Raw genomic sequence first — 142,696 nt, 5'->3', positions numbered from 1 at the left:
AGGAACCTACAGTCCTTTCCGTTGGCAAAAATCTGGAGCACTGTCAAAGGAAATATCCCTGCACTCAGATTTTCTGATCCTGGTGCCCTTTATGTGGACGTCAGCTCTGCTCCTGCCCTACTTGACCTTGCTTCAAAGCCAGATCTCCCTGCACAGCCATTCCCAGCCCCACTGTTCTGCTGTTGGTGTCCTGTACAGGTCAAGAGAGAGGGCACTTTGTTGCCTTTCTCTTAATTGCCCCACATTGTTGGTCATGATGCCTGTGCCTAGCCGGGGATACTCAGCCAGTGACACTCAATCATTCTTGACTTTTCATTTATTCACAGCACTTTGCCTGCTGGTAACTCTAACTGCTCCCATGACTGCTCCACAGTCTACAAATATTTGCCAGCATTTTTACAGCAAGGACACCTCGCCAACCAGTCCTCTTACAAGTGGCTGGGAAGTGAGAAAAATCCACCTCTGAACTCGGCAGTGACCACACAGGCACCTGACCTGCAGGTGTAACGTCCTGCTTACATCAGTTGCCACTGTAACCCTCCCAGGGGAGGGGGCAGCAGGATCACTGTGGCTACTGCTGGTGTGGCTGTGGTACATCTCAGGAGTGATCTGCTCACGGAAAATTAGCTCTGGGAAGTTGAACAGCTCTGTCATCTTCCACTGGGGAACATGAGCTGTGCAGTTACTCCTCTAAAGCTGGTTCTGGTTATTTCTCATCCTGCTGGAATAGGCCCTTCTTTCCCAACCTCAAGGACATAAGGGCAAAAGGGCATAATACTACAGAGTGAGCTGCAGCTGATCCTTTCTCTGGACACTTCTTTGGCTGCATTTCTAACTCCATGTAAAATGATCCATCCCCACCAAGATTATTGGCACAGGAAGGACCAACAGCTTTACAGATAAAGTCTCAAAGGAACAACACTCAGCCTAAGAACTGATGTCAGGAGACATGCAGCACTACGTCAGGGCACACCCATCACCCTGTTTGCACTTGAATCTGCAGAAGCCAGGCATGAGTTTTTCAAACTTTCTTACAGAAAGGCAAATTATAGCTAAGAGCATCCTCAGTTCCAAAAAGCATGCCTTGTTCCAGCAGGATCTTCTCTCTTTTACATGTACAGAGCCAGCAGAAACTTGTCATTTTACCACCAGGAGATACTATGCTCAAAAGCGTTGCAGAAGGAAAACCTAGCTTAAAAATGTACTTAAGGATTAGTGATAGAAGAAGTTTCCAAGACAGAATTTACTCTGAGGGAGTTGGCAGGTGTTGTCTGAGCCAATGTGATTCCTGACAGTTTCACTGCCGGCTCTTCCAAGCTGAGAATGGGTCAAATTGCAGTCATCCTAATTCTTGTACATTTTCCTCCTAATCAGTCAGACAGCTGGTAGCTCAATCATCTGAAGCTCAGAGGATGAAGAAGGTACTCACTATCAGATTCATCACCAGGCCATGCTGGCACTGAGGTAAAAAAACCTCTTGATATGAGAGGGAAGAGGTGCAAACAACTTGCTTGCATGATCCAACAGGGATGACACAGAATGAAATAAAGCAGCAAGAAGACATTGATGAGTGCAAACAGGAGGGTCACAGGCAAGAGAGGTGTGTTGAGTAGAAAGTTGAAGTAGCAATTGTTTTACAAGGATGACAAACTACAGAATTGTGGGAGGAAGAAGAGGACAGGCAAGACGAGGCAGAGGCAGGAAGAAGAGCAGCATAAATGCTGAAATGGCAGAGACGTGTCAGGGTAGTAGGTAAGGAGTAACAGCAGTGGATCAGGGTGAAATGCCACTAGGAATGAGGCCTAAGACACTACTCAGTCATTGCTGTTCTTCAGTGTTTGCATTTTCTGGATCTCTTGGGCTGGCCAGAGGTAGAAGCTTTGGGACTTGAGCAGACCATGACTTCTGAGATATTTTCTTGGACATTTTTCAGAAAGAAAAAACAGCGAGCCCTTAAAAATACCACAGATTTAAAATATGCCCAAGGTATCACATCCTTAATAAAAAAGTTAGCCCCTCCTCCCATTTGAAGTCAAAGGGACAAGATACACTAAAGGACTGAGGGAGAAATTTTAATTACCACTCTTTCTCCTTCTCCACATTTAAATCTTGTGGATCTAGTTAAGAAAAAATGCAAGGAGATGCTTTCATGCCTAATAAGCTTGTGACCTAAGGAACTCACTGCCACACCATGTGTGCAAGATCAGTAGTTAAGCAGTGTTCAAACACCTCCTAGAGAAAGCAAGAGTGTCATGCTATAAACACAAAAGATCTGTGGTCTCTGGAACATAATTTCTTTCTAATCCAAAATCAGTGATCCTTAACAGATCTTCTTGACTGTCACAGGGAGCACTCACTCATAAGGAACATGATGCCAATTACAGTGATCTCCTAGATATAGACCCTATGTTACATGTCAAAATAAAAATTAGTTTCTCTCAAAACCAGAGCGTGTTCAGCAGCTTTTTCTGCCCTGATCTAGAATTGTGTTAAAAGCCTCTTTGCTTGACCACTGACAGAGCTGAGACAAAACCCCAGGATGTGTCCAGCAGAGGAGAGTTCTGCATTAGGGTTAGATGAGTGATGTGTCTTCAAAGATTGCTTCAGTCTCCAAATCTGGAAAAAGGTTCAGAATATTGATTATCCTGACTTTGCCTTTCCTTTTTTGTTGCTTTTTGGATGCCTTCCTTGTCTTTCTGCAGCTTGCACTCTAGCTCTTGATTCCCTGCAGAGCTTCTTCCTGCTTCTCTTCAAGACCTTCAAACCTTTCCTCTGCATTCTGAGCACGGATCTCTGTTTCTTTGAAACACAGAGGCAAAGTCAATGCAAAAACATGAAGTCTAAGGAGCTGCTGTCAGGAGACCCAAGAAAAAGATCTGGAGAGCTGAAGAGTCCAGTGGGATTGGCTGACTATAAAACATGCTTATGGTTTCAGAGAAGGGCATTGTTAAAAGATCTGCAAAGGATTTTATGGCACATCTATGTAAACCTTGCAAATTTAGTTATAAAATTCAGTGTTTGCTAGCAGAGGGTGAGATGCTGATCTTCACTGTGAGAGGATAAAAACAGAGCAGAGTCAGTTCTATTAGCAGGGCTAATGAGATGGGGTTTTCCTGGTTAATGCAATCTCAGACAAAATAAGCATCTGCCTGAAATGAAACCCTGCCCTGCTCAGGCCTCCAGCACAGGACCAGTACTCAGAGCAGCTGCACTTGCAGACATTCCAGGGCTGCCAGGACTTCAAAAACTTCCTGAGAAAAGGAAGTGGAGGACTTGTTGGCAGTCACCTCCCTCTGGTTGGAAAGGGAAAAATCTTTTTTCAAGTGAATGTGAAACCAACAATACCACATTTCATCAGCAGTGTGTGCCTGGTTTCATGCCAGTGTCTCAGCTCACAGTCCCAACCCAGGCAAGAGCTCTGTGTCAGCAAAACAGGAAAAACCAGAGGCCAGGTCAGGCACTGAATGCATCTTGACATTAAAAACAAACTAAGATCCTTTTCTGATGCAGATATGAAAATCTCACTGGCTCATAGTCTTGGATTGCTGATGTAATCACTGGGTTACAGAGGTTGGAGATGGCTGTAGCTCAACCAGGAGCAAAAGAGACCCCAAAACACACACCAAAATGTTTGGAGAACAGAAAGAAGGAGCTCCTTACAGGGTCCAACAGGCATGAGTCAGCTTTCAACTATGATTTTTCAGTAAAAGTAAGTGTTGAGAGGCTCCTGCTCTAAGCCTTGGAAGATAATTGTTATTTCCAGGGATTTATTTCTGTAAAACAAATCAAAGTTCCATAAAGAAATGCTCCTGCATCTTCCACTGCTATGCAGAACTGCTGCCCTTGGTCATATAATTCATACCAGCACCTGGCTGCTGCTGAGAGAGAAAAGGAAATAAGAGAAAAGGGGGAAAAAATATGTAGGAGATACTACTGGCCTAGTGGCATTCAGGGCAGTGGTAGGGCCATATGTCACATCACACACTGTGGGTAATAAATAAAAATGTCCTGCTGGAAAATAGCACATTGCAACTACTACAGTCACCTGCATAATAGCAGCTTCCTCTTTTGCTTCTAATCTTTCTTCCTCTGTTACAGATTTCCTATTGGTGTTGGCATCTTCACCTTCAAACTCTTCTTCAGTTGAAGAAATTATAGTCCTTAAAGTCCCTGAAGTTCATCTTTAGTTGCAATTCCTGCACTATCAGGATCAGGTTAGTGATGTCCTCCATTTGTCCATGCAAATAACCTAGGCAAAGCCAGCTGGTCTCTGAGTTTCTCTTGCACCTATCTAGACTTAAACTCCAGCCACCTAGGGAGTCCTGGCTATAGATATTTCTAAACACAAATGAATAGGCTAATTACTTAACATTACATCAGCAGCAGGAAAAAGAGAGGCAGCATGAAAGCTTCAGCACTGGCTGTACACTGGAGTCATGAACAGCACTCTGCCTTGGGACTGAGTTCAGAACCAATGGGAAGAAACTGTCCTAGACAATAAATCTAAACCCATTTCCTTGTCATCTGAATGTAACTTGCTTTTTCATGAAAGCAGACTAATGCCAGGCCAGCCATCTAAACAATGCAGCCATCTAAACAATGCAGCCCATTGTCACAGGCAGTCTCAAACATCCTTCCACATAAGGAATTAAATCCAAAGCTCAACCTGATCTCCTGGGCAAGGCAAGCACCAGGATTGCAGCAAAAGTCCACCTCAATGGGTGAAGCAAAAGCCATCATGAACCATGGGGAGCTGGTCTACCGGGGTGGTAAAACTGAGACACTCACAGGACAAGCAGTCTGCTGTCACATCACAGCAAATCCACCAGCCACAGGACCAGTTTTCTGTGCAGCTCAGTCACCCGTACAAAGCATCAGAGCAAACCTAAAACCACTAATGAACCACTGGTCTTGCCAAGTAATCTGAAGTCAGCGTATTTCACATAAGTCAATGTCCTACCTCATTCAATTTGCAAACTGATCCAATGACAGAAACTTTTATTTTTACCATTTTTTCCTTTCTATTCATTACAAACAGATCTTTTCCTACTATGGATCTACCCTTCTCCCAGCTCTTGTTTAGGATCATATGCTGCTTATCAGCCATGTGGTGCATTCGCACGTCCACAATTCAGCAACAAACCAAAAATCACACACTACACTGCAACCCTAGGAGAAACACTCCCTAGGAATCTACAGCCCTAGGAGAAGGAAGTAAAACCCCAGAAAACCAGCAGGCCCAGCTGCTCTCTGAACAGGAAACATCAGTGTTATTCCAGAGGAAATGCTTACTAAGGGTGAAACAATAAATCTGTGCTCCTGCACTGTACAGGAGACCTTGCAGTTACTTTTAGAAGAGCTCTCCTCTGCTCCTTTGGCTGGCAGACAAAAAACACAACTCAAACAGGAAAGAAAGTGTCAAAATAGAAACAAGTGCTCTTCACAAGTGTGCTCTGGCCAGAGGGAGGCAAAAGGAAAGACTGGATTCTAGATAGAAACCTCTTATCCCTAGCAACTGGAGTCTTGTGCTTCCTTTTTCAGGAAGAACACCATTAATTCAAGAATGGAACCCATTGCTGAATCATCTGACAAAAAATCCTTAGGTACCACCAAAAAAAGCCCCAAATCCAGAAGCAAAATGACCTCCAGACCTGAAGGATCTCCAGTCTCGAAGAGATCTTTTGCTTCCCAGCTCAAAACCCCCCAGTATATTTAAGCACACCACATGCTGGAAACCTGACACAGGCATTTTTGTTACTGCTCTAGTTGTGGGCAATTCACAGGGAATCTTGCACATACACATTATAGATGTGTTCTGCAAATTATTTGTTTCTTTATGATATTTACCAAAGACAATGGAGCACCGTGGAGAAGAATATGCCCCCACATCTCTGACTCTGTATGAATCACTCATTTTGGTGGGGTTTTTTTCAAATGTCAAGATTTCCAAAGCAGGTGGCAGTTCTGAGGGAGATGGGGGTGTTCCAGGAAGGATATTGAAATTTCCAACTGTTTCCACAGGTGTTGCCAAGCCAAAGCAAATGAAAGGCAGTCACCAATCACTTTAACACTTTAGCTGATCACGTTTATCCCACTGCACCAGGGGCCCCACAAAAGGACATTTTTCAGGTGTAGTTTTCTGTACAAGGCCAGCCCAGATCCAATTAACACCTCTGTCTTACAGGAAGTGTGGTTTATCATCATTCTCAGCTTCCTGCAATGGGCTGGAGCCTGTACAGCTCCTCACTGCATCCACCTGGGCCAGTCAGGCAGGAATCTTGTGATAAAATGCTGGGAGCTCAGCTTCGTGCATGCCAGGACCTCACTTCAACTTTCACACCTTGAATACTTCTACCCAGTGCTGTTAAAAACCTAGCTGCGCCTGCAGGGGAAGAAAATACAACCTTTAAATCTAATTCCTTCAGCCAACAAAAATAAAACTGGATTCTGTGAGGGACGCCAAGAGGGATGAACAGCCTATGTGGGAACTGGCTACATTCAGGATTAAGAATGAGCTGTTTAATAAACACTGGATACAAAGCAAGCTGGAAGAAAATAGGCTTGATGTAAAGCCCTGACTTCTTGTCTTGGCAGATTTGGCTCCCTCATTGCACAAAGGCTTAATATAATTCTTTTAAAAAGAGCCGTGCAGTCACAATCACATTCTTCAATGATGCAGGTGATGCAGATGTGCAAAATGCCTGGATAAGGCAGTAAATTACTTGTTCATTCACTTTTCTAGCCATGCTGATAGATATTCCCAGTTTCTTGGGGAATATGCTTGAGATGTAACAATGCCTGCTCTTGATAGCCAATATTTAACTTTAGGTGAAGTCCTGGGGAGGTCTTGGTCTCCGTGACATCTTGTAGTAAAGTTGGCACATTAAGCATATGGTAGTAAGGACGATTTTATATTTCAATGATTTTGATGCATGGCTTGGTTTGCCCTCTGCACAGCTGTGGAGTAGGGCTGGTTAAATTCTCTGGTTTGGGAGAAGGGCAATGAAGCAGAGTTGGGATGTCCAGACTGGTAAGAAATGGAGTCATTTACCCTCCGTAGGATGGAACTTTTTAGAATGCACAGTGGGAGCTCCACAACCAGGCATTAGTTTTGAATTATCAGGAGGCCAAAGAGAAGCAGTAGGAGTGATTTTTGTTTAAGTTTTCCTGCTGTGCAGCAGGAAAGATAAGGCAGTTGCCATGAGGGCGTGGGATGAGGGACAACAGTCACTTGGGAACACTCCCATGGGGTTTGGCCATATTAGCCCTTACAAGTATTTTGTCATCCTTACTAAATAGCAGCCATTTTTGGGAAGGCTGTCTGTGTCATTGTATTGATCTTAGCACTTAATTAAAGAGAGACCTAAATGAAGTTCACTGGAGAGGTCACTCTAGTCCCAAGTGCAAATTCCAGAGTAAAACCCACACCTTGTTCTCACAATTAAGGTACTCTGTGAAGGCTTTAAGAAGTGATCAAGGAATAAAATAATAGCTCAGAATAAAAGCTCAGACTTCAAGCCAAACCCTTTAAATTTCCTGTAAGTACTTTCTTACATGTCCTTTCTAAAACAATCTCATCTGTCATTGTTCTCTATCCCTCTCTCATCCTTGTCATCAAAACATTTGTATTTCTGTCACATGCTGCTTGAGACCAGGTAATTGGATCATAGAAGATAATAAATACTTCAGGTAACCGAGTGCTCTTGCCTTACAGGACAAAATTACCATGTTCTCAGTATTGTCTCTTACCTATTCTTTATAATCTCTCTCATTTTCACTGTTTCTTACCAAAGAGCCATGTAAAGAGAAAGGATACCTTGTGTTTTCTGCTGAAAGGCCATTCATTACATTACAATGCAAAAATGAACCCAGGCCATTCAAAACTCGTTTCCTTGTATGGATCAAGAGACTACCTTGCCCGTGGCCCAGTTCCCAAAGTCTCTGTGAAAATGAGCTAAGATTTCTTTTTCTGGGCTCCACTAGCTGAAGCAATTTTGGATCAGATATCCAGGCTGTGCCTGTACTCAGACCATGGCTAACTATGACAATCTGCTGTTAACCTTTTGCCATGCTGGTGTCTGGTCAATTCTGGCCCCATTCCTCCATCTTGCTCTCCCTTTCTTAGGACAGCAATGTATTTCTTTCCTTTAGCTGTCTCACCTCCTTTTGTAGGCTGAAATATGGCATGTAGCATAAGCTAATGGCAGGGAAAAGGACAGGATAACCCTGAGTGAAAGAATAAGATGACAATATGAGAAGCAGCTCAGCAAACCTGAGTAACATGCAATTTAGTTTAAGTCTGAATAAAGGAAATAAGATTATTAAAATAAACCAGCAGAGATAAAACAGTTTGGAAATCAGGAACAAGTCAAGGTCTTGCGGAGGCAAAGGTTGAGAAGGTTAGTTGCAAATTACTCAACAATTGTTTGTTATCTTACACAGTAGATGATAAATTTGATAAAGATAAGTAGATGATAAAGATGATAAACAAAGAAAACATGTATTGACATACTTTATTATCAGGATAATTCAGTATCTAAATGAAGATAACTTTGCATTACTGATAAGGTAAAAAAAAATATTACCCTCAGAGAGTGCTGTCTGGTTAATGATCTTCAAAGTGATGTTTTACTCTACATTTTAAATATCCATCCTTTCCTTTTATTTTCTTTTCCATAAATCATCCACATAATCACAAACCACACACTCCCCCACTGAACATATGACTTTCCTCTGTCATATCTACACTGCATGTTCTTTGCACTGGATCGCATTTAAAATTACAGAAATTCTTTTCACCTGTGACTGAGAGTCAAGTTTCTTGGAGTTTATCCCTGGAATGCTCTTTATTCTCAGCACATATCTGGGGGTCATACTTTAGCTTTGGTAAAGGCCAGTACACATTATGTGAATGGGTCCTATATTACCTGCTACTTCCCTGACATCCCCAAGTAAAGACTGAGCTGCAAAATTGGTCATACCTCACCATTCCCTCCACTTTTCCTTCTACTGGATTCCCAGTAATTTACATGCTCTTTGGTTTGTTTCTGCCAGGGCAGGCTGCAATCGAGACAATGCCTCCCTACTGCTCTAGGTCTGCTTTTAGCATCTGAAAGAAGAGCTCAAGCCTGCCCCCAAAAGCTGGACCAGCCTTTGGCTGTGACAGAAAGGTGATGGAAATCAGGTAAGAGAAGTATGAGGAATCCATGAGCATAAAGATGCCACAGTGAGTAGGAAGCACAATAAATTGAAAGTCTGTTGGTGACAGTTCTGAGCATTTCTATAGATTAATGTAATTTATCAGTCACCAGGGCTTTTGATCAGATAGCGCTCAAATGGGACTGAGTTTAATGCACTGCCTGAACTATGGCATTGGTCAATCATAACTTCTTATGAGGAGACTCTTGAGCTTCTGCACAAAAGGTTTGAGCTGAAGTGGTTGGTGATGAACTTAGATGCTCTGTGGGCCTCAGCTAACACAGGTCAAACACTGCTTGATAATCTGTTCAACCCCCAAAATCTTGCATTTATCAACTCCTTGATATCTTGTAAGATTTCATCCAGTGCCTTTTCATCATTAAAGAGTAGCTAAAGCAGAGGGAAAGAGGGATGAGAGCTGAGAAGAAACTCTGTTAGTAGTCAAGGACTCTTCCAAGGATGGGGTAGCCACAGCTTCTCTGGGCAAACTGTGCCAGTGCCTCACCACCCTAATAGGGAAGAACTTTCTAATATCTAACCTGAACCTACTGTCTTTCACTTTCAAGCCATTCCTCCTTGTCCTTTCACTTCATATCCTTGAAAAAACATGAAAGATGTGTACATACTCCTGGTTCCCTCCCAAAGAAGACACAGGTTTCACAGCTCAACCTGTTTGACAGGGAGAGGGAAGCTCATATAGTGTTTTTTCACTCTGCTTTTACCTTTCCCACTACATGATTCAGGACCTGACAGAAACAATCTACATCTGAAAGCAGATGGAAACACCCAGCCCTGAACTGTGCCAGGGAAGCTGATGAGTTTTAGGATCAGGGTAACACTGGGACACGTGTATGGGGCTGTTCCTTCTCCCAGCTAGTGAAAGACCCAGAGAAAGGGCTGAATGACAGCGCTGATGGGAGTAAGTGTGACTCTGTACTCTGCACTAAGGGAGCCCAGCACTCCCTTACTGCAACCAAACCACCCACCAGTCTGCGCTCAGCCTGAGCCTTACAGCCAAGGCTCCCTCCCTTGGGTCAAGAAAGATGGATGAGATCATGTTTTTTAGGCAGATTAAGCTCACACTGCCTGTGGTTGGCCAAAGAGCATTTTTCAGTCTGCTGCCAATGCCCTATTGCCTACAAGCCAAAACATTCCTCCCCTCCTAGCGCCGTTAAACATCGCTTATGTACAAAGAAGTGTAAAGCTATTCCCTGCTAAGTCAATTAAAGCCAGGAGAGCTTCTTTTCTTAATCATGGAATCACAGAGCATCCCTGCCAGCCTGGCATCCTGTGGAAGGATGGTTCTAAGAAGTTGTCATTTAGCAACTCTTCTGTTTATTAATCCCAAAATGCCTTTCCCTCAGATCTCTTGGCCCGCAGTCTGACAGGACAGCTGGTCTGTCCATCCAGCCACATCAGGCAGCACAGCCACCTACCAGAAGAGACCAAGGGAGAGACCTTGCTGTGTGTTCACAGCTCTGTCTTTCCACTGCCCTGGGCTCCTTATCCCTTCTTTGCCTACCTTCCAGCACCCATCAAACTGACAGGGTGGTCTGTCAGGTACCTGAATTTGCTCCAGCGATTAGGATAATGCCAAAGCTGATCTCGCATTTGCAGGCAGCTCTGCACACAAGGCACACGTGGCTGTCACTATTGAGCAAGAAACATGTCAGGGAGTGGGAGAGGTCAGGGTGACCATCTAAACAAGCTCTGTGCTGTTATTTCTTGAGGCTAAAGAAACCAGTGTGGGCAAAACCTCAGCAAGGGATTGACACAGCACAGGGCGTTTCTGACCATGTGTGTAGGGAGTGGAAGGTAGCACTTCAATTCTGAGTCAAATGGGGTGGTCAGCAAAGTGATGCAATATAGGAGAAATTTATCTTAGGAGATCAGCAAACTTTTTGCCCAGGGAACAAACACATGGCCTAGAGAAGACTGTTCTACACAGATAAAAGACAGGAGATGGAAACACTCACCCCAAAACCCCCTGGGGCTCTGGTGGTTTGTGGGGACTGTAAGTACCCTGGACTGTGGAGAGAAGTGCTAGTACAGGTCAGGCTTTGGAAACCTCCACTGGAACAAAATTACTCTCCAGAGAGAAAGAAAAGCCTGATGTGGTTAAGCACCCTGGAGGTATCCCTCAGGGATACCTGGAGAATAACACATCAGAACCACTTCAACAGCATTTACTCTGATGGTGAAAAGAGAGAGCAAAACTGATGATAAAATATAGGGCTGAGAAAACCTGTGGCAAAATTCCTGTCACTCCCTTGCCCCAAAGCAGCATCTAAACCACAGGCAGGATCTAAACCACAGGCAGCTAATCCCATGTTTAGTGGTTGTTAGATCTTTGGTGAAGCCTAGGACAAGTTACCTGCAGGAGATAAAGTTCCAGGTACATGGAACCAAGGGATATTCTAAATCAACATCGGTCTGTGTGTCTGTAAAGCCATTTTCCTTCTGACTGCTAGCAGTCAGCTTCCTGCAGAGTTGGGGGTGCCCTAAAACACCAGCAATTGCATTAATAAAGGCAAAATGTAATGCAGGGAAAGATCCCATTACTAAAGGGATGCTGGAAGGATGGAGAGTCAGATGCAGAACCCCACAGCCTCCAGCCCAGAGCTACCTGACAAGTCCTCACCTTGTGGCTCCTCTCATCTTCCTTCCATTGCCTTTTGATCCAGGAACAGGCATTCCACTTGTAGGCATGGTGAACGGATTTTTTTTTAATGCTTAGCCAAGAAATTTTGCAGTAATGAATCCAGCAGCAGAATCAATGTAGTAATGGTCCAGTAGAATTAAACCCACATTTGTACTTCATAGGGTTAGGGGTTTTTTTGCTCTTATTTATTGTGGAAACCTCCCTTACACCAGACACTGTGCATCTGTTCAGGAGCCCCCAGTGTTTTGCTGTACCCTCCAAAGGGGCACTTGCTTGGTTTCTACCTACAAACTGCCTAAAGCACAACAGCTTCTTTCATAGATCTTATTGGGCCAGAGATTTAATGGCATTTGTCACCAGTTATTAATCTTACCACTTTTTCTTCTTGGAGGTGTATCTTACTAATGGAAAAGAAATATATTTCCACTGGTCTCATAATCCCCATGAATTCTCTTCTGAAGCCTTTCTCCCCCACCAACCTTGTCAATTGTGTAAGTTTTTATAAATGCTTCTGCTATGAAGCATTAATAAGCATTCTCCTTATCAGCTCTATCCCTGTACTGTGGGTTTTAATTACATTTCTTTGCTTTCAGATATGTGTTTGTGGGTGTAGGTATAATCTAGGAGTAGCCCTGACAGGTAGTTTCTTGTCTTGTTGTGCAAATGGTTCCTTGGAAAGAAAATACAAAAAATTGTAAAAAAATCTTGATAGAAGTTTTGTTTTCCATCTCGTGCCTCTTTGGCAGTACTTGATATTCCCACCAAAGAATGGGAAGATTAATGGCCTTGTTCTGTAGCTGTTAAGCTTAAGGACACAGACAGGACTTTGGAGCATGTGGTAAACAGCTGGAAAAACATCACATTAAGTTCTTGGCTCACAAACCCTGTTCAGGCCCAAAGTAAAGGCAGAAGTCACCAACATGATACTCATTTGGCAGCTGCTCCAATTTGATCAGGAAAGGTGAGGAATTCTGGTCTGTTCTTGGAGCTATTGACTCCTTCCCTGTGCTCCTGTCCTGCACCTCGAGGATATCCTTTCCCCTCTCAGTGATGATACAAAGTTTAGAAAACCCCAACTTCCCTTCTCACCTGGTGTTTTACCTTGGACATTTCATACTGGTTTCCAGGACCTCAGGAAGGGCTTGTGTAAAAGTTTCTCCCCACACACCCAACCAAGATCTCTCCTCTCCTCTACCATCCTGTGGTCATGCCTGGTGCCTCTAAGCCTGGGTCTGCTATGGCATGAGTGTTTCCATCCCTCTCCCCGTTCCCTGTCCTCGGAAGGTAAAAGACACTTACAGGCCCACCCAGGACACAGCTGCGGGCACAGGCAGCTTCAGGCTTCCCTTCCTTCATCTCCCCACAGCAGCCACCTTTCCCAGGAGAGAAACCCCACCTATCTTACTCTGCTCCCAATCCCATCCTCTGTGCCCTCTTGTAACTCCCCCCAAACCAGACCCCTCAGTGAAAAAAACAGGCCAAAGCCATTTCTTTTCCTCCCCTAATAGCAAAATATTTTTAAACTGCTGTAATACAGTAGATTATAAACAGCTCTTGTACGTGACAGAACATGTACAGGCTACATCATGGAACAGCTGGTGCCAGTGCCACGGCTGGGGTGTCCCCTGCCACAGGCAGGGACGGGCCACCACGGCTGGGTTGTCCCCTGCCACAGCCAGGGACAGGCCACCACGGCTGGGGTGTCCCCTGCCACAGGCAGGGACGGGCCACCACGGCTGGGGGCACCTGGAGAAGGGACAAGACGAGGCTGGCTGGCTGGGAGGTCAGTGGGGAGCTGGTTCTGATGCTGCAGAGCACGTGAACTCCAGGAAGCTGCTGTCCCTCTGGCACATCTGCATTCAGAAGCAGGAGCTCAACCAGTTGAGTTTGCCTTCAGCAGGTAGGCCAGGTGCAATCCATGCAATACCTTACTGAACAAATCCAGCAGGAATTCCCCCAGCTCCCACCACAGCACACACTGTACTCTGTGCTCTCCTGTGACAGCAGTTCACAGCTCAGACCCAGAACTGCTTCATCCCCATAGCTGGCAGCCACACACCCCAACAGAAAGAACAAACTAGGCATGAGGACTTCACAAAGCTTTGGTCTTCCCAGGAACAAACAGTTTTCTGCATGAAAACCCCAGGATGCATTTTGATGGAGTAACATTGATTTTCATGAGGTTATTTAGCAAGAAGCTGCAGCTGTACTAGCTGCCATTCCAAAGCTGGAGGCTTCCCACCTCACAACTCAGGGAGTTACCATGGAAGCAAGCTGCACAGTTCTTGTGTTGGAAAGAACCACAGAAAACAGTATATATTATATTACATTATATTAAGAGCTTGTAAAGGGCAGGTTGGGAACCTTCACATCCTCACCACTGACCAGAACATTGCACTGTTTTGGTCAAGTGCTCTGGCACTTGCAGTCTAACTCAAAGTGGTGTAATTGACTTTTAATTAAATAAGCAACGTGCAAAAGACTAAGTATTTCCCCTCCAGCACTCTTGAGAAAAATGAAAATAAGCCCACGTTCAAAAGCAATTAAAAAACCCCACAAAACTGAAAGTAATCCAAATTGTTAATGCCCTGACAGCACAGTTGCCAGATGCCTTGATCTACAAGGCTGAAAACCTCAACTTGTCAAAAACTAAGACTAGTTCCAACAGCTGAGCATCCCTTTCTGGTCAAGCTCTCAGGCTTCAAACAGTGATGATGCTGACACAGTAAATGCTGATATTCCTTCTGGGCACACAACAGTGCCAGGTGTGAGGGAAACACCAAAACAGGGCACAAAGTGCCATCCTTTGGTCTCTTTTTGAAAACACTGAAACTGTATCAAGACCTGCCATGGGTTTCACAATAGCAAACCAAGTCTCTAATCCATCCCACGCTCTCTGAGTGCAGTTACCTCTGTAAGTGTTTTGAGCACCAAACAAAAAAGAATTGGACTGAATCTCATCCTGTACTTTGTCATCCTGTACAGGTGACAAAGTTGTTTGGCCAAAAGGTGTTTTTTGTATTTTTGATTGTTTTTTCAATAAGGAAGCTTAGTTGCTCCAGAACTTGTATTCTCTCCTCCCACAAAAGGTATGGTGAAAGATTTCAGATTACTCAATCTAAATGATGATAAAGTAATCAATTTAATTCTCAGGATTTTATATATTAATACTGCCAAATTTGAGCATATAGTTCCTCTGAAATTACTTCAACAGTTTCATCAAACAATTTTTAGCAGGAAATGTTGTCAGAGGAGAACCTCACACAGAAACAGTATTTGGCAAATTTGACCTGGTACAATGTCCTTTCTCAAGAGCATGATTCCTTCTTACTGAAGACTTGGAGGAGTTGAAGTATTCCCCAGCTTTCATGAAATCACTTCTGACTGAGGTTAGTGAAAGCAGAAACCCAAAGGAGAGTATGAAGTGGCTTGGGAGACAAGTCCACCAATGGTCCTAATACTGCTGGTATGAAATATCCAGGTCTGTAGGTAGTAAGGATATGCTGTTCTCCATTGGCAGTTTCTGACAACATTTGAGTAATTCTTACATATTTGTCACCAAAGTTCTGGTATCTCTATCAGGTGGCCCTTTTCACCACAGTTAAAGTATGTCCATCAGGTGACCCTGTCTCCACTAATGGGACCTACAGTTCCAGTAAAACTGGAGTGATCTGTATCCAGACACTCTGCAAGTTCCCTGTTCTGTTTAGCACTGACAGAACAAGGGAGCTGAAGGAACTCTGACTGATTCACTGCTATGGAAACACCACACTCACACAGGGCCCCTGCCTTTATTGGTGTGGGTGGGAGGATGTCCTACCTCTTCACCAAGAGGGCAGTACCCAGGAGGCTGATCTCCACCTGAAGCCCCCTCTGATGTCAGGGCAGACACAGGCAGGTGACAAAGCAGCTCTGGGCCAATGCTCTTTCCCCAGCAGCATTAAAAACTTCTCCAATACACATGGGCAAGGTGTGCTGGCACACTGAACTGTACACAGCCATTTCAAACAAGATCATGCTCTGTACCTGTAAAGTGAATCCCATTTTCTTACAGTTTGGTCATATTATTTCAAGTTTTTTTTTAGTAAAGAAACCCTTAAGAACCTGTGTACCTTAAAGCACCTGCCAAATTAAAGCAAAAGCTCTTTTACAAGTTAATCATGTCAAAAGAACTGATTACCAAGAATAGTAGAAAGGAAGAGCAAGAAGAAAAAGTACTCCTCAAGTCACAAGGGCCTTCAGAGAACAAAAATGCTGTAAGGCAGCTGGGAACTAAATGAATACAGAGAAACAAATTTTTGGTGTAAAAAGTCATATAAAGACTGCATACACCATGCCCTACTTCTGAACCTGACTCAGCATGGTGACAATCCCTCTTCCTCTGCCCATTTTATATCTGTTGGCATACACAGGATGCAGTTTGAAGCCAGCCAGGAAAACTTTGGCCATCTTCAGAGCAAGGAGGCAAACACCCTGATGCTCTGCCACTTGTCCACGTCACAGTGGCAGGCAGGATCATGAAGAACAGAAGTTTTGTAGACATCCCATTACCAAAAAGGAGAAAAAAAATTGCAAATGATGGCTAAGAAAGATGGACGGATACCAACAATGAGCTACCAGCAAATCTGACTAGCTTGCCTCTTGTCCAGAAAAGCAGCAACTTGGGGGGATCCCTGGATGAGTAGGATTCCAGTAGACTCCACCTTCAGCTCAATGTTTTACTGGCATGGAAATGGCTCAAAGTGGGACAGCATGTTATAGATGCTGCCTTTGAAGTCTGTTGCAATCCAGGTCAACTGGTTTGCTCCAGCAATGTTTAAAAAAATTACAGTTTCTCCCCAATAATGAGGAGGCCCAACTTCCCTTAGAAAAAGTCTGTAGTAAGTTAGATCATTGGTCCAAATACTTGGAGGACACCTCTGTTTTTCTGTGATGTCATGGCCTGAGCACCCCATTTTCACATCTTCACATGACAGGACCACGAGCGTGGCTTTAAATAGTCCAGGAATGTGGGCTGCAAAACATGGAGAGGCAGTAAATTAGTCACAAGCCAACAGCACCAGCTGTGGTAAAAGCTGCTGAAATTCAACTTCTCTAACAGGAAAGATCAAACCACATTTCTGCACTCTACAACCCTGTTCTTGCCTTCACTAAGCAGGTGCCTGGAAGTGTAAGTGCAGCCACAAGTTCTGTTACATCAGGCAAACACTGTGCCTAGTAGCCTGCTGTATCAAGAAGCCAAGTAATTAATGATGGCAAACTCTTAATTGAGGAGAATCAAACTTAAAATAGAGGCTGCCAAAGGATACCTTTGGTTAAAACTGAAATCAGTTGGAACAGCAAGAAGTTCTGTCTAGAACAGAATCTGGTACCAAGAAAATGAGTTAGAGAAAACACCACCTAAACCCCAAGCTATCTACAGGTAACCACTTCTCACCCCCACCCACTCTAGCCTGGGAGCGGCACAACAGGCACGGTTTTTGTGGGTCTTCTACACAAGTTTCTCCTGACTTCACTAGCCAAGTGCTGCAGTTCCATTGCTACAGCCTAAATGAGGTCTAGCATATCCTCAGAAATGGGGTAGCACCACCCTCAGTTTCAAGCAGTGAAATCCTACCAAGCACAGAAGGAGCATTACTGAACACACTTCTGTTAGGCAGCCTCTAGGCTAAATAACTCCTAAAGAATGGATGTAGCACACTACCAGAAAGGCTCATGCCCTTTAACTTCCACTCTTCTTGCACAGCAAGACAGGACAGCCACTCCCAGAGCTGGTTATCCCCAGAAGGGGCAGGCACTCACATTTTCCGTGGGGCAGTACTGGCGGGCGTACCACTCCTGGCTGTAGAGGCAGATGATGACACCTTGGCCCAGGAAGAGGGAAGTCCACATGATCACATTCCAGAAGGGCCCTTTCCGACGGTCATTCAGGGTGAAGTTGAAGACAACTTAAAAGGGGAGGAATGAGAAGAATTATTCAGAAACAAACTCAAGGTTCAAGAATCAAAGATCAACTGATTTTACTGGATCTTCCCCTCCTTTCATTTCATCTCTGGAGCAACAAGGATACTGCATGAAAATCTGATTATGCTTGGCATTAGAGCAAATACTCTGAGCTGATTCTCACATTTACTTCCAATAACTTTACCAACAAGCTGTGTGCCTCTGGGGAATCAACATTATTTGTGTTACACAGGTCACCAAGGCATGGCAGGGGTGACCTAGAGTTTATTAGATCCCTCTAAAACACAAAAAGAAATCCAGGAGCTCTGACTTCTAAATGGGCTCTTCTGTTAGATTATACTCTTTTCTGACCCAGAGATGGGGTAACAGAGGTGTTTTAAAAACTTTTATTCTATTTTCAGTCTCACAAGAAGGGTGAGACAATACAGATATTATAATTCATGCCATCATAAATCCATTTCCCACACTCTTCCTCACTGCAGTAGTGAACTAATAGTTTCTTTATACTGTGAATAGAGGAAGACAAGCTGCTGACACACAGTGATTCAACTACAGCTTGGCAAAGAGGAAGCAGTGCTGTTAAACTCTGTGCAGTGTCACAGGAACAGCAGTGTATAACATAGATCCCTCTTCCTCATCACCAAGACCTTGATCATCTAAGCCCCAAGCTTCCAAATCCTCTGTGTGTATGTAGGTGTGTATCTCCTGAGCTGCAAAAATCCATTCACAAAGCTTGGACTCACAACTGCAACCCTTGGGCAACAATACTGTGTGTTAGTGCTGAGGGAACAGCTGGCATCATTATCAAAAGCACAAAGCATGCTTCTCTAAAAAAAGCCACAAACCCCACAGCCACTCCCACACTCTCTTCCTTGAAGCTTACCTCCAAAGCATGAAAACAGGCAGAAGAGAACTGGATAGAAGAAGCCAAAGCAGATGCTGAGGACATACTCGTGCACAGCAGCTGACACGGTGAAGACAGACAGCATGGCTGCTGCTCTGAACTTCTTCCCAAAAAACTGGGAGAGACAAGAATGTCAAGTATTAGGAGCTACTCTGCTGTGGTTTTTGTTTGGTTGTTGCAACACAGTGAATTTTCTTCCCTGAGCTAAGAAGGTTCTCCTCCAGCCAAGAGGCACGTGTGAAATGCCAAGTGCCTTGCAGAGCACCTTGGGCTTTAGGTGTTTCTCTTCAGGTACATTTCTGCATTAGCACTTGTGCTGAGCCCACTCATTAAATACCTACCACAGCTCAGGGAAACAGTGCAACATGAGTTCTGACTGCTCAGGCAGTCTCTGCATTGCTACATCTCAGCCCCATGTTTTGCACGCATTAAGCACTTGGAAATGAGCAATGGATCTCTCTAAAAGCACAGTAGCTCCTCACAACAGCTGACATGAAACATTTTTATGCTGCTAAACATTTTTATGCTTCTGCATCTTGACAAATGTATCGTTTTGCCCAGTAGTTGAATGTTTAATTAACAAAAGAATACATCAGCTTTTACTCACCCAAAGGAAGTCCCTGTAGGCATAGTAATAGAGCCAGTCATGTACCACCACGTTCCAGGTTCTGTAGTAGTTTGCGTAAGATGTGGAATTCCACCAGTCCTGAAAGCACAATGGAAAGACTGTAAATCTAATTAACTATAAAACATTCTAGAGAGCTTTTCTAGGATATCAAATTGAAAACCATTAAACAAAATAATACCAAGCTAACATAACAATTTGACCAAGCTTTCCATCACGCTTCCAACATTCTACTTGGAGTATCAAGGCCTGGTTTTATCCCAAACTGCAGTGGCTGATGTGATAATAGAACAAAAAGAGGGCTAATGGAGCTATTGGGTAGGTCTGGTGGCTGCTTCTGTTTGTGCACAGGGTGTTTCACCTTAAAGCAACTCAGACTGCCAACAGAAACCAAATCTGTTCTACAGCACAGCTACAAACTTAAGCCTTAACAGCATAAACCAAGCAAAATCCCATGGTTGCTTTATTTGGTAAAACAATCTTCAGTTTCCCCTCTTTTTTCCATTATGACAATGGCTTTCAGAAGCTTTATAAACTGCAGCTCTTGCTTCTCACCTTGTAGAACATCCGGTCTGCAAAGCGCAGCATCTCGGCAAACGCGTTGAGCCAACAGTGAAGGAACGCAAAGAACACCAGGAAGAGAATCAGGACACCTGGAAACAAGGGACAGCCACACCAGTTTGGCAATGTTTGCTCTCAGCCACAAGCAAGAGCACCTAACACAGCCAAAAATTGTTCTTTATATGCACTAACACAGATGGGCTCTAATCTTTTGTACAGGTAGCACAACAATATTTCAGTTTCTCACCACACCCGGCCCTGCTCTCCCCAGAGGGCAACAGCAAGGCTACCCCAGAGCCTGCAGCTTGATTTGAAGACAGTTAAATTCAAACCCAGCTTTTATTTTGTATTACTGATTTTGAAGTTTTACCCCTTAATGGTGCAGTCTGCCCACAAGATCCCCTTTGTTGATCTCTGCCTGTCATGAATGCATCTCAAATGAAGCACTTCTCCCTTCCACAAATATGAGAGTCACTCGTGGATCTGGGCCTTACCTGGCAGGATGGAGTTGAAGATACAGAGGACCAGCCCTCGAAGGTTGAAGGTTTCCTGACTACTGTTGCGAAACTGAGGAATGCAGAGTCTCACAAAGATGTAGTAGGCATAGAAAAGTGAGCCAAGCACCTGGAACAAAAATACCCCAAAAACCTGACTTCATAACAGGAACACACAATTAACACATCACCACTTGCCAGCTCTAGGAAAGAACGGCAGCTGCCAACACAAGCCACAATACTTTATTTTACATTGCTGCCAATAAACCTCCCCAAGGATCCAGGCAGAAAGAAAGCCACAGCAATCCCTAGAGTACACTGAACAGCCAGCAGCAAAATCAACTTCTCTTTTCTACTACAGCAGCTGTCAGTTTTTCCCAGTCCTATCAACTCACATGTTTTGACACAAAAAATCCATGTCACCCTCAAAGTGAGGAAAATACCTTGGATGCAGATCAAGGGTAAGGGCAGAAATAACTGAAAAATACTTACTGAAGTTAAATCTAATATTAAAGCTTATTTTTATTTTATTCCAAAGTTGACATTTACACGCCAAAGCACCTCAGGCTTTTCTCTGACTCATGAACTGATGTTGTGGATGTTGAGGTCAAAATGCCAATCACTGTTGAAATACTTGCCAAGTCAGGTGTGTGCTCTGTCCTCCTCTTTGTCCAACATAAGCAGCCAAAGGCCTGTTCATGCTGCCTTTTTTTCTTAATGGTTTTGCTTTTAAAACCATAAATGCATTGTGTGACAGCAAAAGTTTCAGTCACACAAATCCATTACTTGGAAACACATCCACAAGAAGCTACTGGAGCTCATGGCCACAAATGTGAAGAATCAGTCAATCTTGGAACTCAAATAAGCACTGGGGATTTGGACTCCAGGTCTCATTATTTCAAAATTGCTTTGAATAACTGCAGAGAAGAAGCTGTGCCCCTGCACTACAATCGGGGTGAAGAAAGAGGGCATGTGTATTGCTCTACACACACAGTTTTTTTAATCTGGAAGCTTGTTTAAGTAAAGATTTTGATTTTTTTTTTCTTTCTTTGGCACAACCATTAGTGCAGCAAGATCAGAGTTTGTTAGTCACTGAGAAGTATTCTTTATTGGTAAGGGCAGGCCAAGAAGAGTGATTTAATGCCAAAGAGAGCTGTTGGACAACACATTTTAGATGATCTCCAAAAGAGTATTCTGCAGAAAGCTGCACCACTCACCTGTGCAAATTTGGTAGCTACATAGCCCCATCTTATCGTGGGATTCCTAGGAAAAAGAACAGGATATCACAGCTAAATAGGATCTCAAAGCAGCAAACCCCTCCCTTCAATTACTTGAAAGTTTTTACAATTTTACTGACATATTCTCTGAAAAAAAAATGGCTTCTGAGTTCCAGAATTTTTAATCTCCTGATGTCCAAGGGTTGTCTGCCCAAATTGCTGGTTCCTCACTTTCAACTACAGCAGAACTCCAGCAATTCCATAAATGGGAAAGAATCTGGAGGGCAGCACTGTACAGTTCTGTAGGAGGTGGGAATCTGCAGACAGTTGTGTGAAGGACTGCTGACTTCACACAGCCAAAGTGCCACCCAGCAATGTACAGAAGAGTCTGGGAGTTCCCACTCATAAAGGCTTCAGCCTCAAACTCAGAGACAGGGCTGCTTATTAGCACCACACAAAACACACAGGTTCCTATTGCAGGAACTGTCTATCACTACATAACCTGTAACAAGTTGTTAATTAGCTCAACTTCAAGTGAGTTTCCCAAAGAAATAAAAGCAGAACTCCATGAGCAAGTCCTGCCCTTGCCAGCTTAACCACATCTTTCTGAAAGCTCCAACTCATAAACTGATCACACCCAGGGGTGCTTAGTGTTGGCTTCAGTTTTCAGACTGCTTTAGTGTTCTGTTGCTCACATTACCTGGGATAGTTGTCTCTGTAGATGAGGGTGGGAGCAAAAAGGAAGTACAGGTATTGAGAAATTCTGGGAATATGTACTGTGCCTGGAAAGAGGGGGAAATAAAAAACAAAAAAAATCTTTTTACAAACAGAACCTTTTCAAAAAACAGAACCCTTCTCACCTCAGAAACCTTTCAATAAACAGAACCCTTCTCACCTCAGAAACCTTTCAAAAAACAGAACCCTTCTCACCTCAAAAGCCTCACTCTGGAACTGTAAGTATGGGATTTGCAGAGAATAAAACAAAGTCGACCTTTCAGATGGTGTGCATGAAGGACAGTTAGCAAGTGAGGGTAACCAAACTATCTGCTGACACCTTGGTATCACATTTCCTGTCCTATCAACACGTGGGTTCAGTCCAAGCAGCTCTAGCATGCCTTGCTTAAAAGACCTTTTGTTCTATGATTGCTGTCATTTCAACCAGAGCACTGAGCTAGAGGTCTGCAGGCAGCACCTAGACACCTTTTACTCCTAAAAGCAGAAATAGGGAATCCTGGAGAACAAAGATTTAAGATCCACAGAGGAATAAGACCTGAATAACAGTGTAGCTCGTTGTCTAATATAACTGAAAACAAATGAAAAAGTTCAGGCTGAAATTATGATGCAAAACCTTCGACCTCCCCATCCAAAGTCACCAATTCAAATCCCACCTCTCCAGCTCATGAGAGCAGCTCAAAGCAATGGAAGGAAAGCTAGAGCTGGCTATATAAAATGGAGCAGGGCAAGTTACTCACCAGACTTGTCCTTCACTGAGGACAGGACTCTGGGTACGTTCTCCCGGATGAAGGAATGAGCCTTCATAACAAGACGAACCTGAAAGGCCAAGAGAAGAGCAGCTCAGTGCTCTCATTTTCACAACCTTCCAGTGAAGACGGGGTCAAGCATTTTACAACAACACCTTCAGCATCTTGGTTTCTTTCCCATTTAGCCCTTTTACAAGCAAAGGGCTGCTTCCTCCACCCACAAGCCTGTTTAACTGACATGAATTCCAAACTCTGCAAGGGGAAACGTGCAGCAGCAACTATGGCTCAGGAGAGTCAAAACACGTCTCATCTACACTTGCAGGACCACCACATACACAAGGACTCTGAATAACACCAGCAAGTCACTACTCAGTTAACATTAACTTCAAATTGAAGGGAAACCCCTCTCCATTTCAGCAGGCCAGGATGTTTCAGAGACAAGGTGTGTCCTTGAAGTTACATGTGTTGAACAGCAATTATCACTACCTGGGTATAAGGTGGTGCCCCACATAAACAGTCCACAGCTGTCAAGCAGGTTTTTCTTTTAAATTTGTTTTAATACTGAAGAACCAAAAGTAGGGCCAGTCCAAAGTTAATTCTTAAAACTTATCCCTGACCAACCTTGTTTTAACCTGATGGACTGACCAGATCTCCACTCTTGCACTTTTTGTTCCCCTCCACAAAAAAAACCCACTTCCAAACAAGTCCTGATTACAGAGACAAGATACTTGCTTCTTGAGAACAGAAATGCCAACAGGAACCACTTCTTGACCATGTACTTGCTTTTTTGGGTTTTGTTTTTTAAAGAGGAACATTACAGCTTCCTTGTGGACTATGGCACAACACATTCTTAAAATTGGTTTTAAGCACTTAAGTATCCATAAGACAAGCAGAAACAAATGGAATTTTAGTAAAACTCACAGTTAAATCTTAAATACTGGGTAAAAATCCACAAGTGGTTTCCAGGTCAAAATGAAGTTTATTCTCTACTCTTTCTTATTAGATTTGCTGCATGTAACTGTCCTCAAGTCTCAGAGATGCTGCATCCACAGCCTTGGCTTGATTTAATTAATTAAAAAAACATTTGTCTTCTTTAGGAAAAAGGACCCTTTCCACATTGAAAATAAAATGCAGTTCAATGTATCCTAGGATCCACAGGATGCAGGGTAGGGACTTACCTGTTCCAGGATTACAATGAAGCGGGAAGCTGGAGGCAGGGCATAGGCTACAGCAACATAGGTTGGTCCAAACCCAAGCCCAGCTATTTGGAAGAGTGTGAACAGCATCCCATAGAAGAAAGAGTGGATTGCACGATGGGAGGAACTGGAATAGCCTTGGGCCCACCACACAAAAAGGTTGTATGGAACAACTACTGTGGCACTGAACATGCACAGCCAAGTACAGAAGACAACTGGGAACTTTCCAAAAACAAAGACCAGGAGATCAAATCCAAGGACCAGCCTAGAAGGCACAAGGAAAGATACAATTTTTGAGCATCCATTCTTTGATTAGAAATACTTCTACTCCACTAAGCAGCCACAAAACACAAAGCTTCCAGATCCTAACTGTTTGACAGTCTGGATAGAAGCGACCGTGGCAATTTCAGCTCAGGGCTGTCTGTGGCAGCTTCAAGTGGCCACCCTCAAGTACCCCAGAAATGAAGAGAAGGACTGATGCCATCAGTGCTGGCAGGCACAGCTTACCTTCAAATCCCACAGGGCTTAAGCACATCTCTAAGATCAGCATGTGCTTTAAGAGCAGGCTCAAGCTCATCCCTCCCAAGAACAAGCACGTGACTGAACAATCCACTGCCGCACAAGGGTCCACGAGAGCTTTTGGGGAACACTCCCAGGACATTATCACCACTGCACTGAAACTCAGCTCTTCCCAGGGGTTTAAGCCTAAAGAGGCTTTTCCCCTGCCTCTATAGGCATGGGGTATTTTAACATCCAGCACTCAAAGCTAGTTTAATCCTTTTCTGTGGGCATTCCACACAGATTCAGTTTAGAAGTTATCCAAAAGGCTCAGGGTCATTAGAAGGTCAGTCCAAATAAGACCAACTGGTGTGCACCAGGTGCTTTAGTCCATTAATCAAGCTTAGAACATAAGGACATAAACAAGAGGTTGATCAACTTTACTGCCTCTCACACTCATCAGAGCTTACTCCAACAATAAGCTCTTCTAAACTAAGACCAGAGAAGATGACAGAACAAAATACACCAACAAAAGTTATTCCTTCTCAGGTGGAGGCTCAGTTGCAAACTGGATCCAAATTATCAGATCTAGCTAAGACCACAGATATTATTTTTAAAGTAGTAAGGGTATCCAGCCCTAGTTGATTTTAAGGTAAATACCCATTGTCCCCCAATGTCCATACACTAGTAAGGAGCAGCTAAACAACATTCAGTAGCACACAAGCCTGTTCTTAGACTAAAGGGACAATTAGTATAATCAAGATACAGCTCTGGTTTTGTACACTGAAGAGCAGATAATCAGCAAGATAAACATGTAATCCTACTTGTGTACATGAGATACAGCTTGCCAAAATACTATTTAAGCAACAACTGAGGAAAGGAGTCTTTCACAATCTTATTCACAACTGGCTATCTGCAAAGCACTATCTTAGCAGAGGCTCTGCCAACATCCTTGAGATTTTTCCCCAGGAAAAACAAAGTTCTATTTTTATTTGAGTACAAGTACAATGTTCCAGAACTGTCATTTTTAAACAGAGGAAGGACTGCTGAAGTATTTAAAGTTTTTCTAAGCAGAGTCCTTCTTCAAGCAACACAAGTAGCTGAAAGCTGCTGTCTCATTAAAGATACTCAGCCAAAGCATTCCACATTCCCTTTTGCCAGCCTCGTGATGAACTAAGCACGTTAGGCTGAACTGTGTGGCCAGAAATCTCACGTAACACATCAGTTAGCAGTGTTTTCCTAATATCCAAATTTCCAATTTGAAATAGTCATACCCTCTCAACAGGAATTCCAGCACATATTCTAAGTATGTCAACTTGAAACCCACACTTCCACCAGCACCCTAAGAAGGACTCCCCCTTCTTTCTGCACCATTCTGCAGTTTCATGTGCATCTGGCACTCTGGAAGAGCTATTCCCAGCCCTTACCCCTGTCTTTCCAAGGCATTCTTACCTTCCTTCATCAATGAAGTCTACTAGAAGTGTACTGAGGATGAAGACGATGAGAAGGGCGATGAACATGTGGTAGATTGTCCTGATGTGACTCACTTCAAACAGCTCACTAAGGGAGACACCAGAGTTAAGGTACAGCTGGGGTGCCACAGACACAGACACTTCCTCAGCTTATCCTCAGACAAAGGATAATTAGCCATGATCCCAGTGGTACTGAGATGGCTGTAATTAAGGTTTATATTTGCAAGATGTAGTACAGATATTTTAGGAAGAGAGAAGCTTGAACAGATTAATCCCCATGGATTTGAACATAAGACTGTGGGTGGTGGCAGGTAAAGTACCTCAAAGCAAAGGCTCATTAGTTTGCTATCAAGGGTATTTTCAGTGAATTTGATGAAATTACTTTGATGAAGTTAAGTTACTCACTCCAAGAGGGACCTCCTGGCAGTAAAGATTTTCCCATGTTCTGGAGGGGCTCTCGAATTCCTGCAAGCAAAGAATATTTGTTTGACGTTTGAGCCAAAAAAGGAAATAAAGCTTCCAGAAAACATAACCTTGTTATAGCAACAGCTTAAAAGGAACTTACTTGGCTTTGTGCAGTTCCTTCTCTGCACAGGAAGCTGGGAAAAGGGAGGCTGGAGATGAGGAATCCAGGAGTGCTGATTTTGCCACCAAGCTGTTCACAAACTCTGTGAAGTGACTGTCCACCTCCTTCATGAAAGCTGGCTTCAGTTGCTGACAGAGTAAAAACACAGCAGCAAGGTGTTAACTTGCTGGATACATTTTCATAAAATATTTATATTCCTTTTTATCCTGGAGCAGGACAGAGCAAGGCATCAAGAAAACAATTCTGTACCATGTACTGACAGTGGGAGCCTATTTGGATAAGACTGGGGCTTATCCTGGCCTGTTCACACACCTCAGGCCAGAGGACTTTGAATAACATTCATCTCCTCCATCAGAATCAACACAGAATTGCTCTGGCCTTTTAGAAGACTTACCAGAGTTCTGAGAATTTAGTTCCTTAATGTTTAGTCCTCAAACACTAAATGTAATGGAGCCAAGTGATGAAGCAGAGCTGAGAGCCAACTCTGAGCTCCTGAACACTCTGCCAGCCATCATCTTCAGCACAGGCAAAAGGCAAGTTTCAAGAAATTATTTAAAATCTAATTGCACATTATGTTTTGGTTTTTTAATGCAAGTGTTTACTAGCCATGTTTGTCTGACCATCCTTTGCCAGGGATTTTTCATGTTTGCCTCCAGATTCAAGGTGCAAGTCTTCCTACGTGATAATTACATATCATCATTTCATCTGCTTTTCCTACTGATCAGCTGCTCAAGAATCACATACGTTTCCCAGATCAGAATTCCCAACTCCTATCTACTTTCTCATCTTGAAGGTTGAAAAGAAAAAAAAAATAGATATTAGGAAAAAATTCTTCCCTGTGAGGGTGGGGAGGCCCTGGCACAGGGTGCCCAGAGAAGCTGTGGCTGCCCCTGGATCCCTGGAAGTGCCCAAAGCAAGGCTGGATGGGGCTTGGAGCAATCTGGGGTAGTGGAAGCTGTCCCAGCCCATGGCAGGGGGTGGAACAGGATAATCTTTAAGGTCCTTTCCAACCCAAACTATTCCATGATCCTACAAAATACATGAACAGATGATGTATTCTTACAAAATGCTCCTATTTAATGTGACAACAGCCAAGTAAGTTTAACTCTCTGGCAGAAAATACAAGACAACCTAAGTGAGAGCACATACAAGCAGAAGACCCTGAAGTCACAATAGATCAGAATTTTATATTCTTCTCCTTTTATAGTGGTCAGATCCAGAGAGATCTCTTGAAACAAAAGCTGCAGTAGGAGAAGGAGCAGATTAATATTTAACTTTAAAAACATTTTTCTCCTATTTGGCAGCTTCCAGAATAGACTAAATAAGCTTCCCCAGTGCTTAACAAAATTCTTAGGGTCTGCCTACTTTTAGATATTGCTTTCCTGGGAGGCAGAGGATTGTCTCTGCAAGAGATATGAACTTGTTCCTTGAAAAACAGGAGAAAAAACAGAAACAAATACTGAGTACTTGTGAATATAACCTGTAACAGAAGACACTGGTGCTCTCTGGTACCTAATTTTACAGCACACATGCAGCACATATCCCTACAAAAAAGTCAAACAGAAATTCCTAGTTCTCTTGGAGGGCTCAAGTTTCCATGCTAAACAAAGCACTATTAATTCCCATCAAAATAGATATATTTTTTAATAGTGTCTCCCCCTTTTTAGCCTAATCTCTCCTCAAGTGAAGCTTTAGCAGATGATATTTCCTTAAAGCACCTCTTCCCTTTGGTTGGCACTCTGCTGAGATTCTCTCCTCCTAACACAGCCCTCCAGGGCTGATACCAGCCTGTGCATGTGTTAGGATTGGGAGAGCAGGGCATGAGTTCTTAATAGATTAAATAAAATAGAAAACCAGAGTACAGACCCTACAGTAAGTGTAACTAACTGTAATTACAAACCAAAACCCCTTGAAAGAATGCTATGCCATTAAAAGCAGAAACTGGCCAATAATAAAAATTGATGGCAAGTCAGAAAGTTGAGGGAAGTAGCCCTTTGCTTATAAAGTTGCAACAGTCCCCCAGAACTTTACTCATTCTAACAGATTTAGTAAATTTTGTCACTGACACCTGCCAGCCCTGACCTAGTGAAGAACACACCATTCTCAGCTCCTTTTAGAATGAATAAAGGACTGGACTTTTAGACTGCAGATGCTTGAAGACCTCCTATGCATGAGTAACTCCCAGCTCAGCTTCTACAAATCCCATTTATACCTTGACCAGGCTTTACACAAGACAAGCATCTGCCTAGAATTTAGATACCTATCACAGAAATCCAAGCCTCTGTTCAGTGGCTCCCACAACAAAAGGGCCCAGCACTCCAGGAATTCTCAGGTATTTTGCAGTAGGGTGTTTTTTTTTTTTTTTTTCCTCAGCCTTGATACACCTGAAATAAACCTGCATAACTCAAAGCTTAAAATCTGAAGTCCCTGTGTTTTGGGAGAATTTTCAGCAATTAAAACACCACTGGTTTTTTAGGATTCTCTTTGTGGGTAAGAAAACTTTCTATGTATCGTGTCTCAAAGCTGGTAACCAGAAAAAATAAAAAAGGAACAAGAGACACTCCTGAAGAAAGAAATCCAAGGTCAAGTTGTCCCCTTGCAACCAGCTAGCACTCCCTGGAACTTCCAAAGCTACTTGTGCTTTACAGTGAAAGCCTTCCCCTGCAAACACCCACTGCCAACACAGTGATTAGCAACGACTCTTCTGTCTGCAGAGAAGTTACCAGGCTTGATCTCCTGTTCTCAGTAAGGATAAACAGGCTAAGACCACATCCAAAATAAAATTCTGAGCTGACTACCCCTCTAAAGGGCTGAATTTAAGGAGTTTCAGGAAAAAAAGCAGCACACCTTTTGCAGAAGACTATTTAAATACACCTTAGTTATACCTGTTATAAATGACACACCACCTATAAAGGCAGGGAGAAAAAGGAAAAAAAAAGTGAAACAGGAAAATATCTCAAAGGTGCAAGGTATTTTTCTCTGTCTTGTAAGTACCCACTCCCTACTATTCATGTCAAGCTGGCACAATTAGATTACTTCAGATTTACCACAGAATTTTCTGCAATAAAATTATGCAAGAGTGCAGGGCAATTTGCCCTGAAGAACACGGGTGCCACAAAACAATGGTTAACAAGGAGGGTGCAGTTCATTGCTAGCCAATTTCATTTAATTTGGGCATAAATCACCTTAATATAACCTAAGACAAAGGCAGCCCACACAGATGCAGATGGTGCCAGAAACACCCAGTGCTATTTTCTATGAGGATATTGTTCACTGACAAAAAGAATGAGACCAAAGCTCAGGAAGGTCATCTCCACAGCCAGGGCAGCAGAAGCTGTGGGCTGCAGGCTCCATGCTGCCCTTTATTCAATGGATAGCAGGACACAGAGCATTTTAAAGGCTCAATATGCAAGCAGGCTGGCTAATCATCACACTGCCAAAAGTTAGTGGTAAGGCAATTTTCATTTTATTTACAGGTTTCAAAGTTCATTCTTATCTTTGGACTTCAACCTATTGGGGTCAAGTAAGACAGAACCCCATTACCTAAGATCACCCCTCTGGTGCTAAGTGGGACAGGGAAAGAGGGCTGGGGAAAAGTCATTGCACTCAATCTAGGACTGAATAGGGCTATTTGTGTTCCAGGGCTAGTGACTCTCCAAAAGACTTCCAGGGTCAATTGTCCTGCTCCCCACCACAAGCAAGTATTGTGTTTACCTCAGCTTCTGCTATGAGCTGCATTTTCCTCGTTATCACGTGGTCCACATCAACCCAGCCTAAGGAAGGAAAAAAAATATTCAATATTTTTTGTTGCATGTCTGAAAACACAAAAAACACAGCATACAGTAGTTCAGACACCAATTTTTCAACAGCATTTCTGACTTCTAATAGGGTCCCACTAAACTCAAATCAAAGCTGCAGGAAGTTCATAAACTGCAACCACATATTTCAGGATCACAGCACTGTAAGGCAGTCAACAGCTGAAAACATGCTGGATTTTGTTTTTCATCAACAACTCTGCAAATATTCCCAAGGTCCCTAAACGTATTCAGCCTTGAAGCAGCAATCAGAATGACCCTTAGAAGGTCATTTCCAAGTGTGCTGATTTTTTATCAGGGCTTTATCTTAAGCAGACATAAGCTGAGTTTGTCTGGAGGCCTCTACATTGCCAACAGACAAGGCAGTCAGCCACAGCTATTAGTAAAATACCATGATCAGCTCTGAGACAGGCTGAATGGCAAGTTGGACAGTTATTCTGTGTTCAAACCTGGCTATTCCCACTCCTTTTATCCCCCAGGAGAAGTGCTAGATACCAGTGTGATTGTACTCCTTAATATGTTTGACTCTAAGTAAACATAGGTTCAGTCAGGTTTAACATGCCATCAATATCATCTGACTTCTGTCATTACTAACACCATTGGCCAATAGGTAAAGCCTCAAATGCCACCTTTCTTTCACATTAAAAACTACACATCTGAGATGCTTCTGTGACATCAAGAGGAACAACACCCACAGGTCAGACATTTCAGACTAGTTGTGTTTTAGGACAAGCACCAGCGGGTGTTTCACTTCTCCAATAACAACAACACAGAAGATAAAGTTACTTAAAACAGAGTCCTGCACATGAAGGAAAATCAAGATTGAAGCAGCAGCATCCATCCCCCTAAAATACCAGGCAGAGTGAAAAGATAGCAGCAAACCTTGCCTTGTTCTTATCCTTTGGCATTTATAGCTGCAGCACCACCTTACACACCGACACACAGCCAGCATTACAACTTGCATGTTTGGTTTCTAAGACAACATTACCACTTTTAGAAAAAGAAGGCACTGAAGTGATTCCCTAATAAGATTCCAGAGCAGCATGAGCTAACAGATTTGCTGTAGAGGTGCCAAAGTTGTGCTGCTGTGAGACAAGAAAACAGAGTGAGAGCACTATCACAGTGCATAACGTGGCCTCCTTGTATGAGCAGAGCCTCTACACACAAAGCAGTTTCGTTTTCAGAGCAGGAAATGCTTCTGTGCTGCTCAGGAGCCTCAGTCAGCCTGTTTGAGCAATTGGCTTTAAGTATTTTAGGTAGGCCTGCTTGAGAGGTGACTCCAATTCCAGTACTGGAAAACAGTATAACAACAGAAGAAACTTTATCTTCAGTGCAGCTATGATCAGTTGTTAGCATTAATTCCCCTTCCCACTGATCAATTTTGACTTTTGGTCTGTCTGCAGGAATTTTGTTTTTTCCTATCTGCTACACAAGCTGTAGATTTAAGGACAGACCAGCAACAACTGCCTATCACTTAGCAGCTTTTGAATGTAACAACAAACAAGGAAACTGCTTAACACCGTTGATTTTGGCTGCATCCAAGATCCATTTTTACAAAAATAGAACTCCTGGTTGCTAAGCATCTCACCTCCAAGACAAAAATAAAAAACAATAAAACACCTCAGCATTTAAGCTTATTGTGCTGTTACATTTGCAGAACAGCAGTTTGGAAAACAATTTGAGAAGAATGTAAGATACCAGTGACCCACTCACCTCATGCACTTTTTTGCTGGTCTCAAATAGGTTCTCCCCCAACATACCAAAAAAAAATAAATTGTTCCATAAGCAGCAGAACTGTAACCCCTTCAGATGTTCTCAGGGACTCTACTCCCTCACTGTGCCACTCCACAATTGTATTCCTGGCCCACTCCTATTAGTACTATGGGAAGAACCACCTTCAGCTGACTTGATGGAAAGCAGGACAGAGCTGCTGAGCTCAAAGAACAACTAACCTTTCCCTTCAAAAAACCTAAGAATTTGTGTCCCTTACCCAGCTGCCAATCTTCAAGATGATATCAAGTTTGCTTGAAGCCCCCAACAACAGCCAAAGAGAACAGGACACATGGGAGTAAAGGAATTGCATTATCTCCTTTTAAAGATAAGCTAAAAATAAAATAACCAGTTCTTTGACCATATATTTCCTGTCAGATCTTGCCTTTGAAGCCTCAGTCACTAAAAACTACCCAGGCACGGCTCACTTTGGAAATAAAACACCCTTGTAGACTACAAGGCCTTAAAACTGGGTATACCTTTACATATACCAAATGTCCAGCTTTAATGGTTGTACAAGAAATGAGGACAATCTCTGACCTGCTGATGCTATAATTGCTAAATTGGAATTTAAAGTGTCCTCCTGTCACTTTAGCTGCCCACATACTAGTGTGCATGCCCAGAAAAGATTAGAAACACAAAATCTTTGAATAGGTTTTAAAATCAAGATCTCCATGGCTTCACTCTAAGCAACTCATATGACAAAGTAAACTCACCTGTGAGCTTATCTTTCTCAACACAAAATCTTCTGTAGAAGAAAACTCACCCCAAACCAACCCATTCTGCTGTATTGCATCACCCCATAAACCCAGCTGTGTCACAAGGCAGATACCAGAGAAAAAGCACATCATCTTTAATCACTCAACTTCCCTTGCACAAGACACCACTTATGTTCTGTCAGGTCACTGGAGAAGAGATTCATCACATGATTTGGAGTCTAAAAGGAAATGTGCACTGCTGAGAAGCCCAAATCTTCACTTTCCTTTGACCCTGCAAATGAAGCCTGGATCCCTCTGTATCACTTTGGGATTGCAATAGCATTATAGAAAAATGGACACAAGGCTGCACTATACAAGGAAGCACATATTTGCATTTAAAAGAAGTTGAGATGTGCCTTAAGAAGACAGAAAATATATTTAAAGTCATGAGAAAGTTGTCTTGAAGACTGGTATGAAATAGTGGCCAATTTCAGAGGAGGCTTAAGCAGGGCTTGCTTTGGAAGAGCTTTGTTCACAGGGAGAAATTTTTTATTTAATGGCCTTGGGTTCCCTTCCCATCAGCAAGGACATTAACAAGATCTTTAGAGGTCCACTGGTCTTGAGCTTGATCCTTTTAGAATGTGACTCCTCTGTACAGACCAAATTCCAAGCAGGTTCCAAAGTCAGAAGAAAAAATCACAGAACAATTTAATTGTAAGCTTTGTTTCTCTTTGAAAACCTAGCCAATAAAAAAATCACCCGAAGATTGAGAAAGCTTCTTAATTGTTGAGAAGTTGAGCAACTAAAATTTCACAAGATTGACAAAGTACCTCTTCTAAAGGATCCTGTTGTCCCTTTTTCAACCCACTCTTGCACATTTTACAGATAAGTGACATTTGAAATGGGTAGAGCAGAGAATCACTCACATGATGTTGGGGCTGCAGCTTGGGATCCAAAAAAACCAGCTTTGTCATTTCTTGATAAGACAACTTCCCATTCAAGAGGTTAAAGCAACACAGGCAGAAGGATTTCATTACTGTCAGTCACCTGGATTTAAAGGCTCCCTCTCCAAAAACACTGAAGATGTTATCAGAAGCAAAGCAATATTAAAGCCAATCTAGTGCAGGGCTACTGTAAAGAGGGGAGGAGTTCCATATTGCTACAATACAACACACATTAATAATTTGAGCTAATGAGCCCTTATTCTTACTTATGGTAATTTATTTGGCCACTCAGCAATTAGAGGCAAGTTATGAGTAGACTCAGAAGATGTGTTTAAAGAATTCACAGGCCATAGGTCACTGCACTGCTGGGCAATCATTTAGCTTAAAAATTCAGTTCTGCAGGGACATGGAACCCAAAGAGGCTCTTCACTAGCAGGAAGGAAAACCAGCATTCTCTATACTATGCTACCATGTCCACAGGCTCTTCACAAGAAACTGCTCATTCTTTACCCAAACCACAGGTTCCTAAACATGACAGCCCCTAGAACTACCAGAATCCACCTAGACAAAACAGCTTTTTGACCTATCTCTCAGAAACACATCCCAGATACTCAATTCAAGCAGCTGAATCCACAAGAAGAAGCCTGTTGAAACACTGAACACTCATTGCTGTGAGTCATACAGCAAAGGCTAAATCTTTCCAAATTGCTCCCCCTTGGAGAGCTCTCTCCTCCTCCAGCCCTCTGTAGGCACACAGTTTGTGCATCACCATGAACTTTTGCACCAGGGATGATCGATAGTAACCTCTCACTGGAAGATAACAGCCCCTTTCTAAGATCAGCATTACCAGTCAGGCTTACTCACACCAAACAGATATGCCACACAGCTTGTTTGCAGATCAGCCTCCAGAGACACTTCCAGTCCTTGTCTGATATCTGGACAAACAAGAACAGACTCAAACCCACCTTTTTACTGCTCTGAACACACTATCTGAGCATTTCAGAGGCACTCATGTGCACACTTATGATCCATGTCCTCTTTAGCCTTTTAAGATCTGTCCATGCAGTTTCTGTTATGCTCATTCCAGGTGACTGATACAGTCTGATACCAATATCCCATTAGGCAGAGCAGTTTTCTATTTCTTTATGTATCTCCTGCTGAAAACCTATAAGACTAATCTTACTAAGGAAGCCTGGCTTTTGACAGGGGATTATTGCCACCTAGATCATCTGCTGACTCTAAGCCAGGACCAAATTAGTTGTTTAATTACAACTCTGGAGCTAATTCAAGGAAGAGAAATGATGTATAAGACTGAAGTTCAGCTACTCTGTCAAAGTGAAATTGCAGGCTGAATAACTACAAGATAGAAACAAATCAAGGCACAGAAGAAATCTTCTGGCAATCTCCAAGTTATGAGTATTTCCACACTTCTATAAAATTTGGCATACTTAAGTAAAAACTATTTGAATCTTAGAACCCAAACAATAAGACAGTCTTCAAAAGCACTGCAGAACCAAGAAAAAAAAAAAAAACCTCAACTGTACAAAAAGAAGAGTCAGACCTACTGTAGCTCTAAAGTCAATACAGGTATTAAAATTATTCCTCTAAGCAATTTCAGATCAGTCAAAGGATTTGAGTTTTAATAAAGAAAGGATTAAGGGCCCAAAAGTTTCTGTAGACTTCTGGAAACAAGTCAGCTGGCCCTTGACACCTCCACTCTTACTGTAGGAAGCAGATTGTGTTTGCTATAACCAGAGAGGATCAAGGGTGGGTAATCACGTTAAAGGTTTAATTTTTCTATGGCAATAACTGCCACAAACATGCTACAATATTCACTTCTGTACGTTCTTGGCCTGGCTAGAATCCCCTGACTGCACCAAACATGCATATTGTCTAAAATTCCTCACAAGACCCAGCATTAAGTTGTTACAATACAAAAAAGCTGTTGCCAGACAGCAGACCATTAGCCTCACACTGCCTTTGTGCACATCAGCACTAATGCCTTAGAAACAGCTATTCAGGAGAGAATGGCCAGGACAAAAGAAAGAAAAAACATCTATGCCTGCATCTTCTGAGAAATTTTCCCACCTCAGCCATGAAAGTCCTACCTAGTTACACAGGCACCCTGCAGTATCTGAAGAGGCCACTGTCTGCAACTCAGGAACACTTCAGTTTATAAACCTTCAACCTTTGGGTCACAGAGCTGCTGATTTAACTCCCCTGTGCAGAGGAATTCCTGACCAGAGGGATGCATCTTTCTCCCATGCCTCAAGGTATCAGATTCATTCCTCCTGCCTCCCTGTGTTATTCCTGTTGTCACCAACACTGAGCTAAGAAACACTTTGTGACACCTCTGCTCAACTGGCAGCAACCTTGGCAGGTAAGATGCACTCAAGTCTTGACTAACCAGGATTCCTCCCTGCTGTCCTTCAGTGCAGTTTGTGTGGGATTTAAACCACACTGCACTGTTCCAAGCCAACCCACCAGGCACATGGACACTTTCAAGAGATCTACCCTGAGATGTTTGTTTGCTACACACTCACAGTATCTCGCCTGCAGAGAGGTTTTGTCACATCTCAGAGGTGTTAAAATGAACGGCCTGTAAAGACAGACACACCCACCCATCAAGTTCTAATTATCACTGCTCTATTTATTACTTACCCTTCATTTATTACAATTAAGGAGTTTCCACACATGAAAAGGTTAAAGTGGTAGAACTCTGCTCCCAAGCTCAGCATCACTGGATTCCAGTAGACACCAACTCCCTGCAATTTTCTAATACAGTCTCATTTGATCCAATTAAAATTATGAGCCACCAAAATCTTAAAATCACAGTTCTCCAAGCAGTTTGTAGGACGGCTTTCTCTCCAATGCATTTTATTTTTGATAAGAAATCTCACTTGTCCTCAACTTAAACATGCCCCAACTTCCATTTCAGTTGAAAGAAGTACTATTAAAATTGTGATGAGATCCAGAAGCACATCAGTGAGAATTATCTCCTTGAGTCACTGGCACCAGGATTTTGGATCTTGTACTCACATGGCACATTGTGATAACCTACTTTAGCTTTCTGCTTAATCTATCTCACGAAGAGAAAGGAAACAAGCTGCAGTTTCATCTCTAACCTCCTTATCATGGGCTGGAATGTGGTACAGCATAAACCAGGAATTACAGAGGGTCACAGGCAAAACCACTCATAGTGCCACACAACTGTCCCTGCAACCCAATGCACAGGGCATGGCAGCACTGATCCTTCCACAAAGGCAACTTTAAGCCACATAACTTCTAAGGTGACCACAAAACAAATGGACAGACACAACTGTGCATTGTTCAGTTTTCTGGTAGCCAAGATTTAGTCTGAATAAAAGGGAGCTGTCCTGACACGAAGAGAATCCCAGAGCATCATTCTCTGTACATCCTACTTCCACCTGTCTGTCAGGTGGACACAGCACCTTAGCCTGGTGTGTTAAAGACCATTTTCTTCCATCTTGAGGAGTCGCATACTTAAAAGTTGTAAAGGAAGTGAGATGAAGTCCCAAAACCAGCATTTACCAGGATTACTCAAAAGTGTTGCCAGGAGGCATTTGCACCATTGACAGCACTAATGAATCTCTTCCTCCTGTGACAGGTAATCACTGTTTTAGATCCCTGCAAGCACTGCAGTGCACAGCTCCTGAGGGAAAGCTCTGCAGGACAGCACCCCAAACAACCCACACCTGCTGAAGAGGTGCAGCTGGGACACAGGGAGCTCCACCTTCAGCCCTCCCAGAGACAGAAAAACAGAAGCAAAGAGGCACAGCCATGAGTGAAAAGGGCATCTTAAAGGAAACCACATGCCAGAGATGCAACCAGTGCTGAGCCACTGAGTCTCACCGTTGCTTGAGTTTTGAAAGGACCTCTCACTCTCAGGTCTCCTCTCTGTTTCTTCATTCCCAGGGGTCTTGGAGGTTGCAGTGGAGCCAGCCTGGCGCTTCCTTACACAATCATCACCTGCCATGGTTACCTAGCTAGATCAGAAAAGGAGAGAAATAATTAATGACAAAAATCTCATTTATTGTTCAATAATATATTTACATAAAGTTGGACTTTCTTCCCTTCATTGTGAATTCAGAGTAAGGATAGAGAAAATTCAGCACACACTTGAATTAGTCATTTACTGCTGATCACACTTTCTTTCCCTTACCACAAGCAGTACAGGAACAAAGTAACCAAGTAAATTCCCCTACCAAACTTGTTCCTACTACCATCTCAAAACATCTCCCCACACCACCCTCTTTTCCCTACAGATTTTATAACTACTTAAAATAACTTAAGCTTTTGCAAAATCTTTAAAATGACAAAAAGCCCTTGCAATTCTTTCTGACTGCCAGGTAGACATCAAGACTTGTCTCCCATGAGCTGTGGCAGGTTTACTTTGTGGAATCACCAGCAATATTTGAGCTGAGCCAAGCCCCTTCCTTGTCAAGTTCTCAGCTGCTGCTGCAGGAGCAGCTTCCTCAATGGATCATTCTGTTCTGCTTGGCCAGACAATGGTTGGGTTGCAAACCAAGGAAAAACAGGAAGAGAATCAGGTTTGAACTACACCAGTTCCAATGACAAAGGTCACTACTGGGGACAGAGCTGCCAGCAGGGAACACCTGAAGCACCACATGCAGGTTGAAAACAGAATTTCCAGCTAATGAGAAGTGGACAAGGAGACTCTAATTTGGTCACAAACTGCTATCCCAGAACACTCGATAAAATTCATCTCAAGAACCTCTTGGCAGTGTAGCTACAACCAGGGACAATTTGCAGATTTTTTCCAGAAAACCTCACAGGCCTGTATGTAACCACATTTTCAAGCTTGATATATTTTTTCTTCTTGGCACAAAGTCTGCAGCAGATGTGTTTAGCTGCTAGTGAACCGCATACGTGCACCAGCACATATGAGCTGTTACAGACAGGCCAGGAAAACTCAGGAACTGGTGAAAAAACAAATTCAGGATGGATTAGCTCAGAATAAGGAGGCAGGCACGTCTGCAAAAGGGAAATAAAACTATGACCAGAGCTTTTCAGAACTCAACTTCCTGTGTTTGTCCCTCCAGTAGGAGAGACTCCTGTTCTCCTTTCAGGCTACACAGCATACAGGGGAGAAACACCAGCCACCACCAAACAGCAAATCAATAATTGGGTGAGTTTTCCAGCTCAAACACAGGACCAGAAGTTTAACTCCTGTCTCAGGACACTTTTCAGCTCGTTCTTCAAGAGCTTAGGAAGACATTCCTTCCTCACCGGTGCAGAGTAGTTACAGTATCTAACTGAAAGCTTAACAGGAGTTAGAAATAACCAGTCTCAGGGTGGGGGGAAAGGAAAAGTCATGGGCGGCATGAACTTCAAAACAATTAACTTATAGAGTTAACAGTTCAGATAGGCTAAGTCATCACAGCACAGTCTTTTTCACACCGAAACACGAAGCCTGCTAGGGGAAACCTATGAAAACAAACATTTTCCTAGTCCAGTTCCCATATGAACAGAGGCGCAGCATTACAGTACCTAAGCAATTATCAGCACATCAGAGCCTAAAGAGGGCATCAGCCCTTCCCGCCCAGCTCCACTAGAACCGAAACATTTATGACAGAATGCCAGGATAACTCCAAGATGTTCACCACCCCCCTCACAAGAGGAAATCGCTCCTCACAATAGTAAACACTCCTTTCACCCCACTCCGAGGACATCCACAACTGCAGATGAAGTTTGTAGAGCTACAAACCCATTAACAGATTTCCTAGCAGAAACTCCCTGATTTCACTGGCATCTGATTTACGGTACTCGCAAAGGGCTCAGAGACCTTGAGCTTCTCCGCCTTCCCTTTGGACAAACTGATAATTAATCAGAAGATGCCTTGGGAGAAAAGCAACACTTTACAGTTCATCTTTGCATTTCAAAAGGCTCAGTGAGGAACAGCTAAGAACCATGCAGCGGTTTAGGCTGGAAGGGACCGTCAAGATCACCTAATTCCAAGCCCCTGCCTCCAATACCAATCACACTAGATAACAACCTTATCCCAAAGAGTTTCACCTCTCTAAAGTTTTCCTTCGTGAACTCCTGGCCCTCGGGCATAGCCCCATCCCGCAGACCCGGACGCTTGGTCCCTGCAGAGCTAACCGGACAGCGACCAAAACAAAGTTAAGGTCACTCCACAAACCAAAGTAAGGTCACTCCACAGCTCATCCGCAACGCGCACGACACCCGGCAGGAAAAGGGTTTTTAGCCTGAGGACACCGCTGGGAGCTGCCCAAAGCGCTGCCGAGGCTCCGAGCCAGCCCCTGCCCCGCTACCTCCCCACACGCCTCCGCCGAGCCCCAGCCCCGAGCGGCTGCGGGAGCCGCTTTCCCCGGGGGCGGGGCGGGACGGCGGGGACACGGTCCCGTGGCCGGTACCCCGGTCGGGACGGCCGCCAACCCGCGGAGCGTCACCTCAGGGGCGGCCGAGCCGCTGCCACCTCCTCCGCCGCTCCGCTCGTCCCCGCGCCCGCCCGCTCCTCCCGCCACGCGCGCGCCGCCGCCGCCGCCTCTTCCCGGGGCTCGCGCACGTCACGGCGCAGGGGGCGGGGCGAGAGGCGGCACCGCCCATTGGCCGAGGAGGCGGCTCCGCGGGGGCGGGGCGGGAGGCGCGCGCCGGAGGGGGGGATTGGGGGGGCGGCACGTGAGGCGCACGTGGGGCGCGCGCCCCCCCCCCCCCTTCCCCTCAGTTTCCCGCCTCCCCCCCACACCCCCTCAGGTATCGCCGCCTGCTCCCGGCGCTCCTGAGGCGGGAAGTCGAGGGAGGGAAGAGACGCCAAAAATGTGGTGACCCTGCGTTAAGGGTGAGGGAACACCCCAGGTTGGTAAAAGCTCGGAAGTCCGAGGGGCCGCGAGTAGTCAAAGTTGTATCAGTAAGCTACACACTTGGCGTGGAAATTGGTGTGCTGGTACGTGACCTGCTATAGGAACAGTGGGTTCTGGATAAAGCAGTTGGGAGTGGGTTTTGGAAAAAAGGGTAGGGGAAAAGGGAAGAGAGAGAGAGAAAGAGGTTAATTTAAGAGAGCAAAAGAAACAGAGGAAGAAAGAGAGAGAAAAAGAGATCACTGATTCTGGTTCTGGCCTCAATCCAGCTGGGGGAATGTCAGTCCTGGTTCTAGGGTGTCGATCCCAGCTGTGACCACCCAGCCCAAGGTCCAGGTGGGCTCAGTCACCATCACGGGCAGGGCCTGTCCTCGCCCTGAGGGCCCTCCCCACACCCCAGACACAAGGAAAACTTATTTAAAGGAACCTGGAGGACACTGAAGTCAAGGCTGGGAGGTCCCAGTGGTATTATTTGTCCTTGTCCTTCGGTGGGAACACACAGGTTGCTCAACAAGTGCTTCCCCAGCACCCAGGCTCAGCACAAATGTGTGTCCTGCCCCCTGAGGTTCTTCCAAATGGTAGCCAGGGTAGGTATTTTTACAGGGGAGTAAAGATGGAGTGCCCCCCAGTTTGAGTCATCCCCCAAGAAGTGGTGTTTTGTGTCAAGGGGGTATTCTCCTTCACAAATATTGCCCTGGGGAGTGGGAGCTCAGCTCTCCAGTTTGGGGGAGCTGAGAAGGGGCTTGGGTGGAGATCTCTCCTTTTAGTCCCAGCTGTGCTCCACAGGGACAGAAACTGGGACAAAGGCTGCTCCAGAGGGCCGAAAATGGGACAAAGGCTGGGGTTTGTACCTTGCTTTCTCTCTCTCCCCAGACAGACACAGGCTCGTGATGGAGGGTGAGTCACAGAACACGTCACCAGCAAACAAACTCCAGTAACCTCCTGTGAGCTGCATTTCACACTGCAAATGGGAAAGTTTCCCCAAAGCCAGGAGAACTTATCCACTAATCTCATACTGGCAAGTACACTCTCTCCTCTTCGTCCTCACGACATCAGGGCTGTGCTATGCACGATATGCCCCCAGGTGCACCTTGAAAGGTCACCTCAGAACAAGGTACAAAGTTACAATGGGGTTATCAAATATTTCTGTCACTTTGGACAGGTGTGTCAGACCTGTTACTAAAATTTATTTTGATTAACACACACCTCAGACACACATTTAAATTGTAGCCGCTGAAACGTTCAGAAATTGTTTTAAATATCTGTGGGGACTCATGAGCAGAGCCACCAAGTGAAAAAGTCCAAAATGGATTTATTTTGCAATGTGTGTTCACACTATTATCCCATCACTCAGCTTTCATGCTGCTTAATAAGGAAACTTGTAAAAACGAAAAGAAAAAACTAAAAGCTGAAATGAAATGGGTGAGAGCAGCAGGAATTTTCACATAAACTCATCCCTGTTCTTAAGAAGTCAACTTTAACACAGTGCTGCTTAGAGATACTGTCAGGTCAGGCTGTATGTGCTCTGTGGTGCCCTCACTCCAAAAATGCTGTGCCAGCTATTTACAATGAACTTGTGGGGCCAGCATTGGCTGGGCAAGCAAGTGTAAACAAAATAAAAACCCAACAAAATACTCAATGCACACTGTACAAAAATATCCTAAGGTTCAACAACTCTTGTTGAAACTGTTTCATCCAATTAGTAAAAGCCTGTCTCTGGGTGGTAGGAAAATGAGGTTCCTTTAATAGAAAGAAAAGTGCAGTTAACCTTCAGAATAAATTTGCTCTGCTTATTTTGCCCTAAAGAGGCTGTACAGAGGTGCCACCACATTTTATTGGCACTCTTGGCAAATCTCTCAGGCTAAAGCAGGCACAGTGTGACAAGCACTGAGCTCCCTCCCTGCTCTCTGGGTTTTTCGCTGGCAGAGGTTTTCACAGCCTTCCTTCTCTTTAGAGGCTGTTTACCTGCAGCTCACCGAAAAACAAAGTGGCTGCTCTCCTTACCTTCCTTCCCACTATTTACAAGCAGCTGGGAGAAGGCTCTGCCTCCTCTGCTTCCTGCCACTCACGCCCATCATCTGCTATTGTCTTGCCCACTCTAAATTGCTGCATTGTTTCATCAGCGGCATCATTTACCCCGCTTGTCACCACGGTGCTTGTAATCCTGATTTTCTGGAGTGTTGTACATTAATCCTCCGTTTGCATTGCTCAATGATTGCCCAAGCACAGCTGTTCTGAGCACTCCTGCCTGAATCACCGCGTGGTCGTTCCTATTGTTGACACGGGAACCTTGGCCCTGATACCCCAATTTCCTCCCTCAGCTCCACTGGCTTTCACCTTCCCAGCTCCAGGCAGCAACTTGACTTTAGCAGCACTGCTTGCTTCCTTTCTTTTCTTTTTTCTTTTCTTTTTTCCCTTCCCTTCCCTTCCCTTCCCTTCCCTTCCCTTCCCTTCCCTTCCCTTCCCTTCCCTTCCCTTCCCTTCCCTTCCCTTCCCTTCCCTTCCCTTCCCTAATGCTCTCAGGCACAAGGTGTGATTTTTGGGGATCTCCTGTGCAGGGCCAGGAGTTGGACTCGATGATGCTTGAGGGTCCCTTCTAATTCAGGACATTCTCTTTCCTTCTTTCCTTCTCTTTATTTCTGTCCTGGGTCCTCCTGTCATTTTTTGGCACTACTGTAAAATAGATGTGATTAATACTGCCTACTTTTAATTCTGAGTCACTCTAATTTATTGTCTATTTTAAGAATTTTGATATCAGTCAGCCTAGGGAGTGAGCAGCTGTGGCTCTTTCTGATGCCCACATTTATTGACCAGGATGATTAATTCCTTTAAAACTTCTATCTTAGCTTTAAAGTCAGTCACTTGAGATCCTCAATGGCTTTCACATATGCCAGCAGATCTACAATTAACTGTTGCAAAGTGTGGTTTAGAATTTCCCAATGTGAAGAGGCAATGGGAACATCCTGATAGATAAATGAAGGAGCTCCCTCAAGTGGTGAAAAATATTGTTACCTGTTCCATTTAAATGTTTTCCTTTTAAAAACATTAAGAAAAGGACAGCAATGTCAGATTTAGAATGCAAAGCCAGTTATAAATGTAGCATTGAATGAGCTTCCATTTTTACATAACCAGAAATAATGGTGTGCATGTAGGACTGAGGCCAGAACTCAGTCAGGCAAGTGCTACAGTTAAAAAGGAAATAATTCAAGAACCTGTTGAGGACTTCAGCCTGATCTGATAATGCATGACTGAATTTTGGCAGGAAAGCCAAAAAGTAGCTCCAGCACATATCACATTTTTGAGGATGCCTGAAGTGTTTATAAATCATAAAGTTTGCTTTTTAAAAACTCTGGCTCAAGCTTTCACAGTTTCTGCTATCATCATGTCAAGATTTTGTGCATAAATAGCCTTGCTCCTTTTTACTCTGTGTGAGGCATAGAGTTTTCAAAATATTTGATGTGAGAGATTCAGATCAGCAAACTTTGGAGAAAAGGCAGAAGCAGCAGCAGTTACACTCACTTTCCAAGCCACAAAGGTGCTGGTTTTGCTGGCAGATGAGTAAGAAAGAAATGCCCCCATCTCTCTCAGCAGAGGGCAGTGGTAACCTTACTCAGAATCACATTGCTTTTTGCTACTAAACTGAAGTCATCCTTGGGGAAAAAAAAAAAAAAGAAAAAAAAGTGAAGCCCTACTGCAAACCATTGTGGCTTCCTCTCCCAGCCAGAAATTCAAGTGATGAACTTGCCATGACCAAGCAGGAGGTGCAACAGCCAATTTAATTGCTGTGATTCCATTGCTGAAAGGGAGACCTGCATTGTTTTTCTGAGGAGTAATTAATTTTGCCTTTCCCTACCATTTTAGGTAATAGAATGAATCTTGCCAGCTGGGATGGTGTAATAGCTGGGGTTATATTTGTTTAAGTTGTGGAGGTTATTTCTTCAGTATGTTTAAAAAGGAGGTGATCCTTCTAGTCTGGCTAAACATCAAACTATGAGAGGTATTGAACCTGTATAAATACTATCTCACCCCACTAAGCTGAACTGTGTTCTCTGAAGCTGTTCTTTACCCTCTCTGACACACCAGCTTTCTCCTTCTGTTTGGCTTGGGAACAACTTCACCTGGGTCCCAACCACATTATATAATATCATTGTTCTCCTTGTGTCACCAGCTCAAACCAACCTCAGATTTATTCTGCAGCATACTCTGCTGCTTATTAAAAATGCATGAAAATATTGAATGGCCTCAATGAGAGGGTCTCTGAAGTTGTTTCAGCAGGAATACATGGAATTAAATGTGCAGTCAACCCTGGAAGGGTGACTTCAGAGAGATGCATTCCAGAACAAACAGATCTAGTTACCACTATTGACTCTCCTGCATATAATGACTTTCTAAATATTTTTGTGGAAACAGGGCACTGAACTTGGCCAGCAGCTCCTTCCCACTCCTACAGCAGCAACTGTTTGTGTTCCTTATGACTGCACAGACTGCCAGCTGTGTTACACACCTGGGACCCTCCCTTGTGAAGGTCAGACATTTTATACCTAATTTAATGATGGCTTACTGCTCTTGTGGTAATCTCTGCCTCTCCATTTTTCATAAGCATGTGCATGTGCATAATTTCTCTTTTTCCTAAATAAATACAAACCAGTTTGCTATTGCTCTCCCCACAGCTGCTGAGGTGGAGAAAACAGTGTATGCCAGTATTTTGTATCAATTCTTTGTCTCCCCATTTATTTGCTACAGTACAAATATGCTGACTACTGATGGACATGGAAGAGAATCCTTATGGAATGAGGGATCCAGGATGATTCCCAAGACAGCTGTTTGCAGGTAATCATGCAGTTCTACCTGTTCTGTATTTTGTAAAGTGTAGGTCCTGGAGACAAATAACTTTTTGTTTGCAGTAATCAAATGGGAAAGATGTGAGACAAAACCACTGAGGTGCTATGGTGAGACTGGATCAGCCTTTTTGGGTATGAGATCCTTGGGGTCATCAAAGAGAGACCTTGCAGAGAAATGTCAAATAGGGAATGTCACATGGGGAACACCATGGAGAAGACCAAGAGGATTGAAATGGCAGCTAGAATCAGAATGCCAAAAGTGATGGATGAAAAAAGTATGAGGACAGGGGGAAAAAAATAATCCCATCAGAACCAGGATATATTTCTCAGAGGAGAACAAGTATCTCCATTAAGCCACGAAAGACTGACTCTCTGCTGTAAACTACAAAAGAAAACAGGTTTTTACTCTCAGTGTCAGACATTTCCTCTTTTCCACCTTGTTTTAATCTCTGCAAAAATAGATGACATGTATCAAAAGTCGTCCCAAGCAGGACACATTTCTAAATCTGCCCAGCCAGCTCTTTGGTTGTCTCCATGGCAATGAGGCAGCACATCCTGCTGCTCTCTCTTCTGTGAGTGCCTTTCCCAAGTTTGACACGGACTGACAACACTGTGCCTTTGTAGCTCCCCTGCCAAAAACTTCCCTTTTCTCTGCTCAAGGCCTGTCCCATCTGCTCCTTCCTGCTTCTCCCCGATTTTAGAAACACCTGGCTAGAGGGGAATCCATCCATTGCTTCTCTGCTGCAATGATTCAGGCCAAGGAGGGACTGCTGCTGGGTGTAAAAGTGGAGGGACTGGAGAGGGCAGTGCTTTCCTGCTTAGGAAGAAGTTTTGGATGATGGTAAGGGAGAGCACTGCAGGGGCCAGGAGCATAAACAAAGCAGAAGGGAGGAAAATCCAGAATAGTCTCCCAAAAGAATCTCACTGAAACTTGGCACCACGGGCCATAGCAACAAATAGAGCAGTAAAGAATGTACAGACTTGGTACAAGGCAGTGCTTATTGAAGGAGATGACAAGCGTGAAGGAACACTTCCAAACTTCTGAATTCAGATAGATCTGTGTCACAGCTGAGTCTCTGGCAACTCTCAACAGCATTTTGCTAAAAGTGGAGAAAATAGGAGTTACAAAGCTGAAAGAGGCATTTTTGCTATCAGCTGAGGACTGGCAGAAATGGGAGGTTCTAACGGAGCTACACCAGAAGGTGAAGCAATCTGCAGGGTTTGCTGCAGTTGATCTGCCTTGGGCTGAGTTGATGTGGTTACAAAAACATCTTTGTGCTCAGCACTATTCCGTTGTTGGCCTAGTGCCTTGAGGCTTACAAGCTTTGGAAATATGGATGAGGAGATGAAAACTTGAGCTTGTTTAAAGGATTTAAATCTGAAGATGGCAGGCCCAGGAGAGGGATTCTGAATTCAGGCATGTAGGTCATGCAAGAGAGGTCTTGTCTTCACCAGAAAGTTAATGTGAAATATAGTAAAAGTGTTCCTGTTAGTTCAATCCTTGCCCACACAAAAAAATCCCTCATTGCAAAAAGTGGCTGGAGAGACATAAATTGACAAAGCAACCAGAGAACAAGGTAAACCTTGAGTGAATTCACTTCGTCCTTTACCACCGCCGTTTCTCTACAGTAGGGACCCACACTAAGGACCACCATCAAAACATCCAGCAGTGCTCACTCCCCACAGTTTTTCCACTTGTGCTTTCCTTAGGGGCTGCTGACTCTGCTTTCTATTTGTGAGCTTATTCCCCCAGGTGCAAAAGGCTTCCAGTGTCCTCAGTACAAGTCACCCATCTTCAGCACACAAATCTTGGGTTTATTATTCTGCAACTGTGTCTAGCAAGACCTCAGTTTCCTGTTGCCTGCTGATCAGACACCAAGTTATGGAAGAATCTCTGGCATGATGCTACTGTAGTCTATGATTTTCAGAGCAAGGATGCAGGCTGAAAGCTTTCTGGTGACATTCCAAGTAAGCTGTCATGAGAAGAGAATCCAACACCCAAGACCTCAATGCTTAGGGAAAATCAGAGGGTTTCATCTACTCCGAAGAAAAGATTAGAACTATAAATGCTAACTCAGTAACTCCCCAGGAATGAGCATGTGCCATGCTGAGACTGAATGCATCATTAGCAATTCCCTGGGGCCGGATGTCTATTTCAGACTGCACAGTATAACAGCTCCAGGGAACATACAACCAGAGGATGCTGATAATTTCACAGTTTCTGCTTCCCTGTGAGGCAGAAAATAGAAGTGCTCTGAAGCTCTTTCCCAGGAACACAGAAGTAACGTTTTCCAAAGCCATCAAAAGCAGAGGAAGATAGGTGTGTTCTCTGCAATCTGGGAGAAAGGGAAACAGAATAATCTGCTGCTCTGGCTGCTGAAGGAGGCTCTTGGCTGATCAGCAAGCTGCGTGGACTGAAGCTATGGAACCTGGCCCTTGCAGAAAATATTTTGGGGAGGCGTGTAACATTGGCTCAGGTAGATGGATATCTCAAAAGCACGTAGGGCCCACAGTGGGTTCACACCACACCAGTGCCTCCCCTCACAGCACAGATTAAAATGCTTCTAGTACACTCATTTCAGGATGACAGTGGAGGCACAACCAACACCAAAAAAGACTTCAAGCATCTGCAGCTCTTTATTGTTCTACAGTACAACCTTTCACACTCTTCATCTTACATGCATTACACCTGTGTGCCCCCTGTACACCTGGCACTCCATGTCTCCTTACCTTCAATGCTGGTCACCTGTCTGGCACAGCTGTAGCCCGTTAGGGATGAGGCTCGTCCACAGCCCCACTCCCAGTTACCACAAACTGTGTACCTACAGCACATTCACACTTGATCACAGGCAACCCATGGGAAAAACTTCCAGGACAGATGACTCAAGGTAATTTGGTAGTGTGACTGCATCCTCAGAAAGAGCAGACAAAAAGGGAAAGGCAGACAGCCAGGCGGTCTCTAGCACGCTGAGGTCAAATTCCCCTTTCTGTCACTCTTGGCTATGGGAAGGCTGAGGACGACTGAGAGGTACCAGACACACTCCGGTGTCTGCTGGCAGAGATGGGCGAGGCCCCAGGCAGACTGAAACACACGCTCCTGTGAGCACAACCATGCAATCTCTGCCATCAGAAAGATGATGCCCTGGTTTTAGGGATGCTCCCGAATGTCTCAACTTCTCTGCATAGTTTGGATTGCACAGTAAATGCCTTGACTGCATGAGATGTGCTGTTGGCTCTGGGGAGGCATTATTTCAGGTTGGCTGCAGCTGGGAGTATGTAGCATGACTTCAGGCCTCATTAGATGCACACTTGACAAGTTTTCTGCACTAACATTAAGGGAAGAAAGGTTTCCTTAACAAAACAAGGCTTGTACAGTTGTCCTGTGTGTATGAGGAAGGGCGTGTCTGTCTTTCTGCCCCAGCTGTCTTTTTTCTCCCAGTAACTTTTGAACTTCTTGGGCAGTTTTATGCAAATTGAATGGAGAGATGAACGTTCAAGAAATATTCAGTTCCAATGGCTTTTGTAAAAAATTCAGCCTAGCTAGAGGACAGAGTCTTAATTAATGCCTCACATGGAGGAAACTTTTTTGGAACAGGAATTTCAGTTGGCAGCAATCTCTAGTCCAGTCTCCTGCTGAAAGCACAGACAGCTTCCAAGTCAGATGAGGCTGCTCAGGACCTCATTTTGAAAACCTCTGAGGTGTCAGGAATCTACTCTGGACCTCAGCTTCACAAAACAAATATACTGAGAGCAACACCTTTGGCTCTGCCAGTCAGAGAATTCGTTTCCCCCTCTTTTCAAGGAGGTATAGAAGTGGCAGCCCATGGTAAAGCCTGTGACAATCCCCACACCAGGCAGTCCATAAGGCTCTGCTTATGTTAAATATATTTAAGCAGCAGCTACTTACTTTATTTTGGCATTCTGTGGTAGTTAATGATTCCAAGTACAAAGGTCAGACTCAGAGACACAAGGCTTTGTGTATCCCATTGTTTGATTTACCAGAAGCTACAAGGGAAGGAGTGCTGCTCTGTATGAGTGGGAACTACAAGCTACACATCCAGCCTGACAAGCTAATGAGAACAAGTCATTCATTAACAGGAGACTTGCTGCTAGGCAAACACACACAGCTGGTATGGGAGAAGAATTTGGATGTGAAATGAGACAGTGTAGTTGGTTTTTTTATAAGACATTTCCTATTTCAGCAAGTTTACAGTCTAAATAAAGACCACACAGAACACATTAAGAGCCTGATCAGAGGAAAATTGGGGCTTATGTCTTTTCTGAAAGGTTTGGTAATGAGCAGAGAGGCAGAATTTGCAAGAAAAATGGAAATATTTGCATGTTTAACAGAAGGAACAAGTTTTAGATTTAAGTGAGATTTGATTATAAACGTAAATTCTGCTCTCTTGAGTACCAGTCTATTCTGTACACACACACACACACACAAATACATTCACAGAAGCATCATACAAAACTCTGGTGCCTTCTCCTGCTTCAGTGCCTACTATTGTTTTTTTTTTAGAGTTCACACTAGTAAGCATTTTTTACAGGATTAACATTAAAGTTGGAAGCTGCAAAGCATGGCTATGTAATAACTGTTTGAGGAAGGAACACAGTGCCATTTGAAAGATAAAGTAAGCATTTACAATTCTTGCATAATCAAATGAAAAAGCTTGTCAAGGAAGAATCTCTCCAGACTTTGTGGAATGAAATAATAACAACGTTGTAGAACATACTCTGACTTTCAATGTGATTTAACTGTTTAGGAGCATTGCATAGAGCATGACACCATCCATGACCAGGGCACAAGTGGTCCAGAGCAAGGCTGGGTCCCTACCATGCTAAATGTGTAACACAGAACAGCAATCCTGCAAAAAGCTGTATCCTCAGGCTTCCTTATGAGATCAAAAGTTATATTCACAAGTGTCTACAACTGAAAACAATACTAGGAGTGCAGTCACTGTGGGATTCCTTATTGTAACAAAGGCATCTTTTGAAGATGTGGTTTTCAGCATAGCTTGGAAAAGGGAAGTGAAGGTGCTGGGGAAGATGGAGAGGAAGGAGATATTAATGGAGAAACAAGAAGCAAAGAATGTGGAGAGGAAGCGCTGCTGACTCCAGAATCTAATGATCTTTTCCAGCCTAAATGTCTCTGATTCTAATTCCATCTTATTTTAGCTTCACATCTTGTTTTTAATGGATCTTTATTTTGTTTTGGACTGCCACAGAGGTTATGCTAATCGAAACCCAGCGCAGCAGTCATCAGAGGAATCTATGCTGGGACAAGGCTGCTCTCCAAGGCACTGGTGGGGGAACTGCAGTACAGCATTGTGCTCTGAAGCATTTGCTATCACTTAACTAAATGTCAGCTCTCTGGATACAAACCTCTCAGTGAGAGGAAACAGAAAACACATGAAGAAAAGCTTCCATCTGCAAATCAAGAGAACCCCCTTACTGTCCAATGAGCTACTAAGATTTTAAATTAGGAATCATAAAAAAATAGGCTCCTAAACATAAATTAAGGCAGCGCTAGAACTCTGGTGGCAAAACATTCCTATTGACCCACCTGCAGCTGAATGCCTAAAAGCCTGAATCATCATCAGCACAGTCGAGGGACCTCATATTACCTCAGCAAATGTACTTTATCAGTGATCATTGTGCAAGCTTAGTAGTAATTTGCAATTCCCAGCAGATGCAGAGACTTGTCATCATTTTTGTTTGGTAGAGGCAACATGTTCCACAGAAAAAGGCAAACAAACAACATTGTTAATGTTCTTATTAGCATACTCTTCTACAGCCTTTGGTGCCTGGAACAGATGCTTGGGAAGGGTGGTGCAGCTGCAGTACTTAGAAAAATATATTGGACAGGAAAGAAATTCCCAAAGAAGTCCTATAATCTCCTTAATTCCATCTCTCCCCACCTCTGGCTCCACTCTGCTGAAGGCTGTGTGAGGTTATGTGTTATACCCTGATGGGTACAGCTCCTGCAAAACCTCAGCAGGGGTAATGTGCTGCTGCTGACAGCTGACAGATACATGCACAAGCTACACAGTTCTGATCCGTGAGGGTGCTTAGTTACCCAGCATACCTAACCCCAAAACACAGGGCCAAATAAAAGAAGAATGGGGATGCCTGAGATGCTGTGGTGAGCTGGCTGTCTCTACACACTCATCTTTTCCACTACAACACCGTGTGCCCAGTCCCTTTCCCTTTCCTATGCATGGAGCCTTTGCTTTGCTGGCTGGCATCAATGTTTAGACTTGTGGCAGTGTCAGAAGAATGGTTTGAATGAAGACAATGCTGAAGCAGCAGAAAAGACAGAACAAAAGCCTGCTTCCACAGAGGAGGAGGATGATTTGGGTGCTGGGATACACATTTGTGGGTATCCCACAATGTGGGAGTGTGTATGTGTAGGTTTTTTTATCTAGGGTGGAAGAGAGTTATTGACAGAGGAAATTTCATCTGCCAAGGGCTGCATGTGGACCCTTCTGTACTGTTGGGCAAAAGCTTCCCCAGAAAGCTTTTATCTTCATAGACTCTCACTGAACAGGCATGAGAGTACCCCAAGCTATCCTGCATGCACTGTACATAAATGCTAATTTAAATCATAATAGTGATTCAAAATAACTTTTAAGACAACACTGAAACACTATCTATTGTGCCAGGACAGATGTGTGCAGACATTTTAAGAGCTGTCAGTCAGAGATGAAAAGGTGAGTGTTTGAACAGGTTACACCAAGAAACAACATCCTCCTTTGATACAACTCAGCACTTACAAGCTTTCAACATTTACTGCAGAGTAACTAACCTTGTGTCACAGAGCCTTTATCAGATTTTTAAATCTCTCTTTTTTGTTTTAAAGCCTTTCCCCAGAACCCCATAGTGCCTGAACCCCAGAAGCCAGGTGGCTGCCTGGAGTCAGGCGAGTGCAGCCTGGAGTGGTAGAGGGACACAGAGCAGCACTGCCCTAGGCCATGTGGTGGGCAGTACCCATTGCCTTGCAGACATCCCAAGGGAGCTCCACAACTTGTTCTGGCACTGAATAAAGGCACAAAAATCTCTACATGCTGTACACAGGTATCCCTCAGTCAGGCTTCTGCTGTTCTACTCACTTAGCAAATACCTTAACTAATACATCTGTGTCCTAAATACCAGTCAAATATTTCACACACATCTGTTTCTCTGTACAGCTTTGGTATACAGAAGGCATATGATCTGGAAGAAGAGCAAAGATTACTGCTAGAATTAATTTTAAAGCTGCCACTAGCATCCTAGAGGCTCAAGAGTCTCTAGTTTGTCCACAGGCTCCTTCTGGCACAGAACACACGCTTCAGGCAGATGACAGTTAGACTGTCATGCACAGTATGACGTAAGACTGCTCAGCCAGCAATTTTTTGAGTGTGTGATTTTTGGAGCACACTCTGGATGAGGAGCAAATGCATTGTCAGTGCTTGTAAGAAGCTTCAAGAAATGGATATACCATTAATATTTTAAAGTCAGTTCAGAAGTGTTTCTAGAAATACCACATTTCTTGTCAGGCACATGACTGTAACCTCAGTGCTGCCTTGGCTCTTTTTACCCCTTACTTGAACAGCTCATGAATGGCAGATTGACTGGAAACCCAAAATCACCAGGACAGTAACTGTTACTGATGCCTCATTAACACATGGTGCCAGACCTCTTCACAAGAAATTACCCTTGAAAAACAACCTGTTCCTGATGCTTCATGAGGCTGATAACATCACAGCTGATAAAAATAGATAGCATTGGTGCAGGTTTTACCTCTTGGCTTTGCATAATAATAACCATGACACTCTGCGAAGTAAATACTTATTTTAGCCTCCATTTTAACAATGAGGAATGGTGTGGCTCAGTGTCATCAGTAACTCAGCAGCACAGAGTCCTTTTCCGTTTGGGGAGTTTCTTGTTTATATCCCCATTGCTCTTCTAGCAGGGACTAGAAGAGATGTCACCAACCAGGGTATCCCCTGTTTATATGACACCATAAAAACAAAGTTGATGAGGGGATCAATGGACCAAGGGGACCAAGTGGGGCATAGTCTGAGGGTCTGGTTTGTTTAGCACACATTAAGAAATGGCTGGGGATCTGGGTTTGCTCTTTTTACAGGGTACAGCATGATCTTTAAAAACTATTATACAACAGCAAAAACCCCATGCTGCTGCCCTCTTCTTGCAACAGGCCTTAAAAAGGCCCTGGCTGACCCCATTCCCAGGAAAGATGGTTTTGTGTGTCAGACAAGTTTCCTGCAGTTGGACATTAATGTAACTCACAGCAAGCTGTTTTATGGGCAGAAGGTGCTGGGAGAGAAAATGAGGGATTTCATGAGATCTGAGGAATAAGAACACTGCTTAAATCCAATTCTCCTTGGTGCACTTGCATATAACAGTCTCTTGACACTTGTATCTTCTTTTAAAATACTAATAGCCTTCCTCTAGGTAGTTCTTCATGATCAGCAAGTAAAAAGCATTAGGAAAGAAAAACAGTATTTGTTTGATTTTTAAAGAGTGGCTCTATGCTACGTGGCAACTGCAAATGGCACGAGGGAGTTCTGTGTTTGTTGTCTCTACAGTCTCCAGAGAACATATATTTTGTTTACAAGGCAAACCATTTATAAATGCCAAATCCTGCAAATTCTAGCTGGAATGAGACCAGGAAATAGCTCCACTGCAGAGTTTACCATGGGCTGGTTCTGCCCGAGACTGCCCATTGTGTAGGAACACTCTCTGCTCCTATCCACATAACCATGTCCGTACAAGGTCCTGGACTTGGCACCACGTACCCCATGCTGCACCCTGGATGTTCCCGGCACTATTTTAAGAACTGTTTTGTTGTGTGTTATTAGCAGGTCTGTTTGGAAGTCCTGATCTCCCAAATGTTCTTAGTCCATTAATTTAGCGAGTTAAGGCATTTCTGGCTCCTCGTGCTCCTCATTCCCATTTACTCCATCCAGCCTGTCAGAGTACACATCAATCCAGTGGGATGAGCCACCCCTATTTTAGGCAGAATTATTATTGCAGCAGGGCTCAGTTTGAGTACATGCACCAGTATGGACTCCCTGGGAAGGTAGAACATGAGTTTAGATTCCTTCACTGAAAGCTGGCTTTCACAAAGCTCTGAGAGAAATGTCTCCTCACCTTCCCACCATAGGACAGTGACAGAGATTGGAAGCTGGTTGGCTCTGAGTGTTACCAAGCCAATTTGTCACTGTCACATCAGTTCTCAGTGGTAAAGGCATCTGAGAGTAGCGGCACTGCAGTACATCCAGGATGAAGCAACATTACCAAGACATTGCTGAAATAGTTGCTAGCATGGAGAGAGAAAAACTTCCAACAGCCCAGCTCCTCTAAACTGTGATGAGCACCATAATCTTTCAGGACAAAACCTCCTGCCTTCTGCTTTGATTGGAGCACCTTATGCTAATATTACAGAAGGTGAAAGAAGTTGGTTTACTAATTAGTTACAGAATTGAGTGTATGTTCACTCAACAATAAGATGCTGCCGCCAACCACTCCTGGTGTTATTCATGCAGCAGTGCTCTCCTCCTTCTCCATGCCCTTGGCCAGGACAAGTCTAGATGGGAGCCCAAGGAATCAACCTGGAGCCTGGTAACCCACAGAGATCACAGAATCAATTAGGTGGAAAAAGACCCCTGAGCTCATCGAGTTCAACCTGTGACCTGATACCACCATGTCAACCAGTGAGTGGTGAGTGCCACATCCAGTCATTCCATAAACACCTCCAGACAGTGACTCCACCATCTCCCTGGACAGTCCATTCCAATGTCTAATCATCCTTTCTGTGAAGAAATTCGTCCTAATGTCCAACCTGACCTTCCCCTGGCACAGCTTTAAGACTCTGTCTTCTTGCCCTGTCCCTGGTTGCTGGGGAGAAGAGGTTGACCCTCACCTGGCTACAACAACCTCCTTGTGCACAGCTTAGGACAAGCCCATCGTGGCTCCCTTCCACAGCTGGGCACACGGCCCTGGCTTTACCCTCATGCCTGCTCAGCTTTGTAGGCAAACCAGCCCGGCTGCAGCCTAAAGGGACAGTGTTGCTCGGGGTGGGGCAGCCTTGAGGCCACAGCCATCACTTGACAAAGTTCAAGAAGTATTTTGGACGATGGTCTCAGGTTTCGGTTCCTGGGGCAGTCCTGTGCAGGACCGAGAGATGGACTTGATGGGTCCCTTCCTTCAATCTTCCATCCAGGAGATTCTGTGATTCTCCTGGGCTGCCCTTATGGCCAAGATGGGAGGCCTCTCCTGGGGTGTGACCTGGCGAGTCACCCGGGTGGCTCTTGCCCCTCAGCCCGTGCCCATGTGCATTCCCTCGTATGTCCATCCCCCCTAATGTGCCTGCCTGTGGCAGTGCCAAGAGGATGGTGCCAGACTCTTCAGTGGTGCCCAGAGACAGGAGAAGGAGCAATGGCCATAAAGTAAAGCACAAGAAATTCCATCTCAGCATGAGTAAGAACTGTACGTTGAGGGTGGCAGAGCGCTGGAACAGGCTACCCAGGGAGGGCGTGGAGTCTCCCTCTCCGGAGAAATTCAAAACCCGCCTGAACGTACGTGTTCCTGTCACCTGCTCCAGGTGACCCTGCCTTGGGCCTGGGTGATCCACTCACCCAAAGCTCCCTTCCAACCCAAACAATCCTGGGATTCTGCGTGCCGCGGGAGGGCGGTCTGGGCTGGGGGGGGCAGCCGCCCTCCCTCTATCCCAGCTTCCCTTCCTCCCTCCCTCCTTTCCTCCCTCGCTCCCTCCCCTCCCTGGGCGGACCGGAGGCGGCTGCGGGAGCCGCTCCGTCCCCGCTCCGCCGGCGCTCTGTGGTTTAAGATGGCGGCGGGGGCTGCGGGGGCGAGCCCGTGAGCCCCAGCCCGGAGCTCCGCGGGAGCCGCCGGGACCGGCCTCGGGAGGACCGGGACGCGCCTGCCGGGCCGGCAGCGGCGGGAGCGGCGGGATGTGAGCGCGGCCCGCCATGGGGCAGCAGGTGGGCCGCGTCGGGGAGCCGGGCGCGGGGCTCCAGCACCAGCCGCCGCCGCAGCAGCAGCAGCAGCCGCGGGGTCTGCGGGGGAGCAGCGCGGCCAGGCCGGCGGGCCGCCGGCGGGAGGCGGCCGGGCGCTCCGCAGAGGGAGGATTCAATGTCTTCACCCAGCACGGTGAGCGGCCGGGGCGAGGGGGAAAGGGGCGCGATCGGCCTTCCTCCCCTCCCTCTTTTGTTGTGGTGGGTTTACTGGGGGAGGGGAGAGGCAGGCGGGGGGAGCGGGGCAGCCACGTCCCGGGGGATGCTCACCCTGGCCGCCACGTCCCGGGGGATGCTCGCATTCGGAGGAGCTTTCCCCCCGCACCCGCTGGAGTTGGGGGTCGGGACTACCCGCCAGCCCCAGCGGGAGCGAGGTGGCACCGCCGGGAATCGGGACCTGCGGGGTTCGGTCGCTGTCACCGCGGCGTTTCCGAGCTCTGGTTTTGTTTACAGAGGTAAAGGTAGCATGTGCCTTGTCCGACTGTTTGCCGAGGCGTTTGTGACTTGCCGTTGTAGATCTGTGGGACCGTCTCGGTCCTGACAGAGCGAACAATTTCGTTTTGACTGGGGCATTACAGCTGCCGTCTGATTCTAGGTTGAAGTTTTTGCCTGTCCACTTCTATTCTTATTGCTGTAAATCGAGACCGGAAATGTTTCATGTACACGTTTCTGTAACCTCTCCTAGAAGGACCCACACACCTTTTAATCTCCTTTGTAACCATGTTTCTTTTTTTAAATTTTTTAATATATACTTATTTGTGCATTATATTAAGATGCTGCCAAGGTTTGGAATGTAAGATCAACTGGAACCTGTCTGCCTTGACAAGCATGTTGGGAGTAGATGTGCAGATGCATCTCAAATATTAAAGACCTGAATCAGCTCTGGAGAGCTTGGCTGGCTTGGCTTTAAGTGGAGAGAGAGTTGTCAGTGTTTATAAAGCAAGGCTGCTTCTGACAATACACGTTTTCTTTTGCTCAATTGAATGAGCTCAAGCAAAAAGATTTAGGAACGTGCAACCAGCAGTCTAAAAGTAAATATCGTCTTCTGTGACTGCTGACATGTAAGTATCTATCAAAACAAGAGCACTGCACTAAATCTAGTTCTTAAAAATCTCAGTGTTATCACAGCTTTTGAGTTCAGGGAGCAGTATCAGCTTTAAAACCAAAACAGCACATGCTTGCCGAGTGCCTGACCCACAGTTAAACTAAGAGTTGTTATTTTATTACAACTTCACGTTTTACTCTGTATCTTTGTACGTTAAAAGGCACTTTGGCTAAAACATTGCTGTCACAGACTGCACACTCACAGTGTTATGGACGTCTCAGAAGTTATGCACATACCCCACTTCTTTCAGTGAGGTGTGTCTAAGTTTTTAGTAGCAGGGCAAGAATGCTGTAGAGACTGCTGTGTACACTCCTGCTGATGTCAAACTGTCTTCTCATGCTTTGGTACCAGGATGACTCTTTGGTTCCTGCTCTTACAAGGCAAGGACAGAAAGGACGTTTGGGGAAGTGCATTACAGCATGTGGGGATGTGTAGTGACTTCCCAAAAACATAGTTGGCACTGACTCAAGCACTTCTTTTTGTTGCTGCTGCATGTTTTGGTAGTAATTTAGTTCAGCATCCTGAACAATTCCTTCTAGCTCCTCCTCACACCCTACTAAATTTTAAAGGTAGACAGTAGGGAGAATTATTTACATGGAGTGGCAGGGAAATGGAGAGGAAAAGCTTTCTGAAGCATGCATGCACACCAAGAAGACAAATTATGTGCCCTGCCAGCCCTTCTGCTCTGTCTTCCATAGAATGAGAAACAAGAATGAGCCTGGAAGGCCAACACACTGAATAAAACTGTTCAGTGCCACATAAAAAGAACATTGCTCTGGGATAAGAGCGATGGTATCTTTCAAAATAATTTCACTACTATTTATATTGCTTAGGTTATCTGCTTCAGTGGTAAGGTAATGGATGTAGCTTTACATAGGGTCTTTACTTAGGATTGTTTTTGTTATTTTCCTTGTAGACTGTAAAGGAAGGTGTGTCTTAAAAACATGAAACAGCTTTTTATTCTGTTAGATTATGTAGAAGGGGTGGGACTTTTTGGCAACTCAGGTTTTGAGAGTTTGAGAGCAGGTTTCAAACTTTTCCATCTTGGTGAATGCCTCAGCTGTGTTAAATTGTTCCCTGATTCCATTCACATTTTGCTAGGAATGAGTTAACAAGTCAATATTAATAATCTGTAGCAAATGCTGGTAAAGTTGGGTACCTTTTTAAATACTTGTCTTGGGCAAAAACTAAAATGCATGTAGTGTTCCTAAATCTGGAGTTCACTTCCTTTGTCAGAGAAACTGTTTCCTGTGATGCTGACTCTCCTTGTCCAATGGAATTTTTTATCATCAACTTGTATTCTTATTTTTCATTTAATGACCTTGCTCTCCTGTTTTACTTAGCCAGCAGCAAGCCAGGTTTTCTTTAAGTGAGTCATACGCTTCTGCTGCTGAGATGCTCTGGTTGCTGGTGGTGTTACTTGATCCAGATGCCTCTTTTCTAGTAATTTCTTTCTGGACTCCACCTTCCATCCCAGTTCTGGGACATGTATTCACAGGGTATGGAAAGTGATGGCAAAAGCACAGGATTGTGGGTTAGCACTCTTGGACCAGTGGCTAAAGCAGCCAGTCACAGGATGGGGCTGGATTTTCTCCCTTCCTTGGCTTTCCTTGATGCAGTCATGGATGTGAAGAAGACAACCTGTTTATAAATCCCTACCTTGTGTTGGCAGCTTACCTGCCACGTTGTGCCAGCAGCAAATCTTGCTGAGTACTCCTGCCAAGGTTCATTTTGAGGGGTTGCTTCTTCTGGATTGTTTGTAAAGAGGGTGGAAATAAACAGTGTTTTCAGCCTCAGACCTGTTTTGCTACAGGATTTTGAAGAGCAGTTTGAGTCAAGTGGATGAAGTGTAAAACCCTTTCTGCTAAGCTAACTGGAAATCTGAGGCAAACATTTTCACCCAGCTGACTTGAACCATAGATGTCCTTGAAAATCAAGAGATTGAGTAGAGCCAGTCTGTCCCGTGATTATTTGCTGGGTTATAGTTTGTGTGGCAGAAGCTCTACAGGAGAGACGCTTGGAACAAAGAATTTGAAGATGTTTTATGGAAAGAGCAAGGGATGTGCACTGTGGCACCTGACTATTCATCATGAGAACAGACACCTGGGCTGCTGGGGCTTTCAGCTCACTGTGGTATTGAGTTCTGTGCGTGACATTGAGCAGAAAAGTCCTCAGCAAGCTGATACCCTTATGTGATTCAATTAGTTATGGAGTTCTCCAGGATGCAGGAAGATAATAATGGAATTTACAGTCTTCTGCAATTAGCCCTTCAAAACACCCCTTTGTGAGCATTCCTGGCATGTTGTCAGTGACTTACAGAAGCAGGCTATGGATTGTAAGTATGCTGGTTGCTGTTGGTGTAGTAGAAGGGATGAGTGTGAACATGAGGATTGTTCGAACACTAGTGTTCTGACTGGAACTCATCAGTACCACAACTCCAGAGGGAAGAGCTGCAGTGAGCAGAAGTACAACCAAATTCTTACAGATCAGTGCAACCAGCAAAGACAAGAAGTGCTTGCATTACAGGATGAGCTTTCCCTTCCGGAGAAGGAACAGGAGAGTGAAGAGGGAAGTCAGTTATCTCCTTATCCTTTCAGAAATTTGTTTGAGGAAAGGGGAACAAGCAACAACAACCAACAACTTCCAAGCTGCACGGACTCTACTGAGCTGGTTTGACCTTTGAACAGTGACACTTGTAATTTTCTTTGAGAAGAGCACTGATAACAGCCTACTGTACCGAGATACTCTTTGGAATGGTGTTAGCATGCTTTTCATCTCCAAAAAGACTTGCTGAGTGTTGTAGAGCACATACTGCAGGAAAATCAGATTATTTAAATCCTGGCTGGGAAGCCTTTGCAATACCTGTTTGCAATACTGCTACAGTTGCCTTGGTGATATATTTTGGGGTAGTGGAAGGCTCTGCCACACTTGAGCTTTTGATCCAGCAGGCACAGGACATTTGCTCCCTGTTTTGTTTTCTAGAGGAGGAGTTTAGCAACCTTTTATTACGTGCATCAAGGTCAGGCTAGATAAGCCTATACTTTTAAAAATAAAATTATCATTAAAGCTCCCCTAAGGCAGTCAGAGTGCTATGACACATGATAAAAACATTCTAAAATAGGAAGAAGCATAAATAACACTGTCCCTTTGAAATTCTGAAACTGAAAAGCTGGATGCAGGAAAATGGAAAGAAGGAGAGAAAATAGGGTCAGTTTAACAACTGCACTTTGTGGGCTGCCTAAAATGTTCTTTATTCTTCATCCCAGTGAAATGCAGCAAGCTCAGGCCAGAGCTACTTGCCCACAGACTTTCCTGTCAGTAAATGCCCTGTGCAGATGGAATATAATCACTGTATTCAGTGCCTGGCTTTTTGTACTGTAAATCAGAAATCTTGTGGGACAACAATATATAAATAACTCTTAACTAATTATTTGGGGAATAAAGGACAGTTCAGCTGAGTGTCTAGGGGAACATCCCTTGTAGAACATGAATTTGTAGGCGTGTTCTCTATTGCATCCTTCTCCATGATATCTAAATTATTCCTGCAGATCCATTGCATTAAATATTGATTTTTATACCTTGTGTTAAGCTGGGATTTTTGCATAATGAATTTTGCAGAAGAGAGGAGACTACCAGCTTGATGGAAGGGACAATGTCATACTGACTACTCATCTAATTCTTTTCACATAGACAGGGAACTCAGTCTGAAGAAGGTAAGACTGAAATGAAGTTACCTCAAAAATTTTTACTCAGAACCAACTTAAAAATCAAATTTCAAAGCCCAGACATATCTCTAACTTCTCAGTTCTCCCCATGTAGCAGATGGTGTGGGACAAGTTGTTCTAGCAATATTTCACAAACTTGCTATTGCTTGCAAGTGCAATGTTTTGCAAAAAAAAATTTGTGGGATTTTTTTTGGAATTAAGGACATGGCCAAGTGAACAAATTGGTGGGAAATGAACAGGGACACTACAAGCAAATTACTGCAAGTGTCTTAAACCATCCTTTTTTAATCTAGTGGCATCACCAGCTCACATAATTAGAGTGGGGAGAGCTGGACTATCTCCTGGAGATGTTGTAGCAGGGTTGGCTTCAGGAATATTTCATGGCTGGTACTTATTACAGATTCTGGGACAGTAAGCCTGAAACCATGTTTTCTCTGGTGTTCAGGAGGAGTGACCTGCTCTGTGACCCACTTCAGCATATATCATGTTTGTTTGTTCCTAAAGCAGGCCAGTCCTTGCCCAAGTCAAACTGTACTTTGTAGATCTTTGTTTTACAGCTAAAGCCAGACGATCCTTAGCATGATTTATTCTAGCTCATTTCTCTTAGTTGTCACAACTTAATGTTTCCAGGATACTTACTATCCATAAACTGCCTTCTAAGTACTGCTGACAGCTGGCTAATTTACAGCCACAAGGAACTATCAAAATCCAGCTAATACAAACCAAGAACGAGCACTTTGTACTCACTCCAGTAGGGATGTGTGGGGAAGTTGTTAAAAGTAACTCAGCTGGATTTTGTGTGGTGGCTTGCAGAGCTCATTTTCACCGGGTTGTGTTTCAGAAAGCCAGGGATGGATGGATGACCACAGACCAAAGCCTCAGGTGCATCCTGTGTCCAACCTGATCTCCCAAATCCCCAGTCCGTTAGCAGTGCTTTCAGCAGCTTGTAATTACAGGTGACACAAGGCTTGCAGTGCAAATGGCCCCAGGACTGGCTTTGCAGGTGCATCTGCAATGTAGGCATGAGTTTCCTTCTTAACAGCCTTCAGCACAGTATTGACTGGTAAAGAAATACTTCTCTTAGTTATTTGGGCCACTGGCAGCCTCTTTCCCTCCCCACAGCAGGAAAGAAAACTTGTACTGAGGTGCAGCAGCATTGACTTGCTGGGTCTGAGGTCACTGTTTTATCACCTTACTGCATCATCCTTCACATTTCTCTGGCTTTGTGGTTATGAAATACTTTATTTTAAAGTATTTCTTGGTATTACCCATAGAGATTGTTCTCTCTGGAATAAGGGACACTTACAAAACCATTGAGGCTTCCTGTTGGTAACGCTGCAAACCACAACAACAAAGCTTAGTTCTATTACCCATATCTGCTTAGGAAGTTGCCTGTGCTTTGTGGGCTCTCTATAGAGACATGAGCATCTCTCACTATGATTACTTGTCTGCAGCTGGCTGTAAATTAACTTTTTAATAGGTGGCTTTCAGTACCAGTTAATTCAGCAGAACAATTTAAAAAAAAAACAAAACAGCCCTGAAATAACTTTGCCTTTTTTGAAGGGGAGACAAAGATGTACAGAAGTACTTCACTAAAAATTAAATTAGTTTTATTTCAATCTTCTGCTGCTCTTTAGAGGTTTGTTAAACATCCTTTTTTACTTCTTTTTCAAGAATTTCCCTTCCTCTTCTACCATTAAGCTTATCTTAATCTTACTAAGAGACTTCAATTAAAAATAACTACATATATTAATAACCTTGGAGCTTCACTTACATTAATTTGAAAGTTTTCTGTGACAATAGTGATGCAAGAATTGGGACTACAGTTATATAAGAAAAGTAGCTCTTAAATGAAGGAATGCTCATTTTTCTATAGGACAGCATGCCTCATCCTTTAATTTATAATGTTATTGGGTTGGATCTTGGCTTCTTTCCTGGTTTATCTGACATTTTCTTGGTTTTATTATTTACTTGGTTTTATTATTTATTAGAAGTGAAATGGAAGTAACTGCTTCGTGTTATAAGCTATATATGGCAAAGGCATAGGAACCATCTCCTGCTGCTTTTGGGTCAAGTTAGCAATTGAATTTTAGGCTAAGAGGATGAGAACATTCTGGATTTGTGACCCTGTGCACCTCCATGTCCATTTCTCCTTTGTTTCTCTAGTGATAATCCCAACAACAATGCATCAAGCATGTCTTGGCTATTCCTATTTGTTGTCATCTCAGCTGAGATCAGCACTGTGGCTAATTTTGAAACAGGTTTCAGGCTTGCTTCTGGTTAAAAGAAATTGTGTGAATAATGGCTAAATTATATTGATATTATACATTTTGGAGCATGTAGCATAGATAATGAAGTGCTCCTGTTTTTCAGATTGTGTTTTCAGTTAGACTAATTGTTTTTCAAAATGTTAGCTGCAGAGAGTGGTGTTCCTCAGCAAACACACCAAAACTTATAGGAACTGCAGAATGAAGAGACATTTCCCCATCACAAATCTGTGTGCACTCCAACATGGCCTGGGCTAGGAGCTTGTTTAAATATATTCATATCCAAGTAGATTGGTATTACCTCCTACATTAACCCTAAATATCAGAGATCTAAAAGGTCTTTATAGAGCACAGATCTGTTTTCCAGACAAAACCCCAAAATATTTGTACATTTGAATTTCATATCCCCTGGATTGTGAAGATAACCCTTCAAACCCAAGCTGGAGTGTAAATTAATATAATGAGGCCTTCCTTAGCCTGCAAGGTCAACTCAGTTTCTTAAGATTATTTCCAAGCCTTTGCTGCTCAGGGTTGGTTTTGCTAACCAGCAGTGTCACAGAGTTAACAAGACTGTTCAGTTTTACTGCTGCTATTCAAAAACCTGTGGGAGGCTGCACGACTGATAAGAATATCAATTTTGGGCTGCTGCTTAGGAAAGCCAAGAGCAGAAGTAGAGCTGAGGTACAGCTGTAATGGTATTTCTGAAAATTGCTTAATAATAGAAGGAAACTGGAAAGATTATTTAGATTAGCCTTAAAGGGTTTTTAAAAAAAGAAATTTTAAAGTGTTATTTCCCACCCAGCAATCTGTCAAAACTGGCCAATTAATGAAAGTGTACTTCTGTTCAGCAGTAAAAAAAACCTTTTTATGCCAATCTTTTAAAAATTGATACAAATTGGGTCATCTAGGAAGAAGGAAATGCAGTCTAGGAAATCTGAATAACCTTGAAGATGTTTTGAATAGTGACCTAGCTTCCTTCTCCCATTAGGTCACTGGGTGCAGCCGAACTCAAGGTTATACAGACCTGACTGGTTTGCATAAACATGGACTTAATGCTTGTGTTTAATGCAATTTTTTCTTAAAAAACAAGTTTGAATTATAAGGCTTTTTCTATGTTCACCATTCCCTTCAGTACAGGTGAAAAAGAAATAGCATCCATTGTCTGAGAGCTGATTTGTGGTTCATTTTGTCTTGTGAATTTAGTTTTTTCATCTGTAAACTGACAAATAAAAATTTCAGTCTAATAAGTGGCAGCTCTCAGGCTCAGTTCCTAGATACTGAAGTTAAAATAGGGAGTTTTTACAACTTGAACTGTGAATTGCTGACTGTCCTTTGTGTGCTCTTTGGAATATTGTTGTTTTTAATAAGCAGAGTGTTGGTGAAGTTGCTCTCCCAGTGGCACCTTGATCAAGGCTTAAAGGCTGGGGTGGAGGTGGGACCTTGAGGTGCTCTGAAAGTGCTTTCTTTGATCATTTTGTGATGATATCTCTCAATTCTGGTTTGTTTTCAAACCTGCTTTTCACTGACTTGAATGGCATCAAATAAGCCTGATGAGCTTTACCATCTGTGGCAGTAAAATATAAATTAAAAATAAAATAGTGAGAGCCACCTCTCTGCAGGATTCCTGTGCTCTCCTCTCCTGCCTGGGAAGATGAGTAGGGTTTGGGGAGGTTTTGGCATCTCTTTCTGAGGCAGGGAGATGTCTGAGCGTGGGGAGGGATGAGCAGAGCTTGTGTGATCAATACCACTGTGAAACCTGTGCTCTGGCCTGATTACTCACTGAAGCACAGCAAAATACTTTTTCACTGGTCATCAATTGTATGCTCATTATTCAGGGTTATGTTTGTTGGGTTTACATAATTTTATGTTGGAATAAATAGAGAAAGGAGAGGTACTTTATGAGATTAAAAAGCCTTTATCTACAGAGGATCCTTAGAATAAATAGGAAAATGGTAAGGTTTTGTAGTGTTAGTGTTTCGAGTTACATTTAGTCATTTTTTTAAAATTCAGGATCTTAACCCTGTGGATATAAGGTTTGCAACATAGATGTGGGGAAGGAGCTGATTTTTATGTTAGAAGAAACTATAATTTAATTTTTTTTTTACTAATTAATAAATTTGAGTCCAATATGAACTACAAACCAATTTTTCATATCTTTTTCCTTCCAGAGGTGCTGTAGATACCTTAGGATTGATTTGCAAACTCAGTAGGTGCCCAAATGCTGATTGGAGTGGCTTGGCCTGCCATAGCTGTCCTAAGAGATGGAAGTCCCGCAGGTTGAACCCTTGATACATCTGCTTTGTTAGAAAATGTTTTCATTTTTAGGTCATCATAAAGAAATATATTTGAGTTCTTTAGGGGTAAAATGTACTTAAAAGGCACTGTCCTCTAAATCACACTAATTGTTTGTGTGGTAATTCTTGCACTTAGTTAGAAATACAGATGTGCTTTAAAAAGTTCAATTAGACCACAGGGCTTATGTCTGTCAAAGCTGAGGTTGGCTGTAGTTTTGTGCAGAAATGCAAATTCTTATTTTGAATATGCCTGAATAGCTTCCATCTACTTTGTTGTCAAAGGGTTGAGCTAAATTTGGATCAGACACTTGGCACGTGTCTTTCTTTCCATCCACACACAAGCACTGTGACAGCAGAAGCACAGGGACATTTCTGTGTGCCATGGCAGCATTTCTGCTCAATAAAACACCTTGGTTCTCATTTCCTGCTCGGTGGCAAAGCCTGGAACTGCTCCTAGGTGCAGCCTGACTCTGGAATAAAGCTCAGCTGGGCTCCTGGTGCCTGCTCTGCCCCAGGTGGGGACTCAGTGTAAACTTTGAAATTTTCAGCTAACAAGGTAAAAGGATTGATCACAGCTGCTCACGCCAAACGCTATTTTCAGCCTGCCACGAGAGGGTGCTCCAGTGCCTTCATTTATGCATTGCTAAAAGGTTTTTTCCACTAAGAAAAGTGGGGTGTGTTATTTAACATTACTGTGTTACAGTGCAGTGCTTTAAGTAAGTGTTGGGTTATGAAAGCAGGCAGGATCCCCACAGCAAAAGGCAGATGTGGCTGTATTAAGATGTAACAATACATGTTTATTTTGTTTTTGCCATTAAGAGCTGGGCTGTTTCCCTTTTAGTTGTTTTGTTTCTCTTGGGCTTTATCCTAAGTTAACTTCATCTGCCAGCAAGGGAAGTTTCCCAACTTGTTTATGTGCAAGTATGCAGACAGATTTCGTGCATGGAAGGACATTAAATCTGATACTTTTGCTAGGTAATCTGAGCACTCAAATTAAGAATCACTTCTCTTTGCTTCTGTGCACTTCTCATCTGTAAAATTACAATTACGCTTGCTTGGTTTATGGAGCTGTTTAGACTTAATTTTGGCACAAACAAACCCAGGAAAGCTGTCTGCAGGCTAAATTAAATGTTCAGTCATACATTCTTGTCTCATCCTGTAGGCTTTGGAGAAATGTGTTTGTTGTGGCTCTAGCCTGTATTTCAAAACATTTGTGGCGTGGTAATAGGTCCAAGGGAAGGGTAATGTTTGTGTTAATTGTTGGACTTGAAAAGGAATCTCAAAGCACTGCACTGTGCTCAGTGTTATCTCTCAAATATCCATAAAGAGACTGAAGCTCCACTGAATTAAAACAGAGAGAGAGCTGTAGAGTAATGGCTTTGGCTGCCCAGCAGTAAGGAAATGCAAAGGGAATTGCAGTAAAGCATTCATGCACTTTGGCTGGTGGCTGGGAAACAGGATCTCTGCAAGGAGGTCTCAAACCTGGTGCTAAGGGCAGGTAATTACCCAAAAATAAGATCACCTGACACAGCAGTGGTGTTAGCCATTGACTGCTGAGTTGTTACACTAAATTGGGATGCATTTGTGTTTTTCTAAAAGTCATGTATTAATACAAGCCAGTGAAAGGCCATGCTGAAAGAAACACATGAATGAGTCCTAAGCCAGAGTCCTACCAAGGAGATATGAAAACCTGTTTAAAATACAACCAAGGCAGGCTTCCTGTCTTGCATACTCTCATGCAAAAGCGAAGGCATAACTTCTGGCATGCTGTAGATACCCTTTTATTCTCCCTCAAACTCTCCTAATTTGCTGCAAAGTTGAGATCTTAGGTGCATTTCAGGCCTTGGCATCTGATTTGTTGCTTCCTCCCATCTATTCTTCCTCCCACAGAAAAATACTCTTCATCACACAGTTACCCCCTGAGCTGCAGGCAGGTGGGCTTGTAATTTTTGAAACCTAATCAAAGCTATTAGTCAAACAACATCTCTGTTCACAGTTAGTAGAGAAGTGGGCTTTAGTACATAGAATTTACTGTTTTCATACACCAAAGTGAAAGCTGCAACTCCAAGGATTGCTCTTGTGCTTTTAGAAATTAGATGGTGGCCCTGTGTTGGGAACAAGTGTCATTCCATGGACAATACTGTGTGAAATGAGGGTGTTTGAGGTTTAAGGGGAAACAGAATTGAATGTCCAGGAATTGATGCTGGTGACTAAGTAGGAAGAAAAATTCCCTTTCCTCAGAGCATTTAGCATTCTTACTCAGCTGGGGTCTTATTTGAAGCCATATCTATTCTGAAAATGAGACAGGTGATGCACAGTCTTTCTGACTGTGTGCTCCTAGTTTGTTCCCAAATTCTTTGGCTTTGCTGACAAAGGATGTCAGCTCTAGAACCTGGAATACAGATGTGCAGGAGCTGGAGAAAATAGCTTCCCCCTATGAAGGTACCATCTCTCTCTAGAGACAGATAGATAGACAGATAGATAGATAGATAGATAGATAGATAGATAGATAGATAGATAGATAGATAGATAGATAGATAGATAGATAGATACTGGCACGAGTAAAAATCTCTGCAGTTAGGAAAACTATTTTTCATAGTAGTTAACTATTTAATTTTTTTCTGCACTGGCAGAGTGGTCAGTTTATAAAAGGAAGACTGTTTTGTCACACAGATAAGTGAGGCATGAGCACACGAGATGGTTTATGCAGCACATCTCTAGCAGGACTATGGATGCAACACCCTTTCCCCAGGCCCATGTTCTGTTTTCCAAGTTTGACTGTAGAGGCTTTCTATGATGCTTTGCCCCATGGCAGGTTTTTTTAACCTTTTTTGATGCTTGAACTCAAAGCTGTTTATTTTAATCCTACTTCATTAGTGTGAGTAAGAGTAGGAGTTTTTGTTTAGACAACATCAGTAGTTGGGACAATAGCTGTTTTCAGAGTCTTTTATGACTTTGATTGAAAGTGTTATTTATTAGTTAGATAGTGTGAAGGTTTTGTAATAAAAGCTCTGAGTATTGCACTTTAGGAGGGATCACTGATCAACACCAACTTGAGTCCTGCTCTGCCATAGCTTCCAGATATTGAGGAAATTACTTTTGCTTTGCTTTAGACCTCCCTCATAGCACAAATTTATCCTACTACTCTGTAGGGCTGTCAAAAGAATAAAATACCAAAACTGCAAGACACTCGATATATCAAGTGCTACAAAAATATCCTGTGTAGTATCAAGCCATAATATTAGCATGCCCTGACTGAGAATGTTGTGTAGGCTGTGAATTTAATGTGTCTGAGAATAGGCATTTACTGCTGGGTAGAGCATGGTTAGCAGCAGTGAGAGGAGTCACCCACAAAGCAGGTACAGCCTTGGCAGAAGTCTGGGATTTAATACATCCTCTTGCTCTTCCATCCTTTAATTGCTCATAAAACATTTCAGCAAAAGTTGTGGATCTTACTGTTTAGTTACCTGAGCAGGGGAGATGGTTACTGCTAGAGGGTTTAGAAATAAATCTTACTAGAATTCATATCCTCAGTGGAAAAACATCATTGCCTCTTGTGACAAATCTAGAAAGCAATGATCCAGATTTAGAAAAACCTCACCGTTTGGGATTAAATACTCATGCTGCTGTTTCCTGACTGCCTTTTGACTAAAAAGAAAATCAGTGGGTGGCAGGTGAGCCCTCTCAACTTTGCATGGTAGCCCTCATGCAGCTTTAAATCTGAAAAAAATGTGCCTGCACACCTCATTGAAGGAGGAACGCCTGGTTCTTGCTTCCAGAGACAGCTGCACAGCTAGCACATGTGTCTGCACCATGATCGCCACCCCAAAGCTCCAGACAAAACCAGGAGAGGAATCCCAACAGCTGCAGAAGGTTCCGTTTATGAATCTTAATTAGGGTTAGGAGTTGGTGGAGGTGTTTCTTTTCATAATTGTCTAGTGATGGTTGGAAGGGCTCCACATCCCAGTTCAGGTTGTCAGGGTAATGCTGTGTCTTCATACAGGAGGAGTTCTGAGCCTGTGTGAGTGCCACATCCCTCTAAAAATACAGAATGCTTTCATGGACCATAGGGTTTTTCTGTGCCCTACCAGGGTGCTCTTAGTTCTCCTTCCTCTTTTCCCCTGCCCAAGTTACACATGTTTTTGAACAGCCTCATTTTTCCAGTTGTGTTTTTTCTTTGAGAGGAGGGTACCACCCTTGCAGCTCTTATGACATTGGCAAAGCTCCCACAAAAACTGGTTTGAGTCCTCCACACCCCGACCTGGTTATTTTTCCTCATTAGTTTAAAGGAAAAACCTGCATTTTATGTATTTGTCTTAGATTACAGCAGCCACCTTCATGCACTAAAAACAAAGCCAAGACTGTCAGTTTCCCTGTTATTCTATTTTACCTGTCATTATGTAGGATGCCCTACCCTTGCTTTAGAAACAGAATCATTAGACTCCATATATTTTGAGTAACTTAGTTTCAACCTTGCTTCTGCAGCATGTATCTCTTGTATCAAGTCTGTTATAAATAATCTGCCTGCAATATTCACAATACATAATTTCTAAAAGATTGACTAGGAATTTTCAAAATAAGCGGAGCAGTTCAGTTTTTTGGGTTGGTTGGTTGGTTTGTTCATTAGTTTGGTTTTTTGGTTTTTTTGGTTTTTTTTTTCCCTGTGATAGGGAGGAGTTATAAGTTGATCTAGGAAGTAAATCCTGATCAATCAAAACCTGATCTCAAAGTAAAGTTTTACAGGATATTGCCTACTTGTATCCTTGGATCTGAATGGCAATGTGATAAGGCTGAATGGATGGAAACTTGTCAAAAGAGACCAATATTTGTGCCCAAAGAATCTAGTTCTGCCAATGAATCTGTTAGTCTAGTTTTGTAGTAATTAGGAATGAAGTTCCTACCCTGGTAATATTTCACTGCATTTTCATTAGAACCAATTCAGATGTGGAAGCTTTACTGAGCAGGCACGTTTGACGTTGCTGGGAAGAGGAGACACCATCCCAGATTAGTCAGTCCTTCTGAGGGCTGATTCCACTTGCTGGATTTGCTCACAACTATTTGATGTTTGCCATTACTCAGTCTCTGGCGTCAGAGCACAAGGTGTGACCCTGTATGTTTAAGTCACTGATCTTTTTAGAGGAAAAAAAAAAATTCAAAATCTTGCTCTATGCAGGTCCCTGCTGGATGTTCTCCAGGCTCTCATTTTTTGTATATCAGTCATTGGTTTGGGTGCTGTTCAGAGGCTTTCCCTTTTTGGGGCACTATTCATGATGAAAGCATGACCTTAAGGGGTGTTGGTCCCACAGCCTCTGCTGATGCATCGTGCTGGAACTTCAGCATCCTTGCTGGGGGAACTTAGTATGCTGGGTGCTTCCAATTTACAGCTCTTGGGTCAGTTTTTCAGGGACTGATCATACAGGCTTTTAAAAAATTTAACATGGTTACGCATGTGTGGTTTATTTTAGACTTAGAGACTTCGTTCCCAAAGCAATAAGTCCCTATTTCCTTGCCTCACTGTTTTTGACAGTTTTGGCACTTGCTCAGCTCTATAACCTATCCAGGTTACTTCTAAGCAGCAGCAGCTCTGTTATATTGACTTTTAAGTGCTTAAAGTAGCTTGGAAACAGTGAGAAGACAGCTTCTGGCAGTGATGTAGATGAACAGGAAACATATCATTAATTCTAAAGACCCTTCAAATAACTTTCAAATATTAATTAGCTCCTGATTCTTCTAAGCAAAGTCCTTCTAAACTGAAAACCCATTTTAAAGCTGAAGCATAGCAGCTTTCAGTCAGGAGTTAATGGGATCTCCCTCTGGATGCTCCATGGCTTGCCAAGGAACAGCTTCTGGGCTGAGGCATGACTTGGAGTTTGCCTCAAGGGTACTTTTTCCAAAGAAATTTGCAAATTAAGTAACAGTTGCAGCAGCTTGGAATTCCAAAAGAGAACTGCCCTGAAAGGCAGGTTTAGTGGCATCTCCAGAAGCTGGCAGTGACTGACTGGCTTGTAGTAAATAAGGGGTGTCCATAAGGATGGGGTAGAGAAGCCCTTGGCTGGAAACAGGATCTGCATGGGATGGTAAATGTTCTGCTTCCTAACTACTGTACTGAGGAGAGCCATGGTCATGTAAATATCTTCAAAATACAGCATTGCCATAGGTAACTGCTGTTAATAGTGGAAATGAAACTGAAAGATCTCCCAAGCTGCCAAAAGCTTTGGAGTGGCTTTAATTTCCAGTACCTGGACAAAAGACAGAAGACAGGATCCCTTTGCTGTAAGAGGCTGAGTCAGAGTGAGTACAAGTTTTGGTAGCTTGAGTAGCTGAGTTGGAATAGGTTTGTGTGACCGTGTTCACAGGGGTTTTGGGATTGGGGAAGAGATGAGGATCTGACTCCATGTTTCAGAAGGCTTGATTTATTATTTTATGATATATTTTACATTAAAACTATACTAAAAGAATAGAAGAAAAGGTTCTCATCAGAAGGCTAGCTAAGAATAGAATAGGGAAGAATGATAACAAAAGCTTCTGTCTCGGACAGAGTCCAAGCCAGCTGACTTGAATTTAGATTAATTAGAAACAACTCTATGAGACCAATCACAGATCCACCTGTTGCATTCCACAGCAGCAAATAATCATTGTTTACATTTTGTTCTTGAGGCCTCTCAGCTTCTCAGGAGGAAAAATCCTAAGGAAAAGATTTTTCATAAAAGTTGTCTGTGACAGGTTTTTACTTTTGAGAGGCTCAAGAGAGAATGTTTTGAGAGGAGCATATGGAGGACTGCCTGTTGTCTTGGGATTTCCAACTTCAAGACAGCACCTGGTGTGCTGGTAGAGCCCAGCAGTGAGCCCTGATCCCACTTCGTGTGGCAGGGATACAATACAGCCCTGTGTAATCCAAGCAGTCAGCTGTCTGACAGCAAATACAGGCCAGCAACAACTGGGAATGTTTTTCTGTGGAGTGGGAGGAAGAAGGAATGAGGTGGAACTCTGTCGAATTAGAAAAAAGAAAATTTCTCAATTGAGCAAGAGTAAAGGACCTTTTTTGGCCTTTCAGACCAGAAGATGTGGGGATGCTGCAACTTGGCACAGCCAGACTTTGGTCTCAGTTTCAGTTTTAAATGGACATTTCATAACACAACAATTCCAAATAAAGCAGCTCCCTGGAGGCAGCTGTATGGCACAACTGGCAAAAGCCTTGCCATGAATGTAGCAATGTCCTTCTGTCAGATCCTTTTATTGGCTCTGTGGAAAAGCATCTTGCTATGCCCAGTAAAATCCACCCAAACTGCTGTTGTGGATGGATGCAGTTTAGGAACTAACCAGTGCTTTCCAGAGCAAGAGGAAACCAACTGCTGAGTGAGCCACGATGTTATACCTCCCACTGGGAATTTCCAGCCCTTTCCCTCTTCCTTCCTCCCTCAGAATATATATAGTAAATACACTAAATTAAGCACTGGGGGAGGTGGCACCCAAAGGCAGGAACTGTAGCAGAGGCTGAGTGGCCCCAGTTAAAAGTAGCTGACAATACCATGGCCAATCCTGTGAGCATCCCAGTCATACCACCCATCCTGGCAGCAGGGGAGATGTCTCAGACAGCTATGCTGGTATTGAGTGGGAGGAAAGCTCCTTAAATAACCACCAGTGGCTCCTCTTCCCTCAGTGTGTCAACACTAAGTTGTTGTTTTATTCTCTGAACAGGAAAAATTAGTCAAGTCATTGTGTGGCAAGCAAGTGATAGAAATGAAATAATGTTTTTTGCTTTTTCTAGCTGCTGGATCTGTTTTAGCACACAGCAGATACTTTCCTTGTCATTTTGCATTTCTATTCAAAAACCTCCAAGGAGTAGATGAAAACCAAAACAGAAGAGGAATAGATTTGGGTAAAATCAGGAGAGTAGCATTCTATTGGACCTCATCACTGACTGCTCCAAAAGAACTTATGTAGGTTTTGGGTTTGGAATACCTGCATTATGAGGAGGTAAGGCAGCATTGGTGCCTTCCCTGTCATTATTCATTTTTGCATGGGGTTAAATTGCAGTTCATAATTCATTCTTGAAAAGCCTTACTCTTAATACACCTTACACTGTCTGCTTCTTATTCCAGGTGAATAGCAAGTGTTGTTGTGGTGCCAAATCAATAAAATAGGATTTCATTTAATTAGTAGTGTCTCACAGCCTGTTACAATCCTAGATAATTCCAAACAACCGTTTTCCTCTTTTGTATTTCCCCAGCACCAGGAGGGGATGTTGGCAGTGGTATAGAAAAACAAACCATTAGTATTCTGGTTAACATTGTAAATTGGCAACAGAGCTCAGTTCTTTAGGGGATTTGTCTTTTGACAAATTGTTAGATAAATCTGAAATTGTAACTAGCTCCCTTGTGATGTTTGTTTGTCTGTAGACCAGATTCTGTCCTTGCTAGCCAAATTGAAGGTTAATCTAAGCATTTTCCATGCTGTTTCTGCTTTTTGAAATGGCAGTCATGAACCTAGGAAAGAGATGTGGCCTAATGTGTCTGGGGAATTAAGTCACTCATTTCCACACTTGTTGTACTTTGTTTGCTTTTCTTTACTGCTCTGAAAACAAATTAGTAGAAAAAACATCATCTGCAGGATGGTTTTGCTCTCTTGGCATCCAGGGACAGTCAAGTTTTCCTCCTCCTGGGTTATTTCTCCCTAGGGCAAATGATGCTTTCTTAACCAGTCTTCTAGCTCAGCAGTCTTCTCGTTTCCTTTGCAAGGTAATTTTTATCCTTTTTTTTAAAGTGCTCTTCACCTTAGGATAGCAATATCTGCTGACTTAACTAGACCATACCTTACTAACCACTGCTTACTAACTACTTGCTTGTAGTATAACTTGTTAGAAGACCTCGATTTTTTTTAGTGAATAGGGTCTAGAAATGAAGAAACTCTCAAACAGGAATAAAGTCTTTTGCTCAGCTTTCTAACTTCCCTTAAATTCAACTGTTTGTTGGGTTTTTTTAAATTAAAAGCAGCTATGACAAATGATGTGAAGAAGAAAGCAAATGGCAAGTGCTAAACTTGTTTGCAGGAGGTTAAAGAAGCAGTACAGGATTCAATGTGATCATGTAGAAGGTGGAAGCCAGAGGAAAATGATTCTGCCTTTGCATGTGAGGTATTAAGTTCTGAGCTGTCCCTGTAACAACAGGAATCCATTTCTGAGCTCTAATAAGACATATCATGACAACATTTATAGGCTCTCTTCAGCCTGGAGGAGAGGTGGCTGAGGTAGAATGAGATAAGGGCTTATAAAAACCATGAGTAACAGAGAAAGCACCTACAGGTACTGATCATTTGGGATGTGCCCTGTAGAGACTGAGGATCATCAAATGAAATTAGGAGATGTCCTGAGCAGTCAGAGCCTGTTCTTTGTTCTACAAGGTGCTGTGAGCTCTTGCTACTGTGGCAGCAGGATTTTGTTTATGTGTAAGGTTAGCTTGCAATACTTCAGACAGCAACTGGACAAAATAAGGCCTGTCAGGAAGTTTAACTGCAACAACACAAGCTCTGGCTCAGAAACACCTCGAGTACAACATGTTGGAGGCTTGGAAAGTATTCTGGAATAATATGATTACCCTTTTGCCAGGCAGGATGCTGGGCTGTAGGTGACCAGGACAGTGGTTGTTGTGTGCCTGAAGAATCCCAGTTGTCAGCTGGCTGACTTACTTTTGACATTTTTAAGTGTTCTGCTAAAAATGAGGGGCAGGACTTGTTTTTCCTGTCATATTTCCTTTAAATGTTCTATAGTTTTGATGTTAACACTCAAAAAGTGCTGTACTCCCTAAAAGATAATCCACAACTTGTAAAGCATCTTTAGTAGCAGACAGATAAAATGTGTGTTGATATCTTAACTGCATAAAATTCCATCAAGTTTAGTACATTGGCTAGTCTTACCTCTCTTGAAGTAATTAAAAAAAAAATACTGTTCTTTCTATTATTCTGTCTTAAAATATCTGACCTACTGAATAATATCCATTACAAACGTACTAAATTATATCAACATTTTCAACCCAGTTCCACTTCACTTATGCACAATTTTGTCTATTCACTTGCTGTTATCTTTCTTTGTAATGAAACTGATTTCATTTCTACATCAGCAAGTCAAACCTTTTGTAGTTTTAAGTGCTTGTAGGAGTACTGAGCCTGCTCAGTCTTACAGTGGCTTCTTTTCCTTCAAAGCTGTATTAATTCTTCCATAACCCAGGAAGGATTTTCCAAAGACATTATTTCAGTGAGTACATTCTTGACTTCATACTGAATTCAGACACGTGGGGTGAAACACTGCAGTTAGATTTGGAAAAGCAAACGTGGTGACACAGCCTGAAACTACAAAGCTGTGGCAGCACTGGGCTCAGAATTCTCCCTCTGGAGAGGCTGGGCTCAGAATTCACCCTCTGGGGAGGCTGGGGCTCGTGTTACCCTGGTCCCTGAGCAGCTGCTGGGCTGGTGCTGGTGAATGGAGCCCCTTGTCTGCTCGGTGGAGCCAATGACAAGTGTCTGGCTTTCACCAAGGGGAAGCGGTTCCGCAGCCAGAGCTAAGTTTAGTGCCATGGATTTGTTCCTCTGACTTCACATTCCTGCTGCCCCCCTCCCAAAGGAAATCAGCCCAGAGGGCTGAGAAGGAGCAGGACAACTAAACCTCCCTCAGCCAGGGCTCAGCTGGATGTCAGGGGCTTTTTTCCACCGTAGGAGTTTTCCCTGGTTCTGAAGTTCACAACACGGCATGCAATTTTTGGGCAAGTATTCACGCTAAAGCTCGGCTTTTCTTGGAGGAAAGGAAACACTTGTTTGTTTTCTAAGACAAATGTATTTCAAAGGAGGCAAGATCACAAGGGTATTTTAGTCAAATGAAGTAAATATTCTAAAAAGGAACCCCCTTCTTTGTTCAAGAGAAGAAAATGGCTGTGGACGATGGTTTGAACAGCATATTGGTTACTGACAAATGAGATTGAGAGTTTTGTGATTTATTTTTAGCTGGAGAATTTTTTTTTAAAACAGAAGTACTGTGTAGCCTTGGCAGTTGCTGCATATTCAGTGTGGGTGGATGGAACTGAGAAATCTCATCTGTGCTAAACAAGCGTTTTGGGATTCCATTAAAAAATTAAACTCATGTACTGGAAACTGAAGCTGTACCAGCTCACCTGGGGAGCTCTGCCCTCCGAATATCCTCCACAAGGTAAGCAGTGCTGCCTGCCCAAGGCACTTGCAAAAATACTTGGACCTCAAGATGTGACATCAGCTCAGATTTGGGCTATTAGAGTGACATTTTCTTTCTCTCCTGAGATTACAGGTCAATGAGTTCATCTTCACCCTTACCTTCCAAGTTTTCCCTCTAACTAAAAGGGCTAAAAATAAATTTCAAAAAGGCAGCTGAGAAACAGTTTAATGTGGTTGTGTTGATCCAAGTGCTGAGTCTAAGGAGAGTACCTAATACTGTAAGGTATCTAATAAGATGTAATTATGTCACTGGGAAAGCAGCTTGGACATTTATATCTTGTTAGCTCAAAGGTCTGATCAGTTAGTGCTTTACAGCTGCAAAATAAACCTCTCTCCAGCTAGACTTTGTGAGTGTGGGTATTTCTGGTTTATTCAGGGATCGGCTGAGCTGTGATTTCTCAAGTAGCCTTTTTGCAGAAGAGCTCTTACTTCAAGTGTTTGTGTTGCACTGTGAGTAAATAAGTACCCATTTGATTTGCTTAGAAGTAGATAATATCTGGCTTTGATGTGGCCAGTAGTAGCAACTCCCCAGGAATTCTGTTGCAGTGAAGTGTAATCCCCATTAAGCAACTTCTCTCTCAAGGTACTGATTTAAAAAGTGCCAAATGACTTGCTGTAAGCTGTCGTGTATTTGGCCATCCTACCTTTCCTGGAGCAGGACTGGGTGACCTAATCCTCCTCACCCTTCACACTGGAGAGGCTTACTGGAACTTGCCAGGACAGAGGAAGAATGTCAGACACACTTTTGATCTACAGTTTCCCAGTTACCTTTGAAATCTGTGTCCCTTCATAGCACTCCTTTCCCTAAAGCTGACATTGTGGCAGTAGCTGCTGTCTGCTGTGGGCAGCATTCAGAGGAAGAGAGGCTGGAGCTTCAGTACTCCATGGAAGGAGGTATGTGATACAGAACACTTACACTTGCTACTCTCTGCTTGTTTCTAGACTCTTGCAGTAGCAAAGCTGACTGCCTCTATAGGAGCTGAGCAAGTCCTTGGGAGTTAAGGGAACAAACACTTGATACAGTATTCATGATTTTGCAAAAGGGTTACATTTGTATTTTTTTTTTTTGTTTTTGTTCTAAGAACCTCTTTGTATTTAATTTTAATTACATTAAAATCTCTCTTCAGGAAAGGAAAAGGTTTTTCCCTTATCTGCTGTGCTGCTGGGTTTTGGTTCCTCACCCAGAGGCCCATTTAAAGAAGTCAGACTTGAACTGTGTCTGGTCTGGTGCTTCTGACCATTCCCAGTACCTGTGCCAGGATACATCTGTTGTACCTTCTAACATCTGCTAGGTCCAGCTCTCTTGTGCTCACATGGGAACCTCGCCCTAAAATGCTTTGTGAATGCTTCTAAACCCCTGCATCCTTTTGCTGGCTGCACTTACCAGAATTGCTTTCCTGACAGAGTTCTGTGAAAATCTTAGAGGTGATGAGAGCCAGACTATTTGGTTAACAGTATTGTACTAAACATGATCTATACTTCATTTACTTCAAAATTCTCTCTTAAAACAGCAGAGCTACCAAATGCTGCTGTGGATGGTTCAGTCACAGCCTGTACTTTGATTTATGAAGAAATTTTTGCATCTTGGTTTCGATGAATGAAGATTTTCAAATGAAGGCTTGGGAGTTTAAACTTGATTTATTTCATACTGGATTCTGCAACAAAAAGCTTCTTCACCAGAAATTAGTTGGGGAAGAAATAGGGAAGCGATGCATTATGTTGGTAATGGGAGAAATGTGTCACTGACATCTAAGCAAAGAAATGGGCTGAGGGACACCTTTGATTGCATTAATAACTGGTACCAGGGAAACAAAAGACAGGCAGTTTTTCTAAAATCTTAACACAGCTAACCCCTTGTAATGTTCAGGTAGACAGACAATGTCTTGAATTCTTCATACATTGGTGGAACTAAATCAATTGAGATCAATATCTCTCTCTCCTTTTACCAATTAGATTCAGTAACACCAAATCCCAAAACCTTGTCTTCCCTAGGATTTTTGTATTAAGGTAGCCAAGAAGCCCCTCTCAGGCAAAGACCCACCACTTTAACCCCTGTTTCATATCAACACTTCATCATGTTGCAAAATTAATCTGTTTGCAAGGGATGAAGTATATAGAGATCTCTTTCTCCATGTATTTCTCACCTGAGACCAAAGATCACCTTTATCTATGTCAGATAGATTTTGAAAATTGAGGCATGACAGTGCTGCCAACTTGAAATATTTCCTTTTATATGATGTGAGCTGTTCATGATGCAATTTTGTCACTGACTCTGAAATCTCCTCCCTTTCTGTCTCTCCCAGCCTGGTACCATAAATAGAAACCTACTCCTTGCCCATCCCGAGTTCTTGGCTTGGAGCTATATTTCTTGGCTTTCCTCAGTGGGTTGTTTACAATACTTAAACCTTGCCCCACTCTATGGGAGGCCCAAGGACTAACTATGGGTCTGTGCTTGGCTCTAGCAAACCACATTATTAAGAGTCTGGTTGCTTGCAGGAGAGGAACACCTAGGAATGGCATTTAGGTAGTGCCTGCATTTTACCAAGGCCATATGTGAGCTGTCTGACCCCTTCAAACCAGTGTTTTGCCTGGCCACATGGATGTCAGCAGAAAAACTAGGTGGTCCATTTAGGTAAAGGCTGCAGTCTGTTCCAGGGTAAAGGAAGTTCATAGGTCTGCTTCAATGCTACCACATTATTAGACAGCAGAAACTTGGCCTGTTCAGCACTGGTTGCTATTCAGTGTGTAGCTTGTCTTGAGTATTTTTGGTTAGCAGGAAGCACTGAGACTTGGCTTCAGAAACAAAGCTGCTGTAGTACTTGATACTGTTCCAATCATGTCAGCAAAATAGGAAACCCACTTGCTGCTGTGTTATCAGTTTTGTTTCCGTGTATTCATTAAGGCAGAAATCCTCCCACTAAGAAGCCAGTTAAAGATCTGAAGGTCCAGTGGTGTAATGTTTTGTATGTGATGTATGTTTTGAAGGTGCAGTGGAAAATACCAATTATACCAGCACTTATTAGGTACTTGATGGTCTACTTTCCATGAGTTGATGACCAATGCCTGTTCTTTGGTGGTCTTAAAAGTAAGCAAATAAAATGAGTCTGTCTGTAAAACTGCATCCTACATAATTTATTGGTGTTTAGTTTAAGGACTCAAGAGTGAAAATAAAATATGTGGCATATGCAGGGATCTTGGTGGCTTTGTGTTTGAGTTGTCCCTATGTGAAAAGATACAAGTCTACACCCTGTGGGTTTTGTTGTATAGTATATCAGATTAAGACTGTGCAATAACCAGTATTTACCCCATAAACCTCCTTGTCTCTTTCCTTCCATTGACAAACCAGTCACTTTGGCCTATGGCAAACAACACCAAATCAATTTCAGGGCTGTATTTTCATTAACACATTCTTTTCTTTGATTAAGAGACATTGAAATTCAGAGTATAGCAAATTTTTTAGAAGCTCCCTGAACTATACATCATCAAGTAGCATAGTCAGCAAGATTTCCTTTTATTCAACTTTTCCCCACTGCTGGAAGAACTAGAAAAATGCTTCTAAATGGATGACTTAAGTTGTACAGGAAGGGTAACCACTCTCAGGAAACAGCTTTGAAGGGCACCACAGGGAATAGGGTAAAGAGCTGGGAAGAACTGCTGTGCCTGAAAGGTGGATTCTTCCACTGAGGAAGTTGAGTGTACCAGAATTAAGATTTTATGTCATGCACTTACTGTGAAGAGCACAGGAACAGGATGCAGATGTGGTGGATGCAGGTGTCAAAGTGATGGCCTGTTGTGTAAAATATCTATCTAGGAAAATCAGTTTTAAGAGAGAATGCCCATCTAGAAGCCAGAAAGATGCTTGATTTAATTCTGGCTGGGTGCATTTGACAGGACCTTATGAACTGCTGTGTACTCTGTGTCCTTTCTACTGGAGAGCACCTTCAGGAGGGTGCCTGGAAAGAGTGTGCACAAAATTACTCTGCTGCAAGAGACTTACAGGCAAAATGTTTCTCACCAATAATGCCACTGCTGGCAACTAGATGGTTCCCATCAGGAGCTCTTAACACACCAGCCAGCCATTAGGCTTTGGCTACAGCCTCTTCTGACAGAGGCTAAAATTGATGGGGTAAGTAGGGATATGTGCAAAATACATTATTAATCCAACTTAACTTCCTGCTAATCCTTCTTTGTTTGAAATACCAATTATTCATCCGTTGTACTTTAACTAAGAAGTGAATGTGTTATTTTAGCTAAGGTTAGTAACTGTTACAGCTGAGACTAATCTAACCACAAATCCATACATAGCTTGCCCTTTCCTAGTACCATTTTAGGTAAGGGTGATTGTCACAAAGCTCATCCATGTCTTTCTGAAGCTGTGCTGGCTTTCTCCACAAATTCTAATTATTTTTTGTGTATTAACAGATATGCTAAGCTTAGTACAAATGCCAGTGTAATTCAGAGTACTTGGAGCACATGCAACCTGAAAAGACAATAAACTGCAAGAAGCAAAACAAAGAGGAAAAGAGAGAAAGCCTAGGAACTCTCAAGTAAAGGTATCTCAACCTCTGACCACTGGGTAGCATGCTGCAGGATTCACTGAGCTTGGTTTTGGAAGAGGAAGAAAAGAGGTCACCCCCTTGTCAGAACTTGAGGAACAGCAGTATTCAGGTGTCCTAAGTTAATTCTTTGCCTAGTTAGTTTTCCACAAATGTAAGCTGTTGGTTGCAGGGGAAATGACTCTTGTCAGAAGCAATATGGGAAAGGCAACTTCTCATCATCACAGCATCTCCACAGTTCTGTATACACTTTTACAGCATCCATAGCCTTACAAAACACAGACATTTGGAATAAGCCTGCTTGCTTACCTTTAGTCTGGTTTGAATCATCCTCACACGGTGCAGCTGCCCCATCATGGAATGGTGAAGTTCACAGATCATGGAAGTCCTGCTTTCTTGCCTCACTGGGCTGCAGCAACTCCTCTCCCCCTACAAAAGCCCAAACCACAGACTTCCCTTCCCCTGCTCCCTTTTATACCCCTCTGCAGGCCCACCACCCTCCCAGGTGTGAGACTGCCATGGTGAGTGCTGGTTTGTTAACCCTTCCATGACCAGGAAGGAGCCTGTTGTGCCACAAGGCAGCTCTACTAGAAAACCAGGGCTTTTAAAGAATTTATCAACTATTCTCTGGGTTTTGAGAGGTAATTTGATGGGGCCCTTGTGGAAACTGTCCCAAGTGATTATTAAATCAGCAAATGTGCAGTTCAGACTGGATGCACTGTGCTGGCCTTGCTTTCTGTGTCTTTCTGAGTTCTTGACATGTCCAAGAGCGTTCATGTGCTCAGTGTTTGTACCTCTCTAAGGTATGGATTTTCACCAACACCCTTTGCTGTTGATTCCTGTGAGTAGTGCTCCAGCAGTGGTATGTGGAGTGGAAAAGTGAATCAATCTGGGCGGTCCCCTTAATGGGTGATCTGTTTTGTAATTTGTGCAAAGGAATTTCTCCAAGGAAACTGTTTGCTTTCTTCCCAAACATTTTGTTACCTAACTCATAGTGGAACAAAACTCTGTCTCTCCAGCTCATCTCAAAGTTGTTTCAACTTGCAGTCCAGTCCCCACATCCTCTGCGTGTTGAGCAGTCCCTGGAAAGCTCCACCCTCCCATCCAGTTAATAACCAGTTAGCCCAGGGTCTGATTTTCCCAGTCTCTGCTCTGCCTGCCCGGCAGTGCTTCCTTTCCCCTTGGCCCTCGGCCTTGTGAGCAGTGACTGCTGTGTGTGGAGCCCTTGTGCTCAGCCTCGTGGTGCCAAGCAGCCTCTTTGCCCTCTGGGAAGCACAGAACATGAGTGTGGGGACAGTCCTCTTCCAGTCCAGCAGCTATGGCAAGGAGGGCAGGCTGCTCTGCTGCCTCAGCGAGGGCACCTCTGAACCAGCTGTGAGCTTCACAGGTAGGATGCTCGGGGTGGAATCCTGTCCTGTCCCTTTCCTGTGTTTTTCTAAGTGCTTCAGGGAGGATGAGGTCCTTTCAAGTTTGTGTTTGTCTTGTAGTATGAGGCCAGCCACAGGCAGGTGTGAGATTGCCAGCTTTTATTGGGATCTTAGGATTAGTAAAATGCTTCTTTTCTCCAAGTACTTACGTAGTATTTCAGAAATAGAGACCACTTCAGTACTTAATGTGACTCTGAAATTTAAAATTTAGTATATTCTACCTCCTGCTCTGAGACTAAAGAGATTGGTAATTGGAGTGTTTGCCGCAAAGGTGGGGGACAAAGCACCCCTTACATGGTGGCTGGATAGGAAAGGTTTCATATCCGGAGAGAAGCAAATTGTATTGTGGGAATAAAGAAAAGGAAGGAGATGGATGAAGCATAACCTCCTTGTGTGACTGTGTATTACTTGTTCACTAAGTGATGATGTCAGTTTTCCATTGCATAGGAAATGGAAGTGATAATATAAGATTTATGGTTAGCCTTGAAAAGGAGCTGACATAAAACGGAATTTCCCAGCTCATTTCCTGACTTTTGGTGCAGACTGAGCTCACAAGCTGTTCAGCTGGAGGGACACCATTGGTGACATGCTTTGGTTATCTCTGTGGTGATCATATTTCTGTTCTGTGATGGATGGTGTAGATACCACACTGTATGGAACAGTGTGGGCTGTTATGGAATTATAGCCTGCAAGAAATACTTTTGTATCTGGTAAAAACCCCTTTAGGTGTTGGGTAACCTTTACAGTTATTTAAGCATTTAGGTCACTTTAAACAAGTAAAGGGAGTTAGTGAGACGTGAACTCTTAAAAGCATTTGATTTTTAGGTAATAAGATTTTTAGGTAAGCACTGTAGCTAAGTGATTGAAGCTTCTCATCAAACATTAACTTCTACTGGCTTTTTTGTACATCAAGTGGGTGTTAAGAACCTGTGCCAGCCTCCCAGGCATTCCCAAGAAAGTGCTAGGAGTCCCACATCTGCTTTGACTCCCCACTGCCAGTCCAGCACAGCCCCACACATTTCCATGTGGGCAGAACTCTTGGTGCTGAGCAGGTGGCATTTCTGCTGGCTTCACCTTGCCTGCAGTGGGCTCAGCTGGGCACAGGGCTTGCTGCAACACCTCTGGAGCTGAGCTGGCCCTGGGCTGCTTCAGGTTATCCATGGGTGCGTGGATGAACACTTAACTTTGTGCTGTCTGTGGAGCAGGGCTTGGCTGCTCAGTGTGTGAGCTTTTCTGGCTGGAGAAAGAAACTTAAAGGACGCTTTGACTTAGAATAAATGCTGTATTTTTGTTTAAAGCCTTTTACTGGTTGGCAGATACATAATTGAAAGTAAGAAGGTAATTAACACCATTAGGGGATTTTGGAGCTGAGAGGTTGGGTATTTTTTGGAAACTGCCTACTTTTGTGTTTGCTCTCTAGCAGAGATGTGTAAGTCAGGGTTCTCATGCAGCACGTTTGACTTTGCTTAAAGCATTGAAACACTCATAACATAAGTCACTGTAGGAGCATAAAGAATGTATTATTTAATTAAATAGTATTTTTACTCCATAAAGAGAGCTGGATTTAGGAACTGGTGTTCTTTCATAGAGCTGAGTATGCACACATCCAGCCCCAAGAAAATACAGTGGGATGTTGGCAGCCATGCTGTAATGTAGGTGACTGAGCATTGGGATTTCTTATTTTCCATGATAGCTTCCAGTCTGATGGGTTACTATCTTGTAAAACTAATTGCAGTTGAAAGTTAGGAATAAGAGGTGTATGTAAATATTGCATCTGCAGGCAGTGCAATCAAGGAACTGACATTTTGGTGCCTTAGTCTGTAGGCTCTTGTTTTTGTGCTAGGAGAACCTTGACAGAAGGCTACTTTTAGGTTATTAAGTAATTGCAAGATGAGCAGGTTATGCAAGAAATAGAACTCTGAATAATTACCAGAAATGCAGTCAAAAACCACTTAGCCAAGTTTAAAATGGAAACAGAGCAAACCTCAACCACTTACTTTCTCATATACCTACAGTACAGTTAAAAAATTACATTATAGGCAGGAAACCCCCCATAGTCCCTATTTTCCAGGCTTGAGCTCTGGCCTGTGACACAGATTTGGCATATTACTGTGCCTGATACATGGCAAAGGCTTCTTCCTGTTTTGTGTCTCACTGACTTCCCAGTTTCCCTATCCTGTGCTGCATTTGAGCTCTTTGTTCCTTTTTCAAGTGCCTTACGGAGCAGCTCTTGCTCATGAGTGTAAATCTCAGGGGCCTGTGGAGAAGGAGGTAGGTGTAGCCACACACATTCTCTGACAGTGTCTGCTTAAAAACATCACAAGCCTGACTTCTCAGCCCATCAGAAATGGGCCAAACCAATGACTGTAGAGCAAAGAAAGCCTCAGATTTTTTTAGAGAGAACTTTTTATGTTTAGTACACTTAATGAAATCTCCTTGCAGTATACATTTCTCTAAGTAAGTTCAGCTAGAGAATTCAGAAGTAGATATTGGGACAGGGACTTAGATCTGTGCTGTCAGAAAAAGTATATATAACTTTACACCTTCATGTGTTTTTGTTCCCTTGAGCAGCCCTCATGTATGAAACCACACCATCACTCTGTCTTTTCCTAATTTTGGCATTTACTCTACTGCATGTTCCTGGAAAACCTTTCCATGACTTAGAAAGCCAGTGATGGTCTTGATATAGCACTAGCATGAACTGTTCACAGTTTTGCTTCTTACTACAGTTCTTCCTAAACCCCTGTGGATTTAGATTCATTTTAATCATCACAAGAACTGTAGGGACTTTTTCTTTTGTTTCTAAAACATGTCAGATTCCTCCCCCCACTCCTTTGTAGTGACAAGTTTGCATCAGTTGTCCGTTGAAACAGCAAAATAGAAATGCTGCTGCTAAATACCCAGCATCACCTGTACTGCCTTCTGTCCCTGCTCCTGTCAGTTTTCCACCTCTGTTTCCACAGTCTTGAAATGTGTTACAAATCACTGTCGTTCCTGTTAATATTGAACCAGTTACTATCCCCACTTATACGTCTCATTTGTGCCATAATTCACTTTTACTTGTATTTGTAATGTTGGTTTCAAATCCAGGCTGTGTCCACCACAGAAACAATAACATTTTGTTATTAAAAGGTTTTCTTCACTACTTCATGTAATTTTAAAAAGTGCTTTTAGTTGTGCACCTATTTTTAATCTATGAATCCTTAAATAATTTTGAATACAGGTGTAGATATATAATAAGTATTAAATAGAAATTATATACACATAGCTTGCTATTTGGCTTATAGCAGTTAAATCACCTTCTCCAGGAGTTGGACTGGAGGATACCTGTGGCCACCTTCCAACTCAGGAAGGGAAATGATTAGAACTGTACACAAAGTGATTGCCTCTCCTGTCCTTTCCTCAGAGGCCCTGCACCGCCCTTACGGCTGCGACGTCGAGCCCCAGGCACTGAACGAAGCCATCAGGTGGAGCTCCAAGGAGAACCTGCTTGGAGCCACTGAGAGCGACCCCAATCTCTTTGTTGCACTTTACGATTTTGTAGCAAGTGGTGACAACACACTCAGCATCACCAAAGGTAACACGGGGAGTGCAGAGCAGCTGTGGGCTTGAAAACTTAGCAACAGAAATCAGGAAGTGGAATCCCTGCCTGGATAGGAATGGGAATAGTGCACTTAGAGACTGGGAATAGTGCACTTAGAGACTGGGAATAGTGCACTTAGAGAAGGTGATTCCCTACAGCAATGGTGGGAAGCAGACAGCCTGTCCCTCATGGTGCTGGAGGGACACCTGCTGGGCAGTTCTGCTGGGACAGGCACAGTCCAGCCCTCTCCTGTGCCAGGCTCCCCACATCACTGGCCCTGTGGGATACCTGCTGTAGGAAGGGCAGAGGGAAATGGGTACATCACAGATGGTAACAAAACTTGGCAATTTCAACTGGGGGCAGAATCAAGAATTAAGCTTGCACAGACACTTTCTGATTCTGGTCAGTACATGTGTCAGAGCTGTTAAATCATATGGCACTTAAAGCTTCAAGAAAACAAACCTCAACCCTCCAAGAAAATAAAGTCTTCCTATTCTAATAAGCTGGATACAGTAAGCTTTTTGAGTTCATCTCACTGCACTAAATCAGTGAACAGTATCCTAGGTATTCTGTCTGAGCCTTTGCTTCATAAATACCTTGTATGTAGCAGTTTATTTATGATTTCTTTTGTTAAACTACAAACCCAGGCTCAATTCATGCTGAATTTCTCCCTCAAGAAGACCCAGCAGCTTGCACTGTGCTTATTTTGTGTTTTTCTTTCTGGTCCCAGGTGAGAAGTTGCGAGTCTTGGGTTACAACCAGAATGGTGAATGGAGTGAGGTACGTTCAAAGAATGGGCAGGGCTGGGTACCAAGCAACTACATCACCCCAGTGAACAGCCTGGAGAAGCACTCGTGGTACCACGGGCCCGTGTCCCGCAGCGCAGCCGAGTATCTGCTCAGCAGCCTCATCAATGGCAGCTTCCTGGTCCGGGAGAGCGAGAGCAGCCCGGGGCAGCTGTCCATCTCGCTCAGGTACGAGGGACGTGTTTACCACTACAGGATCAACACCACCTCAGATGGCAAGGTAAGCACCTCTGGACACTGCTGTGGGGAGAGGAGATGAAGATAGCATCTTGCAGAATCTCAAGTTGGAGATCCAGTATTAGTATAAAAGAACACGTGTGCCAAAGGTGTAGTGGTGACTCCCCAAAAAGTGCTTTAGAAGAAATGCAGACAGTTCTTGTCTGGGCTGAAAGCAGCTGGGTAGCAAGGTAGCTGTGGTTGGAGGTGGGGATAGCCTTCCACTGATCCCCATAGAAGCAGCAGAGCTTTAAATCAGCATTTTTAACTAAGATGAAGTAGTGGCATGTTGTGTTGAGAGACCTAAGAATTCCAGCTTCTAGTCCTGTAAAGCACGAGGCAGGAGACATTTAATTGTCACAAAAACTGACACAGCTCTTAAGTGATGGCTTACATGTAGTTGTCTTCTGCGGGTAAAAATCCCACAGATTAGTAGTTATTTACCCAACAAGAAGAGAACAAATATTCTAAAATCCTGGTTTTCTGATTTTTAAAAAAGACATCAGCACGTTTGTACCTGTTTTCCAGCGTTACTGAAAACTTGCAGCTGCCTTAATTTAAGCAGATTCCTGTTTCTTGCTCTACAGGTCTATGTGACAGCAGAAAGCCGTTTCAGCACCCTGGCAGAGCTGGTGCACCATCACTCCACGGTGGCAGATGGCCTGGTGACAACCCTGCATTACCCAGCCCCCAAGTGCAATAAGCCCACCGTGTATGGAGTGTCCCCCATCCATGACAAGTGGGAGATGGAGCGCACCGACATCACCATGAAGCACAAGCTCGGGGGAGGGCAGTATGGAGAGGTCTACGTGGGGGTCTGGAAGAAATACAATCTCACGGTGGCTGTGAAAACGTTAAAGGTGAGTTTTCAGATTCTGGGCACTGTTCATTTGGTCACTGTTTATGACATGAGTAAGGAAATTGGAATGTTCTCAATTACACCTTGTGATAAGAACATCAGAGAGCGGAGTGTGCTGCTCTGCATAAAATCCCTGCTTGGGAGTAGCTTTGCAAATCAAAGTGACCCCATCAAACTTACACCAGTGCCCGTGGCTTAGAAACAAATCGGAATTTTGGCCCAGCAGGAGCCGCATGTCCAAGTCAGACCGATAGAAATGGTTACAAACCCAACTTCCCTTCCTCCAGAGGAGCTATGGAGGCTTTAAGAAATCAAAGATGTAGAAAATACCTTCTATAAGCTGTCCTCCACTCCTGAAAAGATTCAGCTTCTCCGTTTCTCTTCCTTTTCAAAACTTTTGTTTCAACATTAACAACTGCAATTCTAAGTGGCCCCTGAATAAGTTAATTTTTATAGCTATACAGGGGAACTAAGTCAGTGATCCTGAGAGTCTTCCTCTCATCAGCCACAACACCAAATGAGAAATCTTGGCCCTGCCAGGGTACTGCAGATCATCTGCAGGACAGCCAGGTAGCTGTTCAGGGCTAGTACGGTTTGCTTTGGTAAAAGATAAAACAGCAGAATGGAGACAAAGATGCCATCATTTATATTCAACCAGGATGTGTGGTGTCAACCAGACCTTGGTCATGAAGATAAATGTTCCCTTCTTTTGCCTCTCTGTGTGTCTAGGAAGATACCATGGAGGTGGAAGAGTTCTTGAAAGAAGCTGCTGTGATGAAGGAGATCAAGCACCCAAATCTAGTGCAGTTGTTAGGTGAGTGAAATGCCTTGCTCTTTGTGTTCTTACTTAGTCTTCATTTTGGCAGAAACTTGCCCGGTTTAAATGCAGCGGCAGCTTTTCTGTATTTATATAACTTTATGAATCAGGTCAGGTTATAGGGTGGTATTTTTGACAGCTTTATGTAATACTGGAGCTAAGAGACACTAATTTTAAATAAAACATCAAATACAGTCACTTACATTAGTAGACAACTTCGCTGTTGAGGCACGACTGTTACATAAAAGTTTGTAATATCAGCCTCCTGCTGGTTTGTGTCCTTGGCCTTAACAGGCTCCAGGGTTCAGCGATCAGGTTCAGATTCCTTCTCTGCTCTGTTAAATCAGATTTACAGAATAATTTTCTGTGGCTTATTTTTCTGAGAGAACAGGAAAAAATTGTAAGAAAATTCGAAGTGAAAGGAAAAATTCTGTTCGAAGCACAACAAATACCATTCTCCATACTTCTCAAATCAGAGACATTTACAGAAAAGGCTGCATTGAAAAGAACAAATTAGTCCATAATTAGGCAGAAGACACCAGATTGCTGCTGCTGTGAGGAACTCTGTGTATCACCAAATAAGTACATGAGATCAAACAACTTAGGACTGGAAAAATCCACAGGCTTTACATGGTGACTGTGCCCTGTTGTCTCACTGGCAGGTGCATGATATGATGATCATTATTAAATAGTTTGAAATAGCTGTTAAATCCACATGGACAAAGATTCTTAAGGAGACACCATAAACCTTTACTAGAGCTGTCAAGCCAAGCCTAGGATGAAAGGAGAAATGTGAAGAATGTGATGGCTTTTACTAATGGCAACTGTTCTGTACCCACTTTAAAAAAAGGGCACAAATGAAGTGTGTGCCAGCCCTGTCTGGTTCCAGGAGCAGCAACTCAGAGATTTGTCATCAGAGAGGTGCATTTTTGCTCTTTCTGGTGCACAGTGCTGTACTCCTGAAAGTGTAAAGAGCTGCAGGGGGGATCCCAGAGCTGTGACAAGAGTATCCTGTTGCCCTCCTCCTCCGCCTTTACATGCTTTGTACAGTGACTGTAGCAAGGAGTCATCCCAGGAATGTGTGAGAATGCTGCTCTAGGAGCAGGTCCCACCGTGCTGACTCCTTACCCAGCACATGGGAGTGGCTCACATTACTCTGTAGTGACATTTCAGTCTGGAAATCTTGCCAGCTGACAGGTACCTGCTTCCAGTTGGCCACTCTTCAGCTCTATGAAGGCAGAGAGGGGAAGAAAAGCAAACTGTGTGTTCATAATTCCTCTTTTTTCATTCTGTAACCTTTCAAAGAACAGAACTACTGCTTCATGAATATTAGATAGGAATAGTGGTGCTTTCATAGACATGTTTCTCTCTATCCATGAAGTGGATGGAGAGAAAAACAGACAGAAGCCCTGAGTTTGGGCTGCACTGACCTGGGTCTTGTCCATGGAAGTCTTCACTTTCCCAGAGGAGCGCTCAGTGGTACAAAATGCGATGTTAAATCAGGAGCAGTGGTGAGGAAGGGAAGCTCTATTCACCTGCTGCCTGCTGCTCCCTGGCAGGTGTGTGCACCCTGGAGCCCCCGTTTTACATCGTGACAGAGTACATGCCCTACGGGAACCTGCTGGACTACCTGCGCGAGTGCAACCGCGAGGAGGTCAGCGCTGTCGTGCTGCTCTACATGGCCACCCAGATCTCCTCTGCCATGGAGTACCTGGAGAAGAAGAACTTCATCCACAGGTGGGGGAGGACGTGTTGAGCTGGTACAGTTTCAGATTGCAGTGATAAACAGGCCACCAGAATGATGGGCTGGGAGTTCCAGTTTTTGGGGAGGTTTCTTCCACAGCTGGGATTCACACTGGCTTATCCACTGGCTCTGGTGGTTTCAGTAGGGTCTTGCAGTAGCTTTTCTCCAGGACTTCCATAGCAATCTTGTGCCCAACTGCCTGGAAGCCCCTGTCTGCAGACAGTGCCCACCCAAAGTCCTGTTGAAATGCAGATAAAGCCGTGCCATAAACCTGTTACCAGTGTGTGATGAGCTGCTGATCCCATCCTATCCCATCCTGTCCTTGGCGCCGTAACAGCCACCATTACTGAAAACTTAATAGAATTTTAAAAATTAATCCTAATCCAGATTTACCTCATTGCTCCTAAGAATAAGTCCACTCAGTTTCTGACACTGTTCAGGGCAAAGCTCACCTTGTCTCTACCTGCTGTATACAGAGAGCACCTGATCCAGGGGAGCAGGACCCCAAAACTGCATTCAAAAGCCCTGCTTGAGCTGCAGTGGTGTCCTTTGCTCCTTTGTACAGGGACCTGGCAGCACGGAACTGCTTAGTTGGAGAAAACCACGTGGTGAAGGTGGCTGACTTTGGCTTAAGTCGACTCATGACTGGTGATACCTACACAGCCCATGCTGGGGCCAAGTTCCCAATCAAATGGACAGCTCCTGAGAGCCTGGCCTACAACACCTTTTCAATCAAATCAGATGTGTGGGGTAAGAAAACTCACCTTCAGTGTCCTTTTCTTGTTCATTTTGGTTTTTTCTGCCAGCCCAGACAATAACTTGCTTTCTTGCCTGGGCAGAAACCCTTGTGAAGACAGTCACAGGCCAGGCCAGAACTTCATGAATTAATAATATTTTTAGCATGTGATGTCTCCACATAGACTGGCCTGAAATACCTGCCAGGAAATAATGCTACTTTAAGGTGCAGTGAAGGCCACAGAGTAATGAACAACAAAAGGGCAGACTTGTGACCAGGAATTTTGTTTTCCTCCTTTTGCAGCCTTTGGGGTGCTGTTATGGGAAATTGCTACCTATGGGATGTCACCATACCCAGGCATTGACCTCTCTCAGGTGTATGATCTGCTGGAAAAGGGCTATCGGATGGAGCAACCAGAGGGGTGCCCTCCCAAGGTGTATGAGCTGATGAGGGCATGTGAGTATCTTCTTCCAGTTGTGGGGACAAAGCCTGGGAAGGTGGGAGGAATCTGGAATTAACAGCAATACCTGATCCTCAGCATGTAACAGTGAGCTTGGGCTTCAGTTATGAAACAAAGAAGGTGGGGAATGGTGAAGGATATTACTGCTTAAAAAACCTTAAGGAAGCTGACAAAAGCCCAAAAGCTGGGAATTCATATGATCATAATGCAAAACAAGCAGAATGCCAGTGACTTTCCAGACCCTGTGGTGATACCAGCAGACAGTGCTTCCAGAATACATCCTTCTAGTGCAGATTTCTATCTGCAGATATTACACTTTTCATCATGATACTCTTCTGTAACTTCCCAAGCTCCATCTAGGATCAAGGCACTCTCCTCCTTTTTCCCCCAGAGGGTCCACACATCCTTCTTTTGGAAGGGTCTGCCTGAAATTCAGTATTAAGAGCATGGGAGCAGGATGGTGCCTGAAGCTCTACACACTCAGTTATCTGTGGCTGGGCTAGATGTGTTCAGTCCAAGCAGCCAGGGTAGCAAATACAGAATTGTCCTTTGCCCAAACAATTCAGACAGGGGGATAGGGAGATCAGAAAAACCTGTAGAGTTGGCAGAGAGCTGGGAATTTTAGAATTGGTTCCTTCTTCTCATGATTTGTTTGTGAGGATTCAGTAGGGTACTAACTGCTGCCATGAATCAGCACCTGTGAATGACTCTAAAGCCTGTTTAACAGTGGGTCAGAGTGTGACAACTTTCTGTCTGCTTGGACAGAAAAAAAATTCATCTCCCTGTTTCAGGCTCTGAGACTTTGCTTTGTGGCATTGCAGGCTGGAAGTGGAACCCACCAGACCGACCTTCCTTTGCTGAGACCCACCAGGCTTTTGAAACCATGTTCCATGACTCGAGCATCTCAGAGGGTGAGAGCTGCTGTTGTTTTCTTCCTGAAACAGCACTGGAGGTTATCCCCAGAGTGCTGTGTCTCATGGATGGGCCCTTAAGGCTCATCTGCTGGCAGTGGAGGTAAAGTGGATCTAGATCCCTTATTCTTTTAGCCATAATTGAGATCAATAACTCGTTTCACAAACATTGAATTAAAGTTCAGACACATTCCAGTGCAGGGAACAGTGTAATTTCATTTGAGCAGTAAATGCCAAAGAGCTGATTTAAAGAATATTGTCTCCTCTATCAGAGGAAATCTCTTGTTTTCCAGGCTGAAGAGTGAGGGATACTAAGTGATGGAGAGAGAGAAAGATGTATGCATATCACAGTCCCTTGCTGACTGCAGCAATTAGGTCATAAAATACTATTCTACCAGCCTCCACTTTTAACAAAATGTGCTTTAATCTCTGGATTTTCTGCTTAACTACTTCTAGGAGCAAATCTGTGCAGCTCAAGTCTGAAATATAATCTACCAGGAGGTAAAAACTGGTGAGGAATGTGATACTATTCAGCAGACAAGCAGAAATGTCAGAGCATTCTGCTCAGTTTTTAAATTAAATATGCAACTGATCCATCAACTTCCCTGCTACAGAAAAAAGACACCAGATGGAATTTTACCAGTGAGGATCTATAATAGACACATCCAGTGGCCACACAAATGCCAAGCTGGGTGTGGCCAGGAGGTTGTGGGGTTTTTTCTGTGTTGGTTTTTTTTTTGTTGACCTATTGTCGACATTCAATCTTCATTTCTTCATCTAGGGGGACGCAGTGCTTTGCCTCAAGCAAAGCAGCTTAGACCCAGATTCCAGGGAGGACACAACTTTGGGGGTGCATCAGTAGGAGGCACCTTGATTAAAGACAGGCAAATGCATCCAGTGCTGCCTTTAGCTCTTGAGCAGCCTTTAATAGACCCCTGCTACAGATCCTACCTTGCTTTTTTTTTTTATTTCCTTGGGCTGAATTTATAAAGATGTAAATGAGTTTGAAATCGTTAGGAAAAACATCTGACCCTGAATACTTCTACACTTGAACAAAGACTAAATCCATAAATTATGTATTACTCAGTCATGGATCTCTTCCATGAAAAGACCCAGGTTTGTTTTTTTTTTCTCTTCCTTTGCTGGTTTCTGTTTTGACTATTCCCTTTTTTCCTTACAGAGGTAGCAGAGGAGCTTGGAAGAACAGCCTCATCCTCATCCATAGTTCCTTACCTGCCCCGCTTACCCATGCTTCCCTCCAAGACAAGAACCCTGAAGAAACAGGCCGAGAACAAGGAGAACATTGAGGGAACACAGGACACTGTGGAGCACTCAGCATCCAGCTCAGCACCAGGTGTGGGCACAGGGTGTAAATTCCCAGAGAAACAACAAGCAACACGACATGGGCGTGCTTTGTGCTGCTGTGTCAATTATTTACTAGCAAATAGAAAACACTGTGGTTTTTTCAATGTTCTTTTAGTAAACCCTATTGTATTTTTTCTTTCAAATTCAGTTTTGCTGCTCTTTTTTAAGTGACAGCTTCAAAACTAAAGTTAACAATGCAGCAAGAGATTTTTCTCCTATACTTAGGGTGTTTGGAAAGGAGCAGAACATTATGGGAAGGGAGCAATAGACTGAAAGAAAAGAGCAGCTCTTTTCTGATCTCTCTCCAAAGTGGCCTTCTCAGTATAGACAACAGACAAGTCACATACAGAAAAAAAGTAAAGAAAAAATCAAATACAAGTGCTTGCTTCTTCCCTCACTCTATCTCTGCAGCTCCTGGACAGGTAAATACACCAGGCCTATAGAAGCCAGTGCAGGACAGGGAGGTGGAAATGGAAATAGATTATCCAGATTGACACCTGTCTCTCCTGCCCAGGTTTCATCAGAAGCACACAGCCAGCAGGCGGGTCCCCCGCGCTGCCCCGCAAGCAGAGGGACAAGTCCCCCAGCAGCCTCCTGGAGGATGCCAAAGAGACCACGTTCACCAGGGACAGGAAAGGGGGCTTCTTCAGCTCCTTCATGAAGAAGAGGAATGCTCCCACGCCTCCCAAGCGCAGCAGCTCCTTCCGGGAGATGGAGAACCAGCCCCATAAGAAATACGAACTGACGGGTAACTTTTCCTCTGTCGCTTCCTTGCAGCACGTGGACGGGTTCTCCTTTGCTCCCGCGCAGCAGGACACGAGCCTGGCACCCCCCAAGTGCTACGGAGGGGGCTTTGTGCAGAGGACCTTCTACAGCGAGGAGGGCACTGGGCCCAGCAGTGCTGGGGGTGTGAGCACTGGTGGAGGGTGGTCGGGCATCACTGGCTTCTTCACGCCACGCTTGATTAAAAAGACGCTGGGTTTACGAGCAGGAAAACCCACTGGCAATGAAGAAGCTTCAAAGCCTTTTCCAAGGTCAAACTCTACATCTTCCATGTCCTCAGGGCTTCCAGAGCAGGATAGGATGGCAATGACCCTTCCCAGAAATTCCCAGAGGTCAAAAATTCAGCTGGAACGGACTGTGTCCACCTCCTCCCAGCCTGATGAGAGCACAGAGAGGGCCAGTGACCTGATTCCCAAAAGGTTTGAAGAAGGCCCTGCTTTGACCAGAGAGGACCAAAAGCAAAACTCTTGCCAAGGGGTGCCACAGCACTCCCTTTTCGAACTCCCTCCGCGTCGGAAGAAAAGGAGGGTCCGGGGCTAGTGGCAGCTCCTAAGGGCAAGGAGAAAAACAGTGGCCCACGACAAGGGGCCCTTGAGGATGGCGAGAGGCCGGGGTGGTCATCTCCGGTAAAGGCTGCAGCAATACTTCCAACCACTCATAACCACAAAGTGCCAGTCCTAATCTCACCCACTCTAAAACACACTCCAGCAGACGTGCAGCTCATTGGCACAGACTCTCAGGGTAATAAATTTAAGCTCTTATCTGAGCATCAGGTCACTTCTTCTGGCGACAGGGACCGGCCCAGACGGGTAAAACCAAAGTGTGCTCCACCTCCACCACCGGTGATGCGGCTCCTCCAGCAGCCGGCTGCCTGCTCGGACGCAGCAGAAGAGCTGAGCAGCGCGGCGGGAGCGCAGCACGGACTGGAACCCAACGAAGGGAGTAAGAAGGCAGCAGCAGCAGCAGCACCTGTTGGTGGAAAATCCGGGAGGCCCGTGATGCCTCCGCCCCAAGTGCCTCTGTCAACGTCTTCCACCTCCCCAGTGAAAATGGCCAACGGCACGGCCGGCGCCAAGGTAGCGCTGAGAAAGACCAAACAGGCGGCTGAGAAAATCCCCGCAGACAAGATCAGCAAGGAGGCGCTGCTGGAGTGTGCAGATCTCCTCTCCAGCGCCATCGCCGAGCCCACGCCCAACAGCCAGCTGGTGGACACGGGGCACCAGCTGCTGGATTACTGCTCAGGCTACGTGGACTGCATCCCCCACACGCGCAACAAATTCGCCTTCCGGGAAGCCGTGAGCAAACTGGAACTCAGCCTGCAGGAGCTGCAGGTGTCCTCGACGGCTGCTGGTGTCCACGGGGCGAACCCCGTCCTTAATAACTTATTGTCATGTGTCCAAGAAATCAGTGATGTGGTGCAAAGGTAGCTACTGTCAATCTGGGTAAGAGAAACACACACGGGGAGGGCGGGACTGTTTTTCTGTACTGATGCTTTCAAAAGGAAAGACTGATACTTGAGTATGTGAAGTACCTCAGATCACTGAGTTCTCCTCACGTTTACAGGTTCATCTCAAAAAATTGGGGATGGAGAGGGTAGATTAAAGCTGTAAGGGGCAGAACATCAAGGATCTGTCCCTACCTAGTCAGGCTGATCTGCTTGGTATGGCAAGGGAAAGAAAGTTCCTTCTCCTCCCCTGGAGAGGCAGGAGAACCGATGGCAGGTTCTCCCTCTGGGCAGGATGGTGGTGACAGCTGGAGCCCTGGGCTGGCTGCAGCTGCCTGGCTGCACAGATCCCACCCTGGCTGCTCTCACCTGTGCTTTGCTGTCCTGATGAGGCCAAGGAAAGGCACTGGGGCTCTGCTGGTACCAAGGGCAGAGCAGCCGGAGCAGCTCCAGAGGGGGGTCATGTGCAGCTGGGGGAAAGGTCTAATGCACTGACAGTATTCAGAGCTGCTGGAGGTGGATGCACTGGTCTGGATGGCTTAACTTCCACAGCACTGTTGCTGCTGTAATGAGAACTGCAAGATTAGTTAATATATGAAACTGTCCCTTTTCCCTCCTGTCCACCTCATCCACCATGTTCTCATTGTCATTGTATTGGAAGTGTCAGGGATGCTGGGCAGACTTACCACTGGAATTCCCCCTTCCCACCACACGGCCTTCACTCAGCTGATACCTATTTCTAGTGGTCTAGCACAGGTGCTGCTGGATGGTCATTTTTGAGTAGTTTGGGGCTCTTGCACAACTTGCCAGTGTTGTTGTTGGGGTGGGTGGGTTCTTCCTTTTTTTAAGCTCTAGATTGTTTTTAACTTGTTACCACGTTTACCCCCCAGTTCAGTGTGATCACCGTGAGGACCCATGGTAGGTAAGGCAGAGCCTCTGCCTCCCTGGCTGTTCTCCACATTCCTTTAGCAGTCACAGCCCTGCAGGCCCAGCTGGAGAACCAGAAAGTATAGCCCAGGCTGCCCACCACGTGTCCTTACTGCTGCAGGACTCCCTGCACCTGTCCCTTAGCCTTCACACTGCCAGATTCCTGGGATTTGTTCTGGTGTTTACCTGTCTCACAAGCTTCTCTGCATCCCAAGGTGATAAAGTGTGGCAGCACACAGGAAACACCACAGGTATCTCCGTGGATTTGTTCCCATATTTTAAAGGCTAGACCAGAATCCTGCACTGTGGTGTAGGGAATGTGCACATAACCTGTGCACAGCTGTGCCTGAGGCGTGGCAACAAAAGCTGTGGCTCTGCCTTGAAGGGCTCCCAGTGGGTCTCTGATGCCTTCTAACAACCCCAGAATGAGAGCAGCTGAGTGGTTGGTGTTGTCATCCTTGGTCCTGGTGCTGTTTGCAGACTGTTGTGGCCTCAAAAAGCTGGTCTGTGTCTATGCACAGCTCCCCAAGGTGTGAATGTACTGGCAAGTAGGTAGAGCTCAGTTGCTGGTTTGTGAAAGGAAACAGGCCTGAAACCTGGCCCCAAATACACCTTACCTGCATGCTGCTGCTCCCTGCACACTGCTGGTGATAGAGGGTCTTGCTTGCTTTGCACCTTAAGCCTTTATTTTTTTGGCTAAAACACTTTCTAAACTTGTTTTTGAAGTGTGGCTGTGCTGCTTTTAGTCTGAGCATTTAGAATGGAGCTGTGGCACAGGTGTGACTTTAGAAGATGGCACTTTGTTTCTGTCTAGAAGCACATGGTGGTGCTTGGAAGAAGGCTGGGTGTCTCAGCAAGGGTCCCTGTTTTATCCACAAAACATAGCGAGACAGGCCTGGAAAAATCTTTAGAAATGGGCTGAGAATCCTCATTTCATTTCTGGTCTGAGCTAAGCAAAGTTATTTCAGGGTATGTGGAGACACAGCAGAGAGCAGCATGTGAGGTACAATGGAGCAGTGAGCTGCTGTGGCCCAGAAGTGAAGTGATGGGGGGGAAAGAACCAAGCAACCCCTTGTGCTGGCAAGTCCTGATCCCTGCAGCCCTGGGCTGTCCCACGGCTCTTCCACAGGCAGAGTACCAACCCCTTATCTCCTAGACTTTACTGAGGGCTTTTGTGGTTTACCTTATCTCTTCCAGTCATCTTCATGGAAGGTGTGCATCCAAACTGACTGCCTTTGGAAAGGTGACCTGCAAAGGGAAGGTGGCTTGTGGCATTGCTTCACAGGGCCTGTCAAACAATCAGAAGGATTTAGAAGGTGGGGGGCTCTCTTTTCTTGGGGGCAGAAGGGCAAGTCTTGCTTACCCTGGCAGGCCATCACATGGTTCCATGATTGTACTGCTGCTCAGCTTGGGACAAGAGGGCTGGAACTGAAGAGATTCCAGGGAAAGGAATTTTAACCAGAACATTTTAAAGTTTAGCCCAATTCTGATCAATATTTTGAAAGAAGCCCCCCCCCTTTTTTGGTTTTTTTTTTCTTTTCCTAAATGCCAGTCTTCCAGAAAAGCTACAGCAAAAGTGGTAGAATAGCAATATGGAATTTCTAACTACTAGAACTCCTCTCTTGCTGCCCTTTCTGAAGAAAGCAGCTGTGTCCCAATGAACACTGTGGGCCATCCCCACTTCCTTTCAGGTGCCCCATTTTCTCCTTGCCCCTGCAGCAGACAGGGCAGTGGGACAGGGCAGCATCCAGCTGCTTTTCCAGAGTCACAGAATGGCTGAGGTTGGAGGGAACTTTAGAGAGCACCTGGTCCAAACACTCTCCCAAGCAGGGCCACCAAGAGTCACCTGTGAGCACCATGTCCAGGCAGCTTTTGGGCATCTCCAAGCACAGAGACTCTACAACCCCTATGCCCCACACAGGAGCCCCTTCAGTGCTGACCCCTCCTCTGGGTCAAAATCAAAGGCTGGTGGAATTTGGGGATTGTCACTCTCATGGGAAGTGTCTTCCCTGCCCTCACCTGTCATCTAACATCAGGTAGGCAGATTGTGGCAGAGGTGGTGCTTGACAGGTTTTTTTCCCCCTAAACTGAAGGCTGTGGAATTGCTGGGACTTCTGCTGCCCTAGAGTGTTTTATTCCCAAACTGCAATGCTCCCCTGCCCTCTGGCAGGATAGCAAAAGGAATCTGGGAAAGCTGGTTCTGCTGTAAATTACCATCCAGTTGTCTTTTCTTCCACTGCTGCTTCTAAGACTTCTACCATTCCCTGTCCCTTTAGCTAGGTCTGCCTTTCTCTTCAGCCTTAAAGGTCTCCACTGTGGCCAGTTCTCTGTTTTCAGCCTGGCACCAGATGTGCAAAGGAACAAATGTGGGTGCTGACACCCCATTATTTGTCCCAGTGAAGAGCACTTCCTGCTCCATGGTTTGGGGCAGGGCACAAGGCAGAAGTCCCGTTGCTTCTTCTCCTCAGCACTGTCAGACAGCTGTGGGGGCACAGCTGGAGCTGGGCTGGCTCTCTTGCACTGCTGTGGGCCAGAATTTAAAGCAGTTGTCTTTGCCATGGGGAGGGCACCAAGCACAAAGCACAGAGTGAGCTCAGGGGGGCACTTTCTCTCCCTGCCACTGTGGGAATAGCTGACTCACAGGTGCAATTCTCTCCTCTTCCTGCACTGTAGACCCTTCTTAACCCCAAAGTGGTGCACTTGATTTAGTCATGTTCTTCATTAGTGTGGGCAGGGTGAGGCTGAGCTTGGAGTCTGGGTCTTGGGAGTGCACCAAATTCAGCCAGTGGGAAAGGGGAATTGAAGGGAGCAGGGTTGCTGATGGCACAGCAGGGAGGGAGAGAGGAGAGGCTGTGCTTGTCCTCCTCAGGATTTCTCCTGGGTGCCACTGGCCCTGTGGCTGTGAGACACGGCCAAACACAAGGGCTGACATCTGTCAGGGTGCTTTGGGGGAGTTGTGGGGCACAGGGAGCCAAACCCCACCGTGGAGACAGAGCAGCCCCTCCCCACCAGGCAGAGGTGTGGGTGGGTCACACTGCAGCCACAGAGCAATCCCAGCCCTCGTGTCCTACCGCTTACCTGAGTCAGGCTTTTCCACAGCACTGACAGGCACCAGTGACTCCACAGGATGGTGGTCCCAAAGCCATCAGGCTGCTGCCTTCTCTGGGACACTCAGCTCAGCCCTGCTGCTCACCAGGAGCTGGCAGGGAGACTTAAAGGGAACTGCAGCACGTGTGGAGGCTGCTGGGGTGGTGCTGCTCATCCCTGGAGTGTGGAACAAAGCCCTCAGCCCACTCTCTGGTAGCAGGTCTCAGGAGGTTCTGGGACACGGATTTGTTTTTCCCAGCTCCAGGCTCAGCAATGTCTGTACCAAAGGAGGTCGTGCTTCCCCATGTGTCTGTTGTGCACGGGAGGTGGAGCCTGCTCGGCTCACATGGCACTGTTTGTATTGGTAGTGAACTCGTTGAGGGCAGGAATGGATTGAAATGAATCACATTAATCACCAATCACTCTTAGCAGTGTTGTCAACTGTTTTTGTTTTTTAATTGTTATTGTAATATATTTTGGTTGTTTTTCTAATTTAATTCTCTCACTATCGTCTGACTGTGAACTGCGAACAGTGTTAAACTTGATGTAAATAAGGCCTTGGAAGGGCCTCTTTGCCTGTTGTTCCACAAAGTTTTGCCAATTTGCATTTTGTTTTAAATAAAGGTTGCAATATTTTATTGGCAAAAACCACTCAAGTAGATGCTGGGTTTTTTTTCCCCTTAATGAATATTTGAAACTGCTCAGTCCTAACCAGAAGCTCTTTAATTTGGGTAGAAAAAATTGTTAAAAAAGAGAGATAATTGAATTCCACCAGGATGCAGAAAAAGCAGTATCTTTATTTATGCAGTATCTATTTAGAACCAAACTGTTGCCCTGGCGTGGTCAGAGAGCAGCTGTTGCTGTGGTGGGGCTGAGCAGAGCTCACCCAGGTGTGACACGCACACTGGTGCCCCAGCAGAGCGCAGCTCTGGCCTCGCCCTTGTCAATGTCACCCCCACCTCCCTCAGCAGCCAGAGCTGCTCCCTGCCCACCTCAAACCAGTCCCCCAGTGACCTCCTGCCACCCCAGCCTGGGGCAGCCTAACCCAGCTGAACACTTGTTGACATTCAGGAAAAATCCTGGGTTATCCTGGCTTGCACACACAACCTTTAGGCCACTAACCTTCGGCACACAGCTTGCTAAACCTCCTGCCCAGGTGACCAAACACAAGCTGAGCTGTGTCCTGTGAGGCAGCAGCCTCCCTGCCCCAGCTGGAGGCATCACCCCAATGGTTCCCAGGTTTCTGACACCTGAGATTAACCATAAACCAAGTCTCAGAAATGCCTGATCACCCCCACTGGCACAGCCCCAAAGTCTGTTCCACACAGCTGGGTTAAGGCAGCTGCACTGGCTGAGCAGTGGGAGAGCAGCTGCCTCATCTCTGCCTGGGGCTGTGACACCTCCTCAGATAACAGGGCCTGGAGGGAAGCAGGGACTCAGAGGCTGCAGGGCCCGGAGGTGTCTGTCTGGTCAGTCTTCCCCAGAGGTCACACTGCTCATCACTGGCACCACAAAATCGGTCAGAGCTTAAAACAGACCAAAGGTCCCCTGTGGGGGTGGCTGGGAAGCCAAGCCCTGTCCTTGGCAGGGGCTGTGTCACTCCTGGCCAGCACAGCCCTGTTGGAAGGGAGTTTTGACCCAGAGGTCACAGAGCGATTCCCGTAACACTGATGAAATGTTTTGGAGCTGCTGCAACACACTTATCACCTGGCCAGACAGCAAACAGCCCCTTGTAGTAGTAGTAGTAATAATAATAATAATAATGCTGATGTCAGCCAAAAAGCCACATCATGAAATGTACTGAAGACAAAAACGAAAAAATGAAGGCAAAAATCCAAGCTTTTACTGCATCCATGAAAACTCACATTCAGCTGCAGCCTGATGCTTCAGCCACCATCCTCCTCACCTTCCCTTTGTCCTTGGGCAGAGGAGTTCTCTCCCCTTTTTGGTTCTGCAGTGAAGGAAATGGGCTCTTCACCAACCTGCTCAGTAAAATAATTGCAGCAGAAGTTCCCCTCCCCCCGGCAGCTGCTTCCATACAACGGAAGACTCCAGTGAGAGGTGGACACTCCAAGGTGAGAGCTATGGATTTGGCATCTCCAGAGGAGATTATTCAGTCCTTTTTTCCCTGCACGCACTACAATCCTGGCACATGTGTCCCTGAGCAGCAAACACCTTAGAAAGGCATGACAGCAACAGAAGGGAAAAACTCTTCTCCACTAAAGCAGTTCTGTGTGATGTTGTAAAATGACAGAGAAAACTGGGGACAGGGATGTGGCTTGGGCCACACTGTCTCAACAGGACCAGCCTGTCCAAGGCCTCCCTTCACCATGCAGCAACAAACCAAGGACTTGGACATTCCCAGTCCCCAGTCACATGTAACAGCATCTGTCAGCAGAACCATATCATCCCTCCAGCTAAAAGAAGGGACTTAGAACACCAGACAGGCTCCAGACAGCCAAGCACAGGCTGTCCCCACATCCCAGGAGTAAGGGATGCACCTCCTTCCCTGCAACAGCTCTGGGGGACTTAAGTCTCTGTTAAGTCCCTGTGCAAGTGCCTGGCTGGGTCATCTGCCTCTGACCCTGTGCAAAGAGAGCAGCTCCCGGAGTGCAGAACCACCTTCAGCACAAGAACCTCAGCAGGTCAGGTCCCCCTGGTGTTCAAGGAAGGAAGTAATTGATGCGCTGGGGCACGGATTTGCAGCCCTGTGCAGAGAAAAGCTTCTCCTCTTTGGGGACAAACACCATCATCTGGGCCACCTGGTCGAGCGTTGCCTCGGTGTAGGGAAGGCCCCGGGCCAGGAAGGCGTCCCGTGCACAGAGCCTCACGTGCTGGTACTCCAGGGGCAGGAACGGCACCACGAAATCAATCAGGTTCTCCCTGAGGAGCTGGCTGTGGGCATAGCTGTTCTCTGAGCACAGCACAAGAAAGGCAAACTCAGAAGCTTCACCTGAGAGCATCATCCCATCAGGCTTGGCTCTGAGGGGCTCATCCAGTGGGACCCCCTTGTGCAGAGCTGCTCAGCACTCTGAGCACAGAGCATCTCTAGGAGTCACACCAAGAGATGCCTGGAGCCCCAAAGAAGCCTCAGCACCGCCCTGTGAGGCTGAGCTGCCTCTTCCCCCAGCCATTGTCAGGGCTGAAGGCGCCTGGAGGCCTCTTGGCTCACAGGGACCACGGCTGGGGCTCTCATTGTCAACAATCCCTGGAGTGAGGGTCTGTTCCCCAGGCACAGCCCTGTGGGGCACTCAGTGGATGGGACACTGCAGAGGGGCAGCCTTGCAGCAGCCTGCCCACAGCCCCCCAGGCAGGCCCAGCCCTTACCTGCAGCCTCCTGCAGCTCCAGCCGCAGCCGCTGCTCCAGCAGCTCCAAGGGGATCTCCTCCCGTGCCCGGCCGGCTCGCCAGAACTCCAGGGCCACCTCATTGATGGTGTTGCCACCAAGATTGCTGTGGACACAGAGGGAAGTCACTCGAGATTTCCCCCAGAGAGAGCTGGCAGCACCTTCCCTGCAGGCAGGCCCCAGCAGTGCTGCTGGCAACAGAGGATTTGCTGTCTAGGATCAGCACATGGAGAGCCAGTGTTCTTCCCAAAGAGCCCCTTTCCACAGGAATGCAGCTGTCTGCCATCCTGCCAGGGGCAGCAGGATCCTCCATCTCCCTCAGTCCCCTGTCCTGGCTTGGGAAGCCACCAACCTTGCAGGTGACACTTGGCTCCACACCAAATGCTGAACAAGCCAGCACAAAGTCCAGGTTAAAGGGCAGAGCACGTGGCAGGAGTCCCTCTGGAAGTAAAGGTCCAGGGCAGGGATTCAAGTGGCAGCCCAGGACTTGGCACAGCATCCTCTGCTCATGGGACAAAGCAGCAACACAGCTCCCACCTAAGGGCTCCTCTGGACACCCATGGGGGCAGCTCTGGGGTGGAGTTTGCAAGGTCCTGGCAGTTGCTGAGGGTCCCAGGACAGCCCTTCAGCCTGGAAAGCAGGTCCAGGAAAGGTGTTTCCCATCCCCAAGTGCTGGTGAGGGGCTTGCCCCCAGCCCTGAATGCCCCAGTGGACTGGGAACCAGCTGGATGCAGAACTTGTGTGGGTGGGAGGCAGAGAGGCAGTGGGAGGTGCAGATCTTGCACCCCACCCTCATGGCAGAGGCTCTGGACCCCAAATGGAAGGCAGGGAAAATTAAAAAGCCACCACTGTTTCCCACCATGCCCCCACCCACTGTCAGGGAGAAAACAGCCTGTACTGATCCTGCTCCCAACCCAAAGAGCCCCTTTAGGCTGGACAGGCAGCCAGCCCCACCCCATCTGTAGCACCCTGCCAGTGCCCACAGGAGCCCTGGGCCACAGCCATCCCTGCTAAAGCAGGTCAGTGTCACGCTGCCACCAGGAGTGATGAAACCCCTGGGGTGACACACTGCTGCAGTTCAAGGCACCTCACTCCCCTCTGCTTGCTGACACTGTGTCCATTCCTGACCTGCATGGCTGCCAAGCAGGACACCAGCCCTGTGCAGCTGGCAGCATGTCCAGCCCTGCTGAGCAACAGGGCAGGACCTGCCCCTTCCACCACAGCCCCTTCCACACAGCTGGGACCAGAGTGAGGGCAGTTCCACAGGCACTGGGCACACAGGCAGGGAAACCTCTCTGAGGGAAGCACCAAGCTTGGAGGTTGGAACCTTTGCCTGGATGGTGGAAGTGGAGAAGGAATGCTCTGCTCACCTCCAACCACCAGGAACAGACATGCCAGAGCCAAGCTCAAGGCTGCAATGCCCAAACTGAAGGGGGCCCAAGATCCTGATCTCTGACTCTTTAAGGGAACTTCAGTCAGGTGCCTGCCTCACATCCTGGTTCTGAGATGTCCCATTTCTCCCTCCAGCTGCATCCCACACAGAGACAGTGCTGGGGTGCACCTGTGCCCGGCTCCTGGGAAAGGAACCAACTAAACCAGGCTGTGCTGATGCCAGGATCAGCCTCACAGCACCTGTGCAGCCACAGCCAGGCAGTGGGAACTCCCCAGCTCCTAACAATGCATGGGAACTTCCCACCAGGACCTTCAGCCCTAACTCTGCTCCCTGGAGTGTGACATCTGCCCAACTGGGCACGGTGACATGATTTTAATTGACTGTGCTTCCTTGCCTCCAAATCTAGACTGTGGCTCAGGTGTCCCAACCCAGCTGGACCTCAGCTCCTCCTGCAAATGTTCCCAGGGAGAGTGCCCAGCATGCACAGGTAAAACTGAACATGGAGGCAACCCCCACGAGGGAACAAGGCACCTGTGCCCTCCCCTGCAGCCTCAGCCCCTTGTATCACACACCTCTGGGGACAAACACCATTACTTGGGGACCAGAAATCACCTGAGGAAGAGGAAGATGGATCTCTGCTGATCTGCCTGGTCCTTGTTGGTGTGCTGAGCCATGAAGGGTGTGATGGCATCCAGGAGGTTGGAGTGCAGCTTCTCGGCCTCGTCGAAGATGAGCAGGGCCTGCCTGCAGCGCTGCAGGGTCTCGCTGATCTGCCTCTGCAGCTGGGCCTGCAGCGGGGAGCGCAGTCAGGAGCCCGGGGACCACCCAGCCAAGCACCACAGCTGCTCCATCCCCTCCCACCCAGCAGGACAGGGCAGACAACAGGAAGAGCAAAGGCAGGAAAAAGAGTGAGGTGGGATAGATTAGTTTAATAAGTGAAAGAAAGAGGAAAGAAAGACATCAAGTGGTGCAAAGGCAGCCACCCACCCTGCCACAAACAGACTGATGCCCAGCCCGTCTCTGAGCAATGACTTCCTGCCCCCAAATCCCCTCCCTGCAGCTTTTATTCCTGAGCATGGCAGTAAATGATATGGAATATCCCTTTGGCACTAGGACTCAGCTCTTTGGCGTGTCCCAAACTTCTTGTACTGACCTCAGGGGCTGAGTGGGAGAGAGGGGAAGCCCTGAGGCTGTGCAGGCACTGCTCAGCAGGAACCAGGCAGTGCTGTGGGACCCAGTTTCCCTCACAAACCCAAGGCACAGCCCCACAGAAGCTGCTGGGAAGGACACGAACTCCAGCCCAGCCCAGCCCACGGGATCACCCCCTGTTGTTGGCTCTCACCTTGTAGGAGTCCACGTAGTTGTGGTGTGGGAAGTGGAGCAGGGACACGAACACCCTGACACAGTCACTCCTCAGCCCGTCCCGGTACAGGTGAGTGGCCACCATCCGAGCCACAAAGTTCTTCCCCGTGCCAGACCAGCCATGGAAGGACAGGACCAGAGCCTTGGGGGGCCGTGGGCTCTGCAGGAACCCCTGCACTGCCTGCAGCACCACATCCTTGGCCAGGTGCTGCCCGTGCAGCTGCCCATTGAGCTCTGCCTCCAGCCCTGCACAGAGAGCACGAGCTCAGCTCCACCTGCCAGCGCAGCTACTGCAGGTGGAGGTAAGAGGAGAAAACATGGCACAGCTGCCTGGTCAAGAGGACTGTGAAGTGGCATTAAAGCCACAGGCTGCCTATGCCCTGCCTACATCAGCCTCTGGCCCCAAAAGGACACAAAATCTTCCACTGACTCCTTTTTTCCTTTAGGAAAAGGCAGGGATGCTTGGCAGCTGCAGAGAGCACCGGTGCCCCAAGGCCCTCCCAAGCTCCCAGCACAGGGCTTGCATAGCAGGAATCTCAGGGACAGCAAACACAAAGACACCTGCTCATGGCTTACACACAGGTGTCAGTGTGCCCTCCCGACCTAGGGCAGGGTCCTGAGCCAGTTTGGATCCTGCTAAATGTGCCTGGAAGCTATGGGATGCAGGCAGGGCTCGTGGCAAGCTGGAGCAGATACGCTGTGCAGTAAGGAACAAACAAACTCTCTTTGGTCTCAGAACTTCAAATGGGACACAGGACTGAGCTCAGCCTCTCACCCTCCCACAGCTCAGCACCCCACTCAGAAAAGCCCTTCACTAACACCACTTTGTAGAATATGCTTTAACAGGAAAAAGCCTCAAAACAAGCCACAAAGCAGCACAGCCCCTACCTGTGATGTTGTTGATTATCCTGCAGTCTCCTGTCTCACAGCACTTGCCGAAGCTGCAGTACCAGGCAGAGAGGATCTCCAGGTAATCCTGGCCCACCAGAGGAAAGCTCCAGCCTGGAAACGGGAGCAGAATGAGCAGAGAGGTTCCAGGAAAGGCTTTTTTACATTTTGGGCTCACGGCAATCCTCTCTCAGGTGCACGGACTCAGCCATGTCCCTGCGGGCAGCCCTGGCTGTGGGGAGGGACAATGAGCTCGGAACTGGCAGCAGCTCGAGATGGCTCCGAGTGCGCAAGAAGTGCAAGAGCCTCATCCCGGAGTGTGCCAAGGAGGGGCAGCAACCTCGGGAAGGAAGGGCAGCGCCACAGGAGCCGGGGCCACAGCAGGGTCCGGACCCGCTGCTCCCTCCGGAGCACGGGAGAGAACAGAGCAAGGCGCTTACCTGGGATGGGACTGGCCTCTCGTTCTCCTTGCTGCTTCTCCTCCTCCTCGCAGCTCTCCTGCCACACCTTGCACGCTAGGTACTGCCAGTAGTGCTTGGAGAGAGCTCCCAAATGCTTCTTCACGGCTTCGTACCTCAGCCTGCCCCACGGTGCCCCCTCCGGGACGGCTCCCTGCTCCTCTGCCCAGGGCGCCCGGGGCGGTGGCGTTGTCCCGGGGCTGCCCGAGCCGCCCAGGAGCAGCAGCAGCACCAGCACAAAGCAGCCGAGCCCGCGGGGGGCCGGGAGCCTGGCCGGGCCCATGGCAGTGACGCGGGATCGGGGAACGGAGCGGCCCCGGGAATGGAGCGGCCCCGGGAATGGAGCGGGCCCGGGAATGGAGCGGGCCCCGGGAATGGAGCGGGCCCGGGAACGGAGCAGCCCCGGGAATGGAGCGGGCCCCGGGAACGGAGCGGGCCCCGGGAACGGAGCGGGCCCCGGGAACGGAGCGGGCCCAGCCCAGCCCCGCTGGCAGCCGCGGCCGGCCCGGCCCGAGCCGCTCTCACTTCCTGAGGCGTTGCTGGGAGCAGCCGCGGGCGGTGCCGGCCCCGGCCAGACGTGGCTTCCCTGTCGCCGCCGCAGCCACGGGGACGCGACAAAAGCCAAGCCCGGGGTCAGCGGAGGCTCCGGCCCCGCCCCGGGCCCGGCCAGCCCCGGGCGGGAGGGGAAGGGCTGGGGAGGGGCCCGGGGAGGCTCCCGGCCACCGCCTCCCACAGAGCTGCGGCGCTGGCAACGAGCGCCTGGGAAAGGAAATAACCCGGATTTTAAGTAGCCCAGCGGCTCGACTGAGGTTTTGCAGCCACAGCCGCAAAAGCAAATGGCAGCTCTTCCTCAGTGTCCTTTCAAAGGGGACACAAAAATAAGAGGTGGGGAAATAAAAACAAGGGAGCAGCGGGAGAGCAGCAGGGCTGGTCAGGCTGCGTTGGCTGCCCGTTGTCCTGATATCCAAACTGAGCCCAAGGCCAAAATGCTTTGCAAATGGAAAGGAATTCAAGGTTATCCCACATGCTCAGAAAAACAGAAGTAAGGAGGATGATAAATAGAATTAATCCGGCCTGGTAGTTGCCTGTTCCAGGTGGATGGGAGGGGGGAATTCAGCCCAGGCGTGGAGCAGAGCGCATCACCATCTACAGGTGCCTGCAAATATTACACAGCAGCATTTCACATACTGGGACCAACAAAACGGCCCCTTCAGCTACAAAAACAGTGAGGCCAAAACCTGAACGCCACTTCCAACAACTTAAACAGAGCTAAAAATAGTGCATTAAAGAAATTAATTAAAATCAATCTTGCTGTAGCCACAGCAAACAACCCCTGCTGTCAGCCTTTCCAAAAACTAGTTGAGGTACCTCAAGCATTTATGCAATTTATAAAAAAATTCATAGCTGGAACATTCAAACTTTGCCCACCCAGGACAACTGCTCTAGCTGAAAAGGGCTTATTAAAAGGGACAGATGCTGTAAAAAATAGATGGTTTTGTGTTCCAAAGGAAAAAAGAAAATTTTGAAGGATAAACTGACTGTCCAACAGTGCACCAGCTCAGGCTATAATTCCTGGGATGTCAGCCCTGCCCAAGTGCAGCACATAGTCAGGGCCAGAAGAAAAACAGCTCTTTAGGAGGCCCTGGCACCACGTGCCCAGAGAAGCTGTGGCTGCCCCAGCCCTGGAAGTGTCCAAGGCCAGGCTGGATGGGCCTTGGAACAGGAGGATCTTTAAGGTCCCTTCCAACCCCAGTCATTCTGGGATTCTCTGAAGAGAGATGGGAAGCACATGGGTTTTTCTCTTGCTCTGCTGAAACCCCAAGTGCAGTTTGCTGATCTGGAGGTGAGGCTGGAGGCAGAGGCAGCTGCAGGGACCTGCACAGCCCTAGAGCTGATGGGAGGATGCTCAGATTGTCACTCACAGCTGGTTATTCCAGGCAGTCAGTCCTGGTCAGCAGCAAGCTCCTGATTAAGGCTCCACCACTTTGGCTCAGCTCAGCTCAGTTGCCATCTGAAGAGAAAACAGCACCACAAGAAATGGTTATTCCTGGCTTATTCCACACCCCAGTGCAGCTTGGGACAAGCAAACACTCAGAGGGAACCTCACAGTCCAGAATTTCATTTACAGCTCTCCAGGAAAATGCCAAGCACCCATCTTTTAGGTTTTTCCCCATTTCCATACAGCAATTTCTTCTGCATTCTAACTGAAGGAGGGGAAGAAGAACCTCTCCCCAGAGCTCAGTTATGGATTAGATCACTAAATAAAAGAAAGATCTAGAATAAAGGGTATGAGAGGAGTCCTTTTCCCTCCTTCCTTTTTCCCCCACAAAGTCCTATCTATCACCAGTCTCTTAAAAATATTGAGATTCTACAAAGAACCAATCACCAGTCCCACATTTGGGATATATGAGCTAAGGACTTCTTTTCCTAATTTTCAGGTTCATTAAAAAAAATTGTAGGGAAAGGATTTGAGGACTTCAGGGAAAGTGCTTATTTTCAACCCCCTTTGGTTCTCCATTGGCTCAAAGTTGTTTGTGTTCATTCTTTTGTAAAAGTACATTCATTACATAATCAGAAACATTAAAATCTCCCAGTTATACAAATTCTCACTCTGTTACTATGGCAAACCACTCCAAAAATACAGAGCAGCAGCACAACAAAGTGCTTGGAACAACAGCTCTCAACTGCCAGTTTCTGCCTGTCAGAACTTAAAAGCATCTGTAGCTGTTGAACTGTTCATACACAAGCAAGAATCCTGTCCCACTCCCTGAGCAAACTGGCACCTCAAAAATAGAGATGGAGGAAAGGAAAAGTTACTGTCAGCACACAATGCTAGGAAACAAAAAATCCGAGAACATCCTCCCCCAGAAAACCCTCAAAATAAACCCCAGAAAGCAGTTCTTACAGAATCCAACAATGCTGAAATCTGAAGTTTCAGTGAGAAACTCTGGTTTAAAGAAAAACAGGTTTCACACCACCAGTTGATGCTACAGGGCAGGTCGAAGATCCCTGACTTCAGAAGTACCTCACCTGCTGCCTCTGGAACACTCCCTGTTGGGGCATTAGGAAAAGCTCTGCTGCAGCCTCAGTACAGCTCTGCTCTGGGGGAGCAGTGACCTGCCCATCCCAATAAAAGCTCAGCAAAGGCAACCACGAGCACCTGCAGCTCTACAGACACCCCTGACAACCCAGGATTCACCCCTGGCTCCTGGAACCAGCTCCTGGGGCACTGCCAAGGGCTCAGCCCACCTGCCCAGCAGATGGAGGGCCATGGGATGCATGGGCAAAACCACACCTCAGTCTAGGTGTGTTTTATTTCTGTTCCCTTTGGGACACTCTTCCTTACCAACAAGGCTCTGGCAAACAAGCTGCATTTTTTGGATATACATGACTGGAGTAAATGCCATTGACAGCCATTAGCAGAGGAGGAACTGGCAGACAGCAGCAGCAGAACACTTCACACATTCAGCCCACCACATGTTGGAACTCCAGAGAGACAGACAGGGGAGGGTGAGAGACACTTAGGCAATCCATCAGTGTTGCTTTATTAAAATCTTTATTCACACAATGTTGCTTTATGTGGGATCTGACCCCGGGGGATAGGAGCAGAAAGTCATGATTGCTTTCTGTTTGCTTATTAGCAACTCCATTTGTGCAGCAGCTCCCAGGGGCCTCCTCTGGCACATCTGAGAAGGGGGTCTGCTTCCAGCATCCTGCTCCAGCTGCTGCACTAAATAAATTACCTTCTTAATAAATTAGTACTTTTGAGTTGAAGTTTGTTTGGCAAGACACACTCCAGTTCATCAGCTGCTGGAAGGAGAGCTGACTCGAGGGTCTCCTCCCCCTGATGGCTGACTTGGGAAGGAGGAGGAGGTAAATAGCAGATGGCTGATGAGGCTCTTTAATCAGTTCTTGATTTCTGTGCTTCCAGTGCTCTGATATCATTGATAGCACAACACAACCAGTGTGTAACATCTGGGGCCAGTGGGTGACATGTGCACAGTGAACAAGAATCAGAATGTGTCTGGAAAACCTCCTCCCCAGAGCACCTGCCTTGCAAACAATGCTATTTTTCAGAGATTCAAGCAGACCCTGTTGGCACGTGGATGCTGCTCCTCACTTCCTTTGCAATGGTTACAATTTAAAATCTCCCAGGGTTCTGTATTTGAGCAAAACCACCATCACTGCCAAAAGAGCAGAAATTGTCACAAGGCCAAAACCAGATCTTCCTGATTTTGGTTTAAGAGAGGAATTTATTTTTCTTTCCTGCTGCAGAACACCAACTTCCAGTAGTGTTTACAGCAACCAAAAGCATCAATATTACAAATAAAAAAACAATCCCAAAAAACAACCATTTCTTGCTTCATTCAACTGATAATGCTGGACTTCACGCCCTTTGTCCACAAGTAAACCAAAATAAACCAATACCCTGCTTTAAATCTTTAACATTTATACTGGGGACAAACTCATCCCCAGGTTCCATCTGACAGCAAAAGCTTTAGCTTAGAACAATATGTAAATCCTCAACACTAATTTAATTTCAAAGACTGAAAGACCTTTTTTTGAGCCCATTATTAAATGAAATGTAAATATCAAGAGTGATCATATAGAAATCAAAAATTAAATTTTGGTAGATCCCTCCCAGAATATTAAGAGCTCATGTTAAAGCTCAAAAAGAAGAATGCTTTTAGAAATGCTACAAGCCACCAATCATGTGCTTCACTATCTCCCCTTTGGGTAAATCATCTGAAATTTCCTGGGAAACAGCTTAAACCAGCACTTGCTCCTGCCCCACAGGCACCACCCAAAGTGTGTTCTGTTATCAGGGGATAGAGGCAAGAGCTTCACAGCGTCCTCAGAGCTGGCTGTGTGTCACCAACCTGACTAAGAACTCCAGTAAATAACTCCAGATCCCATCCCATCATCTCCTTGCTCTGTGGCATCTATGGTTGTGGCCAAGTCCAGAAGACAGCAAGAATAACAGAGAATTCAATCCCAGGTAAACAGTCACATTCTACTTTCAAGATACTCTGCTCATGCAGTGAGAAAAAGACTTCAACAAAATAAACCAATGCCTGCATTTTTCAGATAAACTCTCTCCCTGACACCTCCTGGACCAGGTGTGGCCAAGGTGCAAGAACAGAAAACAGCTCTTTACCTGCCTGCCACACTGCAGTTAGAGAAGGAGCTAGATTTTCCTGACAAGAAAATCATGGAAAAGAGCTCAAACTGACATTTTGGAGCTCTTGCTCTCAGGTTCAGTAACCTGTAATCACTTGGGGAAGGGAGCTCCTTCCTTACATCAAGGACCATGCTGGCTGAACGCTGATGCAAAGCTGCTCAATTTGGAAACAGTGATGAAGCTGCTTCCCTTCTGGAGACACAAACTGAGACCTGCCCCAAGGTGATCAGTTTTATGACACAAACTCAGCACAGGCTGCAGTGCTGAAGGACAACAGGACTAGCACAAGGTGAGTGCTGCAAGCCTGCCCTGAAAAGCCAACTTTTCTCTATCTATGGCAAAACCATTAGTGAGGACTCCTGGATGACCATCCCAGGCAGAAGATTGCAGAGGGGGTTGCAGGAAGCAACTGGGGAAGGCAGAAAACCTCCTGGAAGTGGTCACAGCTTCTGAGCTCAGCCACAGCCAAAGCAGGTGAATGTGGGACCCCAGCACTGGTGTCCCCAGAACAGCAGGGCTGAGCTGTGGTCAGGGGAGCAGCAGAAAGCTCTCTCAGGTAAGATGAAGAAGACAGACCACAGCTCAGGGATGTCTGCACACCTCAGATGACTGCTGGTGACTGAGGAAGTCCAGCAAACACCTCTTCCCCCAGTCTCACATGCCCAGGGGCTGCACAGCACTCAGGGCTCACAGTAAAGCAGCCTGACCTCGCTACACAGAACTGCTGCCAAGGACAGATTCTGTCCTCCTCAGCTACAAGAGAATGAACATTTGGTTATAATGGACACAGAACTGCAAGGATATTTTCTCTACTCAGACCTTGCCAGATTAATTGAAAAAAAGAGGGACAAGACACATGGAAACTTACTATAACCCCTTAATTATCAAGTGCTGTATAACCACCCTGTCCTCTCCTAAATCTCCAACCCTGTGGATAAACTTTTGATAGGACTTCAGCAAAAAACACTGAAGCATTATCACATATGAAGCAGCACCCTTTCCCAGCCTTTTATCAAGGAAAAGCCAAGTGAGCAACAGAGGTCCCCTCTCCCACCCCTCAGACAACCAGAAGAACATCCCACCCCAGGGGGTGGCACAACTCTTCAGTCCAACAGTTATTTTATTCACCCCTGCTCGTTCTCTAGAGAAGCAGTAAAATGCCCAACCAGCTCAGAGCTGATTGTGTACAACCCTGAATGAACAAACTCGCCAGAGTAAAGGGGGAAGAGAAGGGGAGGGGACTGTTCTGTCCATCTCTGAGGGTCCCCTCCAATCCAGTCCACAGAGGAGTTCAGTGTTCCACACTCTGCACAGCACCCAGAGCCGTGTTCATCCAGCGCGGTGCCCACTGCCGGCAATGGACACGGCACAGTGGCCACCACGGGGCTGAGCCATCCCAGGCTCCTTCCCACCTCTCTCTGCTGCCAGCCCAAGGAAACAGCCAGTGGCACCTCCCTTCCTCTGGCTCGGGAGCTGTCCTGTTCATGTCAGTCCATCTTGGCCACAGCCCTTCTGAACTGATTGTGCTGTTTTTCTATCGCTTGTTTGTTTGTTTGTTTTTAAAAAAAGGAGTTTCATCTCATGTTCCCGCTAGGATTACAGGTGAGACAGAGTCATCCTGTCTTCCACCAGCACAGCATCTGGCCCAAACTGGTCTGTGCACTGCTTCACTGTAGCCAGGATGCTGAGGAGCCGCTGGTCCAGGGCATCCAGGTGAGGGGTGGAGAGCACAGGTGAGATGGGGTCATGAGACATGGCAGTTTTTAAGGCAGACTTCAGGACTCCGTTCTTCAGGTAATTCAGCCTGTTCCAGGTAGAAACACGGATGCTGCAAAATAAACAAACACACATCACCACACCAGGCTCCTGCTGCATCCCACTGGGAATACTGGCTCATCAAGAATGGAGACTCAGTGCAGAAGTGGGTTTGGGATGGCAGGGTCCAGGCAGAACTGCATCACAGACAGGATCTAATGGAATCTGAAAATTAAAGGTGATGAAGAATCAGTCTGGTGTGACATAACTCTGATGTTACACAGGAACACCTCCAGCTGAGAGCACAGAAGGTCTTCAGTCATGTGGCCTCCCGGACACAGTTTGGAAAGGAAAGAAAAGGAAGGAAAATCAACAAATTCAAACAAAGGTCGCCTCAGAAAGAGCATCACTGACCAATAATGAATCACAAAGGACAAAAGGCAGTTGACTAAACTTCAAGAAAGGGAACACAGCAGTGACCTTTCCTCTTCACTGGCCACCGAGCTCATTTGTGTCAGCCCATCTCAGCTCTCATGCTCTGTGAAGTCTCTTGGGATTCTCCCCCAAACCTTTCAGGGCCAAATCTTTAGCATCCCTGGTCTAAACTCTTGGGTTTGATGGCTTCCAATAAATCCAGCAAAATAAGAAAGTGTTGTAACAAACCTATATTTAAAACAATTATGCAAATTAATTATCATATGGCACTTGCCCAGTACCAGAAAGAAGGAAAATCTGAAAAGCAGGAAATTGCAAAGTCTCACAGAGATAAACTTCTCCTCTGGTTGCATTTGGGGGAATCAAGATGACAAAGACTCCAGAAGAATCTCAATAAAGCACGAAATTAAACATACATTTGAAACTAATGCAGGAAAACTAAAGAATTTAAAAGTTCTTTAACTGTTCTGCATGTGACTTTTAAAAGGATCTTGCAGAGCATGGGCCAGGTGTACTGCAGCATGCAGGGAGCTGTGCTTAGTGCAAGATGAGAGTTCAGGCTTTCTGCAAAGATCCCAGAGAATTTGGAAGACAGAACCTTTCAAGGACCAGCTTCACAGACAAGCTCCATTTGGAAGGCTTGAAGGAGTTCACGTTGAAGTAAGAGAGTCAGGAAATTGATATCTCAGTGTTTTTCTTCCTGGAAATTGTCACAAAATCCCAGAATGGCTTGGACTGGAAGGGTCCTTAAAGAACATCTCATTCCACCTTCCACACCCTCCACTAGATCAGATTGTTCCAAGCCCTGTCCTACCTGGCCTTGGGCATTTCCAGGGATCCAGGGGCAGCCACAGCTTCTCTGGGCAACCTGTGCCAGGGCCTCCTCAGAGGGAAGAATTTCTTCCCAATATCCCATCTAACCCTGCCCTCCGTCAGTGTGAAGCCATTCCCCCTTGTCCTGTCACTGCAGGCCCTTGTCCCAAGTCCCTCTCCAGCTCTCTTGGAGCCCCTTTAGACACTGGAAGGGGCTCTGAAGTCTCTTCAGGGCCTTTTCTTCTCCAGGTTGAACACCCCAGCTCTCTCAGGCTGTTCCAGAGGAGAGCCACTCAAGCCCTTGGAGCATCTAATTCCTAATGAGAAGTAGGAATGGCCTGGTAAGAGACTGGACATAGAACAGAAGTCAAAAAGCAACAGCCTCTGAAAATAAAAACACAGCTCACAAGGCCAAAGCAGAAACAAAACTCTGCAAAGAAACTACACATTTTACTTGAGAGGAGCCGCCTGAGCAGGGCTGCAGGCTTTTTTTAGAAACCATGTATGAAATTATTAAATTGCCTTTATTAAATTGCCATCCTTCACTACTGTCAGGGAGAACTCAAGCAGGGATGTGAATGTTGATTTGCCAGGAGCTGGGTGGGACAGCTGCACATGCAAAGTGCCTGTCACATGACTGTGGGTAGAGTTGAACCAGTGACCTGGAGGTGAGAACACTTTCTGCAGCCAATCCTCTGCCTTCATGAAAATGGATTCCCCAGCTTCTTGGGCAGGGCCCATCCATCAAACAGACAATGTCTCAAAAAGTACAGCACTGTGGACCTGAGCAAATCTTTTCAGGCTGCCAGAAGGCTCCCAAGTTAATGAAATTGCAAACCTAAGGACAGAATTACATAAGTAAAGTGAACAGCACCCCTGTGTTTCACTTACATGCAGCACTGATAGAGAGGAGCCAGGATGCTTCTTTCATCTAGGGCAGGGTTTCCAAAGCTGAAAAGCAAAATGAAAACCAAGTGAACCAGCTGAACTCTTAAGGTTGTTCTCAACATAAAGGGCTTTGTAAAGAATTCAGAGAAATCAATACTAGGCAATTTCATGCTCCAAGAGATCAAATAATTTAAATTAAAATATAAACAGTCCAAGACCAGTTGCAGATATAACTTTCATCAGCATCAGCTAAGCAGGTAAACAGAAGCAGCACAGTATACCCAGTTCTTTATCAGACCAAGGCACCTTAGAAAGGCATTTCAGAGGAGTTCAGAAATGATGCAGGGGTAAGGAATAACTGCTATTCTGGGCATGCAGAATGGGAGCTTTGCCTGTCTGACACAGCTGGGCAGGGAAGGAACCCAACAGCAGCAACCATTAGAGCCACAGTTCACTAACAAGGCGATCAACTTAAACACTTCAAGCCAGAAGGCTTCCATAGTATTTCAAGCTTCTTCCAAACACATGCTGGATTTATTTTTCATAGTTTCACCTTCCTCATAATACTGTTTTCAACGAAGAACTTTCCCTTCAATAAAGATAAGTTGCTGCAGGGGCCCGGCCTTATGCTGCCCAAATAATTCTGTTATTCATAGCTTTAAAACTTAATAAACTCCCAGGGAAGTGGTCATGGCACCAAGGAGCATCTGCTCTTACTCACATGGTTTAGTTTTAGGTAGCTCTGTAAGAAACAAGGAGTTGGGATCAATGATCCTTATGGGTCCCTTCCAAATTGAGATCTACCATGGTTCTATGAAAAACTGTCCCCTACCCATTATTTCAAAGGAGCTGAAAGCAATTTAAAATTTCATTATACATAAATCACTTACATTTTCAAGAAAACAATTTACTGTCAGCCTGCAAAGCCCCACCAAAAATATTTTCATAATGCCATAGGAAAAGGACCATAACAAAAGGACTTGACCTTCAAATCCCTATTCACTTCCAGTGACTAATCCCTTACCTTCCTTCCTCCAGCACATTGTCAGTGAGGAACAGAAAGAGCATTTTTGCCAAATTCACCTAAAGCAGCAGTAATTAAGCAGTCCCAATTAAGCAGTGGAATGCATCCTGCTGTCATACTGGAGTATTACTGAACAAGCTGATGACAGGAAGGATGGATGGAAAGCTGGAAGGAATCCACTACACAGAAGAGAAATGGGAAAAGAAAGGTAACTCCAAACCTTGCAAGGATCTCCAAGGTCTCAAGTGCTGTGTACACTTGGTACAAGTGTTGTGCAAAGCCAGAGCAGAGCCTGCTACAGGAACTGCTGGTCCTTCACAGAAGGGAAACTCACTGCCCCTGCACATGGGAGTGCCCACCAGAAAAATAAATAATCCAGAATTGCTGGACTGAATTATGAGAAAGGCAAATAGATGACCTTTATGTTTTTAAGAAAAATTAATCAAATTGTTATGATTTAAACAAGGCTGTGTTTTCAGTATGATTTTTAACCTAAACTATAGTGGACAATATACAAAAAAACTATAGCAGGGACAGAAGAACTCACATTCTAAACATATTTTTAAAACATTTTTGTTCGGGTAAGAGTTAATGTCCACATATAGAACATCATCATTTTTGTGTTTGGTATCACTTCTACCTCCATTCTAAACTTCTAACCTTTCAAAGCCAGAGTAGGCATATCCAGAAGGCAGGGAATGCCAAATTATTCAGAAACACATCTTAGAAAGATCTGCTTTTATTACAGCACTCACTTATACTGACTGGTGATAAATAAAAAAGCCAAAGTTTTCAATCTTCCCTTAATTAAAAGCCTAAAAGGAAAGGGCATTTCTGGGGATAGGAGGAGAGACTTGAGCAAACCTTTGAAAGTTGCTTTGGGAAATACTGTGTTAATTGGGGAGTTTCTGTAGCTTGAGTAGAACTTTGCCAAGACAGAGGAGTATCTAGAGCACAGAGCAGAATCACAGAGTCCTAAAATGGTTTGGGTTGGAAGAGCTGGGCTAAAGCTCATCTTGTTCCATCCCCCTGCCATGGGCAGGGACACTTCCCACTAGACCAAGGTGCTCCAAGCCCTGTCCAACCTGGCCTTGGACACTTCTAGGGATAGGGCAACCTGTGCCAGGGCCTCCCCACCCCCAGAGGGAAGAATTTCTTCCTACTATCTGATCTAAACCCATTTTCTTTCAGCTGGAATCCATTCCCCTTTGTCCTGTCAGCACCACAGCCTTGGAAGGACCCTAAGATTTAGTGATTAATTTCTGATAAAAAGGCAAGAGTATTACAAAAGATACAAAATAATAAAGAGAGAAAACAGAGAGAGAGACAGAGCAGATAAACGTGTGCCCTTGCAGCCAGCAGTGCCAGGCCAGCAGGAGTGTGGGCAGGCTCACCTTTTGGCATTGTCCAGCAGGATGAGCATGCTGGCTCCCTCATCATCCTGGAAGCTCTCGTAGTGGTGCCGGTCGGCGTTGCCGATCAGGTAGTCAAAGATGGCCGTGTCGATGATGTCGAGCAGCCGCGGGCCCGAGTCGTACGGCGACGTTTTCTTCACGGCGTCGCAGTAGCTCTCGTCATACTCCCACCTGCAGCCAGAGGGAACCAAGCAGCCTTCAGGGAACACCCCTGCTCAGCAGCAGCAGCTACAGCTGCTCCGGCTCACTTCGAGTGCACCAAGAAAGGGCAGCAGCTCAGGCTAGACCAAGAAGGGAGAGCTGGACAACAGTGTTTATGAGAGGAGTAAAGCCTGCATTGACATCCCAGCCTATGGAGCAAACTTCAGTTCAAAGATACACAAAGATCATCTTCCTATGGAAAACAGTCAGAGTTTGCTTCCTCACAACCCCACAGTGGCCAGGCTGTGTTATGGGAAGATTACTGCCATGCCTTGCCTCCCTCAACTTCCCAAGGAACACTTCAGTTCTGTGCGTGTTTCCATTGCCTTGAGCTGTTTCCATCCTCTTCCTTTTTTCTTTTTAATGAGCCCCTCTGCCCCCAGGAGAAGGGCTTTACAGTGGACACTGTCCCTAAATCACAGCTGTCTCTTCCCTCCCCTCTTCCTTTGCAGAGTATCTCACCTTCTTCTCCACTGACATGATTTCAAGCTTCCCTCTTATCTCCTTCTCCACGTAATCTCGTAACACACGTCCTGTCTCAATTCTCCAAAGCTAGGATTTTAAATTTCCTCATTTTCTTCTTTACAGCTTTCAAAGCTGTTCAACACCACCAGCAAAAGTGCCAAATTTCTGGTGTATATCCTTTCCATCTGTCCACCTAAATAACAAGGACATCTTCCACGTAAGGACTGAAACAAGCCTTCACAAAATAGCAGTTAAATTGGAAATGCCTCAAACCATCTGTGATTTGGAAACAGAGATGGAAGAAACACAAGCTGGAGAGACTTGCTGACATGCTCAAAACTGCAGATAGTCATAAAAGTAGGAAGATCAGAATTTATTGACTACAAAAGCCACACATCTCACTTCATCTTCTAGTGGTCTGGAACCAGAGATCCCAATATCCCACCTTTCTTCCAGGTATCCAGATCAGAGAGCTTAAAAATTTATCTTCTCAATGTTTCTAACAATAGATCACCATGTTCCTCAAACACTGTGCCTAAATCCCCTAGGAAGAGGGATCTTTGCACCAAGGTCCAACTCACACTCAAGGTGTAGCACAAATCCACACAGCAACAGTCTCAGAACCTCTTCTCCTTGTTCTGGATACATTTCTTATGCTGCATCCCACTCTCCCTCAAGTGTTTCTTTTTCTCTCCTTTTACTTCAGAGCAGTACTTAATCTCCTCGCCACAATTTTTCACACATGCTATGCTCTCTCATTTTCCATGCAGTCTTTCAAGAGACACTTTTATCCAACACTCATTTCTGATAATTTATATTGTATTAGCATAGGCCTTGGAAGGTCAGGGATTTTGTCCATTACACCTCCATTAAAAATTACATACACTAATGTGCCTGTGTGAATTATGTTCTAAAGGTCAACTCAAAACAGCAGCTAGAGCAAGAAAAAATCTTACAGAGTTATTTTTTCACAATTACCAGGCACAGAAAAAGGAGAGCATGACACCAAGAACCTTTAATTCTGATCTCTCAAAGTGAAATGTGCAGCATGACATGGTGAAAAACACCAGAACCTTGTAACCTCATCTGAAGGAGGCAAGTGTGAGTTTAAATACACCAAATATCAAATCAGCACAGGAATCAAGGTAAACCTCTGTGTGAGCAGGCAGGATGTGATGAAAAGGAGCCTCTCAACAGGAGGAACACCTCCAAGAAATTCATCCTGTTCATCACTGCAAGTTATCATGTACTGAACACAGCTGATTTTGACCTGCTGGGAAAGAAAAAACATTTGCTGCTCAAAATTCAATCTGTGCATTTTATACCCTAAAACAATTCAACAGAGCCTTTGGATGAGATTCTTTCTGAGAACAATCACATCGTTGGGAATCAATGGATACTTTAGATAAAGGACTGAAAATCTCTTCTAATCACTTTCAAGTGCAAGACAGATTCAGAAAATTACTAAGCTCAAACCCATTTGTTCAGGTCATGGCAAAAACATCCCTACCTCAGGAACTCAGATGTGTTACATATATTGCAGAATGCTGTTTAAAGAAGGACAAATGTGGAATTTAGCACATTTGTCCTTCACATGCTGAGCATGGTCACCAAATACTGATGGCATTCAAAGCAAAGGACTTTCCAGGGTGTGTTGATGTGGCACTGACTGATTTTTGGTAACAGGGGAAGGCTACAGGTTTGGCTTCTGTGAGAAGCTGCTGGAAGCTTCCACCATGTCTGATAGAGCTAATCTCTGATGGCCAGCAGTGGAAGCAAGACAAGTGACTCCCAACACAGAACCTAGATGGGATTGCCCTCTGGGCACTGTGGGATCTTGCAACAATCTTTGAATTGGTGGAAGCTGACAATGGTACCTACAAGCAGCAGTTTTTCTTCTAGGCAGAGAAGAGGAGGAAGTGAGGACATGTGAGGGAAAACAACATGGAGACACCAAGGTCAGTGGAAAAGGAAGAAAGGGAGGAGGTGCTCCAGATGTCTCCAGGAGCCAAGATTCCTCTGCAAGCCATGGTGAGGACTTGATAAAACAAACTGTCCCCTTGGAATGCATGAAGTCCATGGGGGATGCAGAGATCCATGCACAGCCCATGGCAAAAGTGCTCATGGCTGAGTGGGTGGATGCCAGAGAAAGCTGTGATCCAGTGAGAGACCTGAAGAGAGAAAGAGGGCTCCTGCTTCCAGAGAAAGAAAAAGCTTGCTTGCTCTCTCCTTGCTCCCAAACTGGAGCAGCCTATCCTTAAAAGACTGCACCGCATGGACAAGTAACCCACACCACAACAGTTTTATGACAACTGTTTGCCTGTGGGAGGGACCCCATGGCATAGCAGAGAAAAGGCTCCTCTCTCTGAGTGAACAGGAAAAGATCTCCAATGATGAACTCACCAAAACTCCTACCCCCTGTCTTCCTGCACTGTTGCCAGGAAGGAAGGAGGGGTTGGGGGGAAAAAAGGTGTTTTAAAGGCTTATTTTACTCCTCATTATCCTCCTCTGACTCTGTTAATAACAAATCTACTTTATACCTTAGTTTTGGGCCTGTTTTGCCCTTAGAGTGTTTTTTTTCTCCTAGTTGTTATCTGAACTCATGAGCCCTTTGTTAATTTTCTTCTGTCTCCTCTGCCCAACTGTAACAGAAGAGGGTAAACGAACAACTTTTGTGAGTGCCTGGTGTTTGGCCAGTGTCAAACCATGACACAGGGCCTAGCCTAAGTTAAACCAGTTCCACAACTCTGAAAACTAACTACAAGGATCATGAAATTAGGTATGGCACAGTGCTACCAGATTTCAGGGGCCATAGCATCAACAGAAGGTCCAGTGGCACAAGAGAAGAACCTTAGCTTGCCCACAGACAAGATTTTCAGGGCTTGGAGTGACTGCACTGTGGAGTTCTGCTCCAGCCAAGATACAGGAAAAGGACAGAGCTTAGTATGTGGAAAACAATGAAAATTTTTTTTCCTTCCTCATTTTAATTTAAATTTTATTCTGGACTTCTCGGCTTCTACGGTTGTGCTAAGAAAGCTGTCAACACAACTAGTTTTGTGTTGTGTAGGTTTTGAAACTACTTAAGAGCTCTTTAATTAACCAAGGGCCATTTCAGTGCTAATTATCATCTATAAGGAATGACACTGCCACGTTCTCTCTCATACCTGGCAAGTTTGCCCTCGCGGTAGGTCCTGCCCCAGGGGTGCCGGTGCTTCTGGAGGGGCCAAACGTCCGGCAGCCACAGGGTCACTGAGCCCTCCATGATGTCCCCATCTGCACAGGCTGGCTCTGTCTCCCGACAGTAGTAGCACTTCCCATAGAAGCAGGTGTTATTGCCTTAAAAAGAAAAATTAAGAGGTATCAAATGAAGAGGTATTAATCCAAGGAATCCAACTGAAATTCAGGAGCATGTTGTTGGAGTAAGGCTTCCCCACTACAAGATTTCACTGCACTTGTCTTCGTGGTTCCTGTCTCTGAGAGGCTCAAAAGAGATTACACAGACATCCATTCCTTCAGAGCAATTAAAGAATAATATGAAAAGGAGAGAGCAATTAAATTATATTTTCTAATGACTTTATCACTCTGAGAATTAATACATCACACTCTCAACAAGTTTTTGTGATCCTTTCCTAGTCCTGAGGACCCTGACTTTGCAATGTTAACACTGCTTGTTTTTCACATTTCATACTTCATGTGTCAGATTTCCCACTTACTTGAAAAAGCTGACCAAAAAGAGGTAAGTGAAAAGAGACACAGCAGAAGTCGAAGGGATTTGGTGCCCTGAGACCTGCCACACATCTCAGCTACTTGAGCTGACTCAGCAGAAGAGACAGAACCAAGTATCATTCTCACATGACCAAGCAATGCAGATCTGTCAAAGCTTCATCAGTGTCTTCTGGCAGGAGAGGAGCAACAAAACACAGCAGCCTTTAGTCACTAACACTGATGCATCCTGTATCTGTAATCTGTAATCAAATAATCTGTAATCCTGTATATGTAATCTGTAATCAAGTAATCTGCAGCAGCCTGCATTAGTAGTTTTAGTTTAACCTTTTCTATCTTCCCCTTCTTAACCCACCTTCTTCCTTGCCAAGTTAAATCCAGTTCCATGCTCACAGATGTTCTTCCAAAATATTTTTCAGCTACGTCTTGGTTGTGATTACCCTCTGTCCCTTCTGCCTTTGGTTCTACATCCAATACCCTCCCCAGAGCAGGCTCAGCTCTCCAAATGCCATTCCCTTTCCACCCTCACACATCCCTGCCTCTCAGCCCTCCATCCAGACCCTGTGCTCCCAGAATCCTGTCAGACAACCTGAGGATGTCACAGATCATCACCAACACAGAGCTTGCAGACCAGATCTCTTATTTATGGAAAGCCTGCAAGTCTCTGTTCCCATCCAGGGGCTGCAGCAGGTCTAGCAAGAGACAGAATTCTTTGAGATTCTAGCTGTAACTCCAGTAAACCTGCACTGAGTACGAATGAAGTCTCTCTTCTTCAAAACCTCAGGATTTTGGTCAAATTTGGCCTGACAAAAGATCATAACCTCCTCCACAGATCCACCCATTTCTTTAGTTCCTGCTTTGCAGAATAGCAGTTCCAAGGAATCTAAGGAGGAGCAATGAACATTTCTGGAGCTTTAATTCTCAAGTCAGCACTGCTGCTAGCAAACAGCTTGGTTATCTTGGCTGAAATTGGAAAATGGAAAGCCTGCCTGAGGCAGGAACCCCATGTGAATGCCAGGAGAGGCTGATGAGGCTGAGCTGAAACTTTCATCTGGAAGTTGTACCTTGTAAGTGGCAGTGTCAGGCAGCAGGTGAGACTGCCAGTAGTGCTGCTAACAGGAACGTTACCAGCAGTAAGGAACAATCATCTCTGGAGCCTTCTGATTAGGAAATGAAACAAACAAATAAAAGAGTAATAATTGGATGGTTTATGAAAGCCTCAGGGAGTTAAGGCTGCAGCATAAGTAATTTCTTGGTGCTTAATGACCACCTGGTAGGAGTTCACATTAATAGCTTCTATTATGTGTCCTTCACAGCATTATTACTGTAAACAACACAGGGAAGTTCTATCATTGGTTGTAAATGCTCTGCAGGCTCTGATGCAACACCAACAATATCTAACACCAACCAGTGTGTCAGCTCTATAAATTATCCCAAATCACCACTCTCTTCACATTAAATACAACTTTATTCTTTTCTTTTCAGGTCTAATCACAGACTTTTCTAACCATTTTGGACAGCAGAAAGAAAATTATTACTCAAAAAATAAAAATCCCATCTGTAACAGCAGCATGAGGGAACATTACTTAAAGGAAACCAAGTCCTCCATGGGGTTATCCAAGATTTCTCCTGGCACAGAAAGAACCTTCCTGCATCATGGTTAACTGCTCTGTAGCTGTGTCAGGCTCCCACAGCTCTTTTTTCCCATGAAGGATTTTCCCTTCCCTGGGCAGCACAGCCCATGGAATGCACTCACCCACAGTCATGAAGGTGCCCAGGAGCTGCTCCGTGGCCACGGGTTTGATCTCCGTGCGCAGATTCACAAACCTGCCAACCACCAGCGGGGCTCGGCGGAAACCCAGGATTCTGATTTGGGGTGAAAAAACACAGCCTGAGAATTGGCAACATAGGCAGCAGTTCAAAACTAAAACAAAAAACCCTCACAGTCTCTGTCAGAGATGACAGAGACCAAAGAGTAAAGCTGAAGCCCTGCAGCAACCTCCTCTTTTCTCTGAGGCAAAGTAAGGAAATTAATATTTCTTATGTGCCTGGATGTTAAACTTACTTTATAGGCCATCAGTGACACTCCTTTATTAAAGCATTTGCAGCAGAGCAACAGAGGATGCACCATGCTCCAACCCTCAGAACTCAGACCTCACAGCAGAAATATCCATCATGTGTCTGAAGCAGGCTGAAGTAGTAAAACCATATGGCCTGTGGGCTGGTCACCTGGAAAGATCATTTCTAATGTGTGGGAACCACTATCTATTAAAATATTATGCTTAAGCCCAATTCAATTACACTTGAAAGCAACCAATCCAAGAGTTGTTTTGTTTGGCACAAGGAAGGAGAAGGGAAGAGAGAATGGTAGAACAAAAGTGAATGCCTGAGAAGGGCCTGGAAAAACAGAGGTGGGAAGAACAACCATAAAACTTGCAGTTACAAGATCCAGGTTCCACTCCCATGCCTGCCACAGCCTTTGCTCTGTGACCACAAATGACTTGGGTGTTTGTAATGGAATTTTAAAAGTGCTTAAAGTACAAATATCAAAGGAGTGTCAGCCCCAACTCTCTTAATGCACTTTTGACACTCTCTGGATAGTCTTTGCACCTCGGAAAAAGATCCTGAAAAGGTATTCCTGAAGAATAAAGAGGTGCATAGCCACAGACAAAGACCAGAGAAAAGAAGCACAAAATCATGACCAAATGGACAGCAAAGAAGAGTTAAGTGAGATTTGGACACTTGAAAGAGGCTTTGATTGAATGTTCAGTCACTACTTTTTCAGGGGACCTGAAGCCTGTATGCTCCTTGAAAGCACAAATGGACTGATATCTGGCTCCGTTATCTTTTTATTCTCTTAATATACCCTGATTTTGGCCCAGCAGCACAAGCTGGCTGTAGCAGCAATGGGTGTTACTCAACTAGTTATCATCCTAGATATTCTAATTCTTCCTAGAATTACTGATTTCTACTGCCTGTGCAGTGAGTTCCACAGGTGAATCAGGACTAACAGACATCTCTGTCACCACCTGTGAGCTTAGTCACAGTGATAAGGCTCTTATCTATGTATTGAGAAACCTCAGTTTTGGTTTTTCCATCCTTTGTTATATTTGTCCCTCCTTATTCCTTTTCTCAAGATTTTATGTGTTTTCACCTCCAAATCTTCCTATGAGGAAACAGAGACTGTGCTCATTTACGTTATATGAAATTGCAGCACTAACAGCATTTCATAACTATTGACATTCAGTGTCTGCTGTTTTCTGTCCCATTCTTTCAACATCCTGTAATTTTCATTTTTTCCTGTAATTGCACCTCCAGCACAGGTCTACAAAACCACCTGGGTATTCCAAGCACAATTAGGATATGAATAACTGGACTTCCTCTAGGATGCACTGATTCATATTTACTCTAGACTAAATTGTTAGTCTAGACATTAGTCTTGACTTTTTAGTGAACTGGACATGAACTTAGCACACACATTTAGTATTTCAGACTCTTCCACAGCATTTAGTTAACCTCTTTCTCCCCTGTAATAATAACTAGAGTGGCTTCAGGGCTCATTCTCCTTTCCAAACTTTTCACAAATATCTAAAATGTTACACTCTTGAACAGATCTTAAAAACGAAGTTTCACAGAATAAGCTAATCCTTATTTTGGCTTCAGTGTGGTAAATTGTCAGGTTAGAGGTAGCTCCCATCTGAGGTGTATTCTTCAAAGAACCCCTTTTTTCTGGTGTTTTCCAAAGACAGTAAAACCAGATAAAGCAGTAATTCCATACCTATCCAAGTGAAAGGCTGCCACTTCTGCGTTGTGTCTGTCGTAGCCAGCGTAGGGTTCTCCTTCCACTATATAATCCCTGGCATATCTGGAATTGCAATAAATCAAATTAAGTGAATCTATGTAGAATCCCTGTCAATTCTGCTGTTTAAAGTAACAATTTAATAATAGTTAAAGAGTCTTTGGGTCACTTTGCAAGTGACTGCCAATGGGAGAGTGGAAAAACATCAGTGAGATTAAAGTGTCCAGACTGTTGAAGTGGTAAATAAGGAGGAAAGGTCAGTGATGTACAGTGGTGTCCAGAGCTTGGGAAGCAGCTCACATTCCAACTAATAAATTTTAATCCAACCATATGCCAAGTCACATCTTAGAACAAAGAGCACAGACCCTGCTATGGAACAGGGGGCTATTTATACTGGAAAGCAGCAACTCCACAGATGATTTTGGGGTTAGAAAGAATTGTACATTAACAATTCTCATTAACACATACAATCTTGTATTGTGGAAGAGATGGCAAATGCAATCTTTAGTAGATAGAAAATCAGCAAGTGTGAATCTGAGGACAATAGTGGGTATAAACAGAGCTTTTAATTTGGCAGAGAAAAGACATCATGAACAGCAAAAATAGAAATCAGGCACTCATTGCAACAATAATGGTGCATTTTGGTGAAGTGCAAGGCTTTTTGCTCCCCTTTTTATCTTTTAGTAGATGGTACATAGTCAAGGCAAACACCAATTTCTCAGTTGCTTGACATTGGATCAGTGTAGATACTGCTCTAGCACCACACTGCAGCTGAGTGTGACACACCACAATCAATACCGAGCAAATGGGTGAAATGCAACATGTTTTCAAAAGGCCAAATTAGGTAACTTATTTTCTTATTTCCATCTATGTCTCAAATTGTGTAAACTGGATTCTTTCCAGCAGAATTTGTGTTCAAGCAGTAGCAACAAGAGTGTAAGAAGAGGCAGAGAGCTGGACCTCAATGTCTTAGCCTTGCTCAGGGAGGATGTGGGAGGAGAAGACAATCCACTTCCCCAGCCTGAGCAACGCTTCAGCTTCTCTGCAAGGCAGCTCAAAAGAGAATTCACCAGTGCAGGATTCCTGCCAAATGGGAGCCTTCACCAAACCAGCATCTTCTCTTACATATACCACCAGGTGTGATGACAGCAAGTATTATTTGTTAGTAAATAGGGCTGAATTTCAAGTAAATTTGAAGTGAGACAGCAAATCCTCAGAACAAATCCTCAAAGGCTGGTCTTTGGTAGGTACTTACAGCTGGCTTTTGGAAACATGGTCACATTTTGAAAGCTGCAGAGCTAAAATTTATTAGTAAATCCTGACCAAACTCTTTGTTTCCATCCACAGTAGGCACCTAGTCCTTTCCAGAACAAAAGTAATGACGGAATCCTTCTTCCCCTGCTGCTAAGTTTGCTCAGAACTGTTTTTTTCAGGTCCAAAGCTGGTTAAATAGACTCTCTTGCAGTGCCAAAACAGGACTCTGCCCACAAGCCTGGCTATTCAGCAGTCACAAACAAAACATGGGTCTACCAGGATGGCCAAGCCACCCTCTCCAGTGCTCCTATAAACATTCCCAGCTGCATGTGTCCTTGCTGGAGCTCAGTGCCTGTGTTTGCCTGCACAGACAGGGCGTTACAGAATGCAGTTTAACTCTCAGTGAAACACCTGACTGCACTCCCTGACACAGAAAGCCCTATGGGAATGCTGTGAATCCCCAGTTCTTTCACTGGAGGAGATGCTTCTTGTACCACCAGGACTTTGTGTGCAAGGCTGACACTGCCTGGGCCTGCAGGGGAGCTCCAGCCAGAGTAGGAATTGGCTGTACAGAGATTTTTTTCTCATTCTCTAATCATAGAATCACAGATTGGTTTGGGCTGGAAAAACATTTCATTCCAATTCCACTGCCATGGGACACCTTCCACTAGACCAGGCTGCTCCAAGCCCTGTCCAGCCTGGACTTTGAACACTTCCAGGGATCTTCTTCTGGACAACCTGTGCCAGGGCCTCACCACCCTCACAGGGAAGAATTTCTTCCCAATATCCTATCTATCCCTGCCCTCTGTCAGTGTGAAACCATTCCCCTTGGTCCTGTCACTGCAGGCCCCTGTCCCAAGTCCCTCTCCATCTCCCTTGAGCCCCTTTAGGCACAGGAAGGGGCTCTAAAGTCTCCCTGGAGTCTTCTATTTTCCAGGTGAACATCCCTAGCTCTCTCAGCCTGATTCCAAGCAGAGGTGCTCTCACCCTCAGGGCATCTTTGTGGCCTCTGCACTCACTCATTACCAGGAAACCTTAATGCCTGCTTAACCCAAAATCTTTTTCTGTGATGACACTTCTGATTTGCAGTGAAATTTCTTAAAACACACCCAGCCCTACTTTTTAACATCTTTCTTCTGCTTTTTCCCAAAGACAAACAGTTCAAAAAGCTTTACAGCCAAGACTCTTCAGAAACATTCAATCCTGTCAGTTATTTTCTGAGGATCATTGTAAACTGAGGCCATACCAAGGAAGTATCACTACCCTCCATTCTCCAGTACTCACTGCTGGCAGACAGGAGGCTCAGGGGCCCTCACTCTGACCTACCCAACCATTTTTACAGCCTACATTCAACTACACCAGACACACAGATGTATTTTAAGACCATTGCCAAGTTTCCTTCCTTCCCTGCTCCTGAACTGCACCCTCTCCTGACAGTCTGACACAACAAGGAGGTAAAGCTTGTCTCCAAACTGCCAGAAGCTGCACTTCCACAGTCAGGAAGATACAGCTCAGAAACATCAGGTGTAACCAACATCCCCTCAGGATTGAACACAGTGATTATTCTTTTAGTCTAAAGACAGGCTGTACAGCCTGAGAGATGGCTAATGTTACTAGAGCACCAGCAAGGTTCTATTCTGGGGATGCCATGGGACAGAGAGAGAGAAACAGCAAGCGTTTCTCACAGTGGCTTTGCGAGAAATTTTAGGGAGCTGGAAAGATGCGATAACATGTTGACTATAAACAATTTGCAGGTGCTGTTTTTCTACTTTATTTTTCTGTTCCTCTCAAGGACAGTGTGTGAGAAAGATGTTTGTGTTAGTTAGCCAATAGAATAGAATTTATCATACTACTGTATAAAAACCGTGCAGTTCTTTTGAATAAAGCCTTCTTTGCCTTTGCTAGGATCCTGCCTCTTGCCTGTTCCTGCCCTGACCCCGGCGCACGAGTGACACTATTCTGTCTCAAAAATAACAGGATGGTCTTTCAAAATTCGTAACTTAAACACTAATGTGACGACTTGGAGAAGAATAGTATATGTAAATGAAGCAGTTGTTAACGCAGACATTGAAAGCAGTATTTACCTCTTGGGCTTGAAGACAACCTTCTGTCCTCCTTCAAGTATCAGCAAAGCTTTCAGCTGCGTCCCTTTGTAGCCCACATCAGCTTTGATGATCTTCTTGGTGCTCATGGCGTGCATGACAGCGCCCAGCTCGGGGGTGTCCTCGGGGTACACCTCGCGGGGCACCACCCACTGCGCGGCGATCTCCCAGGGTGACTGCAGCGTGTGCTCCAGGCGCGGCTCCAGCGCCACGCGCAGCCCCGACAGCATCCGCTGGAACGCGCGCTGGTCCTCGCGGTGGGCGGCCGACGTGTCCAGGTTGTCGATGAGGAAAACCTTGGTGAAGATGAAGATGACGAGGAGGATGGCCAAGAGCACGACTCGCTGCTTCAGCTTCATGGTGCCTTTCAGCCCTTCTCCCCTGACACTTTCTTCTGAGCGTTACGGGAAGTCTGTTGGAGATCAGGGTGAGGAAGGGGGTGTTAGTTGATGAATTTCATGCCTAACTTGCATTGTAAAAGATGTCTCAGCACTGAAGCATCTCCTGGTACCCCTAAAAATAAACAAAACACAAACTTACAATCCCGCAGATCCCACCAAACTCAAAATCAAGTTTATGCTTGGAGCATAAGCCTGCATTTGTGGAAACCTGTAACCTAAAGCCTGAACACTTGTGTTAAAACACACTGGCTTTGCTGCCCTCCTGCAGCCTGTCTGTGATCTGCACGGAAGGGGAAATTGCCAGAGAGCATCTCTGCACAGCTGAAATCATAGCAGCTGCAACCACCACAGGCAAGATTTTTGCAGGGAACTGTAGTTTAACGTGATTGCTCCAATTTCACATGCACTCTTCCATTAGTGCAAGATCCCATGATTGCTGGTGTCCTAAAGACCAACCCCGCAGAAAAGCTCCCAGGTAGATTTTAAGACACCTCACAACAGTGAGAACACCTGCTCAACCTTCTTTCTTGAAGGTACAAGGCATAAGGACAGAATAGACTTAATTGTTTATTGTCTTTCATTTGCTGCCACTATAATTTACTCAGCTTTTTTTCCATTCTTAAAAAATATGAGCTGGGGTAGGGGATGACATCTTTACTTCCTCACAGTTAACTAAGTTCCTTCTGTGCTCAACTGTAAAACCCATAACCACAGAAAATACACAAAGTGTCTGCAATCTCAACCAAATTAACTAGAAAAAATATCCCAGACCACTTGCCTGTTCTCACATCCTCACCTACAACAGTTAAAACCACATCTGTTTCTATATTTACAGTGGGCTCCAAGACACATCTGGCCCCTCAAGAAGCCTTGGCCAGATGCAGTGTTTGCATCTAAGGACCAGCGAACACACCATCAACTCTATTGGGTTATAAAGACAGAATTACCTTCCTAGTATTAGCTGAATGCAGTCAAAAGCCAAAGAGAAAGGGGACATAAAGCACACACCTCTGAGGGGCACTGGAGCCAGCAGCAATTTCTCTTCACCAGCCACACTGATCATGCAAACCCCAAAGAGCACCCTGAGCTGGGGGAGGACTGACACAGGAAAGCCTTTTCATGCAATTTAACAGTAAGGGTATAAATCAGCCATAATTAATCATGGCACTGGAAAAAATGAGCTGCCACAGGCTCCTTCACCAGCAGCAACCACAGGACAGCCAGGCCATGCCTGGTGAGGCACACACAGGTCACAGCCATCAGTACAGAATCAGGTAGGCATGGTGTAAGAGTATAGTATAAAAGTATAAAAGGACATGTAGAAAAGGACATGCAAAGCCACAGAGCAGAACAAATTTACATGAGGTCTAGAGCAGATCCACCCAGCCACACAGTTCTCCCAAATCCCTGTTAGCACTCATAGCAGGACAGAGACCCCAGCAAGGGCAGAGGGTAGAAGTCTCTGGGATGCTTCAAACTAGAGCCACAGTCTCCTGTTAACTATGTAATACTGATTTTAATCTGCTGGAAAATAAGTGCTTGTGCTCATACTGAAAGAGAACAAACCACATGTTTATATGGAAATTACAGCATATTATTATTCTTCATCTAGTTTTGTTTTGGCAGCCTGTTCTTCTCCAGACAGCACTGCCACCTGCACATTACCCACTGCAAGCACAAGAATGTGAAGCACAGACAAGGAAGATGCACCTGACCCAAAAGCTCTCACTCCTGCAGATACAGACTCACCCAGGAAGAGATCCTTAAATAATAATCACATTATTCTAAAACTTAAGCAGACAAGCAAAGCGGATTGGCTGCACCTGCACCCTCTCACTTTAACTGCCTAATTCACCTCTTTAAAGCTACTAATTCTGAATCATTTTGAGCACTGCTTACACTCATTTTTAAAATCCATTAGTTTGTAAGGAGTTAGGCAGAAGAACAGAGGTCATTTCAGAACAGTTACTCCTGGCTATGGGATATGTGGATGTGTACACTCACATTTAAAGAAAGCCTCACAGCGCAGTGCTGCCTGATTAAAGCACTAAAGCTCAGGGCAGGATGTTCCACACCTCTGGAGCTCAAGATGAGCACTCACTTTTCTACCTTGATTTCCAGGAATGCTGAGTTTCTCTAGCGATATTCTTCCTGGGACTTGGGGGGAGAATACAACTACAGTCACTGAAATTAAAGGTAATTTACTTAGTTAATCTTTTGTGACGGCTTTGAAACTAATTTTGAACTGAAACTCTCCAATGAGGTAAACAATTTACAAAAATAAATAAAATTCAATATTTAACTATTTGCTGGTGAGCTGGCTCTCACTTTTTAGTGACATCTGAGGACATGAGTCATCGGCTGCTTTCCTCCAACAAACACCAAAGCCCCCTGAGGTTGCCATGCAATCAATTTCCCAGGCCTCCAAGCACAGCCTGCACTTTTCTCCTTGGTGCCAACATTACACTCTCTGCTCTGCAAGCCAAGGGAACTGAATCCTTTTATGAACAAGTTTACCATGGACAGCAAGAACTTGAGTTTACTGTTCTAAATTGAAGATGGCAAGGGTGACAGCGTCAAGGCAATGTAAGAAAATATTTATGCCATTTTGGAAGAAAGTAATTTAAAAAAGACAAATCTTTGGCAAAGTCTTGGATTGGAAAGGAAGATTATGAGAACTCCAGAAGTGTCAAGCTGGCCCTGGAATGAGGTCACAGATGAGAAAAGTGAAATAACAATACACCACCAAAATTTTAAAAAGGAGTAAGTAAGGTGATCGTGAGCAGAACTCTGGAATGAACAGCAAAAGGGTCTTGGACAATGACAAAAGTAAACCCAGCCAAAAAGAGAAAACAGCCAGAAATAAACAGCCCTAGCAGCTTTTTAATGCTGTAGTCAACTGCAAGGTCTGCCTAAGAAATGGTTCTTGTTTTTCACTACCTCTTTGGGAAATTTCCTGATCAATTCTTTCTCTTATTACAACCAGGTCTGTATTCTCAGCAAGTAGGAGTCTTCCAACTCAATACACAAATAACAGCATCCCCTCAGTATCATGGTGGGGTCACTGTACACACAAACACACAAATTAAAGCATGTCTTCTGGCATTAAATACCAACATCAGACCACTTCACTCTCCATTCAAAAAACAACATGCAATTTGCCTGTTACAAAAATTACAGCTACTATAAGCAGCCTGCAAAGTTACCAGAAAAATCCCACAAGACATTTTTTATTGGAGTCACAAAATCAATGGCGTGCCTCATATCACAATCTTATTTTTATATCATAAAGCTTTTTAGCTGCTATGTCAAAAATACTTGTGTGTACAATTTGCCAGGATTTCATTATGCTCCAAGTCACAAATCAGGTCTGGGGGCAGGCAAAGGTTTAGTTTGGCAGCATAAGCACACAAAAAATCATAGCTCAAACAGACATTGATCTGAAATGGATATGGTGGAAGTAGAGTTTAATTCCTGTTTAATGCATGGGGCTTTTCTTATATACACTATACCTTTTTTGGATCACCTATCAAAAGGCCTTTAGAAGTTCTCCAGTAAATCCTGGAAAATGCCTTGAGGGAACATCGTACACAGTAGTGACATTTTCCTCTTCCCAAAACATCCTTCAGTCTCACCAGATCAATCTTCCTTCCCATCCTCCCCTCTCTGGCCAGCTCCTTGGTGGCTCATGCCTCCCTTCTCTGTGTGAGCCTTGTTATTCCAGTTTCCACAGGCAGGTTCCCACAGACCTTTCCTTGGATTTCTCAGACTCATTCTGTCACTTCCACTCTGTGTGCTGCCTGCCCTGTGTACAAGTTTAGTCATCTAGTGCTCAAGGCTTCCCACGTATTTACTTGTCTGCTGTTTCTCCATCTCCTTTCCTCTTAAAACCCTTGTTATCTACAGGCAAAATCTGTGACAATCTACACTCAAACTTTCCACAAACACAACTGCACCCCTGGTTGAGAGCTACAATACTGATAAATATGAAAGACCACGAGCATTTTAACCACTGCAATATCTCTGCCTGCAGCTGCAACAATCAGTAACTGCCTGAAATATTCTCACACAGCTTTGGAAAGAAACAAAATCATTTTGTCCATCTGTCTGCCCACCTTGGCCTGTTATACCCCTTAGTAACTAAAGAATCTGTCACCTGCATTTCTGCCAAATTTGTCAGAGGACTATTTGCATGAGTTTTACAAAACCACAGGCCAGATAGAGGACAGAAGCCTTGAGAAGCCAAGGACAACAGGGTAAATATCCTGAATCTCTCCCAGCTGCCGGCACAGCAAACAGGAACACCTGACTCAGCTGGCTGCACAAATAAGGACAGGGTGGCTTGGGATCCAAGCAGCTCCTGGCTGCAGCCCTGGGTAAGGAGAAGCCACCAGGCACTGAGGCCCGTGGGAGCCAGGCAGGAGCTGCTGGGGTAGGATGTGGCAAACAACTCCTCAGGAAACCAGGCTGCATGAATCCTCCTTGCAGAATGACTTTCCACCAAGCACCGTTTCCTATGGAAACAAAGTTTATATAATCACACTTTTCACTTAGATCCACCAGCTAATTCCAAACGCATCTGAGAGGACAGTAGATGTTTTGAAGACAGGGTTTATGTGTTTATTGGAAGCTGGCAGCCAGGGGTGCTGCAGGAAGGGCTGCAGCATTGGCTCAACAGTTGTCTGCTTGCCTTGGCCATGTGGGCAACCCACGGGCAGGGAGCTGGGAATGCCACGTGGGCAGGGAGGGATTGGGAACACTGAAATGGGGAATGCAACAGACAGGGGCTGGAGCCAAGGGCACTGATACAGAGGGTGCTGGGACCTGGTCAGAAGACGGCCAGAACAACCCTCCCTTGTTCCCATCCCAGTTACTGACATTCCCCCTGACCACTACAGGTCAATAAAGCCAGCTGGAAATCCTTTAGGGAGCCTTGTTCCACTTGGAAATGAAGCCAAGGCAGTGAGAAAATTCTGCAGTTTCACTTCTCCACTTGACATGTTTATTCATCTCCTACATAAGACTGACATTAAAAATTTAGCGAGGGTCCATGTACCCATCTGGATTTTAGCAGTGATGAGCCTGTCTCTGCTGTAGGACGGTGCCAATCAGCCTCCCCCACTCCTGAGGAGAGGCAGTGGGATTCTGCTGTCAGAACCAAGCTGACAACTTTGTACCACGAAGCAAAATAAACTTTCTACCTCAAATGGAGGCAAATCTTGTAGTGACTAAGTAGGTCAGACTTAAGGACACGATGGGTGCATGGAGTCATTTTCAAATTAAAACAAGACACAAGAACATCTGTTCTGTAATAAATACTAGGTGGGATCCACTCACTGCAAACCTAGGATCTACATTTTACAGTTTACTCTGTTTGCTCAGCCCCTAAAGCACTATGATGTTGCAGGGCCCCAGAAGGTACAACAAAACAGCTGCAGTGCTTATGCACATCTGTATCCAGAAAGGATCCAAAGAGAGATATCCTTTAAGAAAGGTTAAACCCATGACTTTGACAACCACAGTCAGCACTCTCCTGTGGACATGCACACTGTATTTTTCCACCAGTGGACAATGACCTTCGCCAAGCTGCGCCTGGCACTGGGTGAGAGCCCACGGTGCAGACGGCTGTTCCCAAGGGTTAACAGATGGCCAGAGAGGCTTCACAGCTGTACGGGGCTCCGTCCCCAGCTCAAAGCGAGCATCCAGAAGAGGAACGAACCGCAGGAGTGCAGATACAAGCTCCCATCTGCCAGAGCCGCGTCCGTGCAGCCCCCGCCGACCGGGGCTGTCCGGGGGCCGGAGCCGCGGCTCAGGCCGGACCTGTCAGGAAGGACGGGGAGGGGCTGGAGCGAGTCCAGAGAAGGGAACAGGGCTGGGAAAGGGTCTGGAGCACAAGCCTGATGCTGAGGGAGCTGGGAGGCTCAGCCTGCAGGAAAGGAGGCTCAGGGGACCTTACTGCTCTCCACAACTCCCTGACAGGAGGATGCGGCCAGGTGAGGGTGGGCTCTTCCCTCAGGTAAAAAGCGACAGGACAAGAGTATGGAGCGTCACCCTGCGCCAGAGGAGGTTCGGGTTGGTCACAGGGAGGAATTTTTTCAAGGTAAGGGTGATTAGACATTGGAACGGGCTGCCCAGGGAGGCGGCGGAGTCACCGTCCCCGGAGGTGGGTAAGGAAAACCTGGACGTGGCACTTGGTGCCATGGGCTGCTTGACAAGGTGCTGCTGGGTCACCGCCTGGACTGGAAATCTCAGAGGTCTTTTCCAGCCTCACTAACTCCCGGATCCTGCGATTCTCCCGCCGCCGCTCCGGCCGCAGGGGCCCCTCCGGCGTTCTGCGGGGCGCAGCCGCCCCTCCGCCCCCTCCCTCCCGCCGCCAGGCCCGGGAGCCCCTGCTGTGCCCGCCCCGGGCCGCAGCAGCGCCGCGCCGCCTCCCGTCCCGCTCCCGTCCCTCAGGCGCCACCGGCCCGGCCCGGCCCCGCCGCCCGCGCCCGCCGCACTCACCGCGCCCGCCGCCCGCCCGCCATGGCCCGGCCACCGCCGGCCCCCGCCAGCCCCACAACATGGTGCCGCCCAGCGCTCCGCTCCCGCCCCCGCCAATGGGCGCCCGCCCCGCCCGCCGCGCGCCGTCCGCCCGCCAATCAGCCGCCAGCGCTGCCCTGGCCGGGGAGACGCGGCCGGGCGCCTCCAATGGGAACGGCGGGGGGGGGCGCCCGCCAATGGGGCGGTGGCAGCGGCGGCGGGGTTAACCCTGGTCCGGCCGGTGCCGCTGCTCGGCTGCGGGGAGGATCCCCGGCTTTAGGGGGAAAGGCAGCGGATGCACATTTGTCACACACGTTTGTCACACACGTTTGTCAAGTGCATATGGAAAACACTGAGCTGGGGCTGCGCGCAGCAGGAGCAGGATGCTGTGGCAACGGGTCCTGTAACAACGCGCGCCTCCCTCGGAGGCACTCGGCTCCTCGGACTTTGGAATTACAGAATTATAGTTTAGAATTACAGCCCTCTTAAACAGTATTATTATACTATATAGCCCTATTAGACTACACATTATGGCTATGTGCAGTCCTGAGCAATACACCTCCTTTTACAATCTAGCACCAATAAATTGGATGCTATTCAACCATAACATCAATAGAATTTTATCTCTCCCCGTTCAACTACAAATAACACATTAATTTAAAAATTTCCCCCGTTCAACTACAAATAACAATTTAAAAATTTCCCCCATTCAACTACAAAGAACATATTAATTTAAATTTCCCCTCTACGCTCACACACTCCCAATATGAAATAACGCTCCAGTGTCAATTCCTTCTGGCAGGCAGCGCTGGGAGTTTGGCAGGGAAGGCGCCGCTGGTGCAATGCCAGCCTGGCTCAGCAGGAGCCACCACCCAGCAGCACCGAAATGTGCTCGCAGAAACTCACGGCAAGGACAGCAGAGCCGAGCAGGGCTCACGGATATTCCAGTCCTGCACATCCCACCGCAGCTACAGCCCGTGCATCCCCTTCCTCCACAGCTCCTTACTGCCCAGGACGTTTTCTCCATTGTTTCTGCTCCACTCGCTGTTCCTCATCCTTTTTTGGTCCCCACAGAATCATTTAGGTTGGAAAAGAGCTCTCAGATCATGGCATCCAATGCAGTCTCTTGGGCTACTTTAACACTGCAACAAATACTGCTCTTGCAGGCTGGCCTGAAATGGAAAATAAATGCATTTCTTTCCAGGAATTTTCCCATTCCCTCCTCCATTTTTAGGACTCGGAATGAAAACTTTTAAGGGGACTTTTAAAAACCCCTTAAAAAAAATCATACCTAATGCTTTATGACTTCCTGGTGCAAGGTTCCAAGTGCCTCAAGCAAACATTTTTGCTGACATCCACACTCAGGCTACTTCTCTTGTGCAATGCTATTGCTAGAGGGAAAGATATTTAAACATCTATCTATCTATCTATCTATCTATCTATCTATCTATCTATCTATCTATCTATCTATCTATCTATCTCTATCTATTTATCTATCTATATCTATCTATATATATATAGATACTAATAACACAGTTTCATTGTTATGGACTGCTCCCTCTGCCAGCTCCTCACCCAATTAAAGTTTTAAACCTAACTACAATCTCAGCTTTCATTATTAATTAGCACATTAATATTTAAGTGCCGAGCAATTGTCTACAGCTATAGAAACATTAAGGGCTAAGAAGTGGCCAAGTGCATCAGGTTACAGACAAGGCAAGGGGCTGGGGGTGTGGGATGGCCAGGGGACCAGCAGGACACAGGGTGGTCGTGAAGGGCCATCATCTTCCAAAGGTGACAGGCAGAAGAGCTTTGTTATCCCTTGCCAAGAGCAGAGCCCAGGAAGATCAAGAGAAAGAGCTGGAATAAGGAATAAGGACTGTCTCAGGCTGGAGAACAAGGTCTGGCTGGGGAAGAACAGCAGCCAAAGGGCCATCTGAAAAGTTGGGGCTGGTGTGGGAAGGAAGCCATGGAGGCTGTGAAATAATTCTATCTGCTCCAGGAAAACCTCTCCATGCTCAAAAGAAGAAAGCTTTAAATCAACATACACTCTCACCAGATACTGCACAGATCTTCCTGTTCAAAGAGCTGTGTGATCCTGGCAGCAGGCTGAAATCAGATTTATACAATACAAAAGAAATTCCTGAGTCAAGGATGGCACTTAGACCTAGCAAAGCATGTTAAGCATGGCTTTGCAGAAGATACCTGTACAAAATAGAGCCACGTGTCAATAAGCTGAAGGTACAGAGATAATTTGAGGCAGAGTCCCTCTGAGGTCAGGTATCAAGCACTGAAACTCTTCAGCTGAAAATGGGCCCCCAACTCTCTTCTCCCTGCCAGGCAGTGTAGAGACAAACTGGAGTCATTGCCTTGGCTCACCCAGGAGGAGGAGTCCTTGGATCCTGTGAAATGGGAAAGAACACAAGAGACCTGAGACAGACAGCAGGGAAGGACAGGGCAGGTGAGCTGAGGAGCATTTAATGTGCACCAAGACTTCTCACAGCAGTGTGAGAAGCTCACTGAGCTCAGAACCCAACTCAGTGCCCACCTTCCCCTGCCTTGCCTGCAGTGTGACCTGTGGGGAAAGGGAAGGGCCACAAGGTCATTGCTCAGTGGAAAGGTGCCACAAGAAAGCTTTCACTGGGACTACAGAGTGGCAAAGGGGTCCCTTAGCACGTGGTCAAAAAGGCCAGATCCTTACTGTTGGGGTTAGATGGATGGAACCAGGTTTGGACAAAGTGTAAACCCTCAGGAGTGCCCCAAGCACAAAACCCCAAGGTGGCTGTGCTGACTGAGTCCAGGTGACCTCACATTCAGCTGACAGCAGCTCTGCCTGCACCTCAGGAGGAGACAGGTCAGATCAGGCTGGCTCCTCTCTCCTGGACCTGACCACAGAGAATGACAGCAAGAGATTTCCCTCTGCAGATTCAGCTGCTGGAGCTCCATCACTTCATCAGTGAGCCTATGAAGTCACTAGCACCAAATCTCTGCTGCTGACATTTCTGCCTCATGACTCCTTAATCTGTTTCAGGGAAAAATCATCAGGGTTCGTTTGTATAGGTGCTTTGAGCCACCTGGGTGATTTTGCCTGGAGCAGATTAGGAAATGCACACCCCAGTTGCTCCCAGAAAATGCTGGATACAGGAGTTACAATAAGAAACTACATGTGTCAGTATTTTAACAGAGCACCACACCCTGAACATGAAGCTAAAGCAGTTATGCCAGGCATTAAAAATCTTTTTAAAACTGTCAGGTTTATTTATACAGTTGTAAGTGTGTAATTAAATATTTGGGAGGTTTTTTCCCTCCAAAATTGTGTTTAACTGGAAAGACAAAACCACACATTTAACATTTAAACTTCCTTAATTGCTTTTAAATGTCACCACAAATTAAGCAGTGTTTATTCTCAGTTTAATTGACAGCACCACGAGACGTCACCTCTCCACCTGAGCACAAAGGCTTTAAGGGAACAGCAATGCACATTTGCATTGCACAAAGCTGATTTTATTCTCCCTGCCTCCTCATCAGCCCCTCTGTGTACCTTTGATGGCCCTGTGCCTGTTCTCCTGCCTGAGAGCTGATAATCCCAGCTTCATTCACTGGAGGAGCAGCCACCAGCTCACTACAGACCAGGTCTCCTCGTGGAGAGGGGAAGAGTCCTGGTCCTTTGGGAGAAGGAAACCAAGAGCAGTTAAACAAAGCCCAGATGTTTGTTGGGGTCCTATGGAGGACAACTAACTCCCCTCTGCATCCTTTCACCAGCAACTGTGCCAGGAGAAAACAGAGAACTTGGGGATTATTAAAATCTCATCAGAGTTGCACGTACTAGAAACCTGACAAGGGCACTGGAGTGGCCATTTCAAATGGACTGAAAAAGGATAAAATAATAAATTAATTTTAAAATCTCTTTTTAAAATTCAGACTCATTTTAAGCTAAAGTGCAAGACTAGTTTGGCAATTTCATGAAGCATCAGTACCCAAAATCAACTTTTGGAAAGTAGAATCCGTGCCCATAGCACGGAGTTGGAACTAGAGGATCCTTTATGTTCTTTTCCAACTGAAACCATTCTGGGATTCTATGAATAAAAGCAGTGGGCA

General features: G+C 45.2%; 4 protein-coding genes across 7 annotated transcripts; 1 reads left to right on the top strand and 3 right to left on the bottom strand.

The window, feature by feature from the left end:
* Positions 1–14,179: 14,179 nt before the first annotated feature.
* On the bottom strand, positions 14,180–40,609 carry SOAT1 (sterol O-acyltransferase 1). Of its 2 annotated transcripts, none has more exons than XM_030953765.1 (16): positions 40,541–40,609; positions 37,959–38,092; positions 30,573–30,631; positions 26,838–26,986; positions 26,678–26,737; positions 26,253–26,360; positions 24,285–24,567; positions 23,098–23,176; positions 22,326–22,407; positions 21,626–21,671; positions 20,409–20,538; positions 19,909–20,006; positions 19,336–19,434; positions 18,708–18,843; positions 17,663–17,808; positions 14,180–16,874 (listed from the first exon to the last, which is right to left on the bottom strand). In XM_030953765.1, the coding sequence occupies exons 2-16, from the start codon at positions 38,080–38,082 to the stop codon at positions 16,818–16,820; spliced, it is 1,656 nt and encodes a 551-aa protein (XP_030809625.1). In that variant the 5' UTR covers positions 38,083–38,092; positions 40,541–40,609; the 3' UTR covers positions 14,180–16,817. The 2 variants fall into 2 exon arrangements, with proteins under 2 accessions (XP_030809625.1, XP_030809626.1); XM_030953766.1 differs by having other exon boundaries at positions 37,959–38,088; positions 40,541–40,587.
* Positions 40,610–56,589: 15,980 nt separating this feature from the next.
* On the top strand, positions 56,590–101,823 carry ABL2 (ABL proto-oncogene 2, non-receptor tyrosine kinase). Its single transcript, XM_030953187.1, is given in 12 exon segments — positions 56,590–56,964; positions 86,844–87,014; positions 87,751–88,046; positions 88,630–88,902; positions 89,631–89,715; positions 91,278–91,455; positions 92,028–92,212; positions 92,502–92,654; positions 93,480–93,569; positions 94,750–94,923; positions 95,449–96,165; positions 96,168–101,823. Coding segments are annotated over 12 exon segments (3,480 nt in total). The 5' UTR covers positions 56,590–56,783; the 3' UTR covers positions 97,145–101,823.
* Positions 101,824–101,985: 162 nt separating this feature from the next.
* On the bottom strand, positions 101,986–109,300 carry TOR3A (torsin family 3 member A). Its single transcript, XM_030953413.1, has 6 exons — positions 108,605–109,300; positions 108,165–108,278; positions 107,257–107,522; positions 106,527–106,702; positions 104,503–104,627; positions 101,986–104,089 (listed from the first exon to the last, which is right to left on the bottom strand). The coding sequence occupies exons 1-6, from the start codon at positions 108,903–108,905 to the stop codon at positions 103,839–103,841; spliced, it is 1,233 nt and encodes a 410-aa protein (XP_030809273.1). The 5' UTR covers positions 108,906–109,300; the 3' UTR covers positions 101,986–103,838.
* A 2,827-nt stretch (positions 109,301–112,127) lies between these two features.
* Positions 112,128–138,639, bottom strand: FAM20B (FAM20B glycosaminoglycan xylosylkinase). 3 transcript variants are annotated; one of them, XM_030953701.1, is made up of 8 exons: positions 138,581–138,611; positions 131,661–132,191; positions 128,302–128,388; positions 126,280–126,389; positions 123,965–124,136; positions 120,114–120,305; positions 117,699–117,758; positions 112,128–115,632 (listed from the first exon to the last, which is right to left on the bottom strand). In XM_030953701.1, the coding sequence occupies exons 2-8, from the start codon at positions 132,035–132,037 to the stop codon at positions 115,401–115,403; spliced, it is 1,230 nt and encodes a 409-aa protein (XP_030809561.1). In that variant the 5' UTR covers positions 132,038–132,191; positions 138,581–138,611; the 3' UTR covers positions 112,128–115,400. The 3 variants fall into 3 exon arrangements, with proteins under 3 accessions (XP_030809561.1, XP_030809560.1, XP_030809559.1); XM_030953700.1 differs by having other exon boundaries at positions 115,401–115,632; positions 131,661–132,090; positions 138,581–138,639; XM_030953699.1 differs by lacking the exon at positions 138,581–138,611 and adding an exon at positions 137,656–137,673 and having other exon boundaries at positions 115,401–115,632.
* Between the last annotated feature and the right edge of the window lie 4,057 nt (positions 138,640–142,696).

Source organism: Camarhynchus parvulus, chromosome 8 (assembly GCF_901933205.1).
Source record: "Camarhynchus parvulus chromosome 8, STF_HiC, whole genome shotgun sequence".
NCBI classification, from domain to species: domain Eukaryota; kingdom Metazoa; phylum Chordata; class Aves; order Passeriformes; family Thraupidae; genus Camarhynchus; species Camarhynchus parvulus.
Note: the sequence above shows the minus strand (reverse complement) of the source record. Positions and strands in the feature narration are given on the sequence as shown.

Coding starts and splice junctions, on each gene's coding strand:
- TOR3A (XM_030953413.1), bottom strand. CDS start 108,905: ATGGGCCCGGCCAGGCTCCCGGCCCCCCGCGGGCTCGGCTGCTTTGTG. Junction 106,703..107,256: donor ACTACGTGGACTCCTACAAG/GTGAGAGCCAAC, acceptor TCCCCGCTGCAG/GCCCAGCTGCAGAGGCAGAT. Junction 104,628..106,526: donor TCCATCTTCCTCTTCCTCAG/GTGATTTCTGGT, acceptor CTGTGTCCACAG/CAATCTTGGTGGCAACACCA.
- SOAT1 (XM_030953765.1), bottom strand. CDS start 38,082: ATGGCAGGTGATGATTGTGTAAGGAAGCGCCAGGCTGGCTCCACTGCA. Junction 26,361..26,677: donor GCCAGGAGGTCCCTCTTGGA/GTGAGTAACTTA, acceptor TGTCTCCCTTAG/TGAGCTGTTTGAAGTGAGTC. Junction 19,435..19,908: donor CAGACCGGATGTTCTACAAG/GTGAGAAGCAAG, acceptor TTGTGCTTTCAG/GACTGGTGGAATTCCACATC.
- FAM20B (XM_030953700.1), bottom strand. CDS start 132,037: ATGAAGCTGAAGCAGCGAGTCGTGCTCTTGGCCATCCTCCTCGTCATC. Junction 128,389..131,660: donor GTTGTCTTCAAGCCCAAGAG/GTAAATACTGCT, acceptor TTGCAATTCCAG/ATATGCCAGGGATTATATAG. Junction 115,633..117,698: donor CCTCTCTATCAGTGCTGCAT/GTAAGTGAAACA, acceptor TTTATTTTGCAG/CATCCGTGTTTCTACCTGGA.